Source organism: Melanerpes formicivorus, unplaced genomic scaffold (assembly GCF_026170545.1).
Source record: "Melanerpes formicivorus ecotype bairdi unplaced genomic scaffold, bMelFor1.0.p_v2 SCAF_1, whole genome shotgun sequence".
NCBI lineage: Eukaryota > Metazoa > Chordata > Aves > Piciformes > Picidae > Melanerpes > Melanerpes formicivorus.
In genome coordinates this window covers 38,629,755-38,773,933 of record NW_027142353.1, presented here as the reverse complement: position 1 = coordinate 38,773,933, position 144,179 = coordinate 38,629,755, and the positions used below count along the sequence as shown (strand labels likewise).

Sequence of the window (144,179 nt, the reverse complement as noted above, 5' to 3'; positions counted from 1 at the left end):
CAAAACAAACCCTTCCTCATTCCAGTTTGTGGGATCACTGTGCAGTCCAGGTAGCTACTGCAGGCACCCTTGTGCGGTACCTTGAAAAGCAAAGGCTTTCAAGGTGTGAGAGATGATTTCTTTGCTCAGCAGTTGGCACAGCAGCAATGGATACATCCTTCTGCTCTCTGCAGTTCTGAAAGATGGAAATTGCTGCCTCACATTAGAATGATGGTTCAGTAGCTCTCTGCACCACTCAGGCCTCTCATAGCAGGGTGAAACAATCCAGCTTCCCCATTTCTGCTGAAGCTCTCATGCAGAGAGGCTGTTGGGAAACAGTGGAGAAACACTTTAGGATTTGAAGGAATCCTCAGGGATCTGCAAGAGCAGAGGGTATCACATATCTGCACAGCATGATGCATGCTATGATTGCCTCTTTACCCCACCTGCAAAGCAGTTCTTCAGGAGCAAACTAATTCACATACCACAACAGCGTTGTAGTCTGGCTCCAGAATTTCTACAGGAGGGAACAAATTCCTGTGGGTCTGCATCATGAGCTTGCCCCAAGCTATCACCCCAATGCCCCAAAGCCATATTCAAGGGAAAAATAAGTCATTACTCCTATCTGAAATCCAGTTAGCCTCTGGTAGCCAGATAAATGCTGTAGTGATACAAGCTTTCCCTGCCAGGGGAATTTGGCAATGGTATTATGGAAGTGATATATCTGTGGGCAATCAGCATTGCAGATATACTTGAGATTCTATCAAGGTTCAAGAAAATGGGATTCGCATCTTGTGCTGGGAACGCTAAAGGCTCACCACAAGCCTCCCTCACCATCCCTTGCAGCTGCCAATAAATGAGCTCTCAACAAGAAAGCTCCTCCTGAGTTCTGCAGGGCTCACTTGGGAGCAGTCTCATGAAAAATGTGACCTTGAAATTAGAAAGTTTGCTGTATTCTTCCAGTTCGACTCAAGGACAGGACTGTGTTTAACTGCCACCTAACTAGGTGGCAGCTGGAAAACTGTGAAAACATGGAAGTAGAAGCAAAGGAGGAAGAGAAGGCAGCCCTAGGCAAACAGAAAACTTTCTTGCAGGCTGCAGACATTTGCAAGACACTGGAGATATTATAATGCCCAGCTCAGGTCCCTAGAAGTGCAGGTAGGAAATTTTTGCAGAATGATGGAGTAATGTAGGAAGACAATGTTGTGAGAGTACTCCTGAATGACTTTACCAGTCAACATATTGCATTAGGTGCATGAAAAAGTTGAAGCAAAGCAAGTGGGAGCTGTGTAGATCTCTCTGCTCAGTTTAGTATTCCTAGGTGTCTTGATAAGGGGAAAAAAGAAAGAAAGAAAGAAAGAAAGAAAGAAAGAAAGAAAGAAAGAAAGAAAGAAAGAAAGAAAGAAAGAAAGAAAGAAAGAAAGAAAGAAAGAAAGAAAGAAAGAAAGAAAGAAAGAAAGAAAGAAAGAAAGAAAGAAAGAAAGAAAGAAAGAAAGAAAGAAAGAAAGAAAGAAAGAAAGAAAGAAAGAAAGAAAGAAAGAAAGAAAGAAAGAAAGAAAGAAAGAAAGAAAGAAAGAAAGAAAGAAAGAAAGAAAGAAAGAAAGAAAGAAAGAAAGAAAGAAAGAAAGAAAGAGAAAGAAAGAAGAAAGAAAGAAAACAGCTCTAGAGCATGATTCACTTCATTCTAAAGTAGATGTTAAGATGTGTCAAGTGAGTCACAGCTTAAAATTGCCTATTTGACTCCATTGATTATAAAAGAGAATCCATCATGATTAGTTCAGACAAAGACACAATTAGGAATGTAGTAGATGATCTGTCAGCCTGACCTTAGTGCCAGGCAAGATTAGGGAGCAGGTCATCTTGAGTGCAATCACACAGCACTTACAGGATGGCCAAGGGATCAGGTCCAGCCAACATGGATTTAGGAAGGGCAGGTCCTTCCTGACCAACTTGATCTCCTTCTATGATCAGGTGACCTGCGTGGTGGATGTGGGGAAGTGTGACCGGTTGACGTTGTCCCCTTAAGAAAGGGAATATGGTGGATGGAAGTTGGTAAACGAAAAGAACGATCAAAACTAATTTAATTGGTAAAGTGGGAGGAAGCACCTTCTGAACTGGGAGTGCAGGAAGGTATCCTGGGCACTCCGGCACTTTTATCTTCAGTCTTGCTTCCGCTTCTCCTTCGGGCAGCAGCTTGCAGCTCCTGGGCTTTCTGCCAAGGCTTCGGCCTTGAAAAACTGATAAAGGCTTGTATTAACTCCTTTCCAATTAACACAAACTGCTTCTAACTATTATTCTCTCTTCTCTTTCTCTTTCTAACCCACTCTGGGAAAAGGGGGAAAGAGGGGAGAGCGGAGGTGCGAAACCCCCCTCAGCAGAGGGGGGAACTCTCATTTCTGTGCTACTCTATTGTATATCTTTGTATATATTGTCCATATTGTAAATTTGTATATATTCCCCTGCATATCCTACATTGCTTTGTAAATATACAGCTCCACTGCTTTGCTAATTCAGCTGTGAGTTTTTTTTTCCTTTCCCTTCAATTTTCTTTCCCTTTACTTTACAGGGGGGAGGGAAGAGGTTTCTTGGCCTTACCCTTCCAACCCCACGACAGGAAGGCTGTGGATGTAGTCTACCTGGACCTCAGCAAGGCCTTTGACACCATCCCCCACAGCAAACTCCTGGCCAAGCTGTCAGCCCATGGCTTGGACAGGAGCACTCTGTGCTGGGTTAGGAGCTGGCTGCAGGGCCAAGCCCAGCGAGTGCTGCTGAATGGTGCCACATCCAGCTGGCAGCCAGTCACTAGTGGTGTCCCCCAGGGTTCAGTGCTGGGCCCCATGGCAGGTGTTGATCTGTTAGAGAGTGGGAGAGCTCTGCAGAGGGACCCTGACAGGCTGGGCAGATGGGCAGAGTCCAACGGCATGCGATTTAACACATCTAAGTGCCAGGTTCTACACATTGGCCACAACAACCCCATGCAGTGCAACAGACTGGGGCCAGAGTGGCTGGAGAGTGGCCAGGCAGAAAAGGACCTGGGGGTACTGGTCGATAGTAGGCTGAACATGAGCCTGTAGTGTGCCCAGGCGGCCAGGAGGGCCAATGGCATCCTGGCCTGTATCAGCACTGGTCAGGCCACACCTTGAGTACTGCGTCCAGTTCTGGGCCCCTCAGTTTAGGAAGGATGTTGACATGCTGGAACATGTCCAGAGAATGGCAACAAAGCTGAGGAGGGGTTTGGAGCACAAGCCCTATGAGAGAGGCTGAGGGAGCTGGGATTGCTTAGCCTGGAGAAGAGGAGGCTCAGGGGTGACCTTATTGCTCTCTACAACTACCTGAAGCGAGGTTGTAGCCAAGTGGGGGTTGGTTTCTTCTTCCAGGCAACCAGCACCAGAACAAGTGTCTCAAGCAGTGCCAGGGGAGGTTTAGGCTGGATGTTGGGAAGAAGTTCTTCACAGAAAGAGTTGTTTGTCATTGGCATGGGCTGCCCAGGGAGGTGGTGGAGTCACCATCACTGGAAATGTTTAAGAGGAGACTGGATGAGGCACTTGGTGCCATGGTTTAGTTGATTAGATGGTGTTGGATGATAGGTTGGACTTGATTATCTTGAAGATCTTTTCCAGCCTGGTTAATTCTATTCTATTATATTCTCTTGACCTGAATCTCCCCTAAAAAATTGTCAGTAAGGGTGCAAGTATGGGCATAGGGTTTGTAACACATCAGTTCAGCAGTGTAGAGATACTCTTTGGAGGCTTTACCCTAAGATCCAACCAGGAAAAGCCTTGCACCTGGCTCAGCCCTGAAAAGCAGAATTCGTACCAGTGCACATCATCCTCTCATTTAAACACTGAATTTTTGATCTACCTTATCAGTTATTAAAAAAGCTCTTATCTCTGGGAGAAAAGGTATTATTTCCGAGTGAAAAATACACCTGGTATCAGTTATGTAGGTTATGGATCAGTTTCCACATGAAGGCTTTGTGAGGTCTGCAATTTAAATATGTAAGTCTATAGCTGAATACACAAACTGGATTTCTACAGTAAACTCAGCTAATGCAGAAGCAGGAGCTATATGTCTTTCACACAGGTATTTCACATTTGGCCTGTTGCTACAGTCTCTGAGAAGGAAAATGGTCTGACTTTTTCTCTAGTGAAATGAGCTTAGTGTAAGATCATATCTGGAATAGTTACAGCCTGGCAGAGGATCAGAAAGAAGAGAGGACATGGGGATAAGAAGTAGGTCTATCATTCCAGTGAAAAATTTGGCTCTGAGTGTACACCAGGACCTCCTCTGATGTGGACTGCCCTTTCAGACCTCAGGTGGGATATGTTGGGATAAACTGCTTCCCTAGACTTCCTTTAGTCCAGCTCTCAAAGAGGGAAGAAATGGCAAGAGAATAGGCACCATGCTAGTGGGGCCACAGTACTGTAAGCAATATTTTCAATTTTATATAATTGTTTAACTACAAAACATTACTTGTGCAGCTAGTTTTCTGTTATCTGCAGTAGTTTATCTGGCTTACAGAGAACCAATACCAAGGGGCAGTAATAACCATTCTGCTCTCTTCAACAGTCCACCCCATGTCCAGCAACACGTATCATTTTTATGCTGCAAAAACAAAGAAATTTCTTGAAACTGGGAGTTTGGTGCAAAAATTCCCACCCAGCAGAAAGGGAATCATCTCAGGGCCAATTCTATCATCCTGGAAGTAAACAGTTCCTTCCTGACCCAATACTCCAACTGGTGATGAGTTGACTGTATGGACAGAGCTGTCTATATTCACCAGCATGATGCAAATCTATGGGAGATTTATTTGTGTTTCCCAAAGGATTGCTTTGTGCAGAGGCAGTCCAGCCCTTGGGTCCTTGCAAAGTTCATGTTACAGATCTTCTTTGTACCTCATTACACCCAGCTATTCAGATGGGAAGAGCTGGAGCCAACAATTAAAAGTGATTAAAAGTCTGGAAGTTCTCTATAAAGAAATACTTTTCACATAGCCAGCTAATTGGAGATAACCATGTAAGTTTCCCCTTGCCCACGCTTTACCAGGCTCATGTCATTTGCACATCTGGCTCATGGCAACCTTATGTGGCGTGACATCTGCACATGGCAAAACCATTTAGCTTCTGAGCTACATTCTGAGAGAGAGCTACCAGTGTGGAACAAATTTTGTTCACTTGATGAATGTGCTGTATAGACTCTGGGGTTCTGTAATAGTTGAAAAACAGGAAGATCAAGGCAGCTCTTAGAGGCATCAAAAGAGCAGTCAAAATGAGACTTAGCACTGAGGACCCCTGTGTCTGTGAACCACATATTGGTTAGTATGAAATGGCTGCACAGATGCTCTTCTGTGTGGGTGAAATAAAAACACTAGGCAAATAATCCATGGGCCTGAGAGACAGAGACAGCCAAGACACTCTGCAGCATGAGGAGGCAGGCAGCATGGTTCTCTGAAGGAACACAGCAGTTCAATAGAAGTGCTGCAAATGCCAGGCTTATCTCCCTGTGCGCACACCACTCTTTCCACACCAATGCCCTTCAGCAAGGGAATGCATATCTCAAGTGTGTTAGCTGGCTTGGTTCACAATGTGACCCCTCTCCTTGGTAGGGTTTCAACTGCCTCATGATCTGGTGTGTGACATTGCCTTTGTTTGTGAGTGGCCATAGCTGAGGATTTTCTCAGTGAAAATGTAGCTCAGGAGTAGGTCATGTGTCCTCTGTGGCTTATTTGTATGGAGTAGATGCAAGAGAAAGAGGAATCAGGAAGCGGTTAGTAACCTCCTGCTTATTTAATCTAAATATCAAGCATTGAGGGGACTTTGATGTGAAAGTATATCGAAAGAGAGTTCTAGAATTCAAAATTATCTCTACAAACAGGAGAGGTAGGTTGAAATAATAGCACACAGGTCAGTGAGATAAATGCAAGTTACTTCAGATATACAACAATAACCAACAAGAGACCTTCTTGTGGAGAAAAACTTAGTAGGAGTTGTGCAGGAAAGGATGCAGGGTTTGTGATGCCTCCACCACAGGCTGAACGTGAGGCATAATTGTTATGTGAAAATAATACTGAGGGGTGTGAGCAGGATTAGAAAGCATCCAAAATAACTTTTGTTCAAAGCCCAGCTATAGTTCAATGACTGAATATGCACACTGTGTTTCAGAAGAGATGGAAACTGTCTGGGGAGAATCCCTGGCAGAGAAAAATGTATTAACTGGGAAATTTAGCTTGAAGGGGACTTCTAGAGGTCATCTAGTCCAAACTGCTGCTCCAAACAAGGTTAACTCCAAAACATTGTTCAAGGTCTTGTCTAAGCCAGCTTTGAAAATTTCCACTTCTACAGTTTCTCTGGGATGTAAGAAAGACTCAAGAAATTTTATTTTTATCTCAGAATTACTCAAATTCAGTGGAATCAATTTGTGACTTGTGAGATTAGATTAACTTTTAAGAGAAGATTTTTTCTTCAGTGAAGGCAGGCTAGCATTCGCATAATCTTCAAATATTCCCGTTTCCTACACCCCATGAAAAATGCCCAGGATGAAGTCTTCCCTTCCACCTCCACCTTATGAGTGGTTAAGTTGGTCTTGTAGACAGTCCATGCTAATGGAAATGTCTGAAGTAGGTAGTTCCTGACTTGCTTAAGAATTTAGTTCTAAACATCTATTTGCAGAATCTATAAATAAAAAAGTTTTATGAATATCTATACTTTTACTTATCAAATTATCTAATCATATTTAAATGGTAGGATATCCAGAAATCATAATAATTACTTTAGGGAAGAATCCGTTTCCACGTCTACCCTGATCATACCTCTTCACGGCAGATTCATCCTGAATAACCACAACTTGTCTTGCCAGAATGTGGACTACTCAATTGCAAATACTGTATCTTCACTCCAGTCATGAATCTAGCCATGTGTATTTGGGTCCGTTCTGCAGGGACTTCTGCCCTTTCCAGGCCAGTGATAACAGAGCTCAGCTGCCCAACACCAATCAACTTTTGACTGGGCTTTAAGTGTTTGCTCATTAGTGGAACAGAGGGTCCTCATTCAATTTGGAAAATTGTCAAAGTCAGTAGTAGATTGAAGATACACTCTTTTTTTGATGGCTGGTACATATTATTGCCCTGCACACACACATAAACACACCCACATCTCTTTTTGTTTTGAAGTGATGAATTCACCACCGTATAGCAATTATCAAATTCAGACATGAGTCATGTTAACTACCAGAATAGTGAAATCTGTCCACGCAGTAACTTTCAATATTACAAATCTCTTTGAAAAATAGCTTATTGAACTATTTGTTCCTGCAGTTTAGGCAAAAGCAGTTAGCTTTGGCAGCATAGAAGTTAGCCATGCAAGGACAGGCAAAAGGCAGGTGATTGAGGCAGAATCAAAATCAAGCAAGGTTTGAAGATCTGTTAATGCAGATCTCCGCTTAATGCTGGAATCCAGTGAAACCTTCAAACTCATTGTTATTCATTAAGCAGATTGAAGTGAAATGAAATTCAGCAAATTGTCCGCCTCTGCAGAGTACAATATGTTCATTTCGAAGGGAAACCAGGGTATGGATGGAAGGTGAAGCATAAGCAACACTTTCCTTGGGAGGAGCAGTGGGAGGTTAAATGCTTTTTTTTTTTTAAATATGTGTCCCTCTCTCAATGCAGTTGTACATATCTCACTGACCTGCCTGCCCCCTTCAATATGCACAGGTGATAAAGTCCACCTCCCTGTCCTCATCTGGTACATGTTCTGATGCCAGGACACCAAAGGTTTATGAGTGGCAATCCCACTCAAGTCCCTTCAGAGCCAGATTCTTGACTGATTCTGTATTAAAACTAATCTCTGGTTCAGCCCTGCTCCCATGGTATACTGTGGGAGCTAATTCAAAGTTTCTAGATAACCTGTTTAATTGAAATACAATGCTAAAGGTGAGAAGGGAAGAGTCTTCCTTTAGTCATTGTGCATGCTACCTTCTTCCTGCCATTTGGGGAGTTTATTTTGTTACAGTCACTTAAACAGGTTAGTTTATTATTTGATCTGTGACAGTCTCCATCAGAGACTAGAAGAATTTTTTTTGGAGACCCACAGAAAGAGATAGTATGTAATGTACGACTGTATTACTAGACAGGACCAACACAGAATGAAAAGAACCAAAGGAACGTTTTCTCCTGCTTTTATGGGGGAGCTGGGGAGTCAAGTAGTCAGAGCTCAGCAACCTCTGCTCTCACTTATCCCTTTTGTTTATCTCATGCTGAGTTTTCACAAGCATTTAAGCCTTAATCCTTCAGGGCATACAAGGTGACCATGATCCAGTTTCAGCCTTGCCCACCTTTCTGCCATGCTGCCTCTCTGGTGACCTGAGATCTGTTACATGTAAGCTTAGAAAGGCCCAGTTTAGACCATCTTCATCCCCACTGGCACCAGCTCTTCCTGGGAAATAGAGAGAGAAACAGGCATTTGTCAGATTCGTAGATCAAGGTTAGGTGTCTGCCTAGAGATGAGAGAAATTATTGTCTCTCTCCACTAACTACAAAGGAAACTTGGAAACAATAGATGAAATAAACATGCTAAATGAGATGTAGACACTGATAGTAAATGGGATGACTCTCATCCAAGGTAATTTGAGGCTCACAAAGTTAGGAGTAAGTAGTTTAAAGAAGATCACTTTTTTTCCATCATCAATTCTTTATTTCGTGATGTAGAAATGCTAAGAAAACTGTGAGGTCCTGAAAACTAAAGATTGTAGCATGCTGCTTCAGAGCTTGCTTGATTAGTATTTAATTTCAGACAGTTATCCTCTTCCAATATTTGGCAGTTTATTTTCCAAAGAAAATTATCTTTTAACAGAAGTAACAATTTGTACAACTAAAGTTCTTTTCTTTCAACAAGTGCATGACACTCTGTAGTTGCTACCTGTACCTCCCATCCCATCACAGACTTCTCTTGTTTCCAGAAATATATGGATAATCAGGGATTTCTCTGTAGGGCAAGTATCTCTTCCTTGATATGTGCAATGCCTGGCAAGATGTGGCACTGAACAACAATTAAGGTCAGTCCATTATATCGTCATATAGGATGCTCTCATAACAAAGAGTAGCTGAACCAATAAGGAGCTCTGGATGCTCATAGCACCACACACACACTTCCTAGCTCATTAATTGTCTGCAAACAATGAAAAGTCATTCTGGAATTAAATCTGGTGTGGCAGTCCTCAGAACTTTCATTTGCTTGAGACATTTGGGAAGCAAGGCAGTAGGGGCAGATTGCCTGCATCTTACTGCACTATCAGTCAAATGGCCCCTGGGCAGTTTGGGGTGAATTCAGGCAACCTACAACAGTACCTCAGGAAGACTTAGGCACCATCAAGGGAATTCAGGGAAACAGTGGGCATTTAAAAAGTCTCCAGCTGCCTAATCATTATCCATGCATCTGGCCAACAGAGGGAACAGGCTGCAAAGAAGGGCAGCCCCACTGTAGCACAGGGTGACAGGGCTGCCTGGGCTGACTGAGCCCCAAAAGTGTAATGAGTTCCTGAAGGCCCACATGCCCAGAGGCAAGTAGCCCAAATACAACCCAATGACAAGAGGATTCCTAAACAACATAATTTGCTCAATGGAGGTTCATTCCAAAATTGTTCAGAAGTATAAATCACCTATCTTTCAGATGGGGAAACAGTGAGGTGAAGCCCCAAGCTTGCCTAACAGCACCCATCAGAGCTCCCTTGCTGCTGTGTTTGCTCAGTACATATTCCCAGGGCTTTGCTATCTCTGACATACATGTGAAGTTCAATTGCCATAGCAACAGCATCAGCAGGTGCAAACTGCTGTATTTTCTTTGCTAAATGTAAAGAAAAGTCTTTCTGCTCCTGGGAAGGGGATTGTCATTTGTAATGAAGATTGTCCTCTCTTCTCTTACCTGGAAATGTAGCAAGGAAAACTCTTTATTGATTTTTCATGAGGGAACTAGGGCTCCAGGATTAATTATCTTCCTACACAATAGGCATCCATGCAGGTACAGGCAATAATGTTCTGGCTATATATAATACTATCTACAAAGCAGCAGAGGGAATTTTTTGCTGCAGCACACAGGGGCAATGAGAAGGTAGAGTTACACAGGAAATAATGCTACTTTTCCCAGTGGCCCCATAGATGTCCTGGCCACACAGCAGGTTGGTTCTGACAAGGTACATATGGCCCATGGATCTTCCTCCTTCTCTTCCAAGGCTAATGGGAGCTAGTACGTGGCCTAGATGTGTAGGGCAAGCCTCTGTATTCAAGGCAGACTAAATTTCACCCCGCTGTGCTCCAAAAGCAGCTTTTCTGAGCAGGGATAAGATTAGGATCTCCCAGTGCTGAGGGCTGGGCCAGCAAGACATGGCACCACATCCACTGAGAAATCCTCCATCACCCTGCCTTTAAAACTTGAACACCTTGGAAGAGCTGGAGGAGAGGAATGTCTGACAGCATGGGCCAAAAGCATGCATGTTTTCATTACATAACCTACCTGTAACCTCTGATGGAGTCATTCAGGGACTGTGTCTTGAAGAGGGAGAGGGGAAAGTGTCTGCATAGCCATCAGCCAGTGTACTTTGTAATTTGACATTCAATTTAATTATCTGAGGACAGTCACTCATTATTTTAAGCTGCCTTCTATTTCACACAAATGCTCTATTTTACTGTTGAAAATACCAAAAGTATATAACCCTAGGCAGAAATCAGAGAAAATTTAACTACAGTGAAGAGCTGAATCCCAGATCATCCTAAGTTTCTAAATCATGGGTATCAATTTTTGTGTCCATTTCTTTGGGTTTTGTCACAATTTTTGTCCTGTCACAGTTCCTTGCTGTGTTTTGGTTTTTTTAATTACTCCTACTTCCCATTAACTTTTCAGCCACAATTACGTTATGAGGGGAGCCTAGCATGCAGACATCATTCCTTTCAAAGTAACATCCTTAACAGCCAAGTGTTCTCTTCCATGCAAAACACCTCATAACCTACAGCTGACCGATACAGCCACCTGATTTCTCTAGGAAATTAAGAGCACACTTTTACAGTCAGCAAAGAGAGTAGAAAAGGGCAGAGTGTGGTATATGTGCAGAAGAGTACCAAACAAGCAAACTATAATATTCACTCAATTCCCCTCCCCCCACCCCCCCCCACCTTTTTTTTTTTTTTTTTTTTTTTTTCTATACAGGCATGCCTCAAAATTCATTTTGATTTGAAAAATTAGGTCCAACAATGAGCTGGCATCACAGCTTTCCAGACACTTTTTGTATTGTAACACTATCACTTGAGCAAGAGGTGAACAGGTAAACCATGAGATAGGTGGGTAGTGGTCAGGGTGTCTTCTGAGGATAAATGTCTCAGTGATGCTGCATAGCAAATACTAATTATTAAATGTGTATTTGCATGTTACACAGTCTTTCCTTCTGTTTCTTAGGGAGTTAAATCCAGGGTAAGTATTTTGTTTGTTTAGCAACATAATTAACAAGAACAAATATGTTACGATCAAAAGCAGCCAAACTCAAAACTACTTCACTGACCTGTCAAGGCTGTCCCTAAAACGGCACCAGAAGAGCATCAAGGCCATCCCTTTAAAAGCACTGAAGGCTGCACTTATCTGTACTTTGAATCATAAAAAGCACAAATTCAAGGTAACACATGCTAACAGCCCTTTCCAATGCAACCTTCTAGCTAGAAACAATACATCTAAAAATACATCTGCTGATGAGGTCAGTAGGTTCATCCCCAGTGAGACTCGGAAGGGCAGGAACTAAATGATAATGCAGACTCAGAAAGAAAAGAAAAAAAATACAGCAGTGGGAAAATATCAAACTCTTTTTTTTGGTAGTTTCAGCTTTCCTGACCATCTCCTGTATCTGATCTCTTTCCTGCTGCTGAAACTCCAAGTTCAAATTATCACTGCCCACAGAGTAGCATAATTATTACAATAAAAATGTGTTGAAAAGCAACACAAACAGCTACTAAATATAAGCCATTTTACAGTAGATGATCCCCCCCAGGCCATATCCCTGAGTAAAAGACACAGAGTTAGTGTCATTATGGCAGACAGTGACTAATTTACTGATGACTAGACAGCAGTGTCCACAAGAGCCTGTATGTGTAGGTGAAGATCTACACTGTAAAGGTCAAACAATATTTATAGAATCCTCTTCTCCTGCAGCTATGAGTTTCCTGAAAGCCCAGTTGATGCCTGAGACATAAGATATTTCCCTGATCCCACAGAAGCCATGGGTGAAGAAAATGAGGTTTTTAGTTGTGTGAGCCCACCCTTCAAGCCACCTTTCAAGCCACCACAACCACACTGCCAGAAGCTTCCAGATATAGAGCTGTAGTGAAGTCATTGGGTTTTCCAATGAGACAAAAGTTTAAATCTGCACTCATTCTGAGAAGCAAAGCACTTTATGAAGAGATTGACAAAGGACTGCTAGGGCCACATGCAGAACAGCAATCAGAGGTGAGTTAAAGAGCATTAACCAGCTCATTAGCTACAGACTTTCACAATGCAATGCCTTCCCGTTGAGGAATCCAAACCAACTCCTGCTTAAAAGCAGTATCCTATTTTAAAGGACTCGTAGAAAAAAAGTTAAAGGAAAAAAATACCGTTGGCTTTGTACTTCTGCCACACTATCTGCTTGCTGCTAAGGCACAACCTGCAGATGTGTGCTGGGCTTGCAAATCATAATAAAGCATCTGTGCCTGGGGACCTGTCCTGCTCCTAAGTCAGCATTTTCTCCCCTGATGTCCCAGAAGGACGAGAGTCGACCTTACTGAACTGCTGCTCTATAAGAAATTGGAGGGATCATGTGTATCACTAAAGCAATTCCATCAAGACAAAAAAGCAGCACAGCACCCAGGGCAAGTCCCACTGAACTGCAAAGTCCCCAGACAAAACCCTCTGCAAGTCTGCATCTGCTCTTGTTGCAACAAGTGCCAAAATTGCCCTTGACCTCAGCTAGAGTAGGATCAGGTGCTTTCTCATGGGAAAAGTAGAGACATCTTAGCAGATAAAATCAGAGACTATCAAATAGGATAAAATACAGTAATTCAAAGGAATCCTTCAGGGGGATTTCTAGGGGAAAGGACCCCTATATTTCCAATATTGCTACTGGAGTCACTCAATGCATAGAGAGAGAAGGCTGTGAAACTTCAAGTCTGCCCCTGTAGAGACAAGGTTGACAGGTTAAGACACAATTATTTTGCAGCCACAATGGTTGTTCTGTGTTTTAAGTTCCTCGACTCTCTTTGGAGAGCTGAGCAAAACAGGTTAATAAAATCCATGCAGCTAAGAGGCAGCTGTGACATTGCTATCTGTGCAGCATCAAACCAAGAGGTTAAGCATGCTGACTTCAGTCATGGGATAAATGGGACCCACGAAAGTTTTGCTCAGGTCACAACTGCACAACAGCATGGTATTTAAAAGTTCGGGGTGTCTTAACCCTGGTAGAATCCCACGCTGAGCATGTTCCTGACTCTGTTTTCAGTCCATCATCTGTGCTTTGAGATGCAGGAACATCCAAACATTGCTTCAGGGTCATCTTTCCGGGCTCATCCAGGGTTGCAATGAGCTGTGTCACACCCTGGCAAAGGGCTGGCACTCCAGAAGCAATGACCAGATCCCAGGCACTTCCTCCCCAGCCTCTGCCACACCTTATGTCCACCTTTTCCTAGAAGTTCTTCTCACATTGCTGGATGAGCTGTTCACAGCTTAAACCCTCCAGGGAGCTTGTACTTCCACCTATACAATCCAGAGCACACAACTCCTGACAGAGTGACGTTTTGGGTCTCTTTTTTTAAGTCATTTGCTTTAGACCACACAAGAATGCACAGTCCCAGCCCAAAGAAGAAATTATCTGTATACTGTGCCATCCCTGCTTTGTCTCACCACTGTAAATTTTTGCAGTTGAGGGAAATTCATCTCTGAAGAAGAGCGTCTCTCAGAACGTCAGGAGCACAGCTGACATTTGGAGAATGAGGCTTTTGGATTTTTCTGTCTGTGTCTTTCAAACAGGCCTGTGAGATAGTTATACTCTCTTATTTTCTACCATGAGGTAACCTCATGTCTGCTTTCTGTCAGGTGATCAAGGTCTCTCACAGCACAAGTCAATTCCTAGGGAATGAAATGTCTTTTCTAAATAATCATATATAGCATCAACAAAGTAAAGCTTAATTAAAGCATACACTAGCAGATTTTTCTTTACTCTTGGAATTATTTTTTGCAGACAGAAAGCAAATTTTATTTGAAGAAATCATTATTGTAGAAGAGGGGTACAAGGCTGTATTTGTTCAGGAAAAAAAAGTCCCACTATTTGAGTAACAAATGCTAAATGCAAGACAGACAAAATTTCTTGACCAATAAAACAAAAACGAAATAAGCAGTTTTAAAATATTTTTGAAGTATGTCTTATTCTAATGTGAAGACTTTGACATGCCTAATAAATGTGGAATTCCAGCTTAAGACTAAGTTTTATCAGCTGTTTGAAACAAACTGCAAAGCTCTTTACCCTTTGCAGAGCAAAGAGCAACCATGTACCAGGTTCTGCAAATTCCTTTTCCTCTCCTTATCATAAGATACAAAAACAGTAGTCAAGTGTATAGCATTAATCACATATGTGTTGCAGAATAGAGCCACTATTTGATCCCACAGCACTGCTGAAGATAGACAGTACTAGAGCCAGGAAACTATTCCTAAAATCAGGGCATCCTTTGTCAGCTGTATCTGCTCAGTAAAATGTTCTGCATGGAAATGGTTGGAGTACTGCCTTGTTAGGCAGACTGGCCCAGACATCCAATGAGTCTGTTCAGTGAAACTGCATCTGGGTAGGAGTTGTGATTACATGTTACTGACATTGGCTGCTGGTGGAGGGAGAACACAGATGAGATGTACTGCTCCAGCAAGCACTAAGTTCTTAATTTAGGCACTTTACGGAAATTGTTGAAAAACATTCTAATTGGAAGCGACTTCTGCTTCTCCACCATATAATTTTCCTCATTTTTTAGCATGAAGGCATTTGCATGAAAACAAGCTCTTTGTTTTTAAAATTCCACTGCTCTTGTTGTTTATTTCCCACTGGAATTCATAATCCTGTGTTTGCACAAAGCTCTATAATTGATTGCTGTGGAAGTGTTTCTATCAAAAGGAAATTACTATTAATAATCAGGAATGAACAGTTGCATAATAGAGATTAGTAAAATAAGCACCATTCTAATAATAATGCTAATCTCCATAAAACCAATCTCTTCAAATGCTTTGAAACATAAACATATCCCAGTGATAAAAATCATCTTTAAGCATGAGGAGCAATAAGAAACAGGTGGAGTTTGGTCTTATGAACAGGAATGGTGCATTTTACAACTGCCAATTAAGTTCAAAATTCCACTGTGAGTTAAATGTATCTCAGACTAATGTTTATAAGACTCAAGTGGCAATTAATTACTTCACATAGGCAGTTCCTCTGACCCAAAATGCATGTAATAATGAACTAAAGGGTGAGTTTCTCCATATCATCTGTTTCTAAAATTCCTGAGAGAAGAAGAGGTTCTGGTGGTAGTTTACATGATTTCTGATATGTTTACTGCAGACATGGAAGGCTTCATTTTCTGGTTCCTGAGACTCAGAGATCTGGCACAGGGGATTCTGTTTCTAAATATCCTGGGGAATCAGTGAAGAAAGTTCTCTGAAAGGCTTTTGACCAGATCACAAACTTGAGACAGTTTTTGAAGTCCACAAGGTCTGGTGGTGCATTACCAACTCCCTGGAGACTTTCAGGGCTAAATATGTTCCTCTTTACCAAAAATATTCCTATTTGTTTGGGCCTAAAACACATTTCCTCTTTCCACCTCACTGTGATTCCAACTTTTAACAGGGAGCCATGCTACTTCAATGGCAATAGGAGCAACCCTTGATTTAGAACAATGCCACAGGGACCTGGAAACTTAGGGTTTCCAGTCCCTGGGTTTACTTGTACCAGACCTACAGAGACCTGCTGTCTGCTGAGTCACTCCAAGTCATGCTGAACACAAGTTAGGATTTAAGAATAAAATACGTACTTTAAAACATTGCTAGGCAATTATGGAACAACGCAATAAAAGGAGAAATTGCCTTAACAAGAGCAGATTCAGCAATAAAGATCCTCCTCCGTAGCAGCTATCTTCTAGTTTTTTAGTTTTTTGGTGTTTGGTATTTTTTGTCGGTTTTTTTGTGGGGTTTTGTTTTGTTTTGTTCTAGGTTAAACAATAACATCTCCCAAACAGAGTTCTCTTTTCTTTTGCGTTTGTTCCTGCCTCCTCATGCATCTTTTCCTCAGTCCTCCCACCTGCCCTTTTCCTGGGAGACAGTGAACAGAGCAGCACAGAGAAGTCTTCAGATGATTTCTCTACTCCAGCCCCAGCCAGGATGTTCAAAGCTTGCTTGCTTCTCATCTGCAAAACCTCCCTTTTCATCACCTGTGCATGGACATTAGACACCCCTTGGTACTCCATGTCCAGTAAGGACAAAGAAAAGTCACTTTTCCTCTTTCCTTTTCTTTTCTTCTGCATAGGTAGTTCTACAAACTTTTCAACAGACACATTACTGGCTTCTGGCTGCTTTTCTGTTACAAAGTTCTGAGGAAATATGAATAAGTTTTATGCATCATATTAATATAAGCATTAATGTACCGTCTTCTTCCTATATTAATAAATAATATATTCATATCATCAAAGTGTAAACATATTACTTCAGAGACCACACTGGGAACAGTTACTTTATCATCTGCAGCTCCCTAAGACAGTCTCAGTAACAGTTTCTGAGGGGGGCACTAGGGAAGCAAACTGATAGCCTGAACATCTGGTCCACCAGTACAATGGAAAGTGAGGTACAGAGCAGCAAGGGGACACCATCTCCCCAGTGAAGCAGGCGGTGGCAATGCCTCTGCCTCTCTCCTTTCCACCTCATAGCTTTCATGCAGAAAGTAGCATGGAGCTGAGGCTGACAGTACTGGGCACACACTTTTTTTCAGGTCTAGCTACCACCTGCCTTACATGAATTAAACAGAAGAGCCATACAGTTAAAGATTGTCCTTCTCTGTCTACAAAACTCGAGATATGATCCAATATGAGCCCTTTCCAGAGTGGTCATGTTTCAAATTAAGTCAGGGTTTCTGTTTTTAAAGAAGGGCAAAAGCTACTGGTTCAGATGAATATTCATCCCATTAATTGTTTTGACTTAGGATTTACTTCAACACACATTCATCTAAAATTTGTGCATATCATCCGTAAATAAAATTAGAGAATCTACTCTGTAGAGAATCAAAACTTTGCATAATAGGAAAAAAAGTGAAACAATGAACAGATGAGGAGTCTTTCCAATGGTAGCCATTGCATTCCTGTCTGGTGCTTGGCAGACCATAGGTCATTTGAGTTTTAGAAGTGTAGTACAGAGATATTTCCAAAGCAAACATCATTCTGACACATAAACATAAAAATGTAGTCTTTAATGTGGACTCTAAATTACTTTATGCATGCATGATGAAGATGAAACTAAAATATTTATTTAATCACCTTTTGTTACAAGGCTTGCCAAAGCTTGCTACCTACCCTTTCATTAAGTGAAAGGACTGTGTCTTGTGTGCTCATAATGGCATCTTTGGCATGGGCTGAAGGTGCTTACTTCTCAGTTTGATGGACAAAGACTTCAAGGTCCAGGTACTACGTCTTCTTTATCACTAGGTGAGTTATTTGGTGGTAATATGACACAGGAGGGCTTGGAAATATCCTTTGCCTTGTTCTCTTCATCAGGAAGCTGCCTCTGATTAAAAATAAAATTAAAAAAAACATCAAAAATCCCACATTATCAGACAGTGAATGGGAAGTGGAATCTCTCTCTTCCCTTGACCAAATAAACTGCATTGATTTAATTACCTAAATTCAAATTCATCTGGTTTGGGTTATCTTAAATTTGTCTAGTAAATAGACATATAGTGGTAGTTACAATTTATAGTATCATAGTATCAGACAAGGTTGGAAGGGACCACAAGGATCATCTAGTTCCAACCCCCCTGCCATGGGCAGGGACACCCCACACTAGATCAGGCTGGTCAGAGCCTTATCCAGCCTGGGCTTAAACACCTCCAGGGACGGGGCCTCAACCACCTCCCTGGACAACCCATTCCAGTGCTTCACCACTCTCATGGTGAAGAACTTACTCCTCACATCCAGCCTGAATCTCCCCACCTCCAGTTTATCAATGATCTTCTCTGGAGTTTATAAAAAAGTAACTGCACAGACACATAGGAATGCTTGTAGAGGATGAGAAATATTCTGCTCAAATGAAAGAAATGAGACATTAGGGTGCACTAGTATCTTGGAAGTGTACATATTTGGATTTTCAAAAGACTTTGAACAAACTTTTCACCAAACAATGTTAAGCATCTGAGTTGTCAGGATATATGCAGGAATATACACTCTTATGAATTAGCAGCTGGTGAGAAGATACAACTCAAAAGATACAGATATGGTCCAAGTTCACAGTGAAGCAAATTTCCCAGCAGAATCCATTGAGGATTTGAGAGGCTTGTATTAAATAGCATATTTGTGTATGACCTAGAAAGGGGAAGGGCAGTAAATGAAGCAACAAATTTCACAGGAGGTGCACAGAGTTACTCAGAGTGGCCAGACCCTTCTGCAAGGAAATGATGAAGTCAAGCTGATAGTGTAGAGATGCAGAGGGATTACACAACATGAAAATGATAGCAGACAGATTTCAATGTCAGTAATTGCAAAGTAAAGCACATGGGAAAAACCATAAACTATATCTGACAGAGTCTAAAGAATATATGATCTGTCAGAAAATAATACTTGAAACCATGTGTTACTTCTCTGGGTTTAACTCAATGTTCAACAGTGGTTAAGAAGGCATTTGGGGAATTACTTGCAAAGAATAGAGGGAATAAAAACAACAACAACAACAAACCCTAGATATACCATTGCATGAATCCCCAGAGCATATATTCATTGAATATTGAGTACCACTCTGTTCATGTGGTCTCAAAACTAACATAACACAATCAAAAGCATTGCTGGTGGAGCAGCAGGATAGTATGACTTCTGTAGGAGGAAGTGGTTAAACAGACTAAGAGTTCACTTTGGAAATGGTATGACTGAAGTGGTATGTAACACAGTCAAAGCACTGTTGCTAAAGCAAATAGAGGAATTCTGTCCTGTACTTGCTGTTTATCTGGGAATAATGACATATCCTGGGAGCAGGTTTAAAACAAAGAATAGGAAGGACTTTTTCACCCATCATATAATTGTATCACTGAACTCTGTGACACAGAATGATGTGAAGCACAGAAATAGCAATCATTTCAAAAGAGGATTAGATCAGTTCATGAAACACCACCTAAGGCTATTAAACATGATGATCTGTCTGCAACTACTTACCGAGAAAATCCCTCAACCACAGAGAGTGAAGCTGGAAAAGTATGCCAGGTAATACCACATATATCCTCAATATCTGCCCTTGGCATCAGCTGCTGGTCACTGGCAAGAGCATGCACAGGGCACTGATCTAACTTATTATGGTAGCTCTCACGGTAGTGCATTTACAATCGCTATGGTTTCCATCCTCACAATTTGGGGTCTAGTTCATAGCTCATCAAAATAGGGATTTGGTTTCCTAACATTCAGCTACACGAAATTCAGTGAATATCAGCCTATCAAATCATTATAAATCTGTTTCACCAGTGTCAGATAAGGAGTCAAACATGCATATATTTAGCTCCTGGGATTTCCTTTGGAGTCAACTGATTATTTTCTCCAGAAACAAAGATACATCTTGCAGGGATACTGCACCTCAGATTTTGCTGCAAAAAATGACAGGAAGGACAAGGCAGACCCAGGTCTGGCTGTCTCCAGCCCACCTTCATTATGGCAGCAGCCTATGTGGCTACAAACTCTTGTGTTATTCCACAAAGCCAGCAATACGGGCTCCAGTTTCACACTCTAAAAGTTTCACTCTGGCAGGCTTCAGCATGGCCTATGTTTCCCCAGGCACTGTCAGGGAGAACATCCACACAAGCATAGCCACAGGACTACTCCATGTGACTCAAGGAAAACCCAGGGCTAGCCAGCATGTCACTGGAACAGAAGCAGCTGCTCAACTGCAATGGACAAGCACTGAGTTGCATTGACACACATTGCCCCACTAGCAAAATGACCCTGAGGTCTCTGAGTTGAAAGCTGGGGAAATCCAAGGGGATAAAATGAAAGAGTGTGTGATGAGAAGGGCATGCAAAAAAAAAATAAATAATAGAGAGCAGGTCCACATAAGGTGAGGAATTATACATGAAGGCTTAAGGCCATCTAGTGGGATGCTCTGCCAACAGGAAGCTTAGTGAAAGACCACAAAACTTCAGAAAAGCATCAGGGAGCTCTGGGGCCAGAGAAATCTCAATTAGTGACTAGTCGTGCCAAAATTTTCTCTGCAAACACTTCCACATCTCTGATCACCAAATGAAGATTTCTGCTTTGCTGCTTCAGCTTATCTGGAAGTCCTTGTTCCAGGCAATGCACTTACATTATTTTTAGCATAGAGAGTAAAATTCCATTTTGTTTCTGACACATCCAGTTCTCCTAGCTTTCACTACTGTGCTTTTGCTGAGGCCACAGTGGTTTACAGGATTATAACCACTGCAGTTCAACAGAGTCAGATTTATCAGATATCACAGTAGGTGAAACTGCAGAGTCCAAAGGAAATTGTGAAAATCTCAGTTGAAATAAGAGATTGCAGTTAACACAAGGGTCCTTCTTTCTCAGTTTAAGCAAGCAAGGTATGCACCTGAGAATTTCAGATTTTAGAGGTTGTAGAAGCCACATTTACCACTAAGTGTGACAGTACATCATTATGACTATGGGATTAATTAAATTTCTGTAAATCACACCTTCTATTTGTGTAACACTTCGTGTATTACCTGGTGCATAGAAAGTTTTCCATAGAAATCACAGGACTATGTAGTTAAAAAAAGAAAAAAGGAACAAAACACAGTTATTTATTTTTACTAGTTTTAAAAGATGGAAAAATTGCAGAGCCTCTTGCATGTTAAATCAATGAAGCATTAAACTATCAAACAGTTACCAGGGCAATATATTTATGTACATTTATAAGAAGTTAAAAAGCGTGGATTGAACATATAATGAAGAAGAAAAACATGCAAAAGAAGATAAAAGAAAGTTCTGACAACACAAGCGTCCATCAGAAGAATGGTGGAAGGAAAATATAAAACCCATAGAAAACCAATACTTTTATGGATAAAAAATACTCCCCCAAGGGTAGTGCTTCTAAAACAGCAGCTAGAATGTACCATCTAATGTCAGCTTAATAAAGGTGACAATATATGAATAATCAGACCCATAATTTCTGTAGCTTTATACTTTGATATGATTTTTTGCTCACTGATTGAGTTTTGCTTAAGTGAAAATTGTCCTTTATGAGCCTAAGAATTTGTTCTGATTTTTTTTTCTTCTTTTCATATCTACAATTTTAACACTTGAAACTGATTTCATGGCTAATTGAATTAATACAAAACTTAGCTTCAAAATGTGTACAAATATTGCTAATTATCCCCTGGAGGGATGGGGTCCCAGGTTGTTTTCCCTCCTATGGAAAACCAGCCCACCTCTCATCTCCTAATCCCCCTGGGAGGGTCCCTCTGGCAGCAGTAGTCCAAGGAAATGTCTCCTTTCCACATTCTCTGCTTTGTCTAGAAAAGATTCATCAGGAAGAGAGGTGACAGGAGAGAATTTGATTTCATGTTCTAGCAGGTAGATGCTTATCTTGGAGAGGAAAGTCAAAAGCCTGCTCCAGAAATAGATGAGATGATAGATAGGTAGGTAGGTAGGTAGGTAGGTAGGTAGGTAGGTAGGTAGATAGATAGATAGATAGATAGATAGATAGATAGATAGATAGATAGATAGATAGATAGATAGATAGGTAGATCCCTGCATTAGGACATTGCTTAAAATACATGAAAATTGTTAATATAGAAAGAGTATACAGCCCTTGCCCTAGGCTGTGGAGGCAGACTAGATTTAAGGTGTGTGTTTGAGGCAAGCAGGATCCCCAAACTTATAGTACCCAAATAAGAACACAGTGAAGCGTAGGGCCCTGCTGTGAGGGCATGGGCACCAGCCAGCACTGCCTTCACCTGAATCAAGCACCTGGACATGTGGCTTTTGCCTGCAGTGCTGAACAACATCACTTTGCACCTGGAAGCTGCTCTTAGCCAAGCAGCAATTGTTGCTGGCACCTCTGGTTTCACCTGAATCAAGACCCTCCTGTAGCACCAGCTCCTGCAGTACAGTCCCTTGCAGCAGTGGCCTAGATGCAGGGCATCTCTGATCAGCTGGCTGACAGCTTGGCCAGCAGTTTGCTGTGGGGGGCAGTGTCAAAGGCCTTGCTGAAGTCCAGGTAGACTACATACACAGCTTTCCTCACATCCACCAGGTGGGTCACCTGATCATAGAAGGAGATCAGGCTGGTCAGGCAGGACCTGCCCTTCCTAAATCCATGCTGGCTGGGCCTGAGCCCTTGGCCATCCTGTAAGTGCTGTGTGATTGCACTCACAATGACCTTTTCCATAATCTTGCCTGGCACTGAGGTCAGGCTGACAGGCCTGTAGTTTCCAGGTCCCTCCATCTGGTCCTTCTTGTGGATGGGCATCATACTGGCCAGTTTCCAGTCATCTGGGACCTCTCCAGTGAGCCAGGACTGGTGGAAAATGATGGAAAGAGGCTTGACAAGCTCATCTGCCAACTCTCTCAGTACCCTAGGATGGATCCCATCTGGTCCCATGGACTTGTGAGTATCCAAGTGGCCCAGCAAGTCCTTAACTACTTCCTCATGGAAGCATGTGTAACAATTGCTTGGAAAGATAATTGTCATAACCATCATGCCTCCTCATTGCCCTCTTTCCTTCAGCTTTTATTGATGAATACAATGTCATATTGTACAGAATATTCCTTTGGTCATCTCTCTCTCCCAACCTCTTGCACCCACCCCCACCCTCAGCCTAGTGGCCTTTTATGGCTGAGAGGTTTGTGGAGAGACAGCCTTGATGCTGTGCAGTCAGTGCTCAGCAGCAGCCAAAACACTGGTGTCATATCAGTACAAATACCACAAATGCAAATCCCAGAGCATCATACACGCTGGTGTGAAGAAAGCTAACTACATCTCAGCCAGAACCAGTAAGAGCTGAAAAAATATTGGCTGTATTACAAAAGAAACAAAAGACCTGCATGTTCTATAAAGACTATTACAGACAACCATACTCCTACAACTAATGTAACTTCACCCTTCCAGAATCAATTAATTCATTTGCAATCTAGACAATAAAGAGAACAAACTCCATAGTTGAGATTTACACTTCCTACATCATGGACACATGAAAGCTGAGAGAGATCTCATATTAGTCTTTTCAGGTAACAGCTCTTCTTGGCTCACATAGTACACCCAAAAATATATGTGTGTTGTTTTTCTGTCATTTCTTTATGCAGCAGCAGTTATGAGCTGATGATACTTTTATTTTGGAAAGGATGTCCAACTGGAAAAAAACTATATGGAAAGGCATAAACCTTACAGGCTGTCAGCAATTCTTTTTTTGTTCTGGAAGCATGAATACCTGCAGAGCTGGATGAGCTGTAAAGGCAGTCAGATGCTGTGCATCGGCTGGAGCCAGCTTGCTAGATAAGACCTGAGGAGCTCTCCCTCTGCTTTACATGCTCAGATGTGATTTTGCACTGGGAAGTCACAGATGGGACAAAATTGAGCACCTTTCCCTGGAAAGAGGGGAAAAAATATAATAATAATAATAACAATAATAATAATAATAATAACAACAACAACAACAACAACAACAACAATAATAATAATAATAATAATAATAATAATAATAATAATAATAATAATAATAATAATAACAACAACAACAAACAACAACCAGGTTGGATGAGACCTTCAAGATCATTGCGTCCAACCCATCAACCAATCCAACCCACCTAAACAACTAAACCATGCAACCAAGCACCCCATCAAGTCTCCTCCTGAACACCTCCAACGACAGCGACTCCACCACCTCCCCGGGCAGCCCATTCCAATGGGCAATCATTCTCTCTGTATAGAACCTTTTCCTAACATCCAACCTAAACCTCCCCTGATGCAGCCTGAGACTGTGTCCTCTTGTTCTGGTACTGGCTGCCTGGGAGAACAGACCAACATCCGCCTGTTTACAACTTCCCTTCAGGTAGTTGCAGAGAGCAATAAGGTCACCCCTGAGTCTCCTCCTCTCCAGGCTAAGCAACCCCAGCTCCCTCAGTCTCTCCTCGTAGGGCTTGTGTTCCAAACCCCTCACCAACTGCATTGCCCTTCTCTAGACTCATTCCAGCAAGTCAACATCCTTCCCAAACTGAGGGGCCCAGAACTGGACACAGTACTCGAGGTGTGGCCTAACCAGTGCAGTGTACAGGGGCAGAATGACCTCCCTGCTCCTGCTGGCCACACAGTTCCTGACACAGGCCAGGATGCCGTTGTCCCTCTCGGCAGCCTGGGCATACTGCAGGCTCATGTTCAGCCTACCATCGACCAGTACCCCTAGGTCCCTCTCTACCTGGCTGCTCTCCAGCCACTCTGACTCCAGCCTGTAGCACTGCATGGGGTTGTTGTGGCCAATGTGCAGAACCCGGCACTTGGGTGTGTTAAATCTCATGCCGTTGGACTCTGCCCTCCAGTCAGTTTCTAACCCAATGCAGTGCGCTCCCATACAATCCATGGGCTGACTGGTTGGCCAGGAGTTTGATATGGGGCACAGTGTCAAAGGCCTTGCTGAAATCCAGGTAGACTACATCCACAGGCCTCCCCACATCCACCAATCAGATCACCTGATCATAGAAGGAGATCAGATTGGTCAGGCAGGACCTGCCCTTCCTAAATCCATGCTGGCTGGGCCTGAGCCCTTGGCCATCCTGTAAGTGCTGTGTGATTGCACTCAAGATGACCTGTTCCATGATCTTGCCTGGCACTGAGGTCAGGCTGACTGGCCTATACTTCCCTGGCTCATCCAACCAGCCCTTCTTGTGGATGGGCATTACATTGGCCAGCTTCCACTCTTCTGGGATCTCTCCAATGAGCCAGGACTGATGAAAAATGATGGAGAGTGGCTTAGCCAGCTCATCTGCCAGCTCTCTCAGCACCCTAGGATGGATCCCATCTGGTCCCATCAACTTGTGGAGATCCAAGCGGCTGAGGAGAGCTCCAACCACCTCCTCATGGAACATAGGGAAACTGTGCAGCTCCCTGGCTCCTTCTGCCAGCTCTGCAGGCCAGCTGTCTGGAAGACGTTCTGTCCTGCTAGTAAAAATTGAGGCAAAGAAGGTGTTAAGTATCTCTGCCTTTTCCTCATCCTTTGATACAACGTTTCCCTTCATGTCCACCAAGGAGTGGAGGTTGTCCTTGCCCCTCCTCTTGCTATTAATGTATTTATAGAAGGACTTTTTGTTGTCCTTCAGAGCAGAGGCCAGTTTAAGCTCCAAATGGGCTTTTGCCTCTCTAATTTTCTTCCTGCATGATCTAGCAACATCCTTAAACATTCCGTGGGTTGCCTCACCTTTCTTCCAAAGATGATACACCCTCTTTTTTTCCCTTAGTTCTATTGAAATTTCATTACCCATCCAGGCTGGCCATCTGCCCTGGTGGCTCATCTTCCGGCACATTGGCACAGCCTGTTCCTGCACCTTCAAGAGTTCTTCACTGAAGCAGGTGCAGCTCTCCTGGACCCCTTTGTTTTTAAGGGCTTTATCCCAAGGAACCCTCTGAATTAGTTCCTTCAGTAACCTGAAGTCTGCCCTCCGGAAGTCCAGAGTGGAGGTCTTTTTGCTGCCTTTTCTAGCTTGACTGAATACTGAAAATTCAATTATCTCATGGTCACTGGCCCCTAAACACCCTCCAACCACTACATCACCCTTCCCTATTTGTGAAGAGGAGGTCAAGCATAGCCTTACCCCTGGTAGGCTCACACAGCACCTGGGATAAGAAGCTGTCCTCCATGCACTCTAAGAACCTCCTAGACTGTCTCCTCTCTGCTGTGTTGAGATCCCAGCAAATGTCAGGCAGATTGAAGTCACCCATGAGAACAAGGTCAGGCGATCCTGAGACAGCCTTAAGCTGCCTATAGAATGACTCTTCAACATCTTCCTCCTGGTTGGGTGGTCTATAACAGACTCCAACCAGGATGTCTGCCCTGGCAGTCTTCCCTCTAATTCTTACCCACAAGCACTCAACCTGATTGTCCCTAATCTCCATCTCAATGGCATCTAGTGCCTTCCTGATGTACAGGGCCACCCCTCCACCCCTTCTTCCTTGCCTGTCTCTCCTGAAGAGCCTGTAGCAGTCAATTGCAGCACTCCAGTCATGTGAGTTGTCCCACCACGTCTCTGTGATGGCAACTACATCATAATCCTGCTGCAGCAAGGCTTCCAGCTCCTCTGTTTGTTACCCATGCTTCGTGCATTAGTGTACATGCACTGCAGCTGGGCTGCTGGTTTCACCTCTGACTCTATCTTATCACCCCCAGACTCCTGCCTGCGGGGACTAGTTTCAGCCCCTTCCCCCTTCGAAACCAGTTTAAAGCCCTATCAATGAGACCTGCCAATTCCCTTCCCAGAATCTTTTTACCTTTGGGGTACAGGCCATTCTCATATACTGTGACCTTTCCCCTCCTCTGGGACAGATGTACTCCATCTGTTGCCAGCTGACCTGGTGCAGTAGAAAGTTCCCCAAGATTGAAAACCCCAAAATTCTTTTGACTGCACCAGCCTCTAAGCCACTTGCTGACTGCAGCTGCTGACCTGTTTCTTATGGTATTCCCTCCTGCAACTAAGGGTATTGATGAAAAAATTATTTGTGCACCTGACCCCTCAACCAGGTCTCCCAGGGCCCTGAAGTCATTTTTGATAGCCCTGGGAGTTCTGGTTGCAACATCATCATTCCCTAACTGCATAACTAGTAAGGGATAGCAGTCAGAGGGCTGCACCAGGCTAGGCAGCCTTCTGGTAACATCCTTAACCTGGGCTCCCGGGAGACAACAAAGTTCCCTATGAGTTGGGTCTGGCCGACATATGGGGCCCTCTGTTCCCCTCAGGAGGGAATCACCAATTACAATCACCCTTCCCTTTTTTTTTGAGGGAGCAGGTCCTGATGCCAGGGGAAGGCTGCTTAACCTTAGGCTGCTTTACCTTAGGCTATTTAACCTTAGACTGTTTAGCCTCAGGGAAAACCCCAGATGGTGTGTCCTCCGGCATCAGGATCACCTCACCCTCGATCTCCAGTGCCCCGTACCTGTTTTCCAAGAGCAGCGGGGAAGGTGAGGGGAGGCAAGGAGGTTTTACTTTGTGTCTTTTGAGAAGAACCTGCATCCATTCATCTCTGCTTTTTGAATAGCCAGCCTCTGCTGGGGGAGCCTGCAAAGCCTGCTTACTCTGGTTCATCTCTTCCCTCCTCTGGTTCATCTCTTTCCTACATTCCCTTACATCTCTAAGACTAGCAACCTCGTCCTTCAGTCTGGCCACCATGTTAAGCAGATAGTCCATCTGCTCACACCTTATGCAAGAGTTGCCCCCTCTACCCTGCATCTCAAGCACCAGGCTCCAGCATTCTCTGCAGCCAGATGTGTGGACACCTACCTGTTGCTTATGACACCTACCTACCTGCTTATATTCTCCCTCAGTCTGAGTCGAGACTGATTCTTTAAAGGAATTATTGCAATGAGTTACCACCATGCCTAGCCCTGCCCACGGGACCTACTGGACAAAGTTTTAGGAAAAGTGCGGCGGTGTGCACGTCTGAGCGAGAACACGGGCTGAAACGGAAGCTGCCGTGAGCTGCTGCCAGCTTTTTAAAAGCGCTGCCGCCAGTAACGTAGGGAGCCCGAGCGATTCTGAGCAGCAACCACGTGGAGAAACAGAAGCTCCAAATCTAGCCGAGTGCTGAGGTACCGCGCAAGTCCCGCTGTTCCCATAGATTGAAAAATAAAGCAGTTAGTCCTTCTCCGAGGCTCCTGGTCACGGTGTGTTCCTGAGAGAGCACACAGGCTGAAATGGAAGCTGCCTCTCAGATGTAGTAAGCACTCAGGACTTAGTACAAACTTAGCAAAGACTGACACTATTTTCAAAACTGCAAGGCCTAGCTGAAGCCAGGTGGTGGCCAGCAACAAGTAACAAGGCTGAAAGCCATCGCAAGCAAGACATGGTTTTACTTCACTTAGAACAGCCATGCTGAAGAAACAAAGCACACCCACATTGCACTGCAGCCACTGCAGCACTTGGGAAAGCCATTCAGGCCTTATGGTGGCTGATTTCCCTTTTGAATTTGGCTGTCACTCTCCATCAATGACAGAAACTGTCTGTCATGGTGGCAGCACTTCCCACTGAGTTTGTCTCACTCCAGGTGTGTTAAGTCCGAGCCAGTCCTCTAAGCAAATTTTTTTCTCATCTTAATTTCATCTTAATGAGCACCAAATGGAAGCATGAGTCCTATATTATAGCTACACTCCTTTGAACTTGGCTAATGTTAGGCTCTGCAAAGAGCAAAGAAATTACATGTGAACAAACAGAAGAAAAGCAGCAGCTCAGACTGAGAGTATTGCACTGGGGACACGCTACATTGCTACAACATTCACATACTGGAAGCTAATCATTAAAAATCTTAATCATGTATCTTTTGTGGCCCTCTCAAAGACGAATAAATGTTCATTTACTGCCTGGTAATAGCTGACAAAATCCTGGATACTGGAACAAAGAATTCCTATTAAGTCATATTCTGGAAAGCTATTTATTTATTATTATTATTATTATTATTATTATTATTATTATTATTATTATTATCACTGCAGCATTAAGAATCATGATAATAATTTTCAAACTAATGAAGTGGTATATATGTCTGAGTGCAACATTTATTAGTGAGAGGCTATTGACTGGTGTGACAGGCATTGGTGTAATTCCTAATTTTTCACATAAAACCTCACTTCCAATAGGGAATTGTTGAAAATGTTGATAAATCTTTGCTATGATATATTTAAAGGCTTGTGGTGAACACTGAAAGACATAAATCATAGAAGGTGGCATTTTAACTACTAAATAAAAAGTAAATTAAAGTATCACATAGATTTAGAGAGTGTTTGACAACAAGGACCTATGAGTGATTTTTACTTTTTTATTTTAAGAGGTCTAAATGGGAGACAACAAATATTTGCTTGCCTAAGACAACACTCTGTGACCAAAACTTGAATTATGACTACCTTCAACTGAGAAAAATAACAGAATCTGACCAACATCCACTGCTCACTTGTAAAAGAATCTGGAGGACAAAGCACAAAGTGGTTTTCAAGGATATGATCAGATGGATCTGGGTCAAGGTGCCAAAAGGTGACCATCTCAGTCCTCCCTATCTTTTCTGTTACTGGCATTAAATGCTGGAGCAATACTGCTCTGCAGCTCATCTTTGACATAGCATCTCCGACAGTCATCTGCTGGCAACTTAATTCCGCAGAGAGGAGGCAATCCAGAAGATTCCTGGAGTGCATGGTGGACTGCTTCCTGATGGAGCTGTTAAGTGAGCCTACCAGGGATCAGGCTCTGCTTGATCTGCTGTTCTCCAATAGAGAAGGGCTGGTGTATGGGGGCAACAGAGATTGGAATCAATACGGCTGACTGATATGATCGAGTATTGTTCCTTTAGCGTTCCAGTGTCACAGGCCTATGGAGCAGGCCTGTAGTGCAAGTACAGCACAGTAAAGTACAGCATAGAAGAAGAAGAGACAGGAAAGGCAGAAGTGCGTAGCAAGGGAACTTCTACAACTTATATAAATTCGGACTGCCTTGTTGGCATGGCTTCATTGGTTCCCATCGCACTATTACAGATTATTGGTCCAACTACTAATGACACGCAAGGTTTGTTGATGCAGGTGCATGTCCTGTTGTCCCAAGATAACTTACCATGTTTATAGCTACCAGTGCCTTGTTTTAGTTAAATGCTGCAGGCACAGCACTGTTTTGCTACACTGCTAGCTGGCTCTGCATTTATGCTGAGCATGGCCTACCACCGTGTCAGGCTCTAGGCCTGCACTGCCAGATTGCTCACACTGCTTGTTGCTGGCATTGCCACACTTGCGGGAGATGTGATCGTGGGAGGCTGCCTAGGGTGCAGTGACCACGAGATAGTGAAGTTTTCAATATGCAGGGAGATAGGGAGGAGCACCAACAGAACCTTCTCCTTGGACTTCCGGAGGGCGAACTTCAGCCTATTTAAGAAACTTATTTGTAAAATTCCCTGGATAACAGCCCTCAAGAGCCAAGGGGTCGAGGCTGGTTGGGCCTACTTCAAAGAGGAGCTCTTGAAGGCACAGGAACTGGCAGTTCCCATGTGCTGAAAGATGAGCCGGCGGGGAAGGTGACCGGCCTGGATGAGCAAGCAGCTCCTGAAGGAATTAAGGGGAAAAAAGAGGCTGTATCACCTTTGGAAGGAGAGGAAGACTTCTCGAGGTATGTTTAAGGAAGCTGTTAGATTATTCAGGAAAAAAATTCAAAAACTCAAAGGCCCAGTTGGAACTTAGGATGGCCACCTCTGTGAAAGATAATAAAAAGCATTTTTACAAATCTATTAACACTAAAACAAAGGGCAAGAAGAACCTCCACTCCTTATTGGACCTGGAGGGGAACACTGTGACTGAAGATGAGGAAAAGGCTGAGGTCCTGAACACCTTCTTTGCCTCAATTTTTAACAGCAAGGAAGGAGTTCAGGATGAGTGGCCTCCTGAGCTGGGCAATGGGGTCGGGGAGTAGTGTGGTGCCCCGGTAATCCATGAGGAATTAGTTCGGGACCTGCTGAGCCACTTGGACACACACAAGTCCATGGGACCAGATGGGATCCATCCTAGGGTGCTGAGAGAGCTGGCAGATGAGCTGGCCAAGCCACTATCCATCATTTTCCACCAGTCCTGGCTCACTGGTGAGGTCCCAGATGACTGGAAACTGGCCAATGTGGTCCCCATCCATAAGAAAGGTCAGATGGAGGAGCCTGAAAACTACAAGCCTGTCAGCCTGACCTCAGTGCCAGGGAAAATGATGGAGCAGATTATCCTGGCGCAATAACTGCGCACCTGAAGGATGGCCAAGGGATCAGGTCCAGCCAACATGGATTTAGGAAGAGCAGATCCTGCCTCTCCAACCTGATCTCCTTCTATGATAACGTGACCCATCTGGTGGACATGGGGATGCCTGTGGATGTGGTCTACCTGGACTTCAGCAAGGCCTTTGACACCGTCCCCCACAGCAAACTGCTGGCTAAGCTGTCAGCTCGAGGCTTGGACCACTACACTCTGTGCTGGGTCAGGAACTGGCTGGAGGGCCAAGCCCAGAGAGTGGTGGTGAGTGGTGCCACATCCAGCTGGTAGCCAGTCACCAGTGGAGTCCCCCAGGGATCAGTGCTGGGCCCCATCCTCTTTAACATCTTCATTGATGATCTGGATGAGGGGGTTGAGTCAGTCATCAGCAAATTTGCAGATGACACCAAGTTAGGAGCAGATGTTAGTCAGTTAGAGGGTAGAAAGGCTCTGCAGAGGGACCTCAACCAGCTGGACAGATGGGCAGAATCCAATGGGATGGCATTTAACAAATCCAAGTGCCGAGTGCTGCACTTTGGCTATGGCAATCCCATGCAGAGCTATAGGCTGGGGTCAGAGTGGCTGGAGAGCTCCCAAACGGAGAAGGACCCGGTGGTACTGATCGACAGCCACCTGAATATGAGCCAGCAGTGTGCCCAGGTGGCCAAGAAGGCCAATGACATCCTGGCCTGCATTAGGAATAGTGTGGCCAGCATGAGCAGGGAAGTCCTTGTGCCCCTGTACTCTGCATTGGTTAGGCCACACCTTGAGTACTGTGTCCAGTTCTGGGCCCCTCAGTTTAAGGAGGACATTGAAACACGAACCTGTCCAGAGAAGGGCAACAAGGGTGGTGAGAAGCCTTGAGCACAAGCCCTATGAGGAGAGGCTGAGGGAGCTGGGATTGTTTAGCCTGGAGAAGAGGAGGCTCAGGGGTGAACTTATCACTCTCTACAACTACCTGAAGGAAGGTTGTAGACAGGCAGATGTTGGTCTCTTCTCCCAGGCAACCAGCACCAGAACAAGGGGACACAGTCTCAAGATGTGCCAGGGGAGGTTTAGACTCGAGGTGAGGAGAAAGTTCTTCACCGAGCGAGTTGTTCGTCATTGGAATGGGCTGCCTGGGGAGGTGGTGGAGTCGCTGTCCCTGGAGGTGTTCAAGAGGGGATTGGACATGGCACTTGGTGCCATGGTCTAGTCATGGGGTCTGTGTTGATAGGTTGGACTTGATGATCCTCCAGGTCTCTTCCAACCTTAGTTATACTTTGATACTGTGTGATACTGTGAAGAAGGTGGATTTCAGGCAAAATGATGTTATTGCAGTTTTGAAAGGGTCAAATCTCCACTTTTTCTACTGCCATGCACTGAATTAACCAACTTTTGTGGTTCCAAACAAAAACCTTCACATGATGTGGTGAAGAACTGCGTGAGTATGGATTGTTCTAGATAGAAAAAAAAATTAATACATCCCACATTTTTAGTAATTCTGCCCAGATTTTTACTGCACAGTCTTTTAAAGCATCAAGGAAGGGTAAAAAGTCATTAAGTCAGTGGAGCTATATCTTCAATTCTGTTTGCTTCGCTTGGTTCAAATGGTGCTGCCAACATTTCTCCTTTTTCAAAAATAAACACAGATAGGCTTTTTTACTAGCACTGAATTTTTAGCTGGGGGAAAGGATGGGGGAAAGTGAAATTGAATTTCCTTCATTAGAATGTTGTTTGCATAATTACTGAGATCATGCAGCTGTTACTATCTGCAGGTGTTAAAGGCTGGGCAAGACTTCTGTATCACTACTATGACATTTTTAAAAAAGAAATTTTTAGTAGCAACACCATGCATTTTAAGGTATTTAGATAAGCTCTTATTTCTGATTATTTTGGTATACTTAAGGGTTCATGGATTTGTAGAACCGAGTATCACACAATCAACATTTTTCTTATACCATGCCACAGTGGTCACAGCAGGAGAGCAAGGGACATTAATTCCCTCAATGATGAACAATGCGTGACCTTTCTCTGTCTCTCCACACCCTTTGTAGAAAAAGCTTTTTAACTATCACCTGGAGAGACTGTGACCTGATTTGGCTTCCTAGCATCTGTAAGGCATGGCCTAGTGCCATGGAAGGTTCAGTGGGGGCCATCTATTCACACGAACATTGCAGGTTTGCCATTAGCCTGCACACTGAAGAAAATAAGCCTAACACAATCAGACAGTCTCCCTGTATGTCTGTTTTTCCTTAGCAACTTCTGAATGCATTGGGCAATTTCCACTAGACTGATGCAGTGGTAGCCTCAGCTGTACTTCATAGATATTTCATCAAGACAGGTGGTAAAGAAAAGGAGAGAAATCCTATTAATGATCCTGCAGAGGCAGGGCAGGAAGAGTTCAGCCATTTTTTGTTTCATTTAGTATCTTTGCCTTGATTTTCTGTCTCCTTCACATCTGTATCTTTTTTAAAAATTGTGTGTAGTCAACAGACAGTTGCTTAGTGAACCCTACCATTCTCAAAAGGTGTTTCTCCCCACCATTATTTCATTTTAGCTCTCCTTACAGTCATTTATTAAAAGATGCTGTCTTGTCTCCAGTTCAAGACCTACCTCTGGGCTCCCCCCTCCACGTGGTGTTTGTAAGTCCTCTGTGTAACTCCATGTTGCATGCTAATGACCACTGCTATCTGAAATACACCATTGCCCCTGCTTTCTGTCCTTTGCTGAACACCTCTGAACTACAGTTCTTACCTCTACCAGCATGGTGTCCCCTAAGGCCAGCCAGAAACAAATTCTTTCCTCAATCAAAATATAAAGAAATTAAAAGTTTTTATGGATGCTTCCATGGAAAAGTTTGACTTGCAGAAAAGAAACATGAGATTTTCTCTAAAAGTTTGGCTGCAAGGGTTGCTGTGTTTCATGACAGCGCTGATCCAGCAGCCTCTTTTTGATGCTTCTGCAGTGATGCGAGCAACCAGCTAAGGTTTCTCACATCTTGTTGTCATCCCACAAGACAACCCAGCACCATACATGAAGAAGTCCTTACATTCTGTCTGTGTGGTCATTTTCTAGAACCTGCCTTTTGACAATAAAAACCTGTACTTTGCTGTGAGGAGGTGGCATTTTTCATTGAACAGTATAATATAGAAACTCACAAACTTTCCATCAATAACAGCTATGATACATTTATTTTTACTCCTATTTCCTAGTCCCAAAACCTTTCCCTTGGGTCATTTCAAGGGAAAGGGATGAGAATGAACAGGTGCTTTATGCATGCACTGACAGACTACTTCCAGCCTAACTGTGACAGTTTAGGCGGTGCCTTTAAGAAAAGGATAGCTGCAGAATTCTCTAGCTGAATGTTTGGGTGTAAAAAAGGAAAACAAAGATTAATCCTAAATGAATTTCATTGGTCAGATGTGAGATGTACCATAGCAAATATTACTCCTATTCTTTTCTCTCACTCTCTACAGCTTCAGTCTGTCTTTTGTTTCTTGGCCAGAATGCATGCTGCTGACCCTAGACTGAAACTGATAAGATAAACAAAACTAACTTCTTAACAAAGCTTTGAGCTAACAAATTCCCTTAATATCCTTTTCTCTCTCTTTACAGAATCACAGAATCATCTTTTTGTCTAATTAACTGGACAGAAAGGGAAGGGGAAAAGTGGTTGGGGGGAACCTGAGGTGGGATCCTCCTCAGGAGGGCTTCTGTGTTGTGTTCTTTCCTGTAAATTCTTGTATGATATTGTAAATACTGTATATTTTGTATATATTCATTGCAATTCATTATTGCCTGTAAAATACAGCTCTTTCATTCACTTCTCTGACTTTAGCTGTGCTTTATATTGGTGGGTAGATTAAACCATCAAACCACCACACTAACCCGTTATCAGAGCCTGCAGTACTTCAGAGCAATTTGACCCACAACCACTGGCCTTATTCAAGTAGGTATCCAGAATGGGGTTTGGTTATGTAAGATGCAGCAGTGACCTTGCTTCACTGTATTTTGATCACACTGTGGGTGAGATCCTCTATCCAAATACCTCAAAGTGAGTTAGGATGAGATTACTGCCAAGGCCAGCAAGACCACTTGAAATGCCTTCAGCTGCCACTCCAGAAGAATCTGCGCCTCCCACTGATCATCTCAGATGCCTGTATTAATAGGCCTGAATAAAGCCTTTGAACTCCACTGAAGAGAACTTGGTTCACAGCTGGATTTCCTCATGTACATATCTAAACCACTAAACTTTGGAGCTGAAGTCCATACTATGTCTTTAGTTCCATGTTATTGGCACACAATCTCACAACATTGTGAATGATGGTGATGCCCTATTTTGGGTGACACTGAGGCCACAGCACTCGATAGCAAATCACAGTCCAGCCTCTCTAGGGAGTCAAATACTGCCCAGCACTTCCAGAGTAGCACACACTGCACCAGTGTGATGTGCAGATGCTGAGCTTCCCCAATCCAGGTCTGCAACATACTTAATTTACACCCTCATCACTGATAAATTTCTCTCCCAGACTAGGTGCTCTCCAGGGGCTGATCTATTTGCTGCAGTGTATTTTAGTCACAGCAAAACCCAAGGAACAGAATATGTCTTCTCTAACTCTGCCAGACAAACATCTTGCATTTGATGAGGGGCAATTTATAACAGCTCTTGGCTGAGCTGAGAGCCAGCAAGTGTGGCAATCTGATTTCAGGCACAGAAAAACTTAGACAACGAAAGAGTGCCTGATCACTCCAGAAGCTTAGGATAATACCTGGTTACTTTCCAAGAAGATCTTTGAAGTGGCCTACTTGGGCTGCTCATGGATCCCTTGATTTGGGCTCTTTGCACCCACATGAAGCTGGAGCTGGCAGTGATCCACTATCTAGAGTGACATCTGTAGGAGGAGAGTCACCCTGGATCCCAAGCTCACTTGAGGCATTTCCCTTCTCCTCCTGACACCATCATGCAGGGACTCAGCCCTGGCATCCCATCCCACTTTGTTTTCTTCCCCTTCAGAGGTATCTAAAGGTATTGTCCTCCTCAGCCCCAAAATATCTTTATTTTCTCTAACACGATCTTCCCAGTCCTTCCAAAGTTAGTGGAAACAATGTATGAGTTACAGGGAAGGTCAAAGGCCATGGCAGAAACCCAGGCCCATGGATGAAAATGAGCTCTACGGGCTTTGAATACCAAACAACTCTTTGGATTACATCAATTGTTTTTACAGCGAGACTTCATGAGCAAAGGAAAAAAATATCACCCATGGTATGTTTTGCACATCTTATTTTCCACACAGAGTCACTGTCATTTCTGTTTCATAGTGTCAGAAACTAAGTTTACTGTCAGGACATGTTGAGCAAATGAAACATTCTCTGGAAGAGAGATTGTAGTGGCTCCATAAAGAGAGACCTCAGGCTAAGAGGGATTCAGGGGTGAGGTTCCCCAAGGAAATCATGTTTGGGACTGTCTCTGTGAGTATCTTAACAGTGGCCTTCAGTCTGAACATAGGCACTTGCTTTCAGAAATCAGCAGCAGCTCAAGCTGTTCCATCTGACCTCCTTAGAGGAATTAAAAAATGTCTGGCAAAACTAGTACAGGGTGCCAATGAGCCTCCCCCAGCACAGCACCCCAATTCTGCTCACTCCTCTTTGTAAGGAGGAATATGAAACATCCAGATCCCTAATGGGACTTCCAGGAGGGCCAGCAATGTGGAGCCAGCCTAACAAATAGATATCCAGAGATCAGCCCAGGCTGTTTATCCCACCATCCCACAGAGGAATGACAGAGAGGGATGCAATTGCTTTCCTAGAAACACATGCCAGAGGGCAGAGGAGCTAGTCATCCCAAATGACAATGCTGGTACAAGACTAAATGTGCATGAATAATTCAGTCTGAAAACTCAATCAGATCAAGATGGGGGATTCAACATCAGATTTCCCATAGGACAGCAGAGGAAATAGTTTAAACTTCTCAGCTGCAGCCTGCTGGTGGTTAGGAAAGCCAAAGTATGTTTAGTGGGATAATAGACAAGTAAGGTTAGGCTGTCAGGAAAAGCCAGGATTTTGGAATGGAAAAGAAATTAACATATTTTCAGGTGGAGAAGCCCTTCTTCGAGGCATTTCGTAACATCAGGAGTGCTCTACACTCTGGGGGGGGGGACTGAGATAAGCGAGGGTAGTGTGCAGCTTTGCCCTCTCACTCTCTTCTGTGTGCCCCTGCCCTAGTCAGCATGTTACAAGCTAGTTACATCCCAGCAGTAAGATGATTACTTTCATCTTCATGTACACTTTCTCACTTGTTTTAAAATGCAGAATCACCAAGGACATAATTTGTGACTATACAACCGTGGACATGTGTGATGTCCTACATTGAGCGTGCCCATTATCTTGTTTACATTCCTGTCATTAGGCCAGCAAGAGCCCTGGCTACCCATTGTCTCCTGTGTGCAGTGCAGCATTTCTGCTCGCCTGTCATCTGGTGTCTGAGCTTCTTTATCATAGTATCTGCATATCTCTGCAGTGATAATTCGGTTGTGTGCCAGGCACAGCTCTGCCACACTGCATGGAAAGTAAAGTCCTCCTATAGCTTTTCTCCAGACTGAATAACATCCCTGATAATCTTTAAAAGAATAAGGATTGAACTTGCTTCTAGGAAAAAATATCTGGTTTCAAATTGCTCATGGCTAGTTTACATATTATGGGGGGAAATGTTCAACTTCTCTGGTATTTAATATGAATACATTCATTTTGTATCTATATACTATCATAAGGACCTATATATTGAATAAATAAAGTGTAGGCAGGGTTAGTAATTATTTAATCCCACAAAATTGTCATGATTAAATCACAAAATTCTTAGTCATTATTAAGTCCTATTAAACCCTGCAGTGCAGGAACATTAGTGAGACCATCTAAAACTTGCCTCCTCCGCCCTCAGAGGTGCCTGTTCACTGCTGCAGCCCACCCTAAAGCTGTGCACAAGGTACACTGGTGTGGGACCAGGAGGCTGCTGTGGACACAGTTCCCACGGTAACACTCTTCCCCAAGCTTACAGTAAATTTCTGTCCTCTGTCACATTTACAAAAACAAACCACTCTCACTCTTACTCCTGAGTGGAAATGTTCTTCTGAGGTGATGTATTTCATTTTTAAGTAATAGCCTGTGGTAGCTTTTTCCAAGACCCTTTACTGCCTGAAAGTGGTTTTATTTGATGGGTGAACAGTGACATCTGCTGGGAAAGTTCCTGGGAGAAGGACTGAGCTTCCAAGGTGCCCAGTAAACCTGCACACCCTGCAACCCTATATTCATCCCTCCCCTCCTGTCCTCTGCCAACAGAAGCAGAGAGGGTGCTTCCACCACCCTCAGGGCTCATCAGCTGCATGCTATGCATTCTGAATAGGCACAATTGAGCCTATACAATAATTATCTGTGTGACTTTTTAATAAGGAAATTATAAAATTCACTAGGCTTGTATCTGGTTTTTATTGCTTTTTCAAGTGCTAAATATTGCCTGTCTGTGTGGGGCATGGAATGATGGCACACAGCAGCTAAGCAACTGGAACTTCTAGCCATATCTTGCTGAGCATTTCAGTCCTTCATCTCTCTCCCACTCAGCACTCATCTGATTTCCTCACTGCCTCCCATTTTATTATACTGTATTTACAATAGGGCTTATTTGAAACACCCCAGCAGAACTGCCAGCAGCAACAGGCGGTGAGAGCTGTATTACTCCAGGCACTGAGGTCCAGAGTGCAGCACATACAAATGGCACAATATTACACTCTCTTTAAAATTTACCACTCAGAAAAAGAACTTTACATTAGAAAGAAAAAAATTCTATTTTCAGTGAAGCACTGGGACTGCTGTGTGGCAAGCTGTACAGTTTCTTGGGTTCTTTGAGGCATTAGCAATACACCTCTCCAAAATATTATGCAGTTAAAAATGTGTAAAGGCAAGATCCAGTCACTATAAAGGATTTTCATTACTATCATCATCCCTCTAATTGTATGGCAGACATTATTAGGTGATTTTGCATGGGTTCTGTATCCCAGTTTCCCTTTTTTTTTCTTTCAAAATGAGGTGTATGGGTATGAATCCAGCACTAGGCACCAAAAATATTCTTATATGTATCATTTAACTCTTCTAACCCCATTTTCCCTTGTTATTGATAACACAGAAGCCATTGTAATTAAGAGTATGTGGTCATGTTGATCATTGTGTATCTTTAAAAATAAAAAATAAAATTGTTTATGGCTTGAGTCTGAGCACATCCTGCTGCACAGAAACTGGATAGCTCCTCCAACTGGGCTGCTCCTCCTGGCACTGAAATACAGTGGTGAAGAGAGCAATCATCTTCAGTTAGAAGAAGATGAAAATGTGGTGTATCTGAACTGCAGGAACACGTGGGACCAGCAGCTGAGCCCAAACTTGCCCTCAGCTCAAGCTCTCTTGCTCACACTGCAGAGTACCCATCATATAGCTTTTCTTCTCCGGAGGTCCCCAGAGTCCCTGTCCTCCCATCAAAAGGTTCAGCTCCACCCATTACAACCCCAGCTTTCTAATCCAGTACTCCCATGCCTCAGCCTCTCCTTCCTGAGAACCCTGCTAACATCAACCTGTTAAAATATTTTCAGGAATTATGTTCCCTCTTTTCCATGTATCTGCTGCCCAAGGAAACATGGTCCAAAATAAATGCAGAGCTACAGGCTGGGGTCAGCGTGGCTGGAGAGCAGCCAGGTAGAGAGGGACCTGGGGGTACAGGCCGATGGTAGGCTGAACATGACCCTGCAGTGTGCTCAGGTGGCCAACAGGGCCAATGGCATCCTGGCCTGTGTCAGGAACAGTGTGGCCAGCAGGAGCAGGGAGGTCATTCTCCCCCTGTACACTGCACTGGTTAGGCCACACCTCGAGTACTGTGTCCAGTTCTGGGCCCCTCAGTTTAGGAAGGGTGTTGACTTGCTGGAAATTGTCCAGAGAAGGGCAATGCAGTTGGTGAGGGGTTTGGAACACAAGCCCTACGAGGAGAGACTGAGGGAGCTGGGGTTGCTTAGCCTGGAGAAGAGGAGACTCGGGGGTGACCTTATCACTCTCTACAACTACCTGAAGGGAAATTGTAAACAGGCGGATGTTGGTCTGTTCTTCCAGGCAGCCAGTACCAGAACAAGAGGACACAGTCTCAGGCTGCAACAGGGGAGGTTTAGGTTAGATGTTTGGAAGAAGTTCTATACAGAGAGAGTGATTGCCCATTGGAATGGGCTGCCTGGGGAGGTGGTGGAGTCGCCGTCATTGGAGGTGTTCAGGAGGAGACTTGATGGGGTGCTTAGTGCCATGGTTTAGTTGTTTAGGTGGGTTGGATTTGTTGATGGGTTGGACGCAATGATCTTGAAGGTCTCTTCCAACCTGGTTTATTCTATGTAATGTAATTCTATGTAAATATGCTGTTGAAAGAGAAGGCCTTACTGAGTGCATAACTTGTCAAGTAGTTTCTACTTCCTTATGTAAAATCAAAGAATGCCTTACAAAGCTTAGGGTGTGAAGCTGGAGCTGATTGACAGGTCTTAAATCATGGGAGCAAAAGAGGAAAAGCAATGGCAGATTGCATGTGTATGCCACACAGGTGACTGCCACTCTGCAGATCCCTCCCACAACCAAGCACATTCACTCTCAGTATCCCCAGCCAAAGTTGGGTGGCATCCCCTGGTCCCTGCAGGTTGAAGCAAGTGGCAGATGCTCCCTGACACAGAGGAAGAAACAGGCAATTCCCCATAAGCTCTGGTGGAGAACTTGGGCATTGTGCTGCTGCTGGCCTTTGAGGAATATAGCCTTCCCCAGCACACATAGCCTTTGTCCAGATATGTATACAGGTGATGTATCCAGAATGATGCTCTGTACCCCTGATACTGTTGATCTCCTTCCTGCGCTTGTTGGGTTCGCTGCGTAAAGTGAGGCTCAGGACTTATGGAGGATACAGGCAAAGCATGGATTCTAAGTAAAAATTTTCTGGGGAAATCTGAATGATTCTGCCCATTGTAGCCCTCAAGCCTTGTGACCTGATGAAATGATCGCATAAGACAACCCACTTTTTTGCTCTGTTTATCAAAAGGGAAACCTGGAGTTGTCTCAAGAAAGCTGAGAAACATCCTCAGAGAAGCTACTGAGAAAGATCTGCAATGGAGTAGACATCACAAGATGGGGTGAAACATTCAAAGCTGGAAAGAAGCAAATGGAAACAAGTGAAGTATGTCAGGAGAGACAGAGAGATGGAATGAAGAGGAAGACTTTGGAGACATTGGGAAAGAGAGAGACTCTGAAATGGCAGTCAAAAAGTTTATTTTATTTTCTTAATTTGGAAGGGTGCTCTTCATCTGAAATTAGACATGAAAGTATAATTTATATCAAGGAGGGAAAATAAATAAAAAAATCCATCTGGCTTTCTGTTTGTGATTTGGAGAAGAAAATCAAAGATTTCCAAAGCAATCAAAGTAAAGCCTTGCAAAGGATTCGTTGGAAAAAACCTTAATTTTCATATTATTCCTCTGTGACTCTTCCCACATAGCTGAGCACACACATATGAATCACCAGTTTACTCAGAGCAGTAAACACCCAGGTCACAGCACTGAGAAAGAAAGCTGGGACAGAGATCTGGAGATGCCATAGGGAGTGTCAAATAGCCCTTGTGTGCCCATGCACTGATACAGAGGAAATTCTGATGGGAACTTACAAGGAAAAGACAACTGAAAAAAAAGGGGTTAAGAAAGTACTAGTGAATACTTGTTTTCCCACAGGCAGGACTAACTTCTCTTGCTGTGAAGCAATCACCATGCATCCGTTAGGCAAAAGCTGCATTTTAAAGCAAGCAGAATGATTGCTAGACTGTCCTGCACCAAGAAGAAGACTGAAAATCTGACCACCAAAGAACTGCAGATGTATGCATGTGTTTGGGTGTATGTTCAAATCTAGCTGGCAATAGCAGTTCTGCCAAGCAGTCAAAATCTTGACTGAGAGTCTTTCTTCTTTTTGTGGCATTATCATATATACCTTCTTCACATTTTCAAGTCTTTCATATACTGAAACAAGAGATGTTCTGGTGTTTCCTTTCATTTTATCAGCTCTATGAAGATTGAGCACCATAAGCTGGTGAGCAGAGAGTAAAAGTGCCAGGCTTTACTTCTTCTTAGAGCAGGATTAACTCCACCAAAGGACCAGGGGAAAAAGGAGGCAAAACACAACCATGGACAAGAGAGAAACCCAAAGCAACACCACAAGTAAAGTGAAGTGAAAGGGTAAAATGAATAGAGTAGAGTAGAGTAGAGTAGAGCAGAGTAGAGTAGAGTAGAGTAGAATAGAACAGAGTAGAATAGAATAGAAGACAAGACAAGACAAGACAATAAACCAGGTTGGAAGAGACCTTCAAGATCATCACATCCAACCTATCAACCAACACCACCTAATCAACTAAACCATGCGACCAAGCACCCCATCCAGTCTCCTCCTAAACACCTCCAAAGATGGTAACTCCACTACCTCCCTAGGCAGACCATTCCAATGGGCAATCACTCTCCCTGTGTAGAATTTCCTCCTAACATCCAGTCTGAACCTCCCCTGGTGCACCTTGAGACTGTGTCCTCTTGTTCTGGTGCTGGTTGCCTGGGATAACAGACCAGCCCCCACCTGTCTACAAACTCCCATCAGGTAGTTGTAGAGAGTGATAAGGTCTCCCCTGAGCGTCCTCTTCTCCAGGCTAGGCAACCCCAACCCCCTCAGCCTCTCCTCAAGGGCTTGTGCTGCAAACCCCTCACCTGTTTTGTTGCCCTTCTCCGGACACATTCCAGCAAGTCAATATCCTTCCTAAACTGAGGGGCCCAGAACTGGACACAACACTCGAGGCACAGCCTAACCAGTGCAGTGTACAGGGGGAGAATGACCTCCCTGCTCCTGCTGGCCACACTGTTCCTGATGCAGGCCAGGATGCCATTGGCACTCCTGGCCACCTGGGCACACTGCAGGCTCATATTCAGCCTACCATCGACCCCCAGGTCCTTTTCTGCCTGGCCACTCTCCAGCCACTCTGACCCCAGCCTGTACCACTGCATGGGGTTGTTGTGGCCAATGTGCAGAACCCAGCACTTGGATGTGTTAAATCTCATGCTGTTGGACTCTGACCATCTGTCCAGCCTGTCGAGGTCCCTCTGCAAAGCTCCTCTACCTTCCAGCAGATCAACTCCGGCCCCCAGCTTGGTGTTGTCCGCAAATTTACTGATGATGGACTCAATGCCCTCATCCAGATCATCAATAAAGATGTTAAAGAGCACAGGGCCCAGCACGGATCCCTGGGGGACACCACTAGTAACTGACTGCCAGCTGGATGTGGCACCATTCACCACCACTCTCTGGGCTTGGCCCTCCAGCCAGCTCCTAACCCAGCACAGAGTGCTCCTGTCCAAGCCATGGGCTGACAGCTTGGCCAGGAGTTTGCTATGGGGGACGGTGTCAAAGGCCTTGCTGAGGTCCAGGTAGACTACATCCACAGCCTTCCCCACATCCACCAGTTGGGTCACCTGACCATAGAAGGAGATCAGGTTGATCAGGCAGGACCTGCCCTTCCTAAATCCATGCTGGCTGGGCCTGATCCCTTGGCCATCCTGTAAGTGCTGTGTGATTGCACTCAAGATGACCTGTTCCATAATCTTGGCTGGCACTGAGGTCAGGCTGACAGGCCTATAATTCCCTGGCTCATACAACCAGCCCTTCTTTTGGATGGGCACCACGTTGGGCAGCTTCCAGTCTTTTGGGATCTCTCCAGTGAGCCAGAACTGCTGAAAAATGATGGAGAGCGGCCCGGCCAGCTCATCTGCCAGCTCTCTCAGCACCCTAGGATGGATCCCGTCCGGTCCTATGGACCATGCTGCCATTCCGAAACATGGTGTGAAATAAAGATTAATTGTTTATCCACCTCTCTATCATCTGTCATAATTAGCAGCTCCCAAACAGAAACCCCTAGCCAGCCTTTCCAGCTGGTCTTGTGAAAGGAGTGACCTCTAAGGATTTATGTGAGGCAGCTGTGCTATTTGCAGAATTCCAATTACGTCTGACTTTCAATACAGCTTCGTCATGCTCTATTTTATGTTCTGCTTCAGCACGTTTGAAGTCCAGAAACTAGGAACATATGTTGTGATTGCAACAGGCTCGCCTCTCTACCCTAAATCTCAGTTACTCTACTGCTGATAAGCACTCAAGAGACTTCCTGGTTGAAGCTCAAAGCTTTTCTAAGATTTGTGAAGTCTGTGTGTACTCACCAAGTCTCCATATACATAGTTCACCATATTAAGAATACCTTGTCCCTTGAGTACTATCCCTAATAGTAGCTTGATGTGAATCCTGCCTATGGACACCTTCATTGCTCACAAGGGTTTGCACTCTCCCAGACAGTCATGATAAGTAATGCAAACTTTGGAAGAAACAGCAGGTACAAGGAGCTGCATTAGTATCAGCATCTAAGGGAAGGGAAGGGAAGGGAAGGGAAGGGAAGGGAAGGGAAGGGAAGGGAAGGGAAGGGAAGGGAAGGGAAGGGAAGGGAAGGGAAGGGAAGGGAAGGGAAGGGAAGGGAAGGGAAGGGAAGGGAAGGGAAGGGAAGGGAAGGGAAGGGAAGGGAAGGGAAGGGAAGGGAAGGGAAGGGAAGGGAAGGGAAGGGAAGGGAAGGGAAGGGAAGGGAAGGGAAGGGAAGGGCCACATTAAAGATCATTGAATTTGACAAGTACAGGGAACTCTCACTGATCTCTTTGCCACTTATCACTCACTTTATGTTTTAGAAGTGCACCCAGTAAAATGGCAGTTAGACGTTCTTCTAAAATGAAATAACAGATACTCAAACATTTGCTTTAATTCTAGCAACTTCTAAGTAGATCAAACATTTAAAAAAAAAAAAAAAAGAAAAAAAAAAAAGGTAGGTTCCTATTTTCCTTAATCCAGGAAGATTGCATAGTTTCACAAAAGAAAGGACCAGAAAGAAACAGAAGCATCAAGCAGTCCTCTCCAGTCACATGCCTGCATGTTGTTTCTGCTGCCTGCAAGCAGTTCAACTGGTGGATTTGACTTCCAGTGTTCACAAGCAGATGGTACTCAGGTGGTAAATGTTCCTGTTGCAACAGCCTATATACTCTTCAACAGTTTTCATAATATGTGATTCAGAGTGACACAGAGCTTCATGGTGAAGAAAACTACCAAGCTAAAGGCAAAAGCATATGTGTAAGTGTGAATTGCGGCTATCTGTACATAACGAAACAACATGAGAGTATTATCCTGTCTCTTCCTCCACTCCCACTCAGGTGTCCAAGTGTCTGGATGTTCTCATGGCTTTCCAACTCTGAAATCTCCAGAATCATACCTAGGTACAATTGATACATATCCTTACCACAGCTGGAGCAGAAGTGAGAAACACCTGTCAGATATTCTTTAATATCTTTCAGAAGTGCTTTCACACTCAAGTAATTCATAATAACTACAAACACATATGCTAAGAGCTTGCCTGTTATTAGTAGTGAGTGATTGCTTCTACAACAAAATAGAAAAAAAAATCAAAATGCAGGAAGATTACATTTTGAGTTCACTATCAATGTGAAAAGATGAAAAATTCAGTCTATTAATTATATCATTTTTCTGGTGGATGAGGCAACTACTTCATCTTAATTAAGGCAATTTCTGTGTCTTTAACTACAGCTATTTCCAAGATAAGTCCTTTCTAAAAATGTTATCCATTCACTGACAGTAGAAAGATGGTTTTCATTTCAGTAATAATCTCTCATCAGTAAAACAATGAGAAGTAATTGAACTGTATTTGTTCAGTGCAATGCCGTAAAATAAATGCAGAATAAAACTTTTTCTTTTACTTTTTTTTTTTTACTCTTTTTACTTTTTGTTTACTCTTTTTTTACTTTTTTTTGTACCTTTTTTTTTTTTTTTTTTTTTTTTAATGGAACAGCTTGGAACAAATCAGTTTTCCTTCAGGAAATCCCATGAGTAAAAAGTGAATGTGAGATGGTACCCTTGTATAACCTCATCTATCAATCCAAGACTGTAAAATAGTCCTATACATCTTACCTTCAGTGATGGGAAAAAGGTCAGCTTTGAGTAGTGTATAACCAAAACACATCACCTCTCTTTCCCTTTTTCACAAAAGAGTCCATTAACAGGGCTTAGGTTGATAAGTTTATTCCTATTTTGATATAGAATTCATTGTAAGTTCCATGACTTCTCCACCAGCTTTGCAACTAGTGCAACCAGTACATTTCTTCTAATGACTGTATGGATGATTTTGCTGTGTATTTCAAGAAATATTTCTTTCATGAATCATAAAAGAAGATATTGCCTTTTTCTTTTTTTTTTAATCTTTTAAGATCTTTTAAAAATACATTGGCATTGCAATACTTAGAGCCTTGAAGATGTGTTTTTAGCACCAGACTCCATGTCAACCAATTAATGACACAAGGTTCACCTATCCCTGCCTGGTCTAAAATACTAAAACTCCTTAGTTCACATATTAAACATATTTTTCAAAATGCATTTATATTGTCTTTAGATAATCCTGAAGTTAAAAAATCACTAAAGCAACAAATCTTACTAGGAAATTCAGCAGTGTTACCATTCATATTTGGTTCTGGAGCTGGTTCCCATAGCTCCAGTTCATCAAATGTGAGAATGAAGCTATCCATGAAATAGTTCATTGGTTTAACTCCAGTGAAAAAAATGAGGCTGAGAAGTGTGACTAACAAATATACAGACTGCTAGCTCCTTCTGTGCTAAGATGGTGTATTATCATAGGTATAAACCAGATACTATATATGGGATCACAAGAGCAAGAAAACTGCAAGTGTTCTACTTGTTCTTTTTTTAATAAGTAATAATAATATCAGAGTGACAACAAAAACTCAGAAAGCAGTGCATCTTCTTCACGGCCAAATTTCTTTTTCCATTTTAAGGTCCAGTCATTAAGCATGGCACAAACTGAAAAGTCCTGCTATGTACAAGACAAGAACTCTCTTTACCATCAATTAAAAGATGAACAAGAATATTGCAATTAAGAACTACAGTGGAAAGGTTTACCTCCCCTCTTGACTTTCTATAGCAGTCTTATTTAAGGTTAATTACTTCAGATTTAGTTTTGCAAATTCCTAGAATAGTTCTTATTCAAGATACATATAACATGTCCTGAAAACTGTTTGGTTTTAATGAAAAGGAAAAATTCCACTAAAACTGTAAAACTAATCATTATAAAAAATCACACCCCTGAGTTTTGGTTCACTGAACCAAGGCAACCTTTTTATATTCCTAAACTTTACTTCCTCACCCCTTAAAGTAAAAGAAATAACTTATTTAAATGGGCAAATTATTTGAAAATATTTAGGCTCTTTTAGGAAAAAGGTTTTCATGCATTTCTTGCACACAGAATTGAGCTAACTAGAATGACAAAATGGTTGCATTCAAGCAGGAAGAATCTACCATGAGCTCTCAGAAATGCTGCTAGGCTCAGCCATGTCATTTTGGGCATCCTGCAAGAAGAGATAATACTCAGGTATGCAAAGTTTTTCAGCCTCAAGTACATGCTTGCTGCTGTTCTGTTTACTGGTATTCACAGTCCCGTGACTCCCAAGAAGCCACTAAAAGCAGGGTAGGACAGTTATCAGTCTTCAAGGACGACTCTAGCACACTTGAAATAAATCCTGGGGACAGATGGAACAGTGCTGCACCTCTGAGTGGCAGTCCTTAAGGCCCTGAGGACATAAGAAGCTGCATGGCTGGACCTTCTTGGCTGGTAGTTTAAATCTTGAGGGTACCTCTTCTCTCAGGTAACAATTCTACAGTTCAGACCTGGCCTCTTATAATCTTTCACACTGGATATATGTTACTTTGTTCCTGGCTTTGGATGACAGCAGGGTCCAGTGGCAGCTTCCACTAGGCATTTGAAAATGCTTGCTCCAGCACTACAACCTATTCTTGACCTTCATGCACTCCTGCAGGATTTGATGCCACAGTCCTGAGCATGAAGCTTGCATTCTCAATTTCCTGCTATTAAAGCATTGCTGAGGCATGTTAAAGCAGCGCCTTCAGATTGTTGTGGAGATTGGAAGCTCAAAAAGTTACACATCATAATCATCATCACAACAACAATAATAGTTATAGCAGCACAAATAACAGTTACAGAGACGGAGGGCAGCTGTGGCAGTTTTAGGCTATGGCTTTAAAATTTAGCTGCAGATTTTGAGCAGAAAAGCAGGAAAATATAAATAAATCACTATAGGGTGTAAAAAGGAAAACAAAAGATTATTCTGAACAAACTCATTGGACAGAATGTCTGGGATAAGAAAGCTGTACCACAACAATCTTTCACATTTCACTTCCATCCCCATTCATTTTCTTTTCTCTGGCTTGGCTGTTCTGCTTCACTTGGGAGATAATAACACTTCTGGCTGGCCTTGAAGGTAAGAACTAACATTCCTTCCTCTCAACTCCTCTCTTTTATCTTTGGTACAAAGGGGAGGGGGGAGGTGGTTTGGGGGGGCAGTGGAGCAGCTTCCCTGGTCTCTGGGGGAAACAGAGTGAGGCCCAGGGGGGTTTCATGTTATTTGCCAATTGTAAATATCTGTATAACTTTGTAAATACTGTATATTTTGTATATATTCATTGCATTCCATTGTAGAGTGTAGTTTTTGTTTATAAATACAGCTTTCATTTGCTTCTAACTGAGTTAGTCATGCTGAGTTAATGTCGATGGGAAACTTCAACCCACCACAGCAGCACATGACCCCCAGCTATGCCATGAGCCTGCCTCCAGACTGCCCTGAAGGCAGCCAGCCCCAAGCCACCTGAACAGGACTGCTTTGCATAGCCTGACCTGTTATGGGAGCATCCTGCCCAGGAGCAACCAGCACACATCTAGCCACTTAGCAGCCACCTTCTAGTTTGTCTGTGCTAGTAAATTAGAACAGGCCAGGGGCTGACACTGAGGACAAATGGCAGAATCCAGTGTGCCCTGTGTGGCAATTTCCTCCACTCACAGAGTGGTCATATCCAGACTGCCTGGCAAGAATGGTCCTTGGTATATGCCTCTCTCCTCATAGAACACAGACTCTGCAGCTGGTACTCAGTACTGGCCAAAAGCATGCCAGCAGCTGGACTAACGGAGCCAAGCACTGTGGGAAACCCTAGGACAACTGACCTGAAGCCTGATCTTGTGTTCCACTAGAGTTAGGCTTTCCAACAGCTTAGCTGTCCAGGAATTGCAAGCAGTTTGTGTTGCTAAAATATGCATACAAAATAGCCAAGCATTGCCTATACATCTCCATAGTACTTTGCAAAGGAGTATTCCAGAGGTGAATATGACAGGAAAGGAAGTAACTCGATGGTTTTGTCAGAAGAAAAGTAGATTCATGTTGAAGATCCAGAGAGGTAAGGGAAGCAGCAAAGAAAGTTCTCCAGATACCTTGAATCAACAACCATAAATTGTTAGAACAAAGAGCTGCAGCACTGCTTTTGATGTAAAATCTGGCAGCTTGTTGCCATATCAACACAGTTCAGGAGGCTCAGACGAACAGCCTCAGCCATGAGCTCAGAAGAAAGTCTGAATGTGCCACTTGTTAAAGTATCATGAATGACAGCTCCAGAAGCTGAAGAGCTTTATGTTTCTTTTCCAGGACCTGGCATTACCAACAGTGGGACACTTACCACCCAACCCACACCACACTGGTGAAAGAAGATACCCCTGAACCCATATACTGTGACAAATCTTAAATCTAAGAGCAGTGAAGTTAACTAATGTCTGAAAAAAGGCCTGAAAGAAATGGCAATCTTTGTGGGTCTTTCAAGCTGCTCACCCCAACACATGGGAATAATGGAGCTAAACCCAAACTTCCCAAGAGCTGTTGTGTTCAAGCCTCAAGGAGCAAACTGGTTTTACACATATTACCCTAGAAAATCTTGTTCATATTATCCTGAAGGAATTCCCAAAAAGCCAAGGCAGGAATTTCTATGCCTGTAGAGGTCTTAGTAATTTTTTTATTCGGCTGGCAGGATTTTCTGATGTCTTGGATATGAGCGAATGATAACTGACTTTTTGCAGTGTGGAATACATTCACCACTGTAATCATATACTTGGGATGAAAAGGAAGTAATAAACATTTTTAAAAGAAAACTTAAAATTTTTAATATCAATAATCTGACAGCCGTGAGGTAGGAGGGATCTGAGTCCATCTGTCCCTACTAATATCAGCTACAGTGTCCAGGTATTTCCCATATCTTTCCTTTATGTCAAAACCATCTTAACCAGGAGATCAGTGGCTATTGTGTACTGTAAATATTACTCTCCTAGCATCAGTCATTTCATCTCTACTAGTAAGTGCCATGTAGCCATCAAACCAGCTAGTACTGAAGGGTTTTTTCACCCTTTAGCCACAGCTGCAGAGCCCTGCAGGGGGCCTGCTTCCAAGCCTTGCAATGTCTGAAAGACCTCCCCTGCAGATACCAAATTATAATCAACTCTAAGATGTATCCATGAAATACTGTGTATTCAAATAACTGGTAGTGATAGGACTAGGGGGAATGGAATGAAGCTGGAGGTGGGGAGATTCAGGCTGGATGTGAGGAGGAGGCTCTTCACCATAAGAGTGGTGAAACCCTGGAATGGGTTGTCCAGGGAGATGGTTGAGGCCCTGTCCCTGGAGGTGTTTAAGACCAGGCTGGATGAGGCTCTGGCCAGGCTGATCTAGTGTGGGGTGTCCCTGCCCATGGCAGGGGGGTTGGAACTAGATGATCCTTGTGGTCCCTTCCAACTCTGACTGATACTATGATACTATTTTATCAGAAGCATGCTTCACTGGAAAATGCCTGGCCATCTGGACAATGGCTATCTATTGCCCAGTCACCCTAAGCTCTTCCTTAAGTATTTCTATCTTAAAAGTCAAAACGTGCTGGTTTTCTTTTCCCACTCTCCACTCTTGTGTATGACATCAGTCAACAACACACAGAGAGAGACTATTTTTCAAATAATGTGGTGCATACTCAACCCAATGTAACAGACACTGCATCATTTTATCAGGAGTTCAGCTAGTCCCAGTATCCAATGACTTTTAAAACTCCTAAGGTCTGAGTCACATTAACCTATGGCTTACCACAGAAGCAAAACTGCAACATCCATGAGACGTGTGCTTGACCTGATACACATTAAGCTTTAACATCAGCTTAATGTAGCACTTCAGGTCGATAGGGAGAAAATCTGTTATTTAAATAGTGATTAAAGGTTTTGGCTAGTCTCAAATATTATCTCCAGAAATAACCACCAAATCCTATCTCATCTGTTGAAAGTTGGTGTGTTTTGACTGTCAGACCCATCCAGTTTCTGGTTAAGGTAGAGAAGATAATTTCTAGCATGGCCTCAGGTAGCAACTGAGTGTTGGGGCAAGTTTTGCACTGGGAGGAAACAGTTTTATTACATAGAAAACAGAGCTGCTCCAACAAAAGTTGGTTACTTAACTATAGCATTTTTAAAGAGTCATTTTATCCTTAATATTTGAAGTATATGCACATTAATTACATCATTTGGGATGATACAGCTAAAATATTGTTCTCAATTGCTTAATTAAAACAAATTTCAGCTCACATGTATGTGGCTTGTCTGCTCTCCAGTGCATGGAAACTCAGATGAATATGTGCAGGTGATAGGACCAAATTTCCCAAGTCTTTCACATAGCAAAATGCCAAACAAGCTGTATTTTCATCATTTGACACATGTACAGAAGTATATTGGCATCTCTGCAATGCTACATGAAGTCTCTAAGGGCTTTCTGTCAAATTCAGTGAGCTCCATGTTGCTTCACATACCGACTCTGACAGTAACCACATCTCTGAACCAAGTACAATAAGACATCATTGCTTACCTGTATAAAGCAGAACATTTCTTAGCTAAGACAAAACATATCATTATGTTTATTCCTTATTGATATTTCCACTTACCAACACAACGAGGCTGAGGCACAGAGATTCAGTGAGTTACCAGGGCTTACCTAGACCTGTAGTTTCTAGCCAGGGATGAGGGCTTCAGATGTGAGAATGAGCATATTACACTTGATCTGTAGCCCAATGCCCAAGACAGTAGTCTCCCCAGCCCAGTGCAGGAACCACAGTAATTTGTTCAGCTCAGAGACATGACTATGAAAATTGGGAGTCACTGTTCCAGTGCATTGTGTGGACTTAGAGGTCCATGTGTCAAAACACGTTAAGTCTTAAGGGGGTTAAAAAAGCATAGTTTATTTACCTCACTGAAACAAACACCAAAAAACACCAAACCAAACAAAAAAACACCAAACAAAAAAAAAAACCACAAAAATCACTATAGATATTTAAAGAAATTATTATCAGAAGTCAAGTTTTTAGCAAATAGATTTTTATCTCTTAAATTATTCTCTTCTTTCCTTTGATATCATAACAAGGGACAACATGTATTATGCTGGTTTAGATCTACATATGGTTAAAAGTCACATGTATTTTGACCAGCCATCTGTCACCTACAAGCATGGATAATAGTCCATTTCTCCCCTGTATTTTTTTTTTATTATTTCCTTCCTTACTCAACCACCAAACAAGTCTGATTGACAGGCTTTTCCCTGGGAAGTCAGATTAAAAAAGCATTTCATCATGCTCTTTATAGTCTAAAACTCCAAAGAGAGCTTGGGGTTGCCATGATATATTTTGAGGCTATCTGCCATCTTGGGTCAATCATAGAATAAAGTTAGGGCAGCAAAAGGCAGTTTCAGAAGCTAGCAAGCAGTGTTGCCTCCTACACCCAAAAGGAAAACCAACTAGATACATGCTGCCTGATCCTTATCCCCTTTTCTCAGTTCAGTTTAGCCAATAGACAAGTGGCTTTTCTTCTCAACTCTTTAGTTTTGAATTTCTCTTTCACTGACACACCACTTGGATTATGTTCACAAAGAATGAAACCTTTATTGCAAGAAAGGTTCAAAACTATTTTGCACAGACCTGAAGTTTGTATGCAGACTAACCTCCCTTCACTCACCTCCCTCTCTCTTTTCCTTCCTCATCCAGGAGTGCAAGTGAGGGAGAATTTATTCCATGATGATCTACTGCTCCCACCAAAAGAATCAGTAAGCATGAGGCTTTTGAATGAAGCAAAATAAGAAGAATACAGGTTTTAAAACAGAGAAATATGTCAACTGCTCAGGGCTGCAAGAGGGTACTTGGGTAGTTTTGTTCTTGTGCTTTCCTGGCTCTTCTTTTGCATGAGAACTGATGTGGTAAATGTGTTGTGGGAAGACCCAGAGGCTGGTGCAACTTGGTTTGCAGGAACTATGGTTCTGCCCTCAAGGCTTGTACAAGAACAGGAGGTCAGTTAGCTCAGCAGGCTCCCCATGCTTGTACCTAATCCCAAAGCAGCTCCAGGCAATCCCATCTTGTTTCAGGCAGGTACAGACAAACCTGGACCTGTTCCACCCACTGGGCTGCTGGGATGGGAAGGACAGAAGCATGGTGTGGATGGGAGTTGTCTTGAAGATGCCAGATCAGTGCATTAACCTGGAGTTGAACTCAAGGTCTGCTCTGAAAATACTTGGCTTTGCTCTATACTAACACAGGTTTATGGCTTCCAGAGCTAAGCTGGTAAATCCATATGGGGCAGGACAGTTGGCAGATTGACAAACTCATATCTCCAGCAGTCTGGGAATCTCTTTGCTATCTTCTGTCTCCCACTGTAGGTGCTTAGAAACTGAGAGGAGGTTTTGAACAATGCCTAAATTGGTGAAAGTAGCCCCAGAAAATTACCTGCTGAGTATAAGGCACACAGCCCAACTTGCATTTTACAGGGTTGCATGTAGGGAAGGGACATTTTAAGGTAAGCTCAAAAGGGAAGCTGTTTTCATCCTTTTACCATTCAACTGTGGGACTGTTGAACATTTTCTGTAACATTATATGAGCAGAGCCCAGGATCTACCAAGACTGACATGACTTGTTTCTTGGCTTTTCTGAACCATGGCTTAATGAAATAAATTGCAATAAATTGGGCAGACTTGGCTAAGTGCCCAACTTAAGCTCATCGTCACTGGGGGAAGAATAGCATGCCTTAATATGAGAGGCTACAGGCTTTTACTGCCAAGGGTTTTATTATATCACTCCTGATTTACGAGGTTCAGATCTGGTAGGTGTCTGACTCTGCAGCTCCATCTCTTGGCAAATATCAGTTAACAAACACAGGCTCTTTGTATTTCATGCAGTCAAGTGTAATAACTATTTTGCAGTGCAAAATATTCCTCATTTCCTTAGTGATAACAGGGGGACATAATACTCACTTAAAACAGAAAAGTGAATTTGCTTGTATACTCCTTCAGTGTTTGTTATGCTATCAACTGTTGCCCTGGAAACAGGGTCCCAAAGTCAGAAACCAGCAATTCAGAGAGGATGAACTGGGGTTTGTGTTTGTGGTTTGGTTTTTGGATTTTTTTTTTCCCCCAAAATGTTTTAAAAATACGTAATTACAATTTTTTATCTGCTACTATTTTTAGGTCAGAGAATTGCTTAGGCAATTCCTGGATAAGCATTTTTATTTTTTTTAAAAAAAGTTTTCAATCATCTTGCAACTATTGAGTCAGCTTGCATCTGTGGTGGCTGATATAGAATCATAGGGTTGGAAGGGACCTTGAAGATCATCTAGTTCCAACCCCCAACCATGCAATAAACACCTCCACTGTTCTCCTTGTTTGTAGGTCAGTATGTCTAATGAAAAATGAAAGCTCACAAATTATCAATATATTATTGTTGTTGTTGTTATTATTATTATTATTATTATTATTATTATTATTATTATTATTATTATTATTATTATTATTATCTGCACTGTGGCCTTCTGCATCTTGTGTGACCGGTGAACTGATCAGCACCTGTGCTTCTGAGTGAACCTTAGTGATTTATCCCAACTGATAAAGTGCTCTCACCATAAGTACAGACCAGTCGAGCCAATGATTTTCAGGCTACTTAATGCCTTGATCTGACCTGGATTTAAAGAGTTTTAAAAATGGGCAATGCTACACGGTACGTTATCTTGTAATGAATACAGATAAACTCAGTCTTTGGGAATGGAGAGGAAATAAATGCAGATACAAAACAGGCTTGGGCAGTCAAGTGACAAAATACTGGATTTTTTTTCTGAGAAAGTTTGAAAATTAATAAAGAAACAGGAAAGTGAAAATGGTGAAAAGCAAAAAGTTTTAAGTAAACCAAGTGAGGAGCTGGGATGAGATACCAGCAAAGATAGATGTCATGACAGAGTAATGTAGAATTTTCAAACAGAAGATGGTGCCTTCTGAGAGGAGGAATATGAACTACACCTTCTGGCTTCTAAATTTAACTGTCAAGAGTCAGAAAAACACTTGGGTGTCACTACAGACATTTTGTCAGAGATGTCTTACAGTGCTAAAAAAATGAATAGTTAGTGAGTGAAAAGAATAGGACAGAGAAACAGAAAGCAATACTGAAAATATTTTTTACCTCAGCTTCACACACGTGATCAGTTGTGGACAACTTGAGAAGGATGAAGAAATTGAACTATTTCAGAAATTACAAAGGAAATAGTTAGAGGCATAAAAATCTTCTAGATGAATAGCAAAATCAAACCTGTTTGCCTTTGAGAAGGGAAAAAATAAAGGTGTTCAAATAATGAATGGTGCCAAAGAAAGCAGGTCCTCTTCATCATTTCCCATCACACACGAGCAGGAGGGGATCTGCTGAAAATAAAAGGCAAAGGGTGAAAGCCAATCCTTTCTTACAGCATACAACTGTTTGCTGCATTTCTTTCCCACCGGAGGCAACTGAGGCCAGGAGTTTCATGAATTAAAAGGGAATGGAAATATGCATGGGAAAAATAGAATATGCTAGGTGTTAAAAGAAAAATTGTAATTTGATATTAATGGAGCATATCTTCCAGCATAGGCTGCAGGACACAAAGCAGTTTTTGAAGGTAGACAAGACCAAACCTTTTCCCCTCAGAGGAGATTCTTTTTAACTGCCTTGTTCCAATGTTTCTCAGACCGTTCACTGAAGGACTGAGCACTTTCCACTATCCCAGAGAGGATGCTAGAGCAGACGTAGGAGTGGATGGTTATGGAGCAAGAGGTCCTGTTCTACTGCACCAGACAATAGGAAAAAGCTGAGAGAAGCTAAATGTGTCTGCAGGGAGATGAAAAGAGAGACAGTTTGCAAGAGCACAAAATTTAAAAACATCCCCACAGTCCAGCTCAGTTCCTAAACAGACAAACTTTCTGAGAGTGTTGCTCCCACTTGGAAACTAGCAGAGCAAAATAGAGAGAAGCTTTTCAGGAAAGATTATTGAACTGACACAAGTCACTGAGAGAAAATTTCATTGCCTGTGCAAAGCAAAAGAGTCATGAGTAACCCAGTGTAATAGGCTATGCCCATCCTGGAAGCAGGGGGGGAGGGCTTGTGACAGCTTTTGCCATACCTGGAGGGTGTTTTCCCCCTGGGAAACTAAATTAACCTGTTCCACTCCCCCACCCTGCCCAGCGAGGCTATAAGAAGGGGGATACTGCAGCCATTAGCTCTTAGGCCCTGCCTTTGCTTGGACAAGGACTGCTGGTGGCTCCCTGCTTCTCTGCCATGTGGTCAGGTGTGATCCTTCTCCCTGCTGCCGCTGCGCCTCTTCAGAGAGACTGGTTTTGTATTCTTGTTTTTTTTTCCCCTCCCATCTGTCCTTGTTCTTTGCCCTTGTGAACCTTACCTGTTACTGTATACGATACAGGTTTCTTTAAACAACACACATATTGTTTAAACAATATATACATATGTAGTATATAATGATAATATAAATAATAATATATATAACAATATATATACTGTTTAAAGAAAATTCTTTACCTCTCTACTTCCAAGCTGACTCTAAATTATTTCTTGATGGATTTGCTCCCTCCCTTTCTTTTTACTCTCTGTTGGGAAGTGGGGGAGGAATTCTCAGCTTTGCCCCCATCTGAGCTCTTAAGCCCCAGTTAAGGCTCAAACCACCACACCCAGGAATCATCAAGGGTAGAAGCAGATGGCAATTGCCCAATTGGAAACTGGAGATGATGTCTTTGCTCCTAGGGAGGAATAAAGATAGCCTGTATTTCCCTAATCTCATTTTCATCCCTGTATGATACATGTGGTCACTCATGCTCACTCAACTTATTGATTTTACTGACAGTTTTCCTGTGTTGTTGCTATAATTGCAACAGGCATATTAATTAAAGAACAGGCATATTAATTTAATTTTTTTCTTAGTAACTTGGTTAAAATTGAATCTTTCTTGGGGTGTTTGGGTTTTTTGGGGTTTTTTTGAAGATACAAAATAGAAAAATAGGACCAGTTTTGGCATTTGTGTCACATCATCTTTCTTTCAGCACGCACAGTGTTAAAGTGTTCAGTAAGGCCAACTGCATTGCTCTAGGGGATTTTGTGAACAAGTAGGGATGCTGTAACACTTAAGGAGATGACAAGCAGGAATCACTCTTTCTACTGAGGGACTTGAGGCAGGCCAAATGTCTGACCTACAAATTTTTGCAACTGAAACCAGATAAAACACAGCAGACACAAGTTTTCAGTATTTCAGAAATGTTCCAACTTCAGCATGTTTTTAGAGACATTCTGTCTCTTACAAAGTAGTAAAGGTTCTGAAGTCTGCTATGACTTGCATTTTAAATGCAAAAGATAATCCTGCATTCATGAATGGCAGTTTCTAGCAGTAGTTCTGCCACATAATTCTTGGTTTTGTGCTATTTTAACTCCACTTCTCTCATCTATTCTTCTAACATGGCATTTTCTACAGCTAGCATGGTTAATTACAATTATTCTGCTTGCAGAATCAAGTGTGACATTTTAATACAACCATTTTTTTCTTGGATAGCATTTCCTAAAAGCCCAGGTAAAAAGATTCACTTTATACCCATGCACATAAAAATACTAAATTGCAGATAGTTTTTCTTTCTCTTAAAGACATGTATATCCTTATTTTCTATAACTTATTTGTTCTATAAAGAACAAGCTATTGTTTTGAAAGACATGCAGTCTCTGATGTTTTCTCCATTCCTGTGCAAGATTTCATTCTCTAAGCACAGCCAAAGGATACAAGGAGGCAGAGTAACAGAGAACAATAGCCAAGCACAGCCTGAGAAGAATTTCATACTCTTTTTACTTTCAGTCCCTCAACATGTATAGACAGAAATTAATATGGCTGAGAACACTATCAACCTGATGTTCACTATGAAGGGTCTCTTCCAGTACACAGATAATTATCATAAGGTTTTGCATTAAGCAAAGTAACCTTTGAACCTGTGCTTAGAATGGTTAGCATTGAAATACATTCAGAGATATTTTGCTGCCCAGAACCACAGACCTCTCACAATCCAGTTGTCTGCACAAGACTTCTCAAGCCAATAGAGACATATACAAGAATTTCTGTTGAAAAACAAAGAAAAAAAAGTTAAGTCAAAAGCCTTTAAGCACCGCAGAGCACACCAAACTTTTTGAACAGATGATGGGAGTCAGTAAAACATAAAGAAGAAGCGTTTCTATATGATTATCTCCAGCTCAAGTTCTCTGCTGATGCCAACATAAAACAAAATAACAACAACAACCAAACCCACAAACACACAAAACACCAAGATAAGTCTGATAGCTGCAGCCAATGGCACTAGCTAGAACTGCACAGGTGCTCTCAAATCACTTGGTTCTGTATCTGTGCTCCCTGTAATAAGATTGTGTGCTTTCCTGTTTTTTTTAAAGTTCAGCTGAGATGGGCAGCTTGAGTTTAAAACTTAATCCAGGGAAGACCAAAGCAGTTGAGGCAGAACATGAGCATGTGTGAAATAAAAAGCACAGTAAGATCCCTTCCACCACTGCTTATCCTTAGGCTCACCCTGCAAGCACCACAGCCAAAGACTTGGAGTTAGTCTTGGATATACAGGTAACACAGAGGAAAAAACTTTCCTACCCACCCATACCTTTACAAATAACAGCTCCTCCAGATGGACAGCTTTGCATCTGTGTCAATAGATGCAGCTCAGCAATTAGGGGACTGTGTGTCTTGCAAACTAAAACTTCCTTAGAAATCACTCTCATCTGAAGGAAGTGAATCTCTTTGCTAAACCAACTCAAGCTGACTTTTCTAAAACAGAGGAGTAGACCAGCTAAGCCAGAATGTAAATTTACCAAGTAATTTGGACAACATAAAAGGTACTTTTGAAAATGAGAAGGAAAAGAAGAAGAGAGAAAATTATAATGTACCAATTAGAGTGGAATGTGAGTCATTCATGCTAATGCAGGATTCTTTTTATTTTGTTTTCTGAAGAGACCCTTCAAAAATACTGAAATTTAGCACCAGCACCTCAGACTGGCAGCAAGAATTGTAGTAATAACAAGCCACCGTGCTTAAAATAGGCCAGAGAAAAGCCAGGTCTTAGGTTTTATGCACTATCATAATAGCTCATATGCATTGAAATTAATAGAAAATCAACAACTAGTTGAGTCCTATCACAGTGCTTTAGGCTCATGAGAAGGATGAACATGAGTAAACAATATGCTTCCCTTTTGTCAGCATTAGCTGCAATCACTTCCACTTCTGAATAAAAACTAGCATGTGTGCACACAGAACACACGTGGTTGCATATCCTTATATAATTTTCATAATGATTTCTTTCCTACACACACAAACATACAAATACCGAATATTGGTAAACACTGAATTGGTTCACTCAGTCTTGGTGAGGTCCACTAACATCCAGTGGAAGAAAGAGAAGTGCTTTAAGGTGACAGTTTGTAAAAGAATCATTTGCAGCTTGTTCACAGATTCTAAATCAGACTTTTGGGATCTCAAGGTTAAGTACATATTTTAACAACCAAGAATTCAGCTCTGAAAAAGCGAGTCCATACTCTAAATTGTAAAGAAAATCTTACTGCTCCATTCCCTTTAAAAAAAAAAAAAAAAAGGGGGAGGGGGGAAGTTAAATTAAAAAATAAAATCAAGGAAAAAAATGTCAAGCTTCCCTGCACAACTGCTGTCAGTCCAGCTGCAGAGCTAGACCTAGCAGGACATGCTGCCACCTCAAAAGTTGGAGGGAAACAAGGTGAGATTGGCACTGTTCCACTTAGGAGCTTTTGGCTGACCCCTTGACCTCTACCCTGCTCCTTCATCTCACTGCATACTTCAGACCCTCTTCAATAAGCCAGCCTCCAACAAGAGTTTAAAGCCTTATCACGTCCATGCACTAGGCAGAAACTGCAGGGAATGGTAGCAGTGAGGGGAAATGGAGGGAAGTGGGGAAAAGCTGCTGTGTCACTATATAATGCTTGGCACCCCATTGCAAGGAGTGAGACAGCAAAGTCAACTGCAGTTGAGCCTAATCCTCACCAGCAAGGGGGAGAGCAGCAGAGAAAGCTGAGGTGGAAACAGCAGGGTTTTCCCCTCAGCAACAGTGATATTTGAAAGCATGAAGATATAAATACTTCTTGGACTGTACAGACGCTTAGCAGGAGCCAGGGATTATTCATGCAGAGGAGTTCAGAAGAGGCTGTAAGCGCTTTGAGAGGATCCTAAACTGAGTATAAATTGAGTAAATCTCTAGTTGGCTGTGACAGTGAAGCTGCAGTTATTTATTTTAGCTGAAAAGGGTTTTTATAAGCTTATAGGCTTCCTGGGACCTTAGCTTACCACAACAACCATCACTGCAGCAGTGTTCAAGGCACCTGCTGTCTTTACCTCCTGCTTCTCTCTATGGAGGGTATGACACAAACACTCTCATTTTCAACGCTCATTTTTATTCTGCCCGGGAAACTTAATGCAAGGGAGCATTCTCTCTATGGAGGGTATGATACAAACACTCTTATTTTCAATGCTCATATTTATTCTGCCTGGGAAATTTAATGCAAGGGAACTTAAATCTTCTTTTGGGACCCTCTCAACCCAAAAGAAATACAAATAACAGCAAAATACATGAAATTTATCAGAAATATCATTACCAATTCTGCCTGAACTTTCTGGGGGTCTGAGGCACCATGGGCTAAAATGTGCATGCTAATGTGCATGCTAATGCAATTGATGTCATTTACCTGGACCTGAGCAAAGCCTTTGGCACTGTCCCACACCACATCCTGGTCTCCAAACTGGTGAAACATGGGTTTGATGGCTGGGCCACTAGATGGATAAAGAACTGGCTTGATGGCTGCACCCAAAGAGTGGCTTTCAATGGGTCCATGTCCCAGTAGAGGCCAGTGACAAGTGGAGTCCCTCAGGGATCAGTCCTGGGACCTGTCTTGTTCAACATCTTTGTGGGTGACATGGACAGTGGCATTGAGTGCACCCTCAGCAAGTTTGCTGATGACACCAAGTTGTGTGGTGCAGCAGACACGCTGGAGGGAAGGGAGGCCATCCAGAGGGACCTTGACAGGCTGGAGAGGTGGGCACAAGCCAACCTCAGGAGGTTCAACAAGACCAAGTGCAGGGTCCTGCATCTGGGTCGAGGCAATCCCAGGCACAAATACAGGCTGGGCAGTGACTGGCTGGAAAGCAGCTCTGAAGAGAGAGACTTGGGCATGCTGGGGGACGAGAAGCTCAACATGAGCTCTCAGTGTGCACTTGCAGCCCAGAAAGCCAATCAGATCCTGGGCTGCATCAGGAGAAGTGTGGCCAGCAGGTCAAGGGAGGTGATTCTCCCCCTCTACTCAGCCCTGGTGAGACCTCACCTGGGGTACTGTGTCCAGTTCTGGAGCCCCTATTACAAGAGGGATATGGATGTGCTGGAATGTGTCCAGAGAAGGGCCACAAGGATGATCAGAGGGCTGGAGCACCTCTCCTATGAGGACAGACTGAAGGAGTTGGGGCTGTTCAGTCTGCAGAAGAGAAGGCTCCGAGGTGACCTAATTGTGCCCTTCCAGTATCTGAAGGGGGCCTACAGGAAGGCTGGGGAAGGACTTCTCAGGATCTCAGGCAGTGATAGGACTAGGGGGAATGGAATGAAGCTGGGGGTGGGGAGATTCAGGCTGGATGTGAGGAGGAAGTTCTTCACCATGAGAGTGGTGAAGCCCTGGAATAGGTTGTCCAGGGAGGTGGTTGAAGCCCCATCCCTGGAGGTGTTTAAGACCAGACTGGCTGAGGCTCTGGCCAGCCTGATCTAGTGTGGGGTGTCCCTGCCCATGGCAGGGGGGTTGGAACTAGATGATCCTTGTGGTCCCTTCCAACCCTGACTGATACTATGATACTATGATACTAATTTGGTGGGACAGCCCAGCTCCACAGTCAGGATCCAGCTGGTGATCATCAGCAAACAAGGAAACAGAAATGACAGGCTTTAAGAGAGGGGCCCCAAAACACCCACATACCGCCTATTACACTGCAAAGACATCCAGCAGACAGCACCAGCAGGAACACTGCCCAGATGTGTTAAGCAATTCCCTACTGATATGTATTGCATCAGCTCTCTGGATACAGCTAAATCACGCCAGTGGTTTTTACCATCCTTGAAACTCTTTAAAATACACAGTAAAAGGTTTTTACTTTTTTTTTTTTTAAATATTTTTACTAACCATTGTTAAAAATCAGATTGTCCCATATGTTTTATATTTTCAGTTAATTTTCTGGGATGGAGAATACCTTTGGGCAAAGTCTTTGTTTCCTTAAACTTAACTCAGCTATACTACCCATACAGATGAGCAGTTTTCAGAAATAAGGTACAGCTAAGTCTAGCAGTAAGTACAGACTACACTTTCTTTACCATATAGATGTGTCTTTGTTACAATACAGCCTTTTCAGTTTCAATGTGCTTTGTCCTTATTGTATGCAGCAGTTCTGTTTATCTAGCACTCCTCAACCTCTAAATTAGGGTTAGGCAGTGGCTAAACTGGAAGACTGCTCTGACCACCCCTGCTTGCCACACACTGCTTCAAATAATCCCCTGTGTAGAAACCTCTCCTGGGCAGCGGGCAGCTTCTTTTCAGCAGCAACTTGTGCACAGGGATTTTTGTGAAGGACTAGCATATCCTTCCCTGCTCCCCATGAAATCTTAACCAGACACACCACTGTGCATCAAGAAAAAGAAAGCAGGGTCTAAATGGCACACGTCTTATCCTGCCTTTTGCTTGAAAGAGGAGGCAGCTCCATGCGTGGAGGGCACCAGGTCAGAGAGAGTGAAGGAGGCAGGTGGTGGCAGCTGGGTCACACAGGCATGCCAAAGGCTTTGGCCATGTCCAGCTGCCACCTTCTGCGCTAACTCTTGTTCCCTCAGTTGTGATGGGAAAAGTAAACCCTAGAGAGGAGTTGGCAATAACAGAACTGCCTAAAAGGCCACCTTGGAAGAACAAGGCAGTCTCCTACCTGAGCCCCCTGCCTGCTACTCATGCTTCCACTCCATTATCCCTCTGCCCCCTGCGTTCTCCCCAGGCCTGCCAAAGCATCTTGTTTTACATATCTTCCTCATCTGTGAGCAGGCTTTCTGATGTCCACAGCCCCTTCATCCCCAGAAAGGTCTCCTCAAAATGACTGACAGTGCTAGATCCACTCCCTTTTGCCCAGAGATGCACTTCCACAGCTCTAGGGTGCTTCAGCCTGAGCAGGGGCCAAAACTGAAGAGCCACACACCATCCAAGTACCTTGCAAAAAGGTGCCTGATTTAGATGTGAAGTGAATGGGGATCAGCATAGTCTGGTGGGGTTTGGTGGAATCAGGGAGTGGATGAGGATCAACAGATGAAGTGGGTAAAGGCAAAGAAGATCATGAGGGAAAAATGGGAGACACATGTTTGAAGACTAGCAAGACCATGAGGAAAACAACATGCAGGGGGAATAGAAAGCAAAAACTGTGAGTGAATAGTGAGAGCGCAAGAGAAAGCAGAGACTGATGGTAAGCAAGGCAGTAGGAAGAGTGATATATAAAGAAAACATGGTAAAAGAAACACAGAAGCCTGGGGAGAACTGGGACTGTGAAGAAAGGTGAGCATGTGGCATCAGGAAAGAGCAAGAGGTGCAAAGCAGCATGCAAAGAAAAAGCAGAAAGATTAAAGCAAAAGCTGCTTTGCTCAAGAGCTGAGAGGCATTGAGGCTCTCCCTTTTTTTCTTCTCTGTCCAGAAATGCCTCTGAAAATTTCTGCCAAAGCATCCTAGCCCTCCCAAAAGCCTCAGCCACCCTGTACAGGACAGCTGGCTGTTGCTCTCTGCTGCCTTCTTCATTGCATACCATGCAGGGAATCTTGCATTTTGGTTCTGTCTGTTGGCATGTCCACAGATATCATCAGTATGATAAAGCCGTGTGTTTTCTTTGCTTTTTTAGAAACCCTAATGTTTCTCAATCTCAAGTCCATCTGTCATGGTACACAGCACCACATAACCCCTATAAAGAAAATAAGCATTAGAGACACAATCTGTGAAGGACTCTGTCCCACTAACAAATTTTACGTCTTCTTAAAAGAAGGGATTGCAAACGAAGCATTTGGAGCCAGTGCAGAAAACCCAAATGTGTTCATCTTAAATTCAATTACGTGGAAGGAAAACATCTTCATTTTAATTTTCTGGAGCAAAACACAAAAGCCTCACACTCCCAGACTGACAGGACCACACCCCCCAGCAAAACCAAAAAACTATTAATGGACAATTTAATCTTCCTGAAATGGCTTTTTTATCTCATTAAACGAAGAAACTTAATTTTGCCTCAAACTTTCTGTTGTTAATCTTTAAGTATAATGATTCTACCTATTTGTCTCATTGACATGTTATGAAAAAAAAGCCATGTGAAGCATTCAGTTGCTATAGTAATTAGCATCATGGGTAAAGGCCAATGAAGAAACAAAGATCAGCGTTTAAATTATGCATTAACCTTAAAACCACATAAAATGATGACGAGCAAAAAATGTACTGAGGCATAAATCTGGCAAGAACAAATATGCTGTGTGCTGATACAATTAAAGGCTTGCACAGGTACTTGCACAGGTACTTTCTGACATTTCCTGGGAGATTTTGAGGCAACTTGGCAGCCAAAAGAAAGTTTTTATTAGATAATGGGGTTTATGTCAAACTCTATTTGGTTTGCCTTATATGCATAACTTAATCTCTCACCTAAATACTTGAGGAAATTATGTATTTATTTAATTTCTTTTTCCACTAGACTAGGTATAAACCTAAATATAACCAAACCATAACATATATATTTTTATATTTTTTTTTAAATAAATACTTAGGATAAAATCCTTCAACTTCTGTTATAACCTTTTGTCCACAATCTGTTGTTTTCCTCTGAAAGACTTTCTTTTCATCAGCTTTTTATTCGGCTCTATCTTCAATAAAAAACATTAATGCTTCCTAATCACAAGACATGATGGGGCTTGCTACATTTTGAAAGAGCAGTATGCTTGGGTGCTTAAGAGCATTTGGCTTTGTGCTTTGCATTTAACCAACAACACACCCAGGTGAACTGCTATTGGACAGGGTCTTAATCCCTGTCATGTTTAATCACTACATTAAAAGATTTAAAGACTAATGTTAAAGGCCATTTAGTTTGGGCACCATAGACTTAAATGATGGAGTTGAGAAAAGCCACTCAGTTTATCCAGGCAAAACCTGTTTTAAATCTTTGAGAACAAAATCCAGGAGAGCTGAGAAGGAAACTCCTCCTCTATGATCTCCCTCCACAAGGTCCACTCCAATGCCATCAGACTTCCTGCAAGTTTCATCTACAAGGTGATACTTGCACCATTTACCTAAACAGCTGAAATAAATGGTTAGCTCTGGCCTGCTCCTGTTCTGCATGACACCAATAAGATTATTAGGTCACTACTGAATGCACAGAAAAATTCAGTCCCTGTTCAGTGGGTAACTCTCTGTAGAGAGGATGACTCATCTGTTCGCCAGCACAGAAGACATGAGAGTTACATTTTAAATTCCCTCAAAAATTTGACTGCCAAATGTAAAGTCTCCTGCATGAACTCCACATTGTTTAGGGATGTGATTGCTAGCAGCAGTGTCCAGGGCTGTTTCTGACTGTCCAGTTGGCTAAGAAGTTTGAATGTTCCCTTGGAGGTGCGGCCTTTGCTAAAATTCCCCAGGTGCAGTTATTCTATGCTTAACTCAGATCAATCACTCATCAGCCAAAGAAGCTACATGTGAGCTATAGGGCAAATGCAATGCCTTCTGCTCAGTGTCCCAAAGTCTCAGTCCCTCAATGTCCACATGGAGGCCACCACAGATTCTTCCTTGAGTTTCTTACAAATTTTCTTCCAGTGGAAATTAGAGTAGTCAGTAGGGGAGGAGCAATGCATGCTGACTCTCTCTCTAATGTGCTGTCAGGGTGCAGGTATCACAGCTCAGATCATCCTCATGGTTGCCCAGAGAGATGTATCATGTCTCAGAGGACATACCATTCAGAGTCCCTTTCCCTGGCAAAGATCAACTTTAACCAACTACAAAAGAGATGTTTTGTGAATAATTAGTTGTCTAACCAGATCATTTCCAGAGTGTTATGGAGAAGAGAAGCAGATTTGAAGGCTATTTTAGTCTTTTAGTTCACAGTGGCTTACATACTTTAGTTAACTTTGCTGCATAGTTTGTATCTGTGTTAAGTGTAATTGTATCTGGAAGTGGTAAACAGATGGATTAAATAAAGAATAAAATAATAAAATTAATAATCATATTGATTTTATCCAAATTACTGCAATATCAGTGGAAGGCAAAATTCCAGTTTAGGATGAACACCTGAGATGACATCCATTGCTAGGGAGAGGATACATGATCTTTTTAACCATATTCATGAATTCATGTAAGAAAAATCAGGTTTCAGTAATCAAATCACAAGACAGATGAAATAGAATTTTGGTCTACAGCAAGGTTTCCCCACATTAAAATCCCTCTTTTTGTAAAAAAATGGAACAAAAGTCTGAATCTGCAAAATCTACCTTCCCTGTGAACAACAGAGGTTATCCAAAGCCTCTCCTATTACTTTCCCACATGGGTAAGAAATTAGTATTGTGCTAGCAGTGCATATGGTACCTTTACAATTGTTTTATCTATAGATAAAGTTTAGTCCTTTACAGAAAACCCTACAGTAATCATCACTCTTTCCAGATACCAGAATCCGGCACAAACTCCAGGGAGTAACTCTGTTTCAATAATCAGCTTCTGCCACACTCATGGAGCAAAGATATCCCTCTCTGATTCTTTCCCTGCAGCCCGTTTATCTATGCTGCCTTGACTGGAAAACATTTTCACAGCCCCAAAGCTAATCATATCACACATCTTTTCAAACACCTAGTTCTCCTCATATGGCACAAAATAAAAATTGTAAAACAGCAGACTACACAGTGGTAACCACTGATAAAGAATCTACATATAAGGGTCTTATCAGTAAGGTCATTCTTATGAGCACTCATTTAGATGTAAATGACTCTATATAAGCAATTAGCAATTTATTCCATTTATCTCCATCTTTTGTTGACAATATGTGAAGTCATTCAAACCATGCAACTTCTTCAATTAAAAAGAAGCCACTGTTGTTTCCTACCAATTCCTCAAGAGAGTAATAAAAATTGTCTTTGTCAGAGGTGTATGATACCCCAATACAGCCAGGTTTTAATACTTCAAAACAATCTTTTTAAAATGTTAGTCTTTATCATACGTTTGCCCTGCTTTTCCATGCATCAACATGCATGGGCACACACATACAAATAAACACAAACAGAAAAGCTGAGGAAAACAAAATATTTATTAGTCAAGCCATTGCTAGCAACAAACACTTGAAAACGAGAAAGGTCATGATATCCTTACACAAGATAATTATTTGCTTAAGTAGGTGTAATAAAATGTATGTTTTTATATATTCTACTATTTAATATCTTGGGCGGAGGCATCTTCAGATACTGCCATAGCTTATTTACAAAGTATGTTTACAGGATCTGTTATTCAGTTGTGAGTGTTACATTTCACATATGAAGAGAGTTGAATGATTTAAGCACAGATCTGAGAATTTCCAATACAGCAATTCAAATTGGAAATAAAGGTTCTGTGATCTGCAGTTTCCCACAAATGGGATTCTGTGGCAGATTATCCTGGGACTCACAACTTGCTCCTCTGTCCAGTATCTTCCCAGATGCTGTGGCTGTAATTTGAGTTGCCCTTGGCTCAGAGAGGGCTAAGGGGTCTCTCTTGTGTGCTCCATCACTGGGCTGTAGTCTTTCCGTGGCTCTCCTGGGATTCATTTCCCTTGGACCTTTCCTCTTTTTGCCTTAGTCCAGGTGCAAGGCCTGGGTGTAGTCATTGCCTGTTAGGACAAGTTCTTCAGCTGCTATTCTGGAAGCATTTGGTTCTTGTTGCTGTCTGGGTGAGAACAAGGCAAGTTACCTAACTTCTCTGCTGATTTAAATACTGCCCCAACACAATTAATGCCCTTTGGTAACAGAGACACCTGGTAACTGGACCTATAGGATTTGGCATACCCAAACACGGCCAGGGGCACACAGAGTTCACAGCTGTGTCAGAAAGTTAATTACATGTGGTGCATGTTTATCTGGACCCCAGGAACTGTCCAGTTGAGCACACTCACAGGTGCTTAGCCCATTGTCTGGGCTAGGGCATGTTTTGGGGTTTGACCCTTCAGGACAGTAGGTCACGGAACACTTGGCCTAGGATATTGTTTAATGTAAATGTAATGCAAAAGACTTTGCAGTTTGAATATTCTATCATTCACATGGCTTGCATTTAGTCTGTAGCTTACACAGCATGGAGAGAAGGCTTCTTTTTGTGCTAAGGCTAGTGGGTTTGTCTAGTTATGTCTTAATTAGCAATTAAGTGTATGACACAGTTATGTGTATGAAAGTACTATTTCATAGTACTTTACACACTGTATAAAAGGACTATTTCCAGCATACAAGCATTATAGCATTAGAAATCACTCTACAACTCTCATTCAGTTCATAAATGATTGTATTTAGTGTGCTACATAACTCTTAACTGAGGATCCAACAGGCTTATAACAAAGCTTCTGAGAAGCCTGGATTCTTGGCAAAGAAATCAAACCACAATATTTGGGTACTATTCACAGTACGCAGGGCAAAGAGTTTATTGCATAAATCTTGCTTTCAGATTCAGTAGGAGTTTTTTTATGGAGAAGTAAATAAATAAAAAAGGCAGGGAGAGCTACTTGCTACATTTAGGAGCTCATTTGTTTAATTGAACAGTGGATTGCATAACAGTGTTTGTAAGCATGGTATTAACCAAAATTATAAGATGTAAAAAGAAGGATGTTGCTTCTGGAGCATAAGGTGCCAGTCTTAGAAACATCAGCATAGATACTTTAATGAAAGATAAACCCCCATTCTAAATAATTAATCTTACAATATTTCTCCTCATTTTGAGGGACAGACCCCTCAGTAATTTTGAGCTGTGCATTCCAAGCTAGAGGAATTTGTGCTTTGAATGAAAATTTCCCATTCCAACACAGAAGATCAGACTGGTGATTGAGTCTCAAAGATGAAATTCTTATGACTTATACTCCAACAGCACACCAATTTAAAATTTGCTCTACCTTTTTATCTCCTTTATGGTCATTACAGATAAGAAGTCCTAATTACCAGACATGCATCCAATCCTGCTCATACAGTAAGAACAAGAAACAAAATAACTGGCAGATTGCTTTGTGATGTCTGCTGTTACAGAATCTACATTGTGCAAGGGTCTTACCCTTGAAACTATGCTTGTGAGTGCTCATCCAACTTCATAATGCTTTTATGTCTATAATGATATCAATTTAATCAATTTTATCAATTTAATAAATTTAATCAATTTAGAAGGATGAGATCAATTCAATTTTCAATATCCTCTCTAGAATAGTAAGAATACCAGGTGAGATACTATTTAAATAAGGTGTCACTTACAAAAAAATGTATGGGCATTTATCTGCTGATTCCTTTTGCAAAAGCAGTGTCAGGTCAGCCTTTCAGGGTTACAGAATAAAACTTGGGCACAGAATCACATCTGATTTGTGATGATTTTTTTAATACTTCTCTCTGTAATTGCAGGACTGTCAGGGAATCTGTAGGCTTTCAAAGGAAAACCTGATAAGAAGTCACAATTAACGTTTATTGTATCAGTTTGAATCTGATCCTCACGTACATGAAGAGCATTATATTTCTTCTTCCACATCTCTAAAACAGTGTGAAGTAGCAGGTTTTTATTTCCACAGAATCACAGAATGTTAGGGGCTGGAAGGGACCTTGAAAGATCACCTAGTCCAATCCCACTGCCAGAGCAGGATCACCTATACTAGATCACACAGGAATGCACCTGGGCAGATATTAGGTACCTGTAATAAATTATCATTTTATGTTAGTAAAGGAACTAGTTCAAAGGAGCTTGTCCTGTCTTTAGCAACACAATAATTTTTTCACAAGGTTGACCTTTTCCATACAAGTAAAGTAAAATCAGTATTCCCCATCAGCCTAGAAAATCAGAACCAAAACCAATATACCGTTTCATGCCTGAGCAGACCTTCTCAGACATCAGAGAATGAAAACCCTCTTTTGAAATACACTTATTTTTAGTCCAAATGAGTTCTGCATCCAGACAGCTCCAGTCATCATATAGAAAGAAAAAAGCAACAGGAAAAAGGAGCTCTGAAGCACCTTCATAAAATTCCCAGGTCTATTTCCATCCCAAGGGCCAAACCTTTCAGTACTTAATGAGGCAAAACCATGTATTTCAACTGGATTTTCCTGTGCCACAAAGGATTTCACTTTCTCAGTGAAAATACCTGTATTTCTTCAGCATGCCAGACATAAACTATTACTTCCTAATATTACAAAATGTAAAATTAAGAAAGCAAACCTGTGAAAGCAAAAACACAAATGTAGGGACCCCTTACTGTAAATCTGTGTTTTGGCAGTGGTGGGTTGATGTGTATGAGATAGATGTTCAGTGCTTTTCCAGACAAAACACATATTTTCAGGGTAAATAATGGCCTAGATGATCTCTTCTGTAATATAGGTATTACCAGTCCAGAATATACTTCAGCTCTGGAGTAAGAGGTATGACATGGGGCTGGGATGGATACTACATAGTAGTTTCCACAGAGAGCCAATGTAGGCACATGGGTCAGATGCAGACAGCAAAATGCTCTAGCAGGACCCCAAGCATAAAATCGTATCCAGACATCTGTATGGTGTCTCTCAAGCTGACGCTTCTGTGGTGAGGTCAGTACTGGAGATAGCAGTTGTCTCAGTAGACAAACAAGCTATAATACTTACAGGCTGTGGGTTCAAACACAATTCACCCCGACTTTGGTAATAAATCAACATTTTTTATCTCTTCTCCTCAGCCATGCTCTTCAACTGTCAATACCTTCCAAATCCTTGTCCATCTGCCCCCTCCTCTGAAACTCCCTCTAAGTAAAGCAGGGACCAAGGCGCAAACCACAAGAAATAAATTTCCACCTAATACTAAAACCAGGCAACCCACTGGGACACAGTATGTGAGGCAGCTGAAACTCTCATTCTTCTTCCCACTTCCCCTCTTTTTTCTGTGCCTTCCCGCAAGACACAGCCATCCAAGCATCATATATTGATGAAATTATGTGACTTGTATATTCTACCTTTCACACAAAGACATACTGCAGGGTAGGTCCCAACAACTACAGAAGGTTGAACCTGGTACAGCTGTCTCTGCAGCAGCAAGAGCTACAGTAAAATTGGTACAGTATTGCTGATGAGGAAAAGAGGAGAGCCAGGCTGCTTCTCTTCTAACATCTTCTAGCACCTGAGCTAAGAGAGGTTGGACCCGTGGCTGATGTTTTGGGTTTTTTTTCTTCCTAAGCTAAATGAGGCTTCATTTTCAAGGAGTCATCCCTAGGGAGCACCCTCCTTTTCAAATTAAAATCTCTGTAGACAGCATTATCACTAATGCACTTGTATGAAAATACTGGGTGTGGAAACCCACACACTGCATGCTAATTACTTGAGCCTTCAACTTTTCAGTCATGTCTTGATGACATTTTAAAAATAATTTATTGACTGGAACAAATATGGATAGCTAGCTGGACCTGCTTTCACCAATGGGTCACATCAGTGCTAATACCTAAACCATAGTTTATATTCAAGGAATGATCTGTTTAAATAGGAAAATAATTATGACATTAAAATGCCAAAGAAAGAAAAAAAGAAAAAGAAAAATAAATTGAATTTGTCACTCTGTGGTATAACCCAAGAGTAAAGTGAGTTTCTGGCATGACACAAGTTTCTCTTGGAAAAATAGAATGTCTTGTCTCTAAAGCAATTTGGCATCATGCAGTCCCTTGTTTTAGAAAAATATGTGCTGTGTTTGTGCTGGATTGCTTGTCAGATTTTCTTTTTAGCCATGGCAGCTTGATAAATGCAGATGCCTGCACTCTTCCAAGCATTATTAAGCATGTCACATTAAGTGCACAAAGTCGTTTTGCTCTGCTCAGCAAGTCACACTTCTATATATATCTTGGAAAAATAAGGTGGACATGTGGTCAGCTGTCAGTTAGGCTTATCTTTTACAACCAAAACAATAGTTAACTCAAGCCTGCATAGCTATAGGATGTAAGGCAATCTCAGCTGCACTGCTTGCTACAGAACATACCAAGATGTCCCCATGAAATCTCTGAGTAAACAAAAGCATTGCTCATAAGCATCTTTCACAACTACAGCAACCACTGGAGACTTCTCTCTGAAACCAGACACCGTGTCAGGAACCAGGGCCAGGCTGTAACTGTAGAAAACTGCATGATAAAGCACAGCACCGAGCAAAAGAGGGAGAAAAAAATTGGTTGAAAATCCCTGTAGTGCGGGCATCCTCATGGCACAAATCTGAAAGGAATGAAGAATGGCTGGGATAAAAAGAGCATTTCCAGTTCATTTGCAGAGATGATCAAAGGAAATAACATGGAGGCCTGCAGCATAGCACAAGCATTGCACTCCCAACAGGAAGAACAGAAATGTCTATACTCTGCTCCCTCAGGATGACTGGACAAAGAAAATGCAAGGCTGGGAGAAAGATGGTACACAAGTCTCAGAGATGAAGGGGTGCAAATTATCTGCTTCTCTTTTCAATCTATTACTTTCCAGAAGCTGCTGTGCTGGGCAAAATATTCAGGGAAACAAGGCTCTTTCTGCACAGGCTCACTTCAGGAGAATAGAATAGAATAGAATAGAATAGAATAGAATAGAATAGAATAGAATAGAATAGAATAGAATAGAATAGAATAGAATAGAATAGAATAGAATGGAATGGAATGGAATGGAATGGAATGGAATGGAATAGAATAGAATAGAATAGAATAGAATAGAATAGAATAGAATAGAATAGAATAGAATAGAATAGAATAGAATAGAATAGAACTGAACCAGACCAGACCAGGTTGGAAGAGACCTTCAAGATCATCACGTCCAACCCATCAACCAATCCAACCCACCTAAACAACTAAACCATGCAACCAAGCACCCCATCAAGTCTCCTCATGACCAGCTCCAATGATGGTGAATCCACCACCTCCCCGGGCAGCCCATTCCAATGGGCAATCATTCTCTCTGTATAGAACTTCTTCCCAACATCTAACCTAAACCTCCCCTGGTGCAGCTTGAGACAGTGTCCTCTTGTTCTGGTACAAGCTGCCTGGGAGAAGAGACCAACATCCGCCTGTCTACAACCTCCCTTCAGGTAGTTGTAGAGAGCAAGAAGGTCACCCCTGAGACTCCTCTTCTCCAGGCTAAGCAACCCCAGCTCCCTCAGTCTCTCCTCATAGGGCTTGTGTTCCAAACCCCTCACCAACACGTTCCAGCAAGTCAACATCCTTCCTAAACTGAGGGGCCCAGAACTGGACACAGTACTCGAGGTGTGGCCTAACCAGTGCAGCCTACAGGGGGAGAATGACCTCCCTGCTCCTGCTGGCCACACTGTTCCTGATGCAGGCCAGGATGCCATTGGCACTCCTGGCCACCTGGGAACACTGCAGGCTCATGTTCAGCCTACCATCGACCAGTACCCCCAGGTCCCTCTCTGCCTGGCCACTCTCCAGCCACTCTGACCCCAGTCTGTAGCACTGCATGGGGTTGTTGTGGCCAATGTGCAGAACCTGGCACTTGGATGTGTTAAAGCTCGTGCCGTTAGATTCTGCCCATCTGTCCAGCCTGTCAAGGTCCCTCTGCAGAGCCTCTCTGCTCTCCAGCAGGTCAACATCTGCCCCCAGCTTGGTGTTGTCCGCAAATTTACTGATGATGGACTCAATGCCCTCATCCAGATCATCAATAAAGATTTCAGTATTCCTAAGGTTGGAAGAGACCTCAAAGATCATCGAGTCCAACCTGTCACTACAGACCTCATGACTAGAGTAGGGAGGACACTACTGCCCACTGCAGGCTTGAACTCACAACATTCCCATTAACGGTCTGATGCGCTACCAACTGAGCCACCTGAGGGGGTGCTAAAGAGCATGGGGCCCAGCACTGGTCCCTGGGGGACACCACTAGTGACTGGCTGCCAGCTGGATGGGGCACCATTCACCACCACTCTCTGGGCTCAGCCCTCCAGCCAGTTCCTAACTCAGCACAGAGTGCTGCTGTCCAAGCCACGGGCTGACAGCTAGGCCAGGAGTTTGCTGTGGGGGATGGTGTCAAAGGCCTTGCTGAAGTCCAGGTAGACTACATCCACAGCCTTCCCCACATCCACTAGGTGACTCACCTGATCATGGAAACAGATGAGGTTGGTCAGGCAGGACCTGCCCTTCCTAAATCCATGTTGGCTGGGCCTGAGCCCTTGGCTATCCTGTAAGTGCTGTGTGATTGCACTCAAGATGACCTGTTCCATAATCTTGCCTGGCACTGAGGTCAGGCTGACAGGCCTATAATTCCCTGGTTCATCCAACAGGCCCTTCTTGTGGATGGGCACCACATTGGCCAGCTTCCAGTCATCTGGGACCTCTCCAGTGAGCCAGAACTGCTGAAAAATGATGGAGAGCGGCCTGGCCAGCTCATCTGCCAGCTCTCTCAGCACCCTAGGATGGATCCCATCTGGTCCCATGGACTTGTGGAGATCCAAGCGGCTGAGGAGAGCTCCAACCACCTTCTCATGGAACATAGGGAAACTGTGCAGCTCCCTGGCTCCTTCTGCCAGCTCTGCAGGCCACCTGTCTGGAAGATATTCTGTCCTGCTAGTAAAAATTGAGGCAAAGAAGGTGTTAAGTATTTCTGCCTTTTCCTCATCCTTTGATACAATGTTTCCCTCCATGTCCACCAAGGAGTGGAGGTTGTCTTTGCCCTTCCTCTTGCTATTAATGTATTTATAGAAGGACTTTTTGTTGTCCTTCACAGCAGAGGCCAGTTTAAGCTCCAAGTGTGCTTTTGCCTCTCTAATTTTCTTCCTACATGATCTAGCAACATCCCTAAACATTCAGTGGGTTGCCTCACCTTTCTTCCAAAGATGATACACACCCTCTTTTTTTCCCTTAGTTCCATTAAAAGTTCATCACCCATCCAGGCTGGCCATCTGCCCCAGCGGCTCATCTTCTGGCACATTGGCACAGCCTGTTCCTGCACCTTCAAGAGTTTTTTCTTGAAGCAAGTCCAGCTCTCCTGGACCCCTTTATTTTTAAGGACTTTATCCCTAGGAACCCTCTGAGTTGGTTCCTTGAGTAACCTGAAGTCTGCCCTCCGGAAGTCCAGAGTGGAGGTCTTTTTGCTTCCCCTCTTAGCTTGACCGAATACTGAAAATTCAATTATCTCATGGTCACTGGCCCCTAAACACCCTCCAACCACCACATCACCCACCAGCCCTTCCCTAGTGGTGAAGAGGAGGTCAAGCATAGCCTTACCCCTGCTAGGCTGTCCTCCATGCACTCTAAGAACCTCCTAGACTGTCTCCTCTCTGCTGTGTTGAGATCCCAGCAGATGTCAGGCAGGTTGAAGTCGCCCATGAGAACAAGGTCAGGCGATCCTGAGACAGCCCTAAGCTGCCTACAGAATGGCTCTTCAACATCTTCCTCCTGGTTGGGTGGTCTATAACAGACTCCAACCAGGATGTCTGCCCTGCTGGTCTTCCCTCTAATTCTCACCCACAAGCACTCAACCCGATCGTCCCTAATCTCCATCTCAATGGCATCTAGTGCCTCCCTGATGTACAGGGCCACCCCTCCACCCCTTCTCCCTTGCCTGTCTCTCTTGAAGAGCCTGTAGCCATCAATTGCAGCACTCCAATCATGTGAGTCATCCCACCACGTCTCTGTGATGGCAACTACATCATAACTTTCCTGCTGCAGCAAGGCTTCCAGCTCCTCTTGTTTGTTACCCATGCTTCGTGCATTAGTGTACATGCACTTCAGCTGGGCTGCTGGTTTCACCTCTGGCTCTAGCTTATCACCCCCAGACCCCTGCCTGAGGGGACTAGTTTCAGCCCCTTCCCCCTTCGAAACCAGTTTAAAGCCCTATCAATGAGACCTGCCAATTCCCTTCCCAGAATCTTTTTACCTTTGGGGGACAGGCCATTCTTGTATACTGTGACCTTTCCCCTCCTCTGGGACAGATGTACTCCATCTGTTGCCAGCTGACCTGGTGCAGTAGAAAGTTCCCCAAGATCCAAAAACCCAAAATTATTTTGACTGCACCAGCCTCTAAGCCACTTGTTGACTTCAGCTGCTGACCTGTTTCTTATGGTATTCCCTCCTGCAACTAAGGGTATTGATGAAAAAATTATTTGTGCACCTGACCTCTCAACCAGGTCTCCCAGGGCCCTGAAGTCATTTTTGATAGCCCTGGGAGTTCTGGTTGCAACATCATCATTCCCTAACTGCATAACTAGTAAGGGATAGCAGTCAGAGGGCTGCACCAGGCTAGGCAGCCTTCTGGTAACATCTCTAACTTGGGCTCCTGGGAGACAACAAAGTTCCCTATGAGATGGGTCTGGCCGACATATGGGGCCCTCTGTTCCCCTCAGGAGGGAATCACCAATAACAATTACCCTTCTCTTTTTTTTTTGAGGGAGCAGGTCCTGATGCCAGGGGAAGGCTGCTTAACCTTAGGCTGCTTTGCCTTAGGCTGTTTAACCTTAGGTTGTTTAGCCTAAGGGAAAACCCCAGATGGTGTGTCCTCCGGCATCAGGATCACCTCACCCTTGATCTCCAGTGCCCCATACCTGTTTTCCAAGAGCAGCGGGGAAGGTGAGGGGAGGCAAGGAGGTTTTACTTTGTGTCTTTTGAGAGGAACCTGCGTCCATTCCCCTCTGCTTTTTGGATAACCAGCCAGCAGGAACTCTCCCTTGTCTTGCAGTGGGGAACCAAAACACCCTCACTCGATCAACATCAATCTTTGAGCCAGAAGTGTGAACTACTTTAAGATAACATGAATCTCCACATCACACCTTAACCAAGAGACCATGTGGGGAAAGTGGAAAAAAAATATGCTTTTCAGGACTCAGAAGCATGTGCAGACCTTCAGAAATGCCTACAGAGAAGTTTAATCTAAGAACTGAAGGTAAGTAGCTCAGATCCTAGGATGAAATACTGAAAACCACTCTTGATGCCATGTTCACAGTCCATTCATTATCTTTTCATTCTTGAGTGAGAATTCAGGTTATTGGAAAAACATGAATGTTGAGTTTAATCAGGGAGGTTCTCCTTCCCCTCTACTCTGCCCTGGTGAGGCTGCATCTGGAATATTGTGTCCATTTCTGGGTCACTCAGTTCAAGAAGCACAGGGAACTACTTGAAAAGACTCCAGCGCACAGCCACAAAAATGATTAAGGGAGTAGAACATCTTCCTTACAAGGGGAGACTGAGGGAGCTGGGGCTCCTTAGCTTGCAGAAGAGGAGACTAAGGGGTGACCTCATTCATGTTTATAGATATGTAAAGGGTGAGTGCCAAGTGGATGGAGCCAGGCTCTTCTCAGTGATGCCCAATGACAGGACAAGGGGCAATGGGTGGAAATTGAGGCATAGGAAGTTCCGTGGAAACATGAGGAAAAAAAATTTACTGTGAAGGGGACAGAACACTGGAACAGGGTGCCCAGGGGAGTTGTGGAGTCTCCCTCTCTGGAGATATTCAAAACCCACCTGGATGCATGATTCTGTGAAACAGACTTTTCCAATGCTTGCATTTTGCTTCTGTATTTTTCAAACTAATGTTTCTGTCCTGTGAGTAAAAATTAACTTCTAATTTGGTAGAGTTTAAACACTCTCCTTGCTATTCCTACACACCAATCCAATAACAAAAGCAAAGACTCATTCCAGACATTAAAAAACAACACTGGTAGAAAAGCTCACCTGTATAAATACATATGGGAGGTGAGGAAAATCGTATTTGTGCCATCTCTGGAGGACTTTAAAAACTGAAGTGCCTGTTTTCCTATTTGCACTTGTTTCATTCATATCTGACACTCCACTAGAAGTCTTACCACAGCTCTCAGCACAAGAAGGGTCATGTTTATCACAAGCAGCAAAGGGTAGAGTGGCCAGAAGGGGATGGAGAGGGCACATTACTAACCACTTTAAATTGGTTAACTCCTCACCATCATGACAGGAATGAGAGAAGGTTAAAAGCAACACACACTTCAGTTGTGACCTGCCATTTCCTATATTCAGGGCTCAAGTTCAAAGAATCTTGCTTGCTTATCATAAAGCCAAGCCATGCAGCCATGCAGCTTCCACCATACTGTCTCAGCATCAGCACCTGCTTAAGAAAAGGATTACACTGTACTAGGCCAACAGACTTGCAGCCTGCTATAGACTGACTTAAGAGCTCAAGTACCCCTGTCTGTGTCAAAACTGAGGAGTTCTAAGTCAAGAGTGTTATCTCCACCTCCAAATCTCTACCAGGGAAAAAGAGAGTAATAGATGAGAGGGCAGACCACCACAGACCATCATCATCATTCAGTCACTAGAGGGATTTTTTATTTCCCAATTGCTCAAACTAAGTTCTAACTCTGAACTTCAGTATTTCATTATATGGCTGATGATCCTTCCCCCTTCCTTATCTTTTTATCTGCAAAGGGAAGCATAAAGGCTTCAGCTATAAGCAAATCAAAGTATTTGGCTTGGCTCCCCAAGATTCATAACACTTCAATGTACTCATTCTAAGAGGATTAACTAAGGTAGATTGTTCACAAAGAGATGCTATTATCTGTGGGTTAAACCCACAGAACTTCAGTCTAATTTTCACTCACATAATTATTTGGAATCAACACCAAAAAAAAGTTATTATCAGGTCATCTGCATTGGGGTTTTCACATGAAATGAGAACAGGACACACATAGTGTTCCATGTTATTTACAAAGACATCTCCAGAGGAAACTATTTTCTACAAAGCTCTGAAGTGAGACATCAACATCTCTGAAATTAATATGCAGCAGTCTTGGCTCATGATGGCATCTCTGCAGCATCATAAGTAAATGGTGAATGAGGCTCAGGATTCTATTTTTAATGTCCTTTTCCTCCCGCTGGAAACTGATGCCTATTTCATACAACTTGCGCATGAGGCAATTTTCATTTGTTCCCCTTCAGCAGATAAAAAAGACACTCGTTTCCAAATGCTCAGATAACGAGATTTTCTACAAGGCTTCTATTTAGCAACCAGTTTATTAGCTATAGTTTTTGACTTTTATCTTCTCTACCGAGCATTACTTTCAGTCACGCAATTGGAGCCTGTTCTGTGGAGGAGACTGCTGCGAAATATGGTCTGACCACTTGTTCTCAGCTGCAGTACACACCCAGGCACTAGAGTCACAAGAGGGATTAGTGAGGAAGCAGAGAGGGAGTGGTGGCTTTTACACTAGGAATTCCAATCAGATTTCTCCAAATTCAGTCTGCTCAGAGGGGCAGATCCAGTTGCTTTCCAGCAGCTGGCTGTACCAATGCAGAGTAGCTGAAAGCACTCAAGGCAGCAGAAGCATTTCTGTACTCTAATAACTGAGCACTTCAGAATGTGTAACATTCTTAAATGAGGCAGGAAAGTACAGTTATCCCCTTTGCAACAGAAACAACCTAGTCACACCAACAGCCACAGTAAATATAATGCTAATCAACCTACTTCAGAGTAAGAAAAATTTGCAAGCATATCATATAAAAATTAAAAGTGATTTCCTGGTTCCTCCAAAATAGCAACTTATTCCTAGCAAAATCAAAGTGAAATCCACCATGCAGCTCAGTCATCCATGCACTACTGTGATAGAGCAATTTGCTATTGGTATATCCCCTACCATATCATTCTTTGCATGTGCAGAGACAGTGTGGTTTGTCCCATACCTCTTCAAAATAAAAGACTGAGTCTTTTCATACCTGTCCTATTCAGACTCCTTCCCACATCTCTGCATGCAGCCAGTACAATACATAAATGCCAGCACCTACATTATTTGGGTCTGTCCTACACACTTCCTCCATCTGCTACCATCTGCCTCTTCCTCTCAATCCCACTGGTTATTCAGAGGAAATCCTGTGAGATGTCCAAGCAATATTACTTCAGAGCAGTGATGGGCCATGAGCTGCCCATTACTAAGGACAAGATCTCAGAATTGAAACTGATAGTTCTGTGGGAAAAAGAGATGGACTTGATGGTCTACAAGGGTCAAAAGTCCCAACTCCAAACCAAGTGTTGGCTCTATTTGGGGAAAAAAAAAAAAAAAAAAAAAAAAAATTTTTTTAAAGAGGACTAAAAAAAGGCTATTACTGTATAAATCCAGAGTGTTCCTATCTTGGGTATTTTGAGCAGTCCTGGTCCTTTCTGCTATAAGCATAAGAGAAGATGAGCAAATGTACTGATAAAAGTTATCAAGTCAGCTTCCATGCAACTATTGACCGAGATATATTCTAGGAGGGGCTTTAGGACCATCATTTAAGTACACAGGAATAAAATTGTGAAGGTCAAAGCTAGGCTGGAGTTTAAACTGGTGAGGGATGTGAAGGACAATAATAGCGTCTTTATTAGGTACATTAGCAGCAAAAGGAGGACTAAGGAAATCATGGCATTACTGCTTAATGGAGCAGAACACCTAATGGCAAAGGACATGGAAAAGAGACTATTTCAGTGACATCACTAAGGGCAAGGTGTGGTCTTGGCGATGCCAGATTGCTATGGGCAGCAGCAAAGCTTGGGTGAGAAAGATGCTGCTCACAGAAAAGGGCGATAAATTTACAGATTACTTAAACTGGGCATATGTAAACTCATGGGAGCAGATGGGAAGCAACCAAGCACGCTGAGAAGTGGACAATACCCTTGTGACACCACTCTCTTTCATACCTGAATGATTGTGGTGTTTGTGGAGGCCTCTGAGGGCAAGAGGCAAAGATGATCTGGAGTACTTATGGGTGATCAGTTTCATCTGAAACTTTGGGAGGTTCTTTCCAGGCTCAGTAAGAGCAAGGAGGTACATGGGAACATTTCACACCATGGATTTACCAAAAACAAGTTATACCTGAATGGCACAGAGCATCTCTGTGATGAGGGAAGACTGGATTTGTAGGCAAAGGAAGGGCAGAAGATATTGCTTACTTGGACTTTAGCCTGTGGCATGCTTCCTCATAGCATCTTTATTAGCCAAGTAGGAGATAATGATTGGCCATGTCGGCTCTCCAACAGAGTAAGGGAAAAGTAGCAAGAGAGACTATCTTCCAGATACAGTTTTCTCAATGTTATTATTTCAGAGATAACAGGAAAGTTCATAAAAGTTGGCAAGTTTTGCTACTGTGTGGGAAAGAGCCTCCAGATGCAGGAGACTGTGTTCACATCAGCAATTATTTTTAGATGAATACTGATGACCACCTGAGCACAGCAATGCACCCTACTTTCAGATCACACAGAAGTAAAAGAGTACTTCATTCAGTCTTAATATTCCATTACACATGTGCCTACCATCTTCTTTCTGAGCATCAGAACTGTGTGATGATTTCTAACAATGTAGTTTAAGCCCAATGGTCTTACCAGCTATTACCCTGCAACATACATGTTAGGTCTTCCAAAATCGTGCTAGAGAGTCTAATGTACCCATGTCTTCTTAAAGATCTTAAACATGTTTCCTCAGTCAGAACAAACACTCGGCTTCAGTATCATGCTTTGAGAATTTCCATTTATTAATAGTTTTTTCTAATATTTAAGAACTTCTTAAGGTTCTGGATTACACCTTATAACAAATAACACCAAAAAAAAAGTATATTTTTTGCCAGGGTAGAACCACTTTTATTTAATTTCCTTTATTAAGGGATAATTTAAAAAATATTCAGATCAGTTTCCATTTCTTCTTTCTACTTACATTTTCTCCTTCCCTTGTATGCTTTCAGTGCCACATATTTAATGCCTAAAAAACCATAAAATCCACCAAAACAGAAATTTTGCATGCATTGTCCAATTTTGAAATAATTTTATCAATTTGCTCTCAACATTGACCTGCTAAAAGGCAAATTTCACTTGCGTTTTTAAAATCTCCCTGAAAGCTTACTTGCAATTCATAAATTTGGGTGTAGGTAGGGGAAAGAAAGCAATACAATGACCCATGAGGCAACAAAAAAAATATTTGTAGGGGCAGACAAGCAAGCCAGGCTTCAGGCATGGCTATGCAATACCAGAGAATTTCTTGCATACCCTTAGGGCCCTGCTGCTTTGTGACCCTCCCAAGGTTTGGAGTCTGAATAACACCAGGCTCTTGGTGGCCTAAATTTACACTGTGGTGGTCCTCTGCCTACCTGTCTGCTCCTGAAGGTTATGATGGCAAGGCCCTCCTGACCCTCAACCTGAGCCAGCCAGCCCCATCCTCTTCTCTGTCTCATGAGGAGCCTGACATGGCTGGGTGGCAAGGCTGGGCATTGTCTAGCCCAGCAAGGCTGGGATGACGAGTCCAGGTGCTGCCTATCCTCATGTGCCTCAGCTGGCATCATCAGCAACATACGGCACCAGTGCAGGCTCCCCTTCAGAGGTCACCAGCTATTCCCCTCCCTGCATTCCCTCCCACCAGCTGACCCTGGCACTCTGCCCAGATTAAACTTGATAAAGCCTGGGCATGCTGCCATGGGGCCTGCCAGACAGGCCAGACAGTGCAGCCGGGCTTCACAGTGTCAGGGCTTGGTGGGGACCTCACTGAGGGGCAAGAAGGTCATGGTGACTCTCTTCTTACCTGCAGCAGCCATGGTCTCTTGCTGTGCTACCTCCCCTGGGCTGTGTGTGTGCCTCCATGGCTGCGTGCTTGCCTGCCTGCAGCTGGGCACCTGCATGAACAGGGTGCATAAGTGCGTGCCTGTGCAAAGGGGTGTGTGTGTAGACACATATGCTGGTGTGCGCAGTCTGCATCAACATGCCTACGCGTGTAAGGTAGGCACATGCATACTGGGCAATGAGTGGATTGAGAGCAGGGCAGCGGAAAATTACTCTGGGGGACTAAAATCTACATATGACCTGTCAATGTGGACTACAGCCTATAATGCAAACCAAATCCTAGGTCACATAAAAAGAAGCGTGGCCAGCAGCAGGTCAAGGGAGGTGATTCTTCTACCCTGCTCTGCTCATGTGAGACCCCATCTGTGTACAGTTCTGGGGTCCCCAGCACAAGAATGACGTGGACCAGCTGGAGCATGTTCAGAAGAAAGCCATGAAGATCATGAGAGGACTGGAGCACCTCCCCTGTAAGGACAGCCTGAGACTTGGGGTTCTTCAGCCTGGAGAGGACTCCCAGAAGAGCTTCAATAGCAGCCTCCAGTAGTTAATGGGGAGCCTACTAATAAGAGCGCAGTGATAGGATATGGGGTACACTTAGATTCGCTGTAAGGAAGTTCTTCCCTGTAAGAGACACCAGAACAGGTTTCCCCAGTAATTTGTAGCTGCCTCCTCGCTGAACGTTTTCAAGGACAGGCTGGGCGGGGCTTTGAGAAACCTGGTCTAGTGGAAGATGTCCCTGTCCGTCACGGGACATTGGAACTAGACGATCCAACCCAAACCATTCTGTGATTCTATGATACATGCACGCACGTGGACATGTCTCCTTCTGTGTGTTTATGTGTATGCTCGCGGGTGTGTATGCCGGCATGCCTGCGCCTCTCAAAGCGCACACACGTCTCAGCACACTCACCCACCCTCGCCTGACCACACACCTCCGCCGTCCCCCACCCCGCCCAGGTAACCCCCCAGGGCTTGCGCAAACGCATGCGCTACTCCGAGCTCCGCCCCACTCGTCACGTACCCGCCCCGTGCACCGGGCTAACCGCTGCTTCTTAGGGAGGGAGGCCCCACTTCAGCAACTCCATTGCCCTCTTCCAATATGGCGGCTCTCGCCTCAACCATTCCGGCACGCAAGTGCTGCTTCGGCTTTCTTCCGCTTGGCGCCGTGAGTGAAAAAGGCGGGGAGGCAGCGGCCCGTGATCTCTATGGTTTTGCGTGGTGGGTAGCGTGGCGCAAGCGCTTCGACCGCCTACCCCCCCGCGCGCGTTGCACGCCGGGACGCAGTGAGTCCTCCTTCCTGCTTCCCCCTCTACCCCCCGCCCGCCGTGAGTCCTCCGAGCTTGCGCCGCGCCGATATCCGCGTTGTTCCCAAGATGGTGGCGCGGGGCTCGGGCTGAGAGCGACTGAGTCCGCGAGAGGAGGCGCACCCGCGGGCCCGGCCCGCCTTGCCGCCCCTGCGCACCGCGCTGCTGGCTTTGCCAGGCCGTTCCCTTCTCCCTTCTCCGCCCCACCAGGCCGCAGTCCGGTCTTATCCGCCCCAGGGCCACGGCGGCTTCACCACCACCACCACCAGCAGCGGCGGCGACGACGACGCCTCCTCGCCTGTGGCACGGCCCCTAGCGCAGCGCGTCCCCCGCATGAGCCCGGGCGGCGGGAGTGACCGGGAGCAGCAGGCCGCGGCGCCCAGGTCGGTAGGCGCTGCGCAGCGCCCGGCCCGGGGTTGGGCCGGGAAGGAGGATGGCGACCGTCTCACGCCGGCCTGAAGGGGAGAGAGCCGCAAAGCGGCCCTGCCCGCTTCTCTTTACCGAAGAGATTCTACACCCGGGTTGGGGAAGGCGGGCAGGAGGCGCCGGCGGTGGGGGTGCGTGGGGTCAGTGGCCCTCTCCCTCTTTCCCGTGGGGCACATGGGTTCAGGGCTGCCCCGTCCCTCCCCAGAAGCGGGAGGGCCTGGCGGGCGGGTGACTCCGGACTTCAGCCCGCCCCTCGGGAGACTGGGCTTACTGAGCGACCTTGGGTGAACCCAGCCTGCCCCTCCCTCAGTTTCCCGGCTCGGCCGAGTGAGGCAGCGGCGGTGCCCGCTACTCGGGTCTAGTCTGGGCAAGGGGTACTACAATGCCTTCGGCATGGGCAGCTGCGGCAGTCGGGGAGGTACAGGTGTGTGAAGTACTGTGAAGGTGCATAACTAGCGTGCAAGGCCTGCTTAACAAAGTAGGGGTGTTCACTTGCTCGTGTTACGTTCTGCCCAATCTGAAGAGCTGGATTTGCTAACTTGTGGACAGGCTGCTTTGCTAAGCGTGATCTGTCAGTCTCGACTGCAGGACTTTTTGGGTTATAGTTTTAAGCATACCCGCAGTGTTTCTTTTAAAGAGTTCTATGGAGTGTTCAAAGTCTGTTTTTAAATCAGCTAAGATTATGTCCTGTGGTCATTCAGAAGTTGCTACTGTTCAGGAAATAACACGTGTTCCACAACTCTTCAAAGTGCCTAGAATGTGTAACATACAGGCTTCTAGTTAGACTTTTCTTTTTTCCTCCCCAGTTAATTGAAATACTTGTTGATATGTCCTGTACAAGTGGTGTTCTGATTCTGGAACAAAGCCTATGTTTTAACACCTCACTTAAGAGATGGTCTGTCTGTGTGGAAACTTCCCTACCTCAAGTTGAAGGCTGCAAACCTGAGACTCCATGAGAATAAGCTTGTCAGATTAGTTTTACTGTCTCTGTTGCACGTCTACCAAAAAGCTCCTCAGTGGGAAATCATACCTGATATTAGCTTACATCTCCTAATGAGCTAAGACCTGTGTGATTGTGTTGTCAGCTTACCTTTTTTGTTGTTGACTGGTTTGAAAAGGAGGGGCCTAGGAGATAAGATTAAGTTCCTAGTTTCATGCACATAGCATCCAGTTAGAGAGATTGCCTGGTAAGGGAGAATCTGGGCTTTAACTGACATCTATGACTGGGAGAATAATGTGGTGGTGAGAGGTACCTCTGGTAAGAATGAAAACTGCTAGGAAATGGGTTTTACAGTTCTCACATACTGTTTAATTTGAATAGTGCACTGAATAGTTGTGTCCTTTCATCTTGGAAACAGTTGAAGGTAATTTTTTTAAAAAGAGATTGAGAATACTCTGAAAACTCAGAGTTTAATGATTCTGTTGAATACAGAATATGTGCATTTTGAAATAGCTATGCATATTCAGTAGCTTTCCTCAAATATTGTCTTGTAAAACAGATGCAATTTGCAGTGCTTATGACTTGTCTTCATAACAGTAATGTTCTGTGAGGTCAATACAGACAAACCTTGGAAGAAAAGCCAGGCTGCTGCTTAGGGCTACAGGGCCGAAAAATATCATTAATAGAAATTATCTGTCTGCAATATTACAGATAGTTCATCTCTCTTTTATGGATAACTTCCATACTACTGTTTCCTATTTAATGTAACATTTTCCATACTGGAAATACAAGTCCTTTTTTTCTTTACCAGAGTTGTTTGCTCTCTCTTTCTAGTGGAATATCCTGAATATCATTGTATGACCCAGGAATTTAGAAATAAAAGCACCAAGCTACATGGCAAAATAAGTGCTCTGATTTGTTTGGGATTTTTTATGATTATGCAACTCTCTTTTTTTTTTTTAGTGACTAAAGGAAAGGCAGGCTTGAAAAGCAGAAGTGTTTAACTTTTTTTACAGCAGTGTTTTAAAGTCTAAATATGTCTAGATCCTTTCCAGAACCTTAACACTGTGTGAGTTTGATCCTTTTTTTTTAAATAGCAAACAAAACTTCTAATTTCTTTTAATTACTGCTGCTGCTTAAAGACGTATGCAAATTATGATTCTTTTGTGAATAGAAGTTGACACTGTGTCTGCTAAATACACCTAGGGATGCTCTCAGCTTGTTAGAGCATTTTGAGATTGTCCGTGATCTTACTAACTTCAGAACATAAAACAAGTTCAGTTCTTTCTTTTCATTTAATTTCTGGTTTTGTTAGTAGGAAAAAACCTGTTCCGGAAATGTGAAATGACACATATAGGCCAATATAATACCATGAATTTGTGTTTTGTTGATGTGTTTTATACTAGTTCTTTGTGAGTTCACAGCTTCTATTTAGCCAAATACAGGGCAGGGGGAAATGTCTTAGAGTCACGTTTTAATAGCCATTAATGTGTTTAACTATGAACATGTTTAAGCATATAACATTTTGTATAAACAATAATTAGTGTAGAACATGATATGACACAGAACAAATTTGGTGTTTACATTTTTGTAAATATGCATCATCCTAGTCTTTCCCACATAGCAAGAACTTTGTTTGTTTGTTTGAACTCTGCTAATTTTAGTTTGTTTACTTAGTGAATGTCCAGAGAGAATTAATCTTTTTTTTGTTTAACAGCAGGAAACTTCTTTCTCCCTCTCCACAGTAGTGTATTCACACACTGGAAAATAAAAGCCACTAATTCATAAAAATAGAACATGCAATTGAGGAACAAAAGGAAACAATTTCTAAAGTATGTAGGCATATGTCATGTTTCCAGTGTCAGTCTTTGCTTCTGGTACTAAGAGTCTTTGCTTTGTTTGGGTTAGTGAATTGATACTGATTTTTAAACTCAGGAGATATGTTTTATGCTTTTTCTGAAGTACCCAGTATATTTGAGGTAGCTATGAGCTTCAGAAAGCAGCAGTGTTGAAAGGTTTTCTGTCATTAATCATATTTTGATTTGGTATATTGAAGAAGAGTAGAGATATCTTTGCTCTCAGGGTCTGTAACAAATAATATAGAATAGGATGTGTTTTGTTGTGTTGGTTTTTTTTTAATTACTGCTCCCCCTCTCTTAGGAGAATAAGTGTTGCTAAATAGGTCCCAGAAACAGCAGCAGTGAGCAAGTTGCATGCTTGAAGTTACTTTTGTCACCTTAAGCACTTTGACTGTAACATTTACTGCATTAACTTCTTGTATCTACACAGTGCCTGACAGTCTCATAAGGCTGTATTGCTCATAAATATAAGTTTAGAAAAAAGCTGGTTTGTATGTCTAGTAATGTGTAATGCATCCTGTTGGTTAGCAGAAAGTCAGCAAACAGAGTGTAAAGGTAATATTTTGTAAAAAAGCAGCACTTCAGTAGCTATACCAGCTGGTGAGGCATTTCTTCAGGAAAACAACCTCATAGGAGAATATATAAAAAAGACAACTCACAAAGGAGATCCAGGATCCATGCTTGACAATGTAGCACATGACTGAATAACACTGTAAATTGCTGGGTTTGAATAGTTCCATCTTTTTGTGGCTTGGATTGACAAAACTCATTGACAACTTACTGGTTGCAAAATTACATTGAATTACATATCGCCATACTGTTCTGTCTCACAAATACTCATAAATTAACCTCTTAAAGGAAGTATTAACTAGTTCTTGCTTTTAATAGGTTGAGCCTGCTTCCCTGTATTATGCAAACTGCTGAATGGAGGAAGGGAGTGGAAGTCAGTCTTTACCAATACTCTTTCCATTACCATCCTGCATGGTTCTTTACCCATGTTTTACAGAGTGCTGAAGAATTAGGAGAAGCTGCAGTTGTTCAGCTGAGTGGAACTAAATGGGTGGCTTTCCCTCTGGACCCTCACTTCACTGTCTTAGGTAAGAGGGGTGACCTGCATCTTTTGAAGCAACTTTCATTTCCTTAGAACACAGGTAAATGTGTTTTAAGGGAAACTTGCAGTCAGCAAAGCAGAGGTGTGGAATTTTGAATTTTTTTTTGTCATCTGGGAACTTAAAAAGGATATTGACAGTATGTAGCTGTTAAAGACATCTCATAAAAAAGCACTACCGTTTGCATCCATCCAGGTAGCTTTAAAAGCATGCTCTGTTTTCATATATTTTGCCTTTGAGAGTCATGCTTGTGTAGTATGTCAGTAGTGGGACTGTCTTGGAGGTGAGTGTTACAGCAGTGATGGTTTAGCACAAACTTGAATTGATATACTGCTTGGCTCCTTGATATGGAGAGTATTATTTCTCTAAATACAATGATTTGCTGTCCTGAAATGTTTTTCTCCATCTTTCTTATAGGCTGTCTTTAAGTTTTGACAGGTTACAGTAAGGTCTCTCTGGAGTCTTCTCCAGGCTGAAAAACCCCAGCCCTCTCAGCCTTTCTTCATGGGAGAGGTATTCCAGCCCTCTTACATTTTTTGTGGCCCTTCTGGACCTGTTTCAACAGGGCCATGTCATTCCTGTACTGAGGGCTCCAGAGCTGGATGCAGTACTCCAGGTGGGGTCTCACAAGAGTGGAGTAGAGAGGGGGAAATCACCTCCCTTGACCTGCTGGCTATGCTGCTTTTGATACAGCTGAGGATGCAGTTGGCTATTTGGGTTGCAAGTGCACATTGCCACCTCATGTGCAGTTTTTCATCCACCAGTATCCCCATGTCCTTCTCCACAGGACTACTTGCAATCCCATCGTTCTTCACCCTGTATTGATGCTGGGGCTTGTCCCAACTCAAGTGCAGTACCTTATTTGGCCTTGTTGAACCTCATGAGCTCCTCAAGGGCAAGCCCACTTCAAGTTTTTCTAGTTCCCTCCAGATGGCATCCCTTCCCTCGGGTGTTGACCACACTGTTCACCTTGGTGTCCTCTATAAACTTGCTGAGGATGCACTTGATCCTACTGTCAGTGTAGTTAATGAAAATCTTAAAACAGTACTGGTCCCAGTATAGACCCTTCAGGGACATGACTTGCCACCTATCTCCATCTGGACACTCATCTGTTGACTGCTGCCCTCTGGATGCAGTCACTGAATCAATGACATCCACCAAACAATCCACTCATCAAATCCATATCTGTCCAGTTTACCCAGAAGAATGTTGTAAGTGACCACATCAGAGACCCTAAAGAAGTCCACATAGATGGCACCTTTAGCTCTTCCCATGTCCACTGATTTAGTTTTTCCACCTTACAGGCCCCCTAGGTTAATCAGGCAAGACTTGCTCTTGGTGAAGCCATGCTGGATGTCTCAAATGTGCCTTCATTCTCAATCCTTGTGTAATGTAATTTCAAAGCTGTGACCTAAGTAAATGATAAAGTGTACTGAAAACTTAAAGGTACCGTGTCTCAGTTTGAAACCAAATGGAAATGTGATCTTGAGCCTTTCACAAGCAAAAAATCATAGAACATGTATTTGAATTGGTGGTTGTGTAACACTCTGGTAGCAATTAGTCTACATGGTTTGCTTTTCATTCCGTTGTCCTGTGAAGGCTGTGGCAGGGTTTCTGCTGTCTTGACCAAGTTAGAGTTCTAGGAGTGAAGCTAGCTCTTAATCTTTCCTTCATAGAGGAGACCATGCTTTTATTCACTTTGGTGGACCTCTCTTTTTGACTTGTTGGTCATGCCTTGATAATCATTACGCCAAAGAAACTGGTGATATAAGGTTAGAATAACAAGCACCCCCTCTCCTGTACTTTTAGGAGCTATGTGCAGGAGCGGCACAGAAGCTATCTGTAATATGTTGCCAAGCTTGCCCAGTGCTGAGAGATGCCAGACTTGTCCAGGCAGCCAGGCTGTAGTACTACTTGTGTACTCCTGCTCTGGTATGCCCTGTGGGACCAGGTTGGACCAGCTGCAGTTCAGCAGACTTAGGGTATTAAAGAGTAGTGGAGTCGCTCATCAAGGAGCTGAACTGCTAAAATGGGCTGCAGATCAAAATACATCATGAAATGCTACCATGTTGTGGATGAGTGTCTTTTGCCTTGTGAGTAGCCATGTGTTTGAGCTGATTAATACTTAAAATATTTTAATTTTACAGTAGAGTATTTTTCACTTTCTTAAAAGGTATAAAAACTTCTAAAGCTAGATAATCATGAAGAAGTCTGTTGCTACTCCAGAATTTCTATTTCCAATGTGATATTTTAATCTTTCTTGTTTGTACAGGCATATTGCGATAATGATTGCTTTTTATTTCCTAGTGGAATTTCATGTGCAGAGTATTAATGATGAATATTGTTGTTTAATATGTGCATAATATCCTTTTCTTTGTGTAGAAAGTCCAAATTATACTAACATACACTGGCAGCAGTAGCAGCATCTAGATGTGTTTCAGCTGTTGTAGCAAAACTTGGTTTTTGTGGACCGTGCTATGTTGTGGACATAAACATGCAAATTCTATGAGAGTTTAAGGACATGGGAGCTCTTAAGAGTATATCACTAATGTGAAATACCAGCATTTCATGACTGCAAAGGTTGGGCACTTCACTTTGTAAAATGAATACTTCATTTGCATGGTTCTTACAACCTGAATGTCTTAATGAAAGAGGGATGTTTGAGAATACTTGTTTTTTAGTTGGCTAATGTTACTACATTAACAATGGCAGTTGTGGAAGAAAACATTTCTTATTGAACTTAAATATTTGAAATTGTGTGAGAGAATCTATAGTACTAGGTAAAATATCTACTACTTTAGGGTAGTGCTCTTAGATTTTTATTTTTTTCCCCCTTCTGCTCATGACAGTTACTGCCAAACAAAGTGGAAAATACTCTTTAGATACCTGAGATACTTTCATGATACCTTTAATCACAGCAGACCTGACAGCTGCAAAGTGTTGTTTTGCATTTTATAGTTACTTAAGTATTTTACAGTTCTGTGTGCTGTGGTTTTGTTAATTCAGTAGCTTACCGTCTTTGCTAGTATCATTGTGTGCCTGGAATTCTTTCTCTTGTTGAAAATGTATGGCGTAGTTATAAACAAGCAGCTCTTTTAGCTCTGATCATGTGACACACCAAGATCTCTTTATGTTGAGTGGAAGCAATAGTGTTAGCCATGCTTTTAGTTACATTTGTAATTTGCATTTTTTTAGGCAAATGTGGCTTAGTGCTAATTAGTAAGTACACTGAAGACGAATGCTAAAGCACATCTGACTTCATGAAATTATTTTCATTTCTTTTAGACAAGCATTGCAGATTCAGTATTTCATTTTGCTGGTAGTCATGTAGCCTTCAAGCAAATTTTTTTTCAGTAACTGTTGTAGCTGGTGGGGAGGAGATTGAGGGAAGAGAACTGGAAGTCAAGAAGCTTCAGTTCTGTGCTGTTGGAATTAACTGCTCTTCTACTGCTAGCTACATGTTTTTGAGCAAATCCTATGTCTCCACCTCATCCACTATGGTCTTGTTTTCTCTGTAAATTCTACTGTCTTAAACAGCATAACTTCAGTTATGTTGGGAACCTTTGCTTTCTTTTCAATTGCTGGGCAATAATCATAAAATCCCTGATAGAGATATTTGTGGTACTTTTTCATGCTGTACTTTGTGCTTTGCTCATACTCTGACTCTGAAAGTTAGTGCATTGGTACCTTGGAGGAGAGTGAGTGAATTTTATATAGATGATACTGCTTTCTGTGTGTGCATGAACCAATATACACATTGAAGTTTAAGCTGAAAGGCCTATGGCACAAGATGTGAAAATACTGGTCACATTTCTCAGAATACTTTTACCCAAGTCTCCTCAATGGTGTCATTGTCAATGAAGAATTACACTTTGATAGAATGAAAGATAGATATATTCTGGATGTCTGTTGTTGGTTTGCAGTAGAAATACCACCTCTGAACAGGAAAAGCAAGAGATACTGTCTCATATCAGTCCGGTACATTTATTCTTTCTTTTTCTTCAGAATTGCACTAGAATTTTATTTACACCGTTTTCATAGCATAAACTCATTAAGCCCAGTTGTACATAAATCCATGTAATTGTTGAAACAGCAGTCTTGTTTCATGAAACAGGTAGGGTGTCCTATTTAACTTTTCAAATTTAAAAAAAAAAAAATTGTGTACAAACTGTTAATGCTGTACTGACAGAACATCATCACCCCATTTCACAACTTTAATAAAAAAATTGAGCCTTTGGTACTGGATGGGTTCTCTGTGGTTTGACATCTTTTAAGGTTTTACTCTGAATGTACTCTTAAGGTAATCAGATCAGGGTTTCCAGGGCCTGTATCAGAGGTCAGCCTAAATCATCTGTGTCATATTTGCTGCTGCTTAAGTTCTAGATTCTAAAACTGTATTGAGTATTAAATCTTTGTGGTACTGAAAATGTGGTACTTTGTGTCAGTGAGTAACTTTTTGTAAAATCATTAGTTTTATATGCCTGATTCTGTCACTTTTTCTCTTGCATTTGGTTGTGATTTTAGGTGTGTTGAAAATGTCATCTGTTCCTCATCAATTACAGCTTCCCTGAAAGCAAACAATTTATAGGAAAGCTTATCAAACTTCATCAGTTTTGTGCAGCTAGGACAAAGATGTGGTTCTGTCTGTGACTTCTTTTGATTCTTGAGTCTTTTTCCTAATATAAGTACCAGTTCTTCTTTAAAAAGGGGAGGGAAAGGAGAAACTCTGCCAGAATCTTCTAGGAGGAAATGGTTATTTATAATGAACTGGATGAATGGAATGGGAAAACTGTATTGCAACACTGGAGGGAAAAAACAGGGAGCATTGTGTGTATGGACTTTCTGCTTTTACACTTAAACTAAGTATTTTTTGTCACGTTTTTGAGGGAGGTGTGATTTAGTTAGGGAAGTCAGATGACTACCTTGTAGTAGGTAGTCTTTTGAGGCACAGGGAGTGGAATTTGATGATCTTTATGGGTCTCTCACAACTTGAGGTATTCTGATTCTTGTCTATGATTCTAAATATATTATTGCAACTAAGATTTTTTTTTTTAGTTGGAATTTGGTGACTGATTGTCTGTTCTTGAATGGACATTAAGTTGTATTGAGCTTCAGATTGGTATAAAGCATAGCGCAAAAACTGAAATGTTATGTTTTGCATTATAGGTACAAGAACGGTAGAAGTCCGGTTTAGAATTTGAAAGAACAAATTTTCTACAGCTCTGGAAAGATATGGTATGTTTATGTTTTCACTTATACTGTGTGTATGCTAATAATTGTTTCCTAATAAAAAAAAGACATTCAAGAAGAAACAGGCATTTGTTTTTTCCATATTGTTTTGACTGTGACTTCTACTAGTAAGGCATAATTTTCTAGAAAACTAAGTTCCTTGATTTTTCTTGGGAGAAAATAAGTGCTGATGATACAACATTAATGAATTACCTTTTAATTTGTCTTATGAGCTTGGCATCACACTTCTACGATGCACCTGTTTCTCCATGGATTGGATAAGAAATGATGCCATTTCTGAATGTCTAGGTTGGTTTTTTTCCTTTTGCTGAGCACATTTATAGTGAGGCTTGTGTTCTCTTTAGGTGTGACTCAAAAAATAAGTTCAGAACTACTAGAAAATTTAAGCAAACATCTCTCTAAGTCAAATTTGTGAATTGGAACATTAGGAAATATAGAAACATAACCTTCATTAGCATTGTTAATGTGAGCCCAAGGCATGTGGTGTCTCCTTGTACAGCATCTTAAAAAAATACGTGCAAGTATCACAGCAAGGTTGGACCCTTGACTCGTAGTGTAACTTTTCTGGTGTAGTCTTGTGGAGGTACCTGGTAGTATGCAGTCACTGTACCACTCTGTGTCTCAAGTTCTGTAGTTCAGTAACTTGGTGCATAGAGTTTATGAAGCTTTTGCTATATTAAATAGGTCTGTAAATGTATATCTAAAATTGCATCTAGTTATATGCAATAATTACAACTATTTCTAAGCTGTGTGTGTACTTTTTTTTAACTGCTTAAAATGTGAGGAAGAACTCAGTAACTGCTTATTATAGTTGTATATGCCATGGCTTTGTCTGGACTATTTTAAAAAGATGTTTAACATCTAAACATATTTAACATTTTGAAATCTCAACCTTGTAGAAGCCTTGTTGAGTGTCATCTTTTCTTTAAGTTCTGTTTCATAGGAAGCTAGAGACAGGAGCTAAGATTATTAATTCTCAGCTGAAATTTAAATATAGTGTGTGCTAATTAAAAACGGTGAATCTCTTCAAAAGCTATGTTACGTTTTCACAATCCAGATGTTCCTGAGAATTGTGTAGTTTGGTCCTTTACTCTAGTAGGTGTGTGGCAGGTAGCATATATTCATTTGTGCACCCACAGCACCCCTGGGACCACCCACCTGCTTCTTGCTCTCCAGTTTCAATACCAGTTACATGTTTGGCTCTTCTTCAAATATAAGCCATTATTTCTTTATTGCTGTTCTTTCTGCTGGCTGCTTTTTTTTCTGAATGTTTACATGCTTGCCCCATATGTATGCATATAGTCTTTGTAATGGTGTGTGCTTCAGAAATTGAAGAATTCCCCTCTAATCCCCCACAACTTGAGTAATGAATGCTAATGGAACATCTGAAAAGCTGAATGTTACACTACAGAATTGCATGATTGCTTGGTCTTAATATAAACTACATATAAGCAAACATCCTGATGACACTGAAGAACTTGATGAGCAGAAAGGTACTTTATATGGAAGGCTGGCTGAAACATGGGTGGCAAGAAAGCAAAATAACAAAGCACGGACAAAAGGACAGGTGGAATAAAAGTTTAATATTTAAAGGTGAAGTGAAGCTGTAAAACTTACCTGTTTGGAAAATAACTTGATGACTAGTTAGTAAAAGGAGAGCTACTAAAGAAATTTAAATAGATGATTGGATTTCACCTCCTGATGTAGGAGGGGCTCTGCATTCATAACTGTATATCATTTTGAAGTGAGACTGAAGTGACAGACGTAACTTGAGATGGAAACAAATCATTCTAATGCAAAAAATTAGTATGTGTAGTGGAAGAAAAATCAGCAGTGGTCTAAGTGAAAAACACAGAAGCTAATTTCACATGTTTTCCCTGCTTTACAAAGGTGAACAAAGTATATCTATGATACTACTGAAATATTGAGCCAAAAGCAGATGTTAAAGGGAAAAATCTAGTGTTTAGTGTTGCAGGCGCAGTTGTAGAAAATGGGGATAACACGTGGTGGGCCTTTAGCTTTGAAGTACAGCAGAGGGAATGGAAGCAAACACTAGACATTTTTCTATTACTATGTGAGTTTCAGAGTATTCCCATCAAGGCTAAGCAAGCATACAGAGTAGCATGAAGCTTTTATGTATATCTGTAGTTGATTTATATATATTGAGATGCACCAAATTCTATTGTTGTGAAACTCAGTAACTTGTGTGTTTTGCTGAAGTCTAAACACCAAAATGGTATCAGCTTTAATTTGAAGGCAGTAACAAATTCAAATCCTTACCCCAGTTTATTCAATATTAATTGTGCTTGCTATCCTGCATGCCTCTGTTTCTACTCTAGTTTGAATTTATCAGCCTTCAATTTCTAGACATGTTAGAGGATTTATGTTTTCTTTTAATTGGAAGATCTTTTTTATGTATTCCTTCTCAGTTGTTAGAGTGCTTAGTTTCTCCTAGTATCCATATTGCACTCTTTCCATTATCTAATTGCAAAGCACTTTCTCCTACCTTAAACCTGTCTTTGTGGTTCTTTTCTGCTACTTCTGTAACAGTTTTGAAGAATATTGAGTAATTGGGGAGAACTGGGCTCGAGTTTTAACACTTAGTACCAGTGAACAGACACCTTTCCAGGAACCTTTCATGAGTCATATCTGTTGCAGCTGTAATACTTAAGTGTATTTTTATTTGCTCATCAGTTGTGATGGTCTTGGTCACTTTAGGTTGGTGTCTTCTGGGATAGAACCAAATTCTTTTGGTCTTCTCACTGTGTGAATTTTGTCTTTGTTGGTTTACTAGACGCTAGGGAAAACAATGTATAGATTCCGTACTACTGGATTTTTTGCAGCTTCATTAACTTATGTGATCAGATTTTATTAGTGGCTGGAGTATTTAACTTTAGGATTATTCATAATTTGTCCTCTTGTATGAAAAAACTTTAGTCTTATGTCTTTTCATGTTCTTTGTGTTGGAAGCAGCATGCAGGCAACAAGTAATTGATGTTTCCAACTTCATTAAGAAATTAAATCTAAGATAGTATATTCCATTTATTTTAATGTTTTTTTTCCTGCAAGTAACAGGATTGAACTTAGGGAGTTTGCAAATATTAGGATTTGGTGAATATCCTAAAATTTCCTCTAGGACAGCTGAATAAATCTCAAATTATAAAAGGCCAGCTCTCTTATTAGTTGTCACAGTTGTGGGATTATTTTTGTTCTTTATTTGTGTGTTTTGGGTTTTGGTTTTCAGTAGTAAGCTAGCTAGGGTAGTTCTGAGGGCACTTATCACTGTATAGATGATGACTGCACATTTTGCCATGGTACTCAGTCGTTCCAGGAATGTACGAAAAGTAATTCTTGGGCAATTCAGAGGGATTCTTCAAAAAACATGCAAAAGCTGTCTTTAGGAGTGCCTTCTTGACAGAGATGGTGATTTTTTTTTTATATTTCTTTTTGGTTAAGCAACCTAAATTGTGGCACTGAGAGGTAAAGAAGAATCATGGTGCTTCTTTGTACGAGTAATTTGCCCCCATTTTCATTAGATCGTATGTCAAAAAGGTTTGTAAAAGAATTTGAATTCAAGGTTACTTAGGTGGATACTTGAAATTTGCTTGTAAAGGAAGCTTAGGTTCTTAAAAATGCTACTTCCCATGCTTCACTAAAGTAGACAAGAAGTTACAGATTAAATTAGAAAAGTGTTTTAACTTTTGGAGACCTACCTAAATGTCACATACTGGGTGTCAGCTGCCAGATTGCTGTGCTGTCACAGAAAATGAACATCAAATAACACAAGGGAAATAATGGGTGTAGGAAATCCAAGTAAGTGACAACTTTAAGTCATTTGAAGCTGGAAGTGTTCTGGCTTTATTTTTTGATTGCTGACAAGTAGGTACTTACGTTCTTTATAGTGTAGCTTTGGGTGTGTATTTTGAAGCTCAGGACCTCTTCTTGGCTTGTTTGTGGTTCCAGACTCTCAAGATTAAATGAACTACTAAGACCTTATCAGGCTATGCAGCAGAGTTGCTTTTAGATCCTTTTTATGTGTGGAAACTTAGTTTCTAACTCTTGCTTTTTCACATGTTTATTATTTCCTCGTTTTTTAATTGATAGGAATGTTCTTTTCAGAAAATCTGCATCAGAGAAATGGGCTTTGTCTCAAACTACTACATAAACCTTATTCATCCTGTTTCCTCTTGATGAAGGTTGTTCTGAGCCACACAGGATTCTTAAGATACGTAGTATGAACTCATGGATCTTGTGTATTGTCATGCTAATTCTATAAGAGTTGTTACAGTCTTGTTGTCTCTAGGCTGGTAGATATGTGTCTGTACTGGAGCTTGCCCAGTCCCAAATTGCCTAGCAGCCATCTCAGGTTTCTAGGGCATACGTCACAGGCACAAACTTTGTATGATACCTTCAGCTGCTCTGTGTGTTTGTGAGAGTCTAAACTGTAAGCCATGCTAATAATGACAGTAAAGACCAGAGAAATGTGAGTAATAAGAACAAATATCTGATCTGGGGCTTCTGTTCCCACCTTCTAAAAGGGAAGTTACATCCAGAATTATTTTTTGCTTTCACTTTGCTTTCATTTTCTGTAAAGTTGTTCCTGTGACAGAAAAGCAGTTGATTTTGGTCAGTTTCCTATTCTTCATATTGCCCTTTTCCAGGATGTTAGTGTATTTATCAGTGTGATTTCCCTTTCTCGATTGAGTGGTGGTGTTTGATACTTAACCAGGTTTGGTTTTTTCTGCCTTGTTTGGATCCATTGTTCAAACTAGGTTCAGAATAAGGGATCTCTGATGGCAGTCTCCTTCACCACCCACCCTGTGTTTCAATGTGCTCATCTCTGCCAGCAGATGGAACTCTGATAATTAAGGTTTTACAAAAAATTACTTTGTCTGGGCTGGGAAATTCTTTCCAGTCATCCTGTTCTACAGGAGTGGCAGCAAGGATAGTTGGGGAAGGTAGGATGAGAAGAAGATAGAAGGGAAATAGGGTTCATTAAGTTTTCTTGCATTTGGATTGTTGAACACTAGCAGGAGGTCTTTAGATGTCAGTGCAGTAAATGTAGTTTAAAGGTATCTTACAATAGATTGGAAATGCTGCAACTACCTGAGTCAGAGCTCTGATCCACAATAAATTCATCTGGTAGATACAAACTTCACTACAGATTTTGAGTTGTTAACTCTGAGATTTATACCTGTTCAGTTAAGTACCTCTTTGCAGAGGTTCAGTGATGTGGTAAATCTGATTAACAGAGTGGGATCTGTCAGGCCTGGGCACAGACTTGTCTGGACTGTCATTGTGGAGCTACTACCTATAGTGGTTGGCCCTGGCTGGGGGCCAGATGCCCACCAAAGCCACTCTATCACTCCCCTTCTTAGATGGACAGGGGAGAGGGAAAATATAATGAAAGTACAGGAGTTAAGATTGGAGTAATTTAATAAAATGCAAAGCAAAAGCAGAGATGTTATTCTTTACTTCTCATCAAGCAGACCAGGTTTTGGTCACTCCTGCAAAGCAGGACTCCAATACACATAGTTGCTCTGGAGCACAGACACCATCAATGAATGTCTCCACGCTTCCTTCTTTCACTTAGCTTTTATATCTGACCTGACATCATAGGATATTAGGGGTTGGAAGGGACCTTTGAAGATCAAGTCCAACCTGCCTGCTGAAGGAGGACCCTGGAATCTAGCACAGATTGCACAGGAACACATCCAGATAGGTCTTGAAAGTCTCCAGAGAGGGAGACTCTACCTCTCTGAGCAGCCTGTTCCAGTGCTCTGTGACCATCACAATGAAGAAATTCCTCCTCATGTTGAGCTGGAACTTCCTGTGCTGTAGTTTATATCCATTACCCCTTGTCCTATCACAAGGTGCAATGGAGAAGAGCCCGTCCCCTCCATCTTGACAGTCAGCCCTCAGATATTTACAAATGTTAAATCCCCTCTCAGTCTTCTCCAGACGAAAAAGCCACAGGGCTTTCAGCCTCTCCTCATAGGGTCCAGTCCCTTAATCATTCTAGTAGCTCTCCATTGTACTCTATTCAGCAGATCCTTGTCCCTCTTGAACTGGGGAGCCTGAAACTGGACACAGTGTTCCAGGTGAGGTCTTACTAGGGCAGAGTAGAGGAGAAGGAGAACCTCATATGACATGGAATACCCCTTTGATCAGTTTGTGTCAGCTGGCCTGGCTATGTCCTCTCTGAAGATCTTGTCCAGCTCTCAGCTTACTGTTTGAGAGGAAAAAATGCTGGAAAAGCACAGCTTTGGTGCTTGGCTCAGCAATAGCCAAAACAGTTATCAACACCCAGCTACATCACTGGAAGGATAATCTGGGGAGAATTAACTTCAGGTCAGCCAAACCAAATACACTGTCTCAGTGCATGCTCTTTAACATTTCAAAAATCTGATTTTTTTTTTTTTTTTAAATTGTTGTTATTTTTCCTAATGTAGTACTTCATATGTTCTTTCACTGTTGACAGTCACATTCACGGCTTCTCTCCTCCCACATAAAACAGCCTCAGTAAACCCCTTTTTTACTTTGGTTACTGTCAGGCTATACTAAAATATTTACATTTGAATAAGAGAGTACTGCAATTAGCTTTTGTCCATGCTGTAGGTGATACAGATAGAATGATTGATTTGGTACACTCCACAACATGAACTTGTACTTCAGCAAAGTGGGTTTCCCAGCCCACAAGGCATTAGAGATTACAGCACTGGCCTCTTTGACCACCTTACTACAATTTATTGGGTAAAGAGGTAGAAGCATTGTTTATTTTTAAATGCATTTTTACAGAGACATTTTGCATCAGTTCAGAAAGCATCAAGAATTTAGATTTAACTTCAGGAGAAAGCAGTGCCTTAGAATAGCTATCTGTTCCTTTAATGCTAGGGCTTTCCTGAAAATAGACATTGTCAGGTCTTTATGAGAATGCCATAGGCAGTGTTCTAAGGTTTCTCAGTTTTACATCAGCATCCTGGGTTTTGCTGTTTGCTTTTCTGTGCAGCTGATGGTCAGCAAACACTAATTTGAAAATCTTTACCCTGTTTGTCACTTAATGTTGACAAATGAGGAACCTTTCCAACTGACTTTTTCTGGCATTGACTCAGTTAAACTTTGACAATTTGTACCTGTGGAACATAGGTAATAGAGAACTTCTGGTTTGTTTTGGAAGTTTTTGGTAACCTGCTTCTTTTTATTTGACAGCTGCACTTGTATTTATATGAGAAGACTCAGATATTACTGGTGTTAAAACAGTTGTGACAGTCTACCTCAAGTTACATACCTGATAAGCTCCATTGCAAAACTAATAGAAATTTTGCTCTGTTGCAGAGTTTGTAGCAGAATAGCAAATTGTAGTGGAATAGCACAAATCAGCAGCTTTTCTGACAAACATTAGAAAATCCTGGGTCTTGTTTTCTGATCAGTAATTTTTGTCTCTGTCAAGTGTCTCACGAAGTAGTGTGAGAATCCTTAATTGCTCCTGAAGCCTAAGACTCTACTGAAAGACCTTAGTAGTAGGTTGGAGTGAAACACAAAAGCTTTCTTTCCTGAAGCATTTAAATCTGTCTGTGCTCTTAGTATTTGCACTAGAGCATTGTGACTGCAGTTGCTGGTAGAGAGCTGCCAGTGTGCCCCCAACACCTTGCTAACCTTTGTGCGCCTTGCTTCTATATGAAGCTTCTGCTGCATGGCAACCTGCAAATGTGGGGTTTCATCTGGGTTAGAGCCACAGGAATAAACTTCTCAGATACCAGCTATTTAGAGGCAGTAGTACAGGGTTTTATTTTCTAAATACAATAATTACATTTCCATTTTAATCAAAACTGTTTAACAAAGTGAATAATGCAGTTCACGATCTGACTATCAGAGGCCTCTTTTCTTTGCAGGCTTTGTCAAGTGTACCTAGGAGCTTGGGTGGGAGAAAGAATGGGATGAATTGAGTGTTGAGTTTTGTGTTTGGAAATACTTTTATCAGTTAATTTTAGTTTAGATTAGATAACAGCAGTAGGTAAGATACTAACTGGTTCCTTTTCAGCCATGGCAGTAATCAGCTGGGGTGGTCCCAGGGCACTCTGGGCAGGAGTATTGCTGAGTGATCATTGGCTGCCACCTGCGTGACAAAGTAAAGGACCAACCCTTCAGTTTATACCGGTGGAGCCAGATCACAGGAAACAATTGACAGGTAAAATACACTTTTGAAAATTTAAGGGAGAGGAGAGTACATGTGGCATAAATGGAGGAAAGAGCCTAAAAGTCTGGCTGCAGATAGCAAAAGTTGCTCCTCTAAAACTTGCATAGCTTTAGCTTGCTTAGTTTTGAGGAGAGGCACTCAAAAACAAGTTACATGTTGGTCCCTAGCAACACAAAGCCTTGCTAGGAATCATCATTAATTGAGTTGTAGCAGGGAAAAAAATAATGGAATTATATTGTAGAACTTATGGTTCGTATTTGTGTACATGCTTCCATGTTTTTAAATGCTTGTTGTTTTGATGTCAGGTGCTTTCCACTGGTCTGAGAGATATGGGCTTGGTTTTCAGAGAGGCTAAAAATAAGCTGGTGAATTTTCAAGTTCACCAGTTGAGTGTACTGCCATTAAATTAACTAATCTTTTTGTGCAATAGGTCTTAATCTCACAGATAAAACAATGCTTAGCATCAATACTTTTGTTCTTTGTTGTTTTTAGTGGACTGGCTGAAAATAATTTGGAAGGACTTTTAACTAAATTATTTTTACTTATTTAGACTTGTTAAGCTTATGCTTAGCCCAGCGTGATCCAGGACTGGTGTGACAACTTGTTTTTAATCAGTGACGCAATTGTGATCACCCTGATGTCACCGAATGGCCACAGCTTGTAAAAGGTAAGCATGAGGTGTATTGTGTTGTTTCTCAGGAAATATGTAATTCAGTCTTATTTTTAAAGGTATTTCAGTAGTATTAAGGTATATTAATATAAGTCAGCTGGCAAATTGACTTACCCTCTTGCTTAGAATTATTTCAAAACTCATTTAGCTGTTCCCTGCCTGCTTTATAGAATGAGCACTGTGATGCTCTGTGTATCACTCCTGAAAGTGATACCATCATTAAAAGTCACTTGTGGTTTTTACTGTCATACTGAAATTCTGTATAAATTGCTTAGCATACTTGTTTAAGCAACTTGTTCATTTTTCTTAAGTATTTGTCCAGGAGGCTTGTTGATGTTAAAAGCTGTAGGCTTGCATGCTTTTACTCTTCTCTTCTAGGGAGGTGCAGTGCAGGTAAAAGTAGTGGCTTGCAGATTGGAGTTGTTCCCTGTGTTACAGAAAGTGAGCTACAATTTGAATTTGCTAGCTCATACTGCAGTATTCAGATTAGGTGGTGTCTTGTGATCAGTATCTACAATCTAATTCAGAGCTGAAATTTATAACAGCATTTGCTTTGAGATTTTTTTCTGAACAGAACTCTTGTTTCAGATTTTAAGCATGGTGAAAGGATGCCTTGCCATACTATATAGTTTTTCAGTACTGTTGCCTGATCAGAGGAATAACAAGGTATCTTGTTTGTAAACAATTTGATATTGCAGAATAAATAGCTTCTCAATACACAGCTAGGATTCCTGTAATTAGTTTGATCTTCCACATTGTTTAAATCAGTACTGAAAGCTCATTTTATTTGGTGCTTATATTGTAGATTGAAGCCTTTAAAATCTGTTTAAGTGCATTAATAGTTCTGTAAATCATAATCTGCTCATGTTACAGAAAATATGGTTTTGCAGAATAGCATGTGCTGAACTGCACTGTCTGAAAGCCTAGATAAAAATCACACATAAGAATAGGAAAAGATTTTTTGGACATACTGATGGCTGCATTTACATGCCTGTACTGCAGATTAATAGGATACCTTTTTACATGCAAAATTTGGATGCCGATCTCTTTCTATAATTTTTCATGCTGCTATGTATTTTAAAGGGTCAAAGTGATTAATACTCTTACAATACTTACTACCACTGTTTAGTTCATATTTTTTTCTAGCAACTTTAAGCACTAATGGGGTGGGGAGAAAATAAAACTGTCTTTTCTCTCTGCTAAGTATTTAATGACTTGGTTTGGTCACTGGAGTTGAAGGGAAATTGTTTTGCTTGTGAGCATTTTTCTTGTCAGCTGAATTCTGAACATCATTGAGTAAGAGGAATATAGTTTGGATGGAACAAATAGAGATTAAAATTTGCAACTTGGCAATTTTTGTTATTTTCCAACTAGAGGATATTTCATTTTGAGTATGAGTGTAGTGTTTGTTTGGATACTACATTCAGAATTCCATCCCTAGTGTCATTTGACTTACAACTTTCATGAAATATAAGCAAAGAAATTCATGTGTTCTGCATCAGCTGTCACAGCACAGCCTGTCCAGCTAGCCTAGGAAGGTTAAACTGTTTGCAAGAAATGCTTTCTAGGCACTGGCTCTATTAAAATAGCTTTGGTAAAATCCAGAAGGTTAAGATCTGGTTTGTCACTACAGGAACTAAGATTGTAATAGAGTTCTGAGAACAGTCCAGGCCTTAACAGGAGACACCATGTTGTAAGGTAGCACAATGAAGCAGTAGAAAAAGAGGAAATGTACCTGGCTGCAAGTGGAGACTTCCAGTAGGGTTTCGAATAGTATAGATAGTCATATAGTAAGGAGAGAAATTTTGGAAAGCGCATTCCTATAAACAAGAACTTTCCCAGTAAAGCTATGACCAAGCCTGCTTAGCTGTGCTAACTGAAGTCCCCTAATAGCAAATTGTTGAAACCTACAAAGTGAGTTCTATTTGCAGATTTTAGCTCTCATTTCAGAAAGTTCTGACATGAAAAATTCTATTTCGCTCATGTAACTACAGAATTTCACTGTAGTGGCTGTGCTCTATTTCTGCTCCTTATGCAATATATCCAGTGTGGTCAACTGTACCAAAACCTATAGCCAAGTGAAAATTGAATAAGGTGCTTCAGGGTGTAATTTTAAGGCAGCTTAAGGGGATTAAAGTCAAAACTGATGCATATGTACTCCCTTGTCTCCTGGCTCATCAGCTACACACTCATGTAGATGAAAACTCCTGGGCAGGAGGGAAAAATCCATTCTAAAAATAATAAACTAAATGTTAACTTCTTGAATCATTAAGATGGAAATAAGAAGGAGCAAAACAGCTATGATGTAGCCTACGTAAGTTAATATGCATCTGCACCCCTTAAGAGTCAAGGTAGTTGGCAAGCTGAACACAGGTGCTGCTTGTATGTCCAAAAATGCCAGGCAGTAACACTTTCTGAATATTACTGGCTGACCTGTTAGCTGGAAGGAAAAAACAGAAAGCTGCCTGTGAGATTATGTCCATAAATTCAAGTAAAGACAGACATGAAATTTCCTTTGAGATTCTGTTGACACCCACTTCAAAGCTGCTGCTTCGTAAGAGTCCAGCTGTGGAGAGAATCTGTTTGTAACAGCTAATCACTGATAAACTGAGTATACATTTTGGTTGCAGAAATGGTTATGAAAAATTGACCTAGAACTGGTGCACTGTCCAACCTGAATACTGAGGTGCTGCCAGCAGAGCTCTTCTCTAGCAGCTGCTGTTTCATAAGCTGTGGGGGAAAAGTGCTGTCCTTGTTAGAAATTTGGCTTGATTATATTGTCAGGTTTTGTGTTATAAACTGCCTATAACATTTGAAAAAAATACAACATGTAAATGCATGACAGTTGATGTTTTTAGTAGCAATAATGTGTTAACATCATGTTCTGCCTTTCTGAACTCTTCATATAGTAGTGACTTCAATCTTAAGCATTTTTTATTTTAACTGTATTTGCAGATCACCAGGAGAACCACACTCTGAAAACCTTGAAACTAGCCGAATGTAAGTAAAGAAGTGGATGAGTTTGGTGTATTTTGTTTAAATTTTAACATCTGTAACAGTTTTGCACTTGAGGAAAAAAAAAGACAAATGCTGACTAGAATTGTGGAATTAACGTTAGAAAAGTCTGAGTTAGAATTTTGCTATGGAAAAATAGATGTAAGCCTCTGTAGAAATTGTGGTGGTTTTTTTTTTTTGAGGCTAAATGGGTTGAAAGGAAAATTCAGAGGTTTAATTTAATGTGAACCAGTAGATGGTAGCATAATACAGTGTCAAAAATCTCCAGACCTATATTCAGACTTGACAGTAGGGGTGTAATTTCCATCTGCTATTCACTAACATCTTGCATGGGTTTGAAGATACTTCAGTACTAAGGCTCAGTGCTTGCTGCTAATACCTGTTGTGGCTGATAAATTGATGAACTAAAAAAAACAAAAAACAAAACTGACTTAATTTGGCAAATTTATGTACTAGTTACTTCTAGAAGCAGAAAACTAGCTTTCTTTCACTAAACAATACTTGTGTAGCATTTTGCTCACAATTCTGCACCTTCTCTGTCTTCATTAGCCTAGAAGCTAAGAAACTAGAAACAAGATTGTTGTGACAGACTAATGTTTATTTCAAATTCCAAAGTTTCAGGAATGAGTGGGCTCTTTTTTTTTTTTAAGTAAGAAAAGTCATTTGAGACTTCATTCATCTGTGAGTTAGCAAACAGATTCTTCTCTAGTTATTCACACTGCCCTGTCATAGAATTCAAATAGGGGAAATCACCAACTGTTGTTCTGGCTTACAGCACAAGTTTCAAAGTAATAGAGGGAGTGTAGCCCAGTGGTTAGAGTATGTCTGAGGCTTTTAAAGATCTGGATTCTTTTCTGCCGCAAACTACTTCTCTGACCTTAAACTGTCTTCTCCACACCCTCCCTCTGAGTAATCTAGTGTTTTAGCACTGTGGGCTGAATGCCAGTTTCAGGATACGTTGCAGGCGAGGGACATAGTGTGAATTGCTCAAGGATTTCTCTGCTGTAGCTTGCCAAACTGGAGGAGGAGCAAAGCTGAAGTGCGGCCCTCCACATGGGACTGCATGTCTAACCTTGGAAGTGGTGAAAAGGAAACAAGAAATACATTCGCCATGTTGTTTTAGCAGTTCACTTCAGTGAAGTCTTCTCTTGCACTAGCAGGAGTATTTTCTCTAGGACGAAGAACTTGTTTTTTGCTCTTCTATGCCATCTGTTACAGAAATGCTGTCTAGCTGCTTACTTAGGAGTACAAGTTGCAGCAATTCAGATCTGAGAGGTTGTTGGTTGTCACTATGTGGACATCTGTTAAGAGACAGAGGTTGCAGGGCAAAAAACATGCTCTGTTCAGCCCCAGTAGCAGCCCGTGATGCTTTGTATTTTATTGCTTCTGCAGCAAGTTGAGTTCTACTCTTTTGTTTCCCTGACCTAACCACACCAGGCAAATCAAACTGTAGACTGGCTGTAGTCCACTCTGGATATTGTTAGTTGAAAACTGCTTTATACCTATTGCAAGGAAAGATGTGTCCAAAAAAGGCATCTTGACTGGTGTGAAACAAAGACTCAAAATGGACCTATGATAAATCAGAAGGAAAAGGCAGTCCCATTTATCCTGCTAGCAGTCTGAGAATTTTTTTTATATATCACTCTTAAAACAGACACTGAAAAAATAATTTGCAGTAACAAGCTTTTCTGTATAAAAGCCGAATTTAACCTTTTTTCTTTTGCTGCAGAGCTGCTTGTCTGTCTAAAATACATGTAAGCCAGCCAAGTTGTGGAGTTTCACATGTTTGTGTGAATAGTAGTTGTTCAGTATTCATGCATGGTATACTCACAAAACTGAATTTTGTAAAACCAAATCACCGTGCTGTGTGTATCGACCCGTACAGAGAACTACTGCAGTCCTGCTGCATAGTTGCTCTTGCCACAAAGTGGAATGGGAGGCTGAGTAACAGTGTGATCTGCAAGCCTACTGTGTAGCTGAAACAGTTACTATGTTATTTACATGCCTGCAATTCATTAATAAATACAGTGACTTAAGTAAGAATTTTATATGCATAATACACATTTGGTTTTGTCCTGGTTTGCTGATGTAATTGCTTTGTTTCCTTGTTTTGGATTGCAAAGCTTTATACCAAGAGTGTAGTCACATGTGTGAAACACATGTGAATTTAAATTAAATGTAAAAAATACACTGATTCTTTCAAGTTCTTCCATGGCAAAATTCCACTTATCCCAGGCTTTTCAAGTTCTGCCCCTGTGTGATGAGCATCTTGGTGCTAGCTCAGTGAGGAGTCTTTTCTTTCCAGAGCATTCATTCTTGTCTTTGGCTAAGATTGGCAGCATCTCCTGTCTGCTCCTGTCACAGGTCTGCATTAATTTTCGGCTTCAATTAGTATAGCTTTCTTAAGACCTCTTTAGCACTAACTTACATACTTTTTTGTTTTCTTCACTGATAACTTGATTTCTTGTCAATGTGTGTGTTTTGATTCTGTGTCCTGTCACGTATCAAGGCACCAGTTTGGGTATTTTGCACAGGCTTCTGTGCATTAATCTTTCTGTTCTTGAGGATGGAATGCTTTGTAATTTTGAACCCTTTTTTCAAAGTTGTGGAACACACCTTCCCCCCCTATTTAAAATGTTACAGTTGCAGATGATGTATAGCTGTCTCACACTGGAGTGATGGCTGGTTTATCCCTTGAAAGAATGGCAAAGTAAAATGTTACAGATGCTTCAAAATAGGCCAGAAAAACATTACAGTTGTCACACTTTGTATATACAGTAACTCTATAAATATTAGTATCTTTCATGATGCATATATTCAGATTGTATCCTAGTGATTTCTAGACGTACAATGCCTTAGATTTACTTTCTTCATAGCTGGAAACACAGGTGAGTTTGCATGGCATAGGCATGGGATATACTGATCATGCCCTCTACATCAAACCTTGCCACATAGGTATTTTTCTTATTTGCTGCTTGTTTTATTGTCCTTCTTGGAAGGAAATATTTAAGAAATAACTTTGTGTATACCTACTGTGATCTACCTAGGATAGAATTTAAAAAATCTTTTTTGGAGCCTTTTGCAACATATCCTTTAGCTAGGCAGTGATTCCCTTGAGAAAACTTCATCAGTTAATAAGACTACGTTGTCTCTGTTCAAGAATTACTGTTTTCTTGCATTTATCAACTACTTAAGTTACAATTGTCTGTTTAAACTTTGCTTCCTAGAGCAAAAGTGCAGCAAGATAAGTTGATCAATTTTGGAATGATTTGAAAGAAAATGAATTTCAGATTTTTCACTGGAAAGTAAAACTGAACTAATTATATTATAGACCTTGATTCCAGTGAAGCCTGGAGGATGTTGTAAATGTTAGCATTTGAAACTAAAGAGAGAGAGAGCTTTAAGAGGAGCTATTTCTCTCTGGACTTGTCTAATACACAAATGCTGGACTGTTTTTTTTAAACTGGCAATTCAGGTGTTTAAATCTTACTTGCACTTGATTTCTATGTGATCATACTCAACCTTCTAGTACTGTGTTGTGCAGAAAGAAGGCATAGTAAAATAAAAGCCATTGTGGAAGCTTAAGTGTTCTGGAGCTTTTAATAACTTGAAATCATAGTTTTGTGTGTGTTTGTTTTACTTGGCCACTTTTCTTTATGTTGTACAAGGAAAGTGTAAGCTTGAGGTATCTTCTTTGCAGGTCAGTCTTAACTGTTGCAAAGGTCAGCCCTCTTCTTAGATCGGGTTTTTTGTCTGAAATTTGTTTCTTATATCACATTCTCTGTTGAAACATTCTGGTGGTCCATATATAGATAATCTGTAGACATTCTGTGCAGTCTGAGTCAATGTCTTCAAAATAATGTCTGTGTCTTTTGACATCTCACTGCAATGCTGAGATTCATGTCTTTTGTTTGCACTGCTGATCAAACTTGTCTATAAATATCATACTTGACAAATTCAACTTTGTTCAGTAGAGGCAAACAAAGTTTAGTTGTACTTGCTTGATGCCTTTAACCAAGGGAAAGCAACATGGAAGGTGCTAAGGAATTTGTTTTGCTTATTTTTATTTATTTTTTGTTGTCCTGAATGTAAAAGCTAGACTTGAATGATTCCTGCAAGTATGTGGAATTTGTTATTCATTTATTTCCAAGAAAGTCAAAGTTGGTCTAATTGTGGTCTCCAGCAAGTATGAGGTGTTAGACTTCAGGAGTCCTTATGTAAAACAAGATTTGTAGACCTGTTGAATGTTTTGCATGGTTAGAGATGATTATTCTGCAGAAGTGTAACAACTGATAGTTTTGTACTTTGTACTCATTCTTTATTACAAATACAAATGTGTTCAAAGACAGTAAAATGTTTAAAGTTTATAGTCAGTCCTAAACTTGTTACTAAGTTTATTCCAGCAGTAATCTAAGTTATTTTTGCTTTGTAGTTAAATAAATTTATAGGCATTTTAAATGTGGGTTACATTTTTTCGGCCTTTTCAAAAGACACTGATTCTGTGAGGATGTGCATAGTATTTAAAACTAATACCATTTACATATGCTGATTGTTTTTTGTAATTGCCTGATAATTGTTTCCCCATAATCGGTTATTTAATGGCTTCAGACCTCTAATGGTGGTGGGTTTTTTCTGGGTGGTAGAGAATTGAGGATTTTTCCTGAAGTTGCTTAGGTTGAAAAGCCAAGGTGTAATAGATGCTTTATTTATCTCCCAATTTTATGGCTAATTAAATGATGGAGGGATGACATAGGTGACAGACCCTGCATACTGTATTGAGAAGGACAGATAAGAATGAGAGTATGTCTATGGAAGGACACTACCTCTGTGGAGTTTTGGAGCTAATTACCTGGAGAGCAAAAGGTGGTAGTGAAGGGTGCTTTTGTAATAAAAGGTGCTTTTCTAATAGGTATGTAGCAAGGTAATTTGTTTGTGAGACAAGATTGAGATACGTGCTGACCACATTCTTGATCTCCTCTCTGTCTCCATTCTTCCATAAAGCCAGGACAACTCTTCTATTCTGAGGTTCACCCTTCCTGATGAAGTGCCATGCCTGACTTTGCTTTGCCAGCACTTAATGTTCCCCCAAGGCACAGTGGATCTAGAATACATGGTGGGGAGGGCAGGTCCTTTGGGTGAAGCCAGTATGGGCCAATGGGACTCACAGTCTGAACTCCAGCTATTGGTGCTCTGGGTGGAGTGTTTGGCATACAAGACATTGCAAATGGGTCTGTGTGGGCCATGCTTTTACTGGAAGCTTGTCTTCTAGCACTGCTGTTCTTACTGTAACTGAACAGAACCCAGAAACCAATGTGCAAAGTTTGAAACTGAAACTCAGAAAGCGGTATTTAACTTCACAAAGATGTCCATCTGTAACTGGTGCTTCTTTTCATAAGTTGTTGATCTTCTGGTGGTTGTATTTCTAAAGTATAATAGAAGTGTTGCAGGTGTAGATAGAAGTCACAAATACCTGATTCTGATCTCTTCCTATCCCAAATACAAATTTTTCTCTAGTTTCTATGAACGTCAGTGGTTTTGTTGGATTTTCTTTTCATTAAGAAAGAAAATAGCTTATGACCATTTGAGCACTTCTGAATTCCTTGTGCTTCCATTAAGAGATTGTTGTAATTTTCCACTTACTAAAACTGCCCATCTTGTGAGAGTTCTGTGTAGAAATGATATAGAAGTTTTGTCCCAAGTGGAAACCATTCAGAAATAATACATAATTTCATACTGATAATAAAGTAAGAAAACTTTGTGTGTATTTATAAAATTTAGGTAAGCTTAAATCAAAACCGATGCATTTATGCAGATAACTTCACTTTAGTCAAGTTTTGAAACTTAGATGAAAAATCTTTGCTTTTGGGTGAACTTCTAAAGAATTATATGCTTCATTTTTCTCTAAAACTTCTTAAATGTTTAAACTTTTTTGGTCACAAAAGTTTCCTTTTATGTAGGATTTTCCTGTATTTAGTTCAAGGTATTCAAGAAACACAAATTAGGTGCTGGAACATAGGAACTTCTGAACAAGTACACACAGTCCCTTGTTACACAGGTTTTAGACAGTCCAAAATTGCTTGATGGCCCAAAATGTGGCCCAGTGAGCTTTGCCTGCATATGTAGAAAGGCAGAGGCTCAGTGATACACATTCCCAGTGATACTCCACTTTTGGAAGTGTTAAAATTACAAAGGCAAAGTAACAGTTAAAGAACAATTAAAAAGCCTGAAGACTTACTCTTTGCAATTACCACAAAGTCAGTGAACATGTGCAGCAAACAAGTCACTGAGTTTACAAAAGGAACACTGAATCCCTGTGTAAGCAGTTACACGGAGCTGCAGTTTTCACAGTATAGCCTGAGCGAAGAATAGAGGAGAGTTTTGTGTTCCCTCGCCTGATAAACCAATTTTAATGCCTCAGGTTAAGAACTTAAGTTTTCTGCCAGGGAATGTAAAAAGAGATCAAATTTTCACTTCTGGTAAATGTAGAAGATAGGCGGCTACTTTTTTATTCTGATAATGTAAGGAAACGTGGCCTGTTTCCACTAGGCAATGACTGTCACTCCTCAAGTACCCAATGAGAATACAGTATAGAATACCTTCATTGTTCTGTAAAATCACACACTGGCTTGCTTAGACTGCATTCTCTGTAAGTGCTTTTATGGGTGGGTGTCAGTAAGGGTAAGCCTTGTGGGAAGGCTCACTAAATTCTGTTCTACCTTCGTAGGTCTGTATCCTTACTTTGTCTTGAATTTTTTTTTTTTCCACCCTTTTGCTCACCTGAGGCCATGTCAGAAGTCTGTGGAACAGCTGCTAGGGAGAGGTAGGGGTGGGGGGAAATTTTGATACTACTCTGTTCTGGTACTGTTGCACACTGTCATGGTTACTTCCATAGTTGATTTAAAATAAAATTTTAAAGTCAAACTTTCAGTTGAACCTTCTGTGTCTAATAGAATCTCACACAACTTCAGTCACTGAGTCTGAGGCCATGAGTCAAACTGAAGGTTGTACAAACAGTATTACTGTAGGCATAGCACAGTTTGAGAAGTAATTTGTAGTTGAATATTGGACACAAATACCCAAGTCCCTCAGACATTAATGGGGATAAATCTAAGCTTAGTTTTGTCTCCTGGCATCTTGGAAATGACCTGACTAAAGTCCTGTGTTGTTACTATATCCTTTTTTATACACTGAAATAACTTCATACAAATGAGGTGGTGTGTAAGCTAGAAGGACATGCATTCCTCTGAGACTAACAATTTCTTCAGCTTGAAAATACAAGTTCTCTCTACTTAGGGAGCTGGTCAGCTTTCCATGACATATTTATTGTAAGTGAGAACTCTAGCTGTGTTAGGTAAATAATTACACACCTGTATCCTTAATATATACTCAGAACAGCTGTGTGAAATAATCCATGTAATACTTGCAGCTGTATTATGTAAGTCAGAAAACTATGGGTGGAAAAAATTGTGATCTACATGTCGACTGCAATGCAGAAATAAGGAAAACATGATAAGGGAGAATAAAGATAGAAGGATGTGTATATGAACTAACAGCCATATTGTGTGCACTGTGGAAAAGCTGGTCAGTAAGACAGAAGGATGAAAATGAAAGGAACAGTGAGTTTCAACTTAAGATACAAAGAGCTTTTGTGAAGGCATCAAGGTAATACATAGAAGAGGTTGCAAGAGGATAAAAGAAGGAGCATACTGGAGAGACAGGTGGGCCATATCTTACATGTAAAAGGTTGATATTGCCTGTTTTCAAATGCCAGTATTTCGCACTCAGTAATTCCACCCCTTCAGATTTAAAGTCAAGAATGAACAAAGCATGAAATCTTGCCATTCAGGAGTAGAAGTCTGTGAAATCATATACTGGCTGAAGCTGTGTTAAACACTTGTTTTAGAGCCCTCTATACTAAAAGCTGAAACGTAAAAGATACATACATGTATGTGGAGAGAGACAAGTTTTCTTAAATCTTTATACAGAACATGGGAAGCAACCTCTCCATTTTTTAATTTGTATTATACAGTATCATTACAATTTGGTAAAAAGCCTGCAGGGTACACCATACCAATGTTTGAAAGGCTTCATAGCTAATATTTTTTCATTAACTCATTTTCTTAAGTGAAGTGAAAGCTTGGGGGTTTCTTTCCAAAATGTGGTCAGCTATAGTCCTCTTGTTGCATGCAGCTTCTGTCCCTGTTACTTGCACCTTTCCAGCAATTTCTTTACCATCTGTATGTTTAAGTCTGTGACTTTGTTAAATTCTTGTGTGTATATGTAGTATTGAACACATTAACTTGTATGGAAACACAGTTGTAGTTCTTCAAATACATACTTGCCCATGTATGATTGCAGGACAAAGTCGAGATTTTTTTTGAGAACCGTACACCTTTCTAAGCTGAGGAGAGAGATATTCAGCCTTGTGCTCATCCATAATGATTTTGTCATCAGTTTAACTAACTAACATTTTCCATATGGACTTAAATAGACTAATTCTGCTAAGTTATCTGGAATCTTGTTCAAAAATCGTTTTTCTTAAAAAGGTGTGATGTTGATGGTATTACTAAATAAATGCCTGTATTGTTTGCATTTCATGCTTCCTCCCTGTCACTGGTGACCATACCTCAATACTATTCATCAGCCTCAATCACCTGTAGGAGATCCAGTTCTGTTTTACTTGCAGCCTTGTTTTGTATCTAAATTGCTCCTTTTTTTTCAGTGACAATTAGGATTGTTCAGAACTGAAGAATGTTGTGACCCCTGTAACAGTAGAATGTAAAGCTGTCCATAAACAGGATTTACCTTTCATTTACACAGGACTTACAAATTGAAATTTTATGTTAGAAGTATTTGCATTAGTCAAGATGAGAATCCTGCATTGGAAAAAAACTCAGAAATCTCCAAAAAACCCTCTGTCCTCTCTGACACACAAATCTTGTGTTTCAGGGCCTGACTAATCTCTGCGTTGCTGATGCTTTTGAATGAGCTTTGTATGTGGAAGCTCTACTAATCCCTGTACTTACTGTTTGAATGTTTGCTACAGGAAGCGAGCAGCTGCAAAGCATCTAATAGAGCGCTACTACCATCAGTTAACTGAGGGCTGTGGAAATGAAGCCTGCACGAATGAATTTTGTGCTTCCTGTCCAACTTTTCTCCGTATGGATAACAATGCAGCAGCCATTAAGGCCCTCGAGCTTTATAAGATTAATGCAAAACTCTGTGATCCTCATCCCTCCAAGAAAGGAACAAGCTCAGCTTACCTAGAAAACAATTCCAAAGGTGCCCATAACAATTCCTGCACTGACAGAAAAATGAACAAGAAGGAGTTGCAAGGCCCAAGAGATGATTTTAAAGGTAAGATATTTTCAGATTTCCCTAAAATAAAATGTTTAATATGCATGGGTATAAGCCTACAGAATTCACTGTGCTGGTGTTCTGCTGAGTGAGGTTGAGTTCTGACTGCGTAAGTAAAATACGATAGGCAATCAAACATTTTACTATAGATTTTGAAAAATGGCTGGTTTAATGCTGCATACTGATTCCAAACCTGGATCTTCGTCACATGTCCGTTAAAATCTGTGTGCATTTATTGCTTTCTGAGATTACTGGCTTTGCAAATAAGGACAGGTTGTTTTAAGTGCTTTTGTATGACTGCTTTCATTTCAATAGTTTAGCTTTTCTGTAGTTAACAAGTTACAAAAGTTATAGTTCAACTAATGCCAGATTCTGTTAAGCTTAAAAAATGATACAGTGGATGATACATGTTGTTAGGCAATGCTTCTACTAAACTAAAAATAAGCAAAGTGATTTCTAAGGCAGTGTACAAAAATGTAACACTGGGTCTTTGAAAAGCTAGAAAAGTTAAAGAACTCTCTAGAATAGTAGACACAAACTACATGAAAAACTTTAGTTGTTGGCAAAACCTGCGGTAGAAATGGAAATCACATGCAAAATAAAGCCCTTGATCTTTGAGCAGACCATTTTTTAAGTATCATTTCAGTGACTGGTGTGAACACAGTTCAGATTCATTCATTTCAGCTAAAGAAAGTGTAACTATTAATAGCAAAGAATTAAAGTCCTACAGAATCAGCAATAAAACATAACTGTGTTATAAGGGACCGAAGATGTTCCAGTCAATCAGTGTCAGTTTTTCCTTTATCTGATGTAAGGATGAATTTGTCCACAAATTGTTTGTGATCTGAGTAAGCAAAGAGACAAACGTTATGGAAGGAAAAGAGGAGTCAGTGTAATGTGGGAAGGGCAAGAGGCACATTAGATCTATTTTGTGATTTGGTTTTGATTATATAAATGGAGGGGTGCCCATACAGAATTCTCCTCCTCTCTGGCCCTGTAATAATTTCTGCCCAGCTAAGATACCTAGGAGTCTTCTCAAGCTATCTCCAGTTGGCCAGAGACAGTCTTTTTAAAGTAGCAACTTGGATTTCATCTGTTGCAGTGTCACAAGTATTGACCTGTCTTTGTGGCTGTAAGGACAGAGAGCATTTATGTGTTCTTAAAGCTCACCTGGTATTGTTACCTTTTGGAATTGAACAAAGTCTAAAGAATCTAGCATGACAAGGTTTTTATAAGGTCCATCTGCAGAAACAATTACTGGAAAAACTTCAGTTAAAGCCAAGGAAAAAGATGTGCAGCTTGCTTTTGTGCTTGGCGTAGGATTGCAAGGACTAAATAAATGGGAAGAAATGTCCTTCAGAGAGTTATTTCAATTTCTGCTTTGTAGTGCTAAGTCCTTAGAGTATTTATTACCTTTTGGGAAAACCATCTCTGGAGAACATTGTCAGGATCTCAATAAACTCTTATGGCAGTCCAAGGAAGAGGAAGGAAATAGATTAACTGCAAATATATAGAAAGCATGGGTTACAGATGTAGTCACATAGAGAACACTATTTCAAAATCAGTGTAATAATTACCTGGAAAGCTATTTTCAACTTTGGTCACCAAAGCATTAAATTGGAAACAGAGAAGGTCATTGAACACACAGTAAGCACACAATCATAAGAAAATTTCCGTGAGAGAGAAAATAATAAATTTGCTAATTGGGGAGTGTGGTGTTGGCAATATATAGATCACATGCGGTCTTTTTCACTGTCAGGGATCACTGCTAAAGCTTGACTTCGTGTACAGATTTATCGTGGTGTATTATGGAGAACAGGGTATGAGAGGAGGTAAGCTGACTTCACTGGATCACTGAATTGCAGAAGAAAGAATGAGAGGAGAAGGCATGTTAAAGCTCACATCTTCACACACAAGTCAACTAAAATTGACTTCAGTTAGAAGAAAGCTTCACTTACAGTTTTCTCCAGCTGTTCTCAGAGTTACAAAGTGAAAATAAGACAGACCCTTATGGCAGTTCAGTTAGAGGGTGGTCACAGGATATGATTTAAAACTTGGGAAACTGCCAATAGTGATAGCAGAATCTGAACTGGAAATAGCACATGGTTGGTTCCTTAAATACTAAAAAGTTTTAAATTGACTGGGGAATTCCTGTTCAAGTACAGAAATCTGAAATGCATCACATTGCTAAATTGTCAACTGTTGCTCATAATCTCTGTGCTATGAGTATCCACTGACATACTGAGTCAGTGAACTTGAGGCTGTGGTCCTCATTTTGAGGAGCTATGGCCTGGAATGGCATCTGTGTCAGCAGTTAAATTTCTTCTAGTCAAGTCTGTTTCTTCAGCATGTGCTGAAGCAGATAAAAATAAATGTCGCACTAAGCTTGAATCCTTTCATAATATTTTCAGTGATGTTGCTTTTAAACAGGATGAGTTTTAGTTTTGAAGAATTTTCACTGTTCTCTGATTGGAAGTCAATCTCAGTAGCATGACATAAGCTTAATCCTTACTGTGCTATACTGGCCCTAAGAATGGCTTGAGCCTCTGTATAAATCAATAGGTTGTCTCTTTGCATCATTTTGGTTATATTTTTAATTTAATGACTGGAATGAATGTTGGCATAATCAATTGCATTTCAAAATACTTAAAATTGTCCTTATTAAGATTACCTCTTCAGACAGAGGTGTTTAATTACTCTAGCATAGTTAGTGAATACATGGTTAGTGATGAGTATTTTAGGTCTCTAGAGATGTTATTAAACAGGTTTCACTGTAGTTCTGAATTGTCAGTTCAGAAGGATCTGCTTAAACTAGAACATCTTTTTAGGGTCTGATCATGTGGTAATCCTACTCTAAATCATCACCTGATTTAAAAGCATATGTGGGTTCTGTTTGAGAAGTAGCATAGAAAGGTATAGACCATGTGTTTGTCTTCTCTTTTCTAAAGAGAGGAAAATTTCAAGTGGACCACCAAATGATTTATTTATGTCAGGTTTGAGGAGAAGGGGAAACAGAAGGGTATTTGGAGGCCATGCAGATGTGCTAACAAATCTGTTAATTCCAGTATTGTGTGAATAAGTATACTGAAGTTTTTTGTTCCAGTGAGGTCTAACGTACAAAGAGCTCAACCACATACCCAATTGTGTAATTTAGAACAGGTTGGAAAAGACTCTTGAAATCATCCAATCCAATCTATCATCCAACATCCAACACCACCTAATCAACTAAACCATGGCACCAAGCACCCCATCCAGTCTCTTAAACATCTGCAGTGATGGTGACTGCACCACCATCCTGGGCAGCCCATTCCAATGGCCAATCACTCTTTCTATGAAGAACTTCTTCCTAACATCCACCCTAAGCCTCTCCCGGCACAGCTTGAGCCTGTGTCCTATTTAGAAGGCACCAAATTTCTGAGCACATACTTGGTTTGGAGGGAGGATTTCCAGGTATTGGTTTAGAATAAAAACAGTTGGAGAAAACATTAGGGGATAAAAAAAATCTCATATTCATTCTAATGTAAAAAAAAATTACTGAATCTTTTCTTGAAGTTCTGTTTTTAAGGGATAATGTATGAAGTCCATGCACATGTGCTGTTTGAAGAAAGAGGTTGATACAGTTTAGTTTGTGTAGAGTTGCACATCTACCAGAAGACTGTATTGTCACTCTTGCTCATTATTTTAAAGTTTAAACATGCCAATGAAATTATGAAGTATCTGCCTTCAATTTACCCAACACTGATGTTGTTTCCAGTCTCAAGATTTCTTGAGTAGAGCCAATTGGTGGTAGTTTATATTTTAAAATATTTTTTGTAATAAAATGAATACTTTCATCTTTTTATAGATGTGACTTTTCTAACAGAAGACAAAATATATGAAATCCTTGAACTATGTCGGGAGAAAGAGGATTATTCCCCTTTAATCCGGGTGATTGGGAGAGTGTTTTCTAGTGCTGAAGCGTTGGTACAGAGTTTCCGAAAAGCCAAGCAGCACACCAAGGAGGAGCTCAAGTCTCTTCAAGGAAAGGATGAAGACAAAGATGAAGATGAGAAGGAAAAGGCTGCCTGCTCGGCTGCTGCTATGGAAGAAGATTCAGGTGCGTCGTCGTCATCATCATCATCAAGAATAGGTGATAATACACAGGGAGACAATAACCTGCAAAAACTAGGCCCAGATGAAGTGTCTGTAGATATTGAAGCAGTCAGACGGGTCTATGATAGATTACTTTCTAATGAAAAAATAGAAACTGCCTTTTTAAATGCACTTGTGTACTTGTCACCTAATGTGGAATGTGACTTGACTTACCATAATGTGTACTCTCGGGATCCTAACTATCTGAATTTGTTTATTATTGTTATGGAGAATGGCAATCTTCATAGCCCAGAATATCTGGAAATGGCTCTGCCATTGTTTTGCAAAGCAATGAGCAAACTACCCCTTGCAGCTCAAGCAAAACTGGTCAGATTGTGGTCTAAATACAGAGCAGACCAAATTCGGAGAATGATGGAAACATTTCAGCAGCTTATTACTTACAAAGTCATAAGCAATGAGTTCAATAGTCGGAACCTAGTGAACGATGATGATGCTGTTGTTGCTGCTTCAAAGTGCTTGAAAATGGTTTACTATGCAAATGTAGTAGGAGGGGATGTGGATACAGATCACAATGAAGAGGAAGATGAAGAACCCATCCCCGAATCAAGTGAACTAACTCTTCAAGAGCTGTTGGGTGAGGAGAGAAGAAATAAAAAGGGTCCTCGAGTGGACCCACTGGAAACTGAGCTTGGTGTTAAAACTATAGATTGCAGAAAACCACTCATCCCTTTTGAAGAATTTATTAATGAACCACTGAACGATGTTCTAGAAATGGACAAAGACTATACTTTCTTCAAAGTAGAAACAGAAAATAAATTCTCTTTTATGACCTGTCCCTTCATATTGAATGCTGTTACCAAGAACCTGGGGTTGTATTACGACAACAGAATCCGGATGTACAGTGAAAGACGCATAACTGTGCTCTACAGCTTAGTTCAAGGACAGCAACTCAACCCATATTTGAGACTCAAAGTGAGACGTGATCACATCATAGATGATGCGCTCGTGCGGGTAAGTCATGGGGCTTAAATTTGTTGGTGCAAGCTATAGTAGGTGTTGACTACTTTTTTTGGAGTAGTGGGCTTTGACTGAAAACGACTGTGTGAGTGGAGAGTTGTATGTACTAGGTTTCCTCTAGAAGAAACTCGGCTTCACTGAGTTTGAATTCTAAGTGTGTTACTGGATATTTGTTTATCAAACAGAACCACTTCTACTCAGAGTGATTGCAGACTGAGATGTTTAAAAGTTCTTATTAACAGATGCTGTTTCTGTGCTGTTGCAGCTTTTAATGTTGAGAGTTAGCAGTACTTGGTCATCTGGGCTGTCTTGGATCATCTTCTGATAGTAAGGTTTTTCATATGGAAGATGGACTTAAAACCTTTCACTTGTGCAGTCTTCTTGTGGACTGCCCTTCTGAGGGCCTGCACAATAAGCAGAACTTCTCACTTTTATAAGCGTTGTTGCAATTTGGTGCAAATACCAATGACTGAGGAATGCAAAGACAGACCAGTTAATACCCAAGAACTGAGAGAGCAGCTTGTTTCTGAATATGCTGGCTTCTTAAAGTAAAACTGAAAGCCATTTGCTCAATTTTGAAAGATTAAACAGAATGCAAACTACAAAGAATGGTTCTCAGTAAACTTTCTGTAAGCATGTCCTTTAATTTTTTGCTTAATGCTGTTCTTTTTCAGCAGTTTATTTTTCTATGTTCTTACTAAAGTGAAATAATGTTTGTAAAATTTGAAGTTTAACCATGACACACTTGAGGTGTGGCCTGACCAGTGCTGAGTACAGGGGCACAATGACTTCCCTGCTCCTGCTGGCTACACTGTTCCTGATGCAGGCCAGGATGCCGTTGGCCGCCTTGGCCACCTGGGCACACTGCTGGATCATGTTCAGCCTACTATCAACCAGTACCCCCAGGTCCCTTTCTGTTTGGCTGCTCTCCAGCCACTCCAACCAAAGTGAGGGGCAAAATCAAGTTGGTGCAGCTGCTGTATCACAACAGGGCCACAACAGTCATCACTGTGTGTGCATGTGGTCTGTTGGACATTCAGGTAATTCATATCAGATTAAGCACAAATATGCCAACTTAAATTTTGGCACCTTTGCAGAAGTCCTTACAAACAGCCTAGCAGTCTAAGAGTACATGCCAAGGCAGTTGTCATGGATCCTCTTACAGCTGTTAATGTCAAAACCCCAGAGAGTAAAAATGTTAAACTGTTTCTCTTGGGATAGAAAATAAAGGAAAAAGATAAAGTTGTTCTAAATTCAAGCTGTGCCTACGACTTCATACAGATGGAACAATGTGGCTGTTCTCAGATGATGAGGACTTACACATTTATCAACACAACTTTCTCTGTAGTGGGTACAGAACTCACCTGCTCACTATTGGTATGTTTAATCTGATTATATGAAGTAACAGTGCTCCAGGAAGAGATTTTAAATATTCCTGAGGAAGTGTTAGGAGGTAAGGAATTAATGGAATAATGCAGTGTTGCTGTTTACTATTGTGTGCCTAAGTCTCTCATTTGATTGTTCTCGCTTTAGTATCAAAAAGCATGCAATAGAAATACCTTAGGAGAGTTGAGCGCTTGTCAAGGCCTCTCAAGGGTAAAAAAATGACAGGGGACATAACGATGCCATAGGGAAGTTGAATGGGAAATACTGGTTTACTCAACTGGTAGCACTCAGTGACATTACCAAGAAGGAAGCTTAACACATACAAAAGGGCATGATTTGCCACATAGTCTGCCTTACAATTGTGGATGTCTTTGCCCAGAACTTGTAGCTCTTCATGAAATATCCATCAGAAGTTAATAGGTATTACAGACATTTTGATGTAACCCACAAATAAGCCTTAGGAAGTCTCTAAGCTGCAAGTCTGCTGGTAGCTTGAAAAGTATTATAGGGAAATACTGATCCAGACTGTCATCTCACAGTTTATTCAGTGAGCACCTGACCTGCTGAATAATTGTATACTGTTGTTACAGAAAGAACATGTAGCAGGTTAAGAGGCAATTTTACTAATTCTTCACAGTTTGTTTCCATTTTCTAATTGGTATGAAATAGGTCTGCAGTAAGATGTTACTTGCTAGTCCTTACAGTAAGTTGATGTGACTCTGGCTGTGGTCAAAGATGGGTACCTGTAACAGCACTAACAGCATCAAACCTAAGTGAGAGCTATGTTGTATGTGTTTGCATAAGCTATAGTGGCAGTTCTGAGTGCAGTATTGAACTTTGGAAGGGTCTTACTGAAAGATCTATCAGAAATATCTTACCAAGATAATTGTTTACTACTGAAGACTATTATTCTTAGATCTGTTCAGTGGCAAAATGTTTCCAAACATACTTAAATTTCAAGTAAGTAACTGATAACCAGTACTTTTACTCTTGAATTGCGTGTTTTACTTCTGGGGTTTAAATAGTTACAGGCTTGGTTGAATTCAAAGTCACTATATACTGATGTTACTAGACCTGTGCCTTTACAGGACAATCAGTTCAAACTTGATCTATATATGGAATAACTCTGATCAGTTCCTGAAAAAGGCAATCTTCAGAAATACTGATTAAAATGAGGTTAAGGTGATCTTATTCATATTTTCCTTGTAAATGTTGGACTTTTTCAAGTGCAAATGGACTAAGTACCAGTCTTTCTCTGTTAATTAGTTGAGCTAATTAAATTACTGCCAAGCCGTTTCCCTCTTACTGATGCCTAATATTTAAACTTTGAGAATTCAGTATGTGTATACTGTAACTTTTGGGACTTCATTAAAACAAGTAAGAGTAATAGTGATTTTTTGTAATTATCATTACTGTAGGCTTTTCTCCTTTTATTGAGAATTTGAAACGCTACCTTCCAAATAACTTTGAAGCAATAACTTGTTTAAGAGAATTGTAAGTCATTCTGAAACATACCTCTATGCAAATAATTTATTTACATGTTCATTTTCAATTTCTTTGCACCTATGAAACTTGCATTTTAAAAAAATTCATTTCTTAATTGAATTTGACTTATATGATACAAAGAAAGCATGTGTATTTGCTTTATACCTATTTGCATGTGCTAGTCTGAGAAGTCAGGGGGGTGGGGAACAAATGGTGGAGTTGGTCAAGTTACAGTTCCCACTTTTAGTAAAAGAATCCTTACGGTTGGGAGTTCAGTTTGCAGTTCCTGAAAGGAGATAATGTATTTTTTTTCTGTTTAATGGATTTAAGGGGCTAGCTGTACTCTTGTGGAGTCATGTTCTGTGGATGAGGTAGTAATGAAAGGAAGTTCATCTGTTCTGCTTTTCATCCCCCATCAGTGTTTCTTTCATTCCTTCCCCAGTTTACTCTTCCCACCCGCATGCCCAAGATCATATGTAGGTTTATTTTCTGGTAGCAGTAATCTAAAGGGTGTGAATTATAATACACAAGTTCTGGAAGTGAAAAGGTAGTGGATTCCTTCACCAGGTTCTCTCTGGGGCATGCTTGCAAGTTAGAAACTTGAGTTGACAAATTCTGCATCAAATGTGTATGGCTGTCACTGCTAACTGTATTGATGAGCAAAAGCTGTTCTGTGGCAGCTGAAGCCAGTAGGAAGATGAGCAACAAAGTACTTCAGGAGATTTGAGGTTCGTTTAGACTACATTGGTGTTTATAGGTATTGAGTAGAAAATCTCAGCACTAGTATGCCTTGACTACATGCAGTGTATGTGTGACTGCAGACATGTGTAAGGTCTGCTGGCAAGCCTATGCATGAGCCATAAAGATGCTCCTTAGTCACTTTAAATATTACTTCACATGCCATTTTGCAGAAAAATGTAGTGACTAACTTATGTTGTGATGTGTCACTGGTAATTTCAGACTTCAGTTGTGTGTCATTTATGCCACTCTCTTAAGGAGAACTTTCATGTTACACTGCTAGAACTTGAGGGAGTTTTTCATATTTGTTAACTGACTAGAAATTAGTTCAGTTACTATTAATTTTAAGAAGATAATCAAACTCTGATAATTTTTTCATCTGTATTCTAATGAAAAATTCCTATCTTTCAGGAAAACTGTCATTAAGTAAATCATAGGTCTTCTGTGCTGTGGCACTGCATTGTCATCAAAATGCAGATACTCTTTATATCACTGTTCCTTAGCTTTCAGCTATTTATAAATACTGATTTTTGATGGTGCTGTTTCAGATGTGCTCCACACAGGCTTCTTTGGGGGGTGAAGTCCCTGGAAAATGTAATGTCTTCATCTGCTTAGCCAGTCAAACTATCATGGCAGGAAACATTAGCTTCTTAAACTTTGAGAACTCACACATACAGTAAAGTTGGTTGATCCAGCAGCCTCTGTTCTGACTGAGCTGAGGCAGCTCCTTATTTAAAAACAAAACCCAAGCACCTTTGAACCATATTTAATATCTCCTTGCTGCTGCGGCTCTGCTAAAACTCAGCGCCTCTCCACTAACGTGATTGTTTTCTCTACAATGCTCCAATTTTCTTGTGGAGCATCACTGTTGAGACATGGATGTTCAAAGGAGCAGCAACCTTCAGTTGTGCGACTTAGCAACTTTGTCCTTCCTGGCTGTAGAACCAGCTTGAAGGAACATCAGGCTTTGACTCCAAATGTTGGCTTTTTGATAATCCTTTATCCGACTCCCTCACGGACATCCAGTACTCCATTTCTATCTGCCTAGTCAGTGTTGGCCATTAAGAGTATTTCCTTCCCCCCATCTTTTTAAATAGTGCTTTTCTTTTGCATCGCTGATTGCAGCATAGTTCTCAGGCAAATACGCTTTGAAATATTTGTAATTGCTTTGTATGTATAAATACGACCACTCTCCTTAATAGAAGTGTTATTTCTATGACGCAGGACAGCCTTTACACTATAAGAAGAGGTTGCTGTCCCCCCAAAAACTGCAGAGGCAATGCTTTCTTTCTGAGAACTCATAAAAATTAATAAAACATGCAAAATAGTAAATTGCTAGTCATAAATATTACGAAGCCAGCAAAGTCATGACTGGGGAGAAAACAAAGCATTGTTAGTGTCAGTTTTAAGTGGGAGGGAGTCAAATAGAACTTCTGACTCTCCAGCTTGAATGTATAACCTATACTTAGTCTTAAAATAAACACTACTTCTCTGTTTTTAAAAAGTCTCTGGTTGGAACAGGCCTTGAGTTCCATTGTCCTCCTATTCAGGAGCAAAAAGGGGGGTTACACATCTCTGAGATGCATGATTTTTGAGATTTATATGAAAGGCATTATGCAAAACTGCGTAATAGAGAATGTGATGGAGAGAAACTGCTGTGAAGGGGGAAACCTGCAATGCCTTTTTGCTGCAGAAGTGTTGTTGATAAAATGCAATGAATTTTTAAGAGTAAATGTTATTTCATCTCCATAGGGACAAACATAGTTCCTTGCAAATTATATCTAATAGAATACCAAATGCTTTAGGTAGTACATGACTGAGTTTTCCAGAAAGGTAGACTTTTAGTTGTGAATGTATCTCAGTCAGACTTCCTCTCATTATTGGGGTCTTCATGGCTTGCCTCCATTTTTTGTAAACTAAGCTAATATGCTTTTAATATGCTATGGAGTTTACATTCTTTCTTCCTTTTACTAGTTTTCAGTATGGGTTAGTACAATTCTTTCTTCATGTGCTCCTTTTGCATGAGGCACTTCAAAGCCTTGAAACCCATTATGCTAACCAACTTAGCTCTGTCAGTCTATCTACCCCTGCTGTGTTGATTTAAACATTGCTGGCTGACTTGACAGTTGCCAGGAGAAAAGTTTCTTACTGATTCCATCAATTTATGTGTTGGTGTCATTACTGCTGACTTTATCCTCTGGTCTCTTCCTGTTTTTCTTTACACTTCTATAGTAAAGTTCTGGTATGTAAAGGATGTGTTGGTGTGTGTGTGGATAAGGTAGAATATGGAAATAAAAATAAATTATTCAGCATGTTAAGAACAGCTGCTGGTAAGTACAGTTTGCTATAGTCCACATTAGAGGCAAATCTCAATATGGTCTTGCTAGAGGAAGGTACAGCTCCACCTGTGCCTTACTTTACTGCTGTTAAGTTCTGTTTGCTCTGTAGGCATGTTTAATGTAATCATGCTGCAGAAGTTTAACCAATATGTTTGGTTTTAATCAGCATATTTCTTATCACCTGCAAAACATTCTTGCATAACCTTTTGTTTTACTGAAAGGGCATGTTTTTATTGGAAGAAAGGCCTGTAATGACCTTTATATGGACATGAAAACCCCCCCTAGGAAGCATCACAACTTCTGTTTATCCTGAACTGAATTTTCACTTCCATGGAAGCAATGTGGTAGATCTATTTAAAGGCACTAAGAAAATAAGAGCAAGTGATTTCTGAGACTTTCATCATTAGGTTCAAGAGGAAGGGGGATCAATTTGACTATAATATTAGTCAAATTGGTTTTGGTTTGTGGTTTTTTTTTTATTTCAGGATTTTCCCTCCAGTAGTTTATGAAGTGCAACTACTAGTGAAAAGGGCTTGCCTTCTGTCTTCCACATGAAGGGTTCTGAAAACGTACTGGTGTGGTCTGTTCACAGAAACACTCATTGTCAAATATGTAGATCAGATTGCAGTCTCCTTTCATTGTCAGATAAATTTAGTTACCTCAGTAATACATCTTTTTGTCTGTGAATTTTGTACAAAAGAATAATTTATTTTAAGTGCTTAATAGAATAGAAATGGAGAAGGCTAACAGACTTAATTGGCTAAAAGATCTGCTAGGTAATAAACTAACTCTGGAATTTTAACATGTGCTTGGAGTGGTATATTATTACTATTGGTATCTGATATTACTGTTGTGGTTTATGCTTGCTTTCCTCTTTGCTATAGAGGGTAGTTATGATTTCATTATTTGATACTTCATTGACTCTTCTAGTAAACAGATTAACTAATGAAACGTCTCTGTTCATTTAATAGTTAGAGATGATTGCCATGGAAAATCCTGCAGACTTGAAGAAGCAATTATATGTTGAATTTGAAGGAGAGCAAGGGGTAGATGAAGGAGGTGTTTCCAAAGAATTTTTTCAGCTGGTTGTGGAAGAAATCTTCAATCCAGATATTGGTATGTGTTCTAATAACTTGTTAATTTATCAGATTTTTCCCACAAAATATTGGACCAGATGATCTGTCAAGGTCCTTTCCAACCTAGGCTGTTCTGTTTGTGCAGTGCCTTTCTATATCTGCTGGTGCCTCTTTTTTTTTTTTTTTTCTGAAGCTCTCCAGGTTTCTTGGTGGTCATGAGTGTGCTTGACCCAGTGATACTCACTGTCATCTGCAGTCGTTGTCCTAAGGAATGATGATGAAAGGAATAACTGTGTATAGTCAGTGGAAGCTTGTTTAGATATGAATCAGTAGTATAGGGTTTCTTTGCAGGGCTCTTTTGTCCTCTCACCTGTTTTGCTTTGTGATTAGCTTCTAGAATTAGTAATCAAACCAGAGGAAGAGCTTCTGCAATAAAACCAGAGTAGGACTATGGTGAGTTTTTGAGTCATTTCCTCCCCTTCCACCAGCTGAAAATTTGATAGTCTCAAAAGACTAAAATGTGACAGTAGTGTTGAATTTGATTGTAGTTATGAATTAAGAGAAACTTTGCATTGGAGCCAAAGTTTTAGATTGTTTTTTACAGTCACACTTCCATCTCATTCTTTTCTCTTGCTTCCTGCACCATTCTTCTATGCTTCTGTCTTGATACATACAAGGACATGCTGCTTGTAATATGCAGCTTGTCTGCTGCTCAAAGAAGATTAAAATGTTTTAAAATTTTACAATTATGTTAGAATAGAAATGAGACCCAACATGTCCCTACACTAATTTCATAGTTTGTGAAATAGGATGTCACATTGTTGTTCCTGTAAAGGCTTTCATGAAAGAAGCTCAGCTTCTTGGGGTCACTAGTTAATTTGGGTTCATTGCACTGCTTTTTTAAAAAAGAGAGCTGTTGGGTTTTGTTTTGTAGCTTAGAAAATCGATGAAGAAGCACAAAATTAATTTTGACCAGGTTAAAAAAAGAAGTCCCCAGAGTTGGTAACAGAGTCTGAACTTTGGCACTTGCACTTCACTGTACACAAGAACAAGCCAGTTCTTGTAACGAGTGATCCATAAGCAAGTCTTACTCACCCTGAAAACCACTGTTAAAAGAGATTTGGAATCTGAAATAGTAAGTTTAGTTGGAATAAATTACAGTATAGCAAAATAAGGAAGTCTTAGTTTTTTGAAGTTGTATTTCTAAAACGAAACGCAGTATAGACTTGAGTTTATCCAAACAGAAGTTGTGTGGAATGTCTACATTGAAATACCCCCATTTAGAAACTGAAGTCTGATTCATCTAGATCTAGCCAGTGTATATACACTCCCTGCATGTAAAGATGGGTAATAGATGTGTATGCATGTTTTACATTTTAAGTCTGTATTCAAATTACTAAGAAAAACTATGTACACCCTATTCATATCAGCTTGGGGAGAAAAAAACAATTGCTTTTGACATAAACATGTAAAAGCAGAAAATGTAGCTTGCATTCGCAGTCTTTTCTTGTGTGCTTGTTACGATGCACTGCGGTGTAAGCTTACACACCATATACACCAAATGTGACTCTGGCAAAAATTTTATTTACTAGAGAAAGTGAAGGAAGTCCTGTAAATGGGATTTAAAATGTCTGTCCTCTGATAGGGACGTGTGGAGTGTTGTTTATTGCTGTAACAGTTTCTTTTGCTGTTATATATTTTCATATGAAATAATCTTAGTTTGACTTAAAGAAGGAATTCTAATGTTTTGTCTGAGTTATGAACAAGTCACCATGGTACAACAGAAGAAAGAATAATTTCATATAAGATTCCTAGCAGGAATATACAATTTTTTTCCCTTATTGCAGCTTTAAGTTTCTTCTGGTGTTTATTATGATTTTAATGTGTTGTAGCCTTAATTTCGGTCAATGAATAAAATACTGCATTTCACATTAAAGTATTTCCAGATGCAGGTCTGGGTAAACTGTTAGTCCTTCATTATTAGATATTTACTGGGGTTTTGGTTTTGACTAACTCTCCTATCACATTGCAGAAAGCACTAGTCATCATTATTTTTTTTTTTTGTACCAGTAATCAAAGGTTTTGGTCAACTCAGAAAATGGAATACAGGCTTGAATTCAATGTTTCTCCTGTATATGCTCATGTCGCTCATCTATTTCTGATTTCCATTTACATTATCTGATGTTAGTCTGTTACTTGTTTGCTCTCCTATTAGTTGACCTTGTCCTAGTACCTTACTGAGATGAATAATCTTCCCTTTGAAGGAATAGGCAGATTTTCAGAGTTTGCAGTTCACTTCCTTGCGCTGAATGAGAATTCACTGTTGACTGAAGCTGACATACTGTTTTCAGTATTAGGAGTAACTTTGTGGCTCCATTTGTATGGCTTTGTAATCAATTTGAACATCTCCATAGGTTGTAAGTGTAACTTGAAGAAATTACAAAATAAATCTTTGTGGCATATGCAGTTCATGGTCTTTACCACATGCATCTGACTTCTGGTGTGTTGGGAAAAGGGAGCCTGGGCACATTTCTGTAGGTTCTTCCTGGAAATCACAAGATTTAGCTGTACAGGCAACAAGTCACTGGGGTTATGCTTGTCCAAAGTGGTCTCTCTCATCTTAGTTCTATGGGGTTTGCATTTGTCTTCATTCAGTGTCTAGTCAGGTGAGCAGTGGATTTTCTCTGGGACTCAGTAGTTTATAAGCTGTTTTCATAAACAAGAGCTTGCTAAAGCTGAAAGAGTGAGGTGGTCTTTGACTTTTGCTTGACTGTATAGTCCTGTCTGCTCCTGCCAGCTGCTGACATCTGCCTCTTCAGCTGTTTAAAGCCTTCTGTGAAAGCACTCAGCTTGTGAACTTGGCAGGAAATTGGTCACCTGAAATAGTGAGCTGAATCAGATGAAGGGATAGGGGAGCAAAGCATAAACCTCTCCATTTCAACACTGATAAGCTGTTACAATTGCAGCCTGTCCTGTGAAACAGTCCCATTTGTTTTCCACTCAAGTTATGATGCATGTGATAGCTGCAAGAGTGGACCTTGTCAAGTACCTTTACATTAACAAAAGTCAATTTAATATCTAATGCTAAGATTGTATGTGATAGTTAATCCCTGCTCCACCATCACAGCCTGCAATTCAGCAGTGCGTAGTCTTTTCCTTTGCTGGAACTGGCCTGGAAAGGCTATCACTTTATGGTGATTGGGAGTTCTTAAGAATCATTACATCTATGTTCTTTTCTCACTGTTGCATGTTGACAGTGTAGGTGGTATATGTGCAATTGCAGTGGGGCATTGCAGGATGTTGTATCACAGGTTTCCTGCATATTTTCAGTGGTAACATAAGTAAGGATATTTTGAGCAGCTCCAGTTACCATAAGGTAAGTGACTGCTCTTTGCTATTAAAGTCAGTACAATGTTAAGTTAAAACATGTTTTAGAGGCATTCTAATGCAAAGGAATTTCTAATGGTACATTTTACCTGTAATTTTTATTGAACTGTAACAATAATTGTTCAACATCATTTTTTTACAGGGATGTTCACGTATGATGAATCCACAAAACTGTTTTGGTTTAATCCGTCCTCTTTTGAAACTGAGGGTCAGTTTACACTGATTGGCATAGTGCTTGGTCTGGCTATTTACAATAACTGTATACTGGATGTACATTTTCCCATGGTTGTCTACAGGAAGCTTATGGGCAAAAAAGGAACTTTCCGTGATCTGGCAGACTCTCATCCTGTAAGTTCATTATATTCTTTGAGTTTATTAAAGTATTTTCCCTGCAATAACTTAATTTAGATTTACATTAAGCACAAGATCGCTGTCAAAAGTGGAAGTGAAAGAAGCAGTGTGTGAAGAGTCTATTTTTGTTGAAATATTTTAAGTTCCCCTATTGCACCTGGTTTGGAGTAAACAGACTTGTCAAGTCAACAAACAGGACTGGGTATCAATAAAGCTTTGTTGTCTTTTGGTGTGGGTTTTTTGTTTTCTTTTACATACTGCCTAAATTGATTAGTATCACTAAGCACTGTTAAGCATAAACGATTTTTTATAATATCTTTCCAAAGAGACTTCTAAAATTAGGCTGTTCATTTGTAGAAATAGATTTTTACAAAAAGTAGGAAAACAACAATAGACATGCAGAGGTGTAATGCTCCTATTAGGTTTTTGTCTAGAGCAGGAACAGATGAGGCAGTTCTGGAATATCCCTACAGTTTGGGAGTAGTGATCAGCATCTATCTTCCCCTACCTCTCCCCAACCATTGGCCATACTAAAAAGCTAAGCTGTGGCATGCTTTAGTAGACAGATAGACCATAGGAGCAGGCATGCAAGATGTTGTGGTCATGTTCCATCTTCACTTAAAGATCACTAGCAGTTTTTTCTCATACTTGATAATGAGTTAATATGCATCATTTGATTTCAAAGGGTGGGATATTTCCCTTTTCACATGGAGTTATGCAAGACTTTCAGTTACTCAAAGAGAGTAAATTGCACTGTTTAAAAATAGCTTGCTTTTGGTTTAATCAGGAAATGAGGTATGTAATCAAAAAAATTATATCCAGTCTGCTTTGGATAGTTGTATACAACAGCAGGGCAGCTTTTGACTACTTCCTCTGTAAAATGATATTGAGAAACAATGTTCCCAGTTTCCTGTAATTTTTATTACATGCCTCAAAGGTTTTTGATGGAAAACCTGGATTTATTTCTGTGGAGCAAGGCAGTTGAGGCATTTATTAATTTTTCTCCTACTCTTAAGGTTTTTTTTTCTCTGACACCTATGGACACTACCAATGGTTCCACGTTGAGTCATTTTTCAATGCAAGGTATTAAAGGTTCTGTGAAAGAAACGGATCCAGATAGCGAGAGGATGAGGCTTACATGTAAATTTCAAATAATTAAAAAATTGAAAATTTATTGCTTCTACTTCATTATAAAAATATAGTTGTGTTCAATTGTTGCTTTTACTTTCGCTTTGCATTCCTCACTCCTGCACCTCTGTCTCAGCCAAATAATTGTTCCTTTTCTGCGTAGTCTTTGGTTTCCAAGCGGGTCTTGGACTTTTCCTAAGGCATAGCAGGGAGGGAGGCCAGTTGCTCTTTGAACAGAGGAAAGTATTCTGGGCAATTTCAGATTACACTTGGCAGATTCTGATCTAACTCATGAAATTTTTTTTCTTTTTTGGGGAAGGCAGAAGATGTGTTTGTGTATGTGTTCTTACTTTCCTGACTGCCCTATCTGTATTGCTTCAAGGTTACTTCATAGTTTCCCTTGAGTAGGAGATAGAAGCCTGCTGTATGAATTTTATTTGATATAAAATCACAGAACGGCAAGAGTTGGAAAGTACCCCTGGTGCATTGGACTAGATGATCCCCCAGCTAAAGCAGCCTCACCTAGACCAGGTTGTACAGGATTGTGTCCAGGCAGGTTTTGAAAGTCTCCAGAGAAAGACTTCACAATCTCTGGCACCCTCAATGTAAAGAAGTTTCTTTTTGTGTTCAGGTTGAACTCCCTGGATTCTGATTTGTGCCCATTGGTCCTTTTCCCATCACTGGGCACCACTGAAAAGAGACTGGTCCCATCTTCTTGAGACTTGCCCTTTTAAATATTGAGAAGATCCCCTCTCAGTCTTCTCCAGATGAAAGAGTCCCAGGTGTCTCAGGCTTTCCTCATGAGAGAGATGCTTCAGTCCCATGATCATCTTTGTAGCTCTCTGACTTTTGCTGGTAGTCCCCTGTACCTCTTGAGCTGGGGAGCTCAGAACTAGACACAATACTCCAGATGTGGCCTCATTAGAGCAGAGTAGAGGGGAAGGAGTACCTCCCTAAACCTGCTGACCACATTCTTCATAGTGGACTGCTGACTCATGGTGAACTTGCTGTCCACCAGGACTCCCAGGTCCTTCTCGGTAGAGCCACTTTCCAGTAGGTCAGTCCCTAACCTGTACTGGTGCATGAGGCTATTCCTCCCCAGGTGGAGGACTCTACCCTTGCCTTTGTTGAACTTCATTAGGTTCCTCTCCACCCAGGTCTGCAGTCTGTTCAGCTTCCACTAGCATCACAGCTTTCTGGTGTCTGTCACTCCTCCTAGTTTTGTATCATCAACAAGCTTTCTGAGGGTACATCCCATCCCTTAATCCAGATCACTGAAGATGCTCAACAAAACGGGAAGCAGTACTAACCCCTGGGTAACACCATGAGCTACAGGCCTCCAGCTAGACTGCTGCTGACCACAACCCTTTGAGTGCTGATTTTCAGCCATTCTCAATCCACCTCACTGTTCTTTGATCTAACCCACACTTCCTAAGCCTACCAATAAGGATGTGTCAAAAGCCTTGCTGAAATTGAGGTAGACAAATCCACGCTCTCCCCTCATCTACTGAGCTAGTCATGCTATCATAGAAGGCTGTCAGATTGGTCAAGCATGATTTCCCTTTTAGAATCCATACTGACTGCACCTGATAACATTCATTTTCTCCACATGCTTAGAGATGACTTCCAGAACAAGGTGTTCTGTCACGTTTACAGGGATGGAGGTGAGGCTGACTGCCTTGTAATTTCTCAGGTCCTCCTTGCCCTTTTTGAAAACTGGAGTGACATGTGCTTTTCTCCTGTCCTCTAGCATATCTCTTTTAGAATAGAATTAACCAGGCTGGAAGAGACCTTTGAGATAAAGCCCAACCTATCATCCAACACTATCTAATCTACTAAACCGTGGCACCAAGCACCCCCTCAAGTCTCTTCCTAAACACCTCCAGTGATGGTGACTCTACCGCCTCCTTGGGCAGCCCATTCCAATGGCCAATCACTCTCTCTGTGAAGAACTTGTTCCTAACATCCAGCCTAAACCTCCCCTGGTGGAGCTTGAGGCTGTGTCCTCTTGTTCTGGTGCTGGTTGCCTGGGAGAAGAGGCCAACCCCCACCTGGCTACAACCTCCCTTCAGGTAGTTGTAGACAGCAATAAGGTCTGCCCTGAGCCTCCTCTTCTCCAGGAGAAGCAACCCCAGCTCCCTCAGCCTCTTCTCATAGGGCTTGTGTTCCAAACCCCTCACCAGCTTTGCCCTTCTCTGGACTCGTTCCAGCAACTCAACATTTTTTTTTCCTAAACTGAGGGGCCCAGAACTGGACACAGTACTCAAGGTGTGGCCTAACCAGTGCTGAGTCCAGGGGCAGAATGACCTCCCTGCTCCTGCTGGCCACACTGTTCCTGATGCAGGCCAGGATGCCTTTGGCCCTCTTGGCCACCTGGGCACACTGCAGGCTCATGTTCAGCCTACCATCGACCAGTACCCCCAGGTCCCTCTCTGCCTGGCTGCTCTCCAGCCACTCTGACCTCAGCCTGTAGCACTGCATGGGGTTGTTGTGGCCAATGTGTAGAACCCAGCACTTGGATGTGTTAAATCTCATGCTGTTGGACTCTGCCCATCTGTCCAGCCTGTCATGGTCCCTCTGCAGCACTCTTCTACCCTCTAACATATCAACACCTATGTGAGAGACTAAAGCTTGCCTCTCTGGATGTGACTCAACAAAGATAAAATCATCTTTGCTGCTTGCCCAGACAATAGCTGATGTATATTGGGCAGAGCCACTGGAAGGATTCTTGGGGAGGTGCAAAGATGACAGTGCTCACTGGACCACAGCTGGTCTGACAACAATGGACTGAGGCCACCCTTGGGAATATGCATAAGACAAGACCCATCAGGTACCCTGGAAAGGGAGGATGGTGAGACAATGGATTCACTACCTCGCCCCTGATTTCCTGAGGGACAATACTTGGACACATACCTAAGGACTAAAACCTGTATAAAAGACTTGAGCAACTACTGGCTCAAGAGAAGGAAAACACAGGTGAAGAAGAACACAGGAGGACAATGCTGCTGAGAAGGAAAAGCCTGGGGCAATGTTGCTCTGAAGAAAAAACTGAAAGAAAAATGACAGAGGCATTACCATGAAGCCTGGAAGAAGCAGAACCCTCTCTCCACTTCCTAAGTTCCACCTGTTGCAACTCATGGAGCTGAAGAGGCTGCCCAGAGGACCACATCTCTTCTACAGCCAAGGCCTCAGCACCCTTTCTCTACAGACCCAACATCTCCTGCAGCACCTTTCCTCCACAGACTCAAACTGTCTTGGGGGTGTGATGGGTGTGGTAAAATAATTCCTTTCCTCTTCTGTTTTCTCTCTCTCCCCTTCTGATCCATCCACTTTATTTATGTAATAAATAGTCTAGCTATTGATATTTTGGCCTCATTTGTGCCTTTCATTTCACAACACAGGAATATTCAAAAGAACTGAGTCTCTTTCTCTCTCTGGACCGAGACAACCTGCCCCCCCCGCTTGGTGTCATCTGTAAACTTACTGATGATGGACTCAATAACCTCATCCAGATCATCAATAAAGATAGTAAAGAACATGGGGCCCCGCACTAATCCCTGGGGGAAACCACTAGTGACTGGGTGCTAGCTGGCTGTGGCAGCATTCACCACCACTCTCTGGGTTTGGCCCTCCAGCCAATTCCTAATCCAGTGCAGAATGCTGCTGTCCAAGCTATGAGCTGACAGCTGGGCCAGGAGTTTGCTGTGGGGGATGGTATTTTTGTCCATGATCTTTCAAAAGTGATGGAGGATGGCTTAGCAGTAACATCAGTCAGCTACTACAGCACCTGTAGGTACATACTGTCAGGGCCCATGAATTTGTGTCTAGCTTGCTTAGATGATCTCTAACCCTTGACCAAAGGAGAGTTGTCCTTCCTCCATTTTTTCTCTTACCTCCAGAGGCTGGGGTTCAAGAGGGCTGGTTTTCACAGTGAAGAGTGAAGCACAGAAGGCATTTGGCAATTCTGCCTTTTTCCTGTCTTCCATCACCAGGGCACCCATCCATATTTTTTCCAGTCTTCCTGTTCATATTGATGTGCTTGAAAAAGCCCTTCTTGTTGTCTTCTACATCTTTTGCTAGGTTTAATTCTAAGAGGGTGTTACCCTTTCTCATTGCATCCCTACATACTTGCAATGTTTCTATATGCTACCACGTGGCCACTCCTTTTTTCCACGTGCTGTAAACTTCTTCCATCTGAGTTTTTCCAGAAGCTCCTTGCTCATCTATGCAGATCTCCTCCCTCCTTTGCTCAATTGCATAGTCCTAGGGACATACCAGTCTTGATCTTGTAGTAAGTGGTGTTTAAATATTAACCAGCTCTCATTCACCCCCTTCCTTCTAGACTCCTAATCCATGGGATTCCTGCATGCAGGTCTCTGAAGAGGTCACAGTTAGCTCTTCAATACAGTGTTTTCTCTGGTTTTAGCATATTATGTTACACTTGGAAGTTCAAAATGCTAAATGCCAGAAGTAAATGCAGTTTTAAAAGAGGAACAGGTAATCAGTTGCTCTTTATGCTGTGGGCCTGGCCATTGTGTTTAGGAAGTTTCCTGGGTACTGATAGGCTCTTCTAAGGGAGTTATCACTCATTGCTATGTCTTGTTTGTTTGGTTGTTCCTTCTTTCTTCAACATCTGCAATTGAGATTAATACACCTTTGTTTGAACTGTTATGGGAGATCTTAGGTGATGTGTCACAGAATGTAATAACCCTTTCTAAATCAGATCATTTCATGTCTTCTGGTTTTGGTCATAGAATCAATAAGGTTGGAAGAGACTTCAAAGATCGTCAAGTTCAACCTGTCACCCAAGACCTCATGACTACTAAACCATGGCACCAAGTGCCACATCCAGTCCCCTCTTGAACACCTCCAGGGATGGTGACTCCACCACCTCCCTGAGCAGCCCATTCCAACAGCTAACAACTTTCTCTGTGAAGAACTTTCTCCTCACCTCAAGCCTAAACCTCCCCTGGCATAGCTTGAGCCTATGTCCTCTTGTTCTGGTGCTGGTTGCCTGGGAGAAGAGACCAACCCCCTCCTGGCTACAACCACCCTTCAGGTAGTTGTAGACAGCAATAAGGTCTGCCCTGAGCCGCCTCTTCTCCAGGCTAAACAATGGTCAGTGAAATCTATCAAAACTGATATGATAGATATGTATTTCTTACTCCATTAGGTTCTTTACCAGAGTTTGAGAGACTTACTGGAGTATGAAGGAAGTGTGGAAGATGATATGATGATAACGTTTCAAATATCTCATACGGATCTCTTTGGCAATCCAATGATGCATGACTTAAAGGAAAATGGTGATAAAATTCCTATTACCAATGAAAACAGAAAGGTACACTCAAGTTTTTTAATGTAATCTGTAATTTTTAGATATTCTATATAGTGCTTTATGAATGTTAGTTATTGCTTATAATTGCCATAACATGGTGTAGTTGTAAGCAGAAAAGGCTTCAATGAAGCATTGATGCATACGTACTTAGCACCTGCGTGTGATGTTTCAGCTGTCTGAGAAATATTTGAGACTTGCCCTTTATTATTGCTGTGTGGAAGCTGAGCTTAGAAATATCTGTGTAGAACTACAGAATTATGTGCGTTTTGGGGTTGTGTATTTGTGGCAGATACTTCAAGTGGCAAGTGTCAAAGTACTAAGGCTTTGTGGGGGATTGTTTCCTTACAGGAATTTGTCAATCTGTACGCTGACTACATACTCAATAAGTCAGTAGAAAAGCAGTTCAAGGCCTTTCGGAGAGGATTCCACATGGTGACCAATGAATCTCCTTTGAAATATTTATTTAGACCAGAGGAAATTGAATTACTTATTTGTGGAAGTAGGGTAAGAATCCTGAATGTACCCCAGAAAATGGAGCTTTTTGATCCTAAGTGTATATATAACTTAATTAGTGGTCTTTTAAAAAAAAAAAAATTCCATCTTCTTACAGAATTTAGATTTTCAAGCACTAGAAGAAACTACAGAATACGATGGTGGCTATACAAGAGACTCTCTTATTATTAGGTAATTTCTTTTCCAATTTCTGAAAGATGAAAAGCACTTTACATTCCTGTTTCTTCATCATGAATTTTGTATTGTAAAACTGGCGGGGGGGTGGGGTTTAGTACTGGGGATGTGAGTTCACTTTCCTCAACTACTGTCACTAGAGAAGAGCAGATAATGTAACTATTGTCTTTAGCTTCCAGTGAACTTTGGTTAAGCTAACAGGATGCTTTTTTCCCCTGGGCTTTTTCTTTCTCTTTAACCATATGGTTAATTTATCTCTGGTATAAACAGGGGTGTTTCAGTAAATTACCACTGCTCTGCTGTTTTTAACCAACAAAAAAAACCCAACAAACAAACCACCAAACACTGACTTGATTGAATTGGTTGGGTAGAGTTTTCTCTAATTCAGAATCAGGTAAATTCAGTGTTTTTAATGTTCTTACTTTCTTGTCCCTTCTGACTAGAGAACACTGAGCACAGGGATCAGAGAAGTATGTTCTAGACCTTTTGCTAACAACTTAGGGATTTCTTGCTAGGGTAGAAAGTGTTTGACAGTGCCTGCATTTCTCTGCTGTAGTGTGTAAGAAGGTGGTAGAAATGCAGTGTAGTGAAACCAGTAATCCCTTAGGAAATAGCAATGGTAAAACAAAAGAAGAACCCTGCAGATGACTTGTCAGCTAAATTAACATTTGAAAGCAGTTAAACTGCAGTGTGTAGTATTTCTGATTGGTAAATATATTACTCTTAGTTTCAGTTTGCAAATGCAGCTTGTAAACTTGATGCTAAGACTGATTAGAATTACCTTGGAGGTTCAGTTACTTTTGAAAGTCTTATTTAAACCAAAGAAAATTTTCCATTTACTGACTTTTTGATTTCTTCCTTCATAGGGAATTCTGGGAAATAGTGCATTCATTTACAGATGAACAGAAAAGATTATTCTTACAGTTTACAACAGGCACAGACAGAGCCCCAGTGGGAGGCCTTGGAAAGTTAAAGATGATCATAGCCAAAAATGGCCCGGATACGGAAAGGTAAAAGGAGAAATTAAGCACAGACAACAAAACCAAACCGCTTTTGCTTTTTATTTATAATCAGAAGCAAATTCTGTGCTTTTAATTCTTTAACTTAGTTAAATCTGGGAGTTGAATCTTTAAGCAAGGTGGTTTCTCTTTACTGTCATTTTTGATTTGTGAAACCACAGTGTATTTCTTTGCTTGTGCTGCATGTTCTCAGATCTAAGTTGTCTTTTTTGTTTGTTTGTTTTTCCCACAGGTTACCTACATCTCACACATGCTTTAATGTACTTTTGCTCCCGGAGTACTCCAGCAAAGAAAAGCTTAAAGAAAGATTATTGAAGGCCATCACATATGCCAAAGGATTTGGCATGCTGTAATAAATATAACAAAAGGGATTTTAAAAAATGATGGTGATGTCCCTGTCCAAAAAGGCCATAAGATAGTGAGCTACAGTAGTCACCTGTGTTTGTGCCTCCCTTCTTTACTGGGGACATTGGGCTGGAACAGCAGATTTCAGCTGCTTATATGAACAAAATCTTTATTTTTTTTCTTTCAGCGTGAAAGTGTTACATATTCTTTCACTTGTATGTACAGAGAGGTTTTCCTGAATATTTATTTTAAGGGTTAAATCACTTTTGCTTGTGTTTATTACTGCTTGAAGTTGAGCCTTTTTGAGTATTTACAAGAAAACAAACTGTACTCTCCCGAGGAAAATATTGCCATCATTTGTAGACCATGTAACCTTCAAGTATGTGCTATATTTTTGTCCCTGTATCTAATCAAATCAAGAACTGTACTTTTTGAAGAGTTTGCTTTTGAAACTTGAAGTCTTGGAAAACAGTGTGATGCAATGACTGCTGTTCTAGCCCCCAAAGAGTTTCTGTGCAAAATCTTAAGAATCAATAAAGATGGAAGGGAGAACTTGGAATGTTAAATTGCAGCCTTGAGAACTTTACTTTAGTCACAGCACAACAATTAAAATTCATTTCACTATATGTTGTCTTCACATGTCTTGTAATAAACTGTGTTTTTAATTAGGAAACATTTCTTAGCATATGAAAGGGTAGAAATTTTAGTTACTCTTTTAAAAAAGTTTACTGGGGAAAGTGCATTTTCAACTGAACAGCTTTAGAGTAAGGAGTGAAGGTAGGAAGTTTTTGCTATATTATAAACAAAGCATGTGGAAGTGCACTTAAAATGAAGTTTTCTTAATTGCCTATTATGTTGACATTTTAAATAGACAATCCAAAGTCTTCCCTACATGTTATGTCATCACTATTTATTTAATGAATTGTTGTTCCTTCTTATCAAGGCACATGATCAGTGTTGCAACATAATCTAAAGGGACAGCTACTGTATTTTAATCTCATCTAACAATAAGCAAAATTGAACAATATTAAATATAAGGCCTACTTCATGTTGTACACTTCCAACCATTAAATAAACTGTTAGAAAGTAAGTACTAAGGTTATATTCATCTAATACATAAAGTATTCCATAGGATTTTTAATTTAACTCTTCAAATCATATCAGAAATAAATCCTTTACCTTTCGTAGTCTGTGTTTAATGTTAATTTCTCCTGTTGCAATAGATGATAAAGGGATTATGCGTTTTTAAGCGAAGCCTTAACTGGCATATCTCTTTAACAATGCAAGCTGCAGCAGATGTGCAGAGCTGAGCTTGTGCCTTGACAGTTGCTGTAACTGACTATTATCAATCCAACCCATGACTGTGTGGAATTGGCATGACAAGGCCTAGTTTTTAAATCATTGGGAAAAGAAAAGATGTCTTTGAGGACTATTCTAAAAAAAATTCTTTCTAGTAATAGAAACAGACAACTGCTATGTAACTGTGATGCTGAATAAAAACGGTGACTTTTTTTCACTATGTTTCAGTGAAAAAGCAAACAAGTTACTTCCTTACTTGGATAAATTGGATATTAAATTGTTTGAATAGAAAACATTGTACTACAGTGTAATTTGAGGGTATGTAGAACTCCACAGGAGTGGAATGTAGTGCTGTGGAGTCCAACGATGCTCTGCTTCCCTCTCAAATCCAAGCCAATGCCAGATGAAACTTGTTTGGATGAGGTGGTGGTGGCTGTCTTTTGGTCTTTGATTTTTGAGGTGACACTTAGGGCACACATTCTTGAATGTTCACTTCCTTGCCTGTCCTTGAAGAGGAAAAGACAAGATACCCTACCTCTCAGTAGGGCAGCTGACAGCAGTGCTGGTTGATTCCTTCAGCTGTGGGGCGTCTTTTACCCTGGGTGACAAGAACAAGGTTTGCTGAGTGCCTTGAGGTGTTCCATTGCAAGTGTGAGCCACATCCTGATACTGTTATGTGGTATGTACTGCTTCAGTACTCTAATACTCTTAAGCTGTATCCTTATCTCCTGTTTTATTCTGGTGTAGCTATGGGTGATGGCTGTGCCCAGTTTACTGGTGTGTAAGATTCATACTGGGTTTTTCTAGATGGGTCCAAAAGCTGGGCCGACAGCACAACTGGATGGCAATACAAAGTTCTTTAACTGGAGTGTTGACCCTGGAAGTACACTTTGTGTCTTCCTTTAGCATTAGGGCTAAATTGATATATAATTGTATTGGCCTTTAAAAGAACAAGTTCTTTTTCAAGGAATCATTTTCAGGTAAGATGTAAATACTTTGTATTTGGCAGATTTCCCATTTAAATAGCTACCATCTGCCCACAAATGCTGTTGTATTGAAACCTTATCTCCCTTGCAGTGTCGTGTGTTGACTGTCCAGGCGCAGCAGTTTATAAGGTTTAAGGTAAATAAATCCCTGAAGTCTTTAATCTGCAGCCTGCTCTCCTGCCCTACAGAAGGTCCAGTCAGTCTCCTATTGCTTGAAAGGAAAACACTGTTTTTATGATTGGTGCTTTTTCTGGGCTCCAGGCACACCCAGTATGTCTTCCACCCTCACTTAGTCTTTCAGCAGTATTTAGCAAACTTCAGGTCTACAAAGCTTATCTCCAGAAAATTAGGTGCACTTAGATGTCACTGAAATAGCTCTCTTGAATGAGACAGAAGGGGAGCCCTTCAAAGGTAGCCCCTCAGAGGTAACAGGCTGATGCCAGTGTGCTGTGGTTCTCCAATATGTTAACGAGAGAATATTTTGGTCTTCTTATGACAAACTATTCTTTGAGCATTTGCTACTGCACCCTAATAGGCTGCTGAGGTGCTTCTAACCTTGGAGCAAAGGAGACATCAGACTTTTGTCTGTGTTTTGTAGCATCATATGCCTTAGAAATGCAAGATCAGAGGAAAAGAACCATCTTAAGTACTGGACAAATGGAGAATTTTATTAGGATTTGTTAGAAATGAAGGACTAAGTTATGTTTAGCTCTTACGGATATGTTGGTTCAAAACTGCATGAATAGAGCTCACACTTCAAAAGGTGGTTTTGTTACTATAAATGTTTCAGGAACAGCCATTGGGAGTGAGCACAGTTCAGTCAACTAAGGATTAATGTTTTGTGAATTTACAACTGGGCTTATCTTCTTTTGGGCAGGCAGTAGCCTGACTCAGAACTGTGGCAGCCAAGGAGATTGTCTCCAGGCCTGTGCTTTGGGGAAAGCTGATGCTGCCATGGGCTGGCAATGAGTCCAGGGCTCCCAGCAGCTCTGTGTTACAGTTCTTGACCCATGCCTCTCACCCAACAATGGTCTTCACTGCTGAAGCAGGAGCTCCATATCATGTAGGTGTGATATACCTCATGGACTGAGCCTCTAGGTAGTCCACTGTGTGGGCAACTCAGATGCTTGCCTGTGTTTGCTTTGTGGAGCAGGGAGTAGAAGACAGACTCCCACTGCAGAAGGACAGCCCCCACAGCATCAGCTTTAAGACATTTCCTGGTACTTTGTAGCCAGTTGCCTCCAGGTACATTCTTAATCTCACGAGGGGATTAAAAATCTCCTGGTTGTCTTTTAAGAATTCTCAGGATGAAGATAGCTCAGTTGTACTCAATGTTTGATCAGTGCCTTATTTATTATGCAGAAAAACTCCAGCATTTTGTCATGCAAGACAGAGCAGAAGCTTCTTCCTTCCAAGGTTAGCTATGCAAAATCAAGCCTTTCCCAACAAGAGCTTAGATAATCATGGTTAGTCCCAGAATCACAGACTTGCGATAAGTCACCTACAGTTCCCATTTATACTACTTGTGCACAGCCTAAACTAGATTTCAGAATTAAATGATTGAAATTGTCTCCAAATTCAGAAGACCATCAGGAACATGAAATTAAGAAATTTGGGTTTAATACTGTATTGTAAAAGAGGCAGTGCTTTGGAAATAGAGTTGATGCTGCTGTTTGCCTTTAGACAGGTCACTTCTCATTCAGATGAATTCATTTGCAGAACTCATGAAATAATGGCTTGTATTTTTATCCAGTGTCTCATCTAAAGGCATCTTCAGCTGTTGATTTTTACTCCTTTTCAATGACAATATTGAAAAGTGTGTCTCACTGCTGGATTTCTCTAAGTAGTAATTTTAAAAGGTATTTGCTAGGTGACCTTAGCTGCACACTGCACAGCTGTAAGGTTTCTGTCTTCAGAGCTTTGCTGTCATTAAGTCATGATGTGAGGGGCAGACCCACAGTTGAAGAGATTTCCTGGCACATTGCATCCTGATGCACCACCTTG

The 144,179-nt window shown here is 41.3% G+C and overlaps 1 protein-coding gene across 5 annotated transcripts; it reads left to right on the top strand.

The window, feature by feature from the left end:
- The first annotated feature begins 84,686 nt into the window (after positions 1-84,686).
- Positions 84,687-140,516, top strand: UBE3A (ubiquitin protein ligase E3A). 5 transcript variants are annotated; one of them, XM_068140511.1, is made up of 16 exons: positions 84,687-85,065; positions 88,914-89,004; positions 94,183-94,251; positions 102,308-102,454; positions 103,014-103,130; positions 103,722-103,799; positions 106,089-106,133; positions 115,195-115,505; positions 119,350-120,608; positions 127,534-127,678; positions 131,168-131,373; positions 137,678-137,842; positions 138,188-138,343; positions 138,450-138,523; positions 139,393-139,536; positions 139,778-140,516. In XM_068140511.1, coding segments are annotated over exons 7-16 (2,583 nt in total). In that variant the 5' UTR covers positions 84,687-85,065; positions 88,914-89,004; positions 94,183-94,251; positions 102,308-102,454; positions 103,014-103,130; positions 103,722-103,799; positions 106,089-106,131; the 3' UTR covers positions 139,899-140,516. The 5 variants fall into 5 exon arrangements, with proteins under 5 accessions (XP_067996612.1, XP_067996589.1, XP_067996599.1 ...); XM_068140488.1 differs by lacking the exon at positions 103,722-103,799; XM_068140498.1 differs by lacking the exons at positions 88,914-89,004; positions 103,722-103,799.
- The last annotated feature ends 3,663 nt before the right edge of the window (positions 140,517-144,179 follow it).

What these genes read in the sequence shown, in the direction of transcription:
- UBE3A (XM_068140503.1), top strand. Translation starts at nt 103,111, where the DNA reads ATGGCCACAGCTTGTAAAAG. An exon ending in AATCTTCAATCCAGATATTG is followed by an intron (nt 127,679 to 131,167) that starts GTATGTGTTCTA and finishes ATTTTTTTACAG; the next exon opens with GGATGTTCACGTATGATGAA. An exon ending in TACTTATTTGTGGAAGTAGG is followed by an intron (nt 138,344 to 138,449) that starts GTAAGAATCCTG and finishes ATCTTCTTACAG; the next exon opens with AATTTAGATTTTCAAGCACT.